Source organism: Gordionus sp. m RMFG-2023, chromosome 2, assembly GCF_954871325.1.
Source record: "Gordionus sp. m RMFG-2023 chromosome 2, tfGorSpeb1-WG-v2, whole genome shotgun sequence".
NCBI classification, from domain to species: domain Eukaryota; kingdom Metazoa; phylum Nematomorpha; class Gordioida; order Chordodea; family Parachordodidae; genus Gordionus; species Gordionus sp. m RMFG-2023.
The window spans coordinates 39682147-39796974 of record NC_088776.1 but is presented as its reverse complement, the minus strand read 5'-3'; the positions used below and the strand labels follow the sequence as shown (position 1 = coordinate 39796974).

Genomic DNA, 114828 nt, shown 5'->3' with positions numbered 1-114828 from the left:
TAATTAAATTGTTTTTGAAGATTATTTAATAGAAAAAGAAAATTTCAATAAAAAAAATCAAATTTCTTAACAAAAAATTAAATAAACTTTCTTTTACTAAAATATAAATCAAATTTTTCGTTATAATAATATGGCTGACAAAGCGTCTACATGAGCGGGAAGAGTAGGAACAGTTTGCATCTTATTTTTTGAGGGGGTAGGGGATAGGCTGCTTTAATGGGGGTAGGATAAAAAAAAATTTTTTTTGGGGGGGGGGGGGGTTATCTATTAAATTTTGAAATGAAATAGGACAAAATTTATTGCTGTAAAAATTAATACTTTTATTATAGAATTATCAATTCATCGACCAAATCTATATATTGCAAACAATCTTACACATTGTTTTCCAAATAAAACTTTCTGCTATCTAAATGTAATTTAAAAGGTTGATATTTCAGCAAGCTCATAATGCCATAATAATTAATTCATAATGGAGGTTTTAATTGAATTTATTATCTAAAAAATAAATTCTGTATATTCACAAAATATTGATAGTTGGTAGTAGAGATGGATTAATTTAAGTTATCCTAGATAAATTCTCTAAAAAGAGTATCAATAAATTAAAAAGGTGAAAATAATAATAGACAGACACCGCCGCCGAAGGCGGCGAAAATTTTTTAGGGGGTAGGCAAAGGTTTTTGAAGGGGGTTTGCATCCAGTGAAAATCCTGTCATGTAGACGCTGCTGCCAAACGTTTTTTCGAAACTCATTTTTGGATTTTTTACAAAAAAGAATTGTTTAAAATGTAGTGTATACAGAAAAAAATTCTTATTTTTCAAGAAGCTAATAATAATTCAGCAAAATTATAAAATTTGGCGGCCCCTAAAATTGTCTAATTTTGGGAGCCCAAGGGGACTGCCCTGCTCGCCCCCCCCCCCTTTCAGTTTTCACAGCCCTAATTGCGAATGCATATATTTAAAGAAAAACAACATATTCAATGTAGATTTATCATCAAAAGTTCCTTAATAATAATCCCCTGTCCCCTTCCATGCTAAGATATCTATAATATATATAAAAGCCTTGTCACAAAAATAGCGTTACGCTCTCATGTCGTACTTTTCATGTCACACTTTATAATATATATTCAAAAAATCGTTAATTTTGAAAAGTGCCTGTGGCCCAATCGGGCAAGAACTTCGCTTACAAATCTAGATGGATTATTGGACTTGGGTTTGAATCCCGACAAATGTTTTTTTTTCTTAATCTGGTAAAATATTTTTTTTTCTTAATCTGACAAAATTAATCAAAGAGAACTATTCAAAGTGTATCTACTTGAAAATTCAAACTATTAAATAGGTATTCTGATATTTTTAAATTTTTTACATTCTTTTTAAAAATCACCGCATAATCATATTAAACATTTATTCATTAACCAAACCAAACTGAACTGAAAAATAATAAATATTCATACACAATTATACATAACTAGCTGATTTATAATTTTTATATATATTATATAGTTTTTAACCGCTCCTTTAATTTTTTAGAAAGTACACGAAACAAAATTTTCATTTTTTTATAAGGTACACGAAAAGGTTATAGGCTATGGTAAATTTTTGGATTTAATTACTATTTCATTATATTTTTAGATTCCTGCACAAGATACCTTTCAACAAAAAGATGCTGAAAATCAACAATCAAATTGTAATATTGAAAATCAAGAGCAATGTATTATTGTTTCATTATTACAGTAAATTTTTACATATTACAGTTCCTTAGATTTTTCATGAAGGCTAAAATAATATACAAAAATAAGTGATTAAATAGTTTGAATATTAACTTATAAACACTGAAAAGTTATCTATAACTTATTGTATGTTATAATAATGATTGTCTAAATTTATTTTAAAAATCTAGATATTGTAAAGAAGGCAATAAAACAGACCTTCATGGCAGCTAAAATTAAAAAATAATACCTATTTTGAATTTTAAATTATAAACACTAAAAGCTATGCATAACTTTTGTAAATTATCATTTTTAGCACTCATAGAAGAAAATTCCAAGGAGCTATTGTATGTTATAATAATGATTGTCTAAATTTATTTTAAAAATCTAGATATTGTAAAGAAGGCGATATAACAGACCTTCATGGCAGCTAAAATTCAAAAATAATACGCTAAAATTAAAAAATAATACCTATTTTGAATTTTAAATTATAAACACTAAAAGCTATGCATAACTTTTGTAAATTATCATTTTTAGTCCCTATAGAAGAAAAATCCAAGGAAATGTTGTAAGTTATAATAATGATTCTCTAAATTTGAAAAATCTTTTAAAAAATCTAGATATTAAAAATATATACCTATTAAATAGTTTGAATTTTAACTTATATACACCAAAAAGTTTTGCATAATTTAATTTTGTAAATTATCATTATTAGCCCCCATAGAAGAAAACCCCATGAAACTGTTGTATGTTATAATAATGATTGTCTAAAAATAATAAGTAATGCATAAATTTTTAGTGTATATAAGTTAAAATTCAAACTATTATAGGTATTCTTATATTTTTAAATTTTAACCATGAAGGTCCTGTTTTATTGCATACTTTACAATATTTAGATTTTTAAAAGATTTACTTTCATATTTAGACATTTTTATTATAACATACAACAGTTCCTTGGATTTTTCTTCTATGGGGGCTAAAAATGATAATTTACAAAAATAAGTTATGCATAACTTTTAAGTGTATATAAGTTAAAATTAAATTTTAGCTGCTAGGAAGGTACAGTAAATTTTTGTCTCAAATTTGGACATAACTGATCATTTTTATAACACATACAACTCCTTGGATTTTCTTCTATAGGGGCTAAAAATGATATAACATTTTAGTGTATATATGTTAAAATTCAAACTATTTAATAGGTATATATTTTAAATTTTAATAACATATCAGCATAAGAAAAAAGCCAGACGAGGAACTTTGTCGAAGCAAGAAAAGACAAGTGCAAAGTCTTATTGCATCAATATCAAAGTATAATAGTACTGAAAATCAAGATCAATGTAATATTGCTTCAACATCCTTAACAGTAAATTTTATTATATCTTTATTTTTTATTATTTAAACTGGTTACAAGTCTGTCCTGATAAAAAAACCAAGACCTAAATAAATTTCTTATTTTCTGTTCTATTGTCTTCTCTTTATTTCAGGTTATTTACAGCAAACTACGAGCAAGGAAATCACATCATCATCAAAATACCACATCGGGAAAAACCATCAAAGACACGATACCATCATCAGTAAATTCTATTTTATACTTTCAATTTACACGCTTTATTCCAGGTTATTTACTGCAAAATACGAGCAAGGAAATTACATCATCATCAAAATACCACATCGAGAAAAACCATCAAAGACACGACCATCATCATCAGTAAATTCTATCTTGTACTTTCAATTTACACGCTTTATTTCAGGTTATTTATGGCAAACTAAGAGTAAGGAAATCACATCATCAAATACCACATCGAGCAAAACCATCAAAGACACGACCATCATCATCAGTAAATTCTATTTTGTACTTTCAATTTACACGCTTTATTTTAGGTTATTTACGGCAAACTACGAGCAAGGAAATCACATCATCATCAAAATACCACATCGAGAAAAACCATCAAAGACACGACCATCATCATCAGTAAATTCTATTTTATACTTTCAATTTACACTCTTTATTTCAGGTTATTTAAGGCAAACTACGAGCAAGGAAATCACCTCATCAAAATACCACATTGAGAAAAACCATCAAAGACAGGACCATCATCATCACTAAATTCAATCATGTACTTTCAATTTACACGCTTTATTTCATGTTATTTACGGCAAACTACGAGCAAGGAAATCACATCATCAAATACCACATCGAGCAAAACCATCAAAGACACGACCATCATCATCAGTAAATTCTATTTTGTACTTTCAATTTACACGCTTTATTTTAGGTTATTTACGGCAAACTACGAGCAAGGAAATCACATCATCATTAAAATACCACATCGAGCAAAACCATCAAAGACATGACAACAACATTTTCAAATAAAAGGCAACATACGGTGATATACCCGAGGCTAATTCTTAAAAATATAAGATTCCTCTCAATTTTTAAAATATCTTATATCTCCTTTTTTAGTAAAATTTTTGTTAAGAAACATTTTTTCCACGTAAAAACTTAATTATTGATTAATCATAAAATATAAAAATTTCTGATTCGTCCATCAATAAAGGTAAAATTTGTTATTCATTCATTATTGAAAAGTAGAAATTTCTGATTCCCCGTCATTCTTGACTGGTTATCAGCTAGGTTTTATAAAAGCTTAAAAATTTGACATTTCTTATGATTTGTAGTAATAGAGATGATAAACAAAACAGTCGTAAGATATTTTTATTTGAGATTCATGTCGAGCGAGATATATGTTATAATTTTTATCCTCCTGCCCCCCCCCCTTCCCCGATCCCCAGATATACCCTAAAAATATAGATGAGTAACAATGTAAACATATCCTTTTACTAGCTTTAATTTGATACCCATATGGAAATATATTTTATAAATATTTTACCCCCTCCTCTAACCAGGCTCAGACTTAAAAAAAAGTATTATAAATTAAATTTTTTTTTAAAATTCGCTTTCATTTAATACTCTTAATGGAGATTTATTTAAAAGTAGGATTTTACCCCCCCCCCCCCTCATATCAATTAGATAGATCAAAGATTCTAAAGGGATAATAGCATTTAAAAAATATTTATATTCTCTTTCATTTGATGTCCTTGCCAGATATTCTTGTAAAAAATTTAATCTCTTCAAACCTTGATGCGAGAGCTTAATGGGCAATTTTTAGTATTCAAAATCATTTTAGTTGCTTCCATTTGATACCTTTATCTCAGTGGCGTAGCCAGAATTTTCTCATGGGGGGAGGGGAACCTTTAATTTTTTATGAATACTTAATTGCTTATATCTTAGATGTTAAAATTATTTTAAATATTTGCGTATAACAAAATTTTAGAGAGTATTTCATTATAGATTTTATTTATTATATAAAAATATTTTACCATAAATAACATTCCTTTATTTAATCATGTATTTATATTTATTATTTAAAATAAATTTCAAAATGTACATATACAGATTATAATATTAAAAATTTTATTGTATAAAAATTATATTTAAGCAAATAATGGTATTTAAAAAAATATGGCGATATTATCAAAATATAAATAATACACAACTTTGATTAAAAATAGTATTAATTGCATAAATATTAAGAGTTAATACAAAAATTATATAAATGTTATAACTAAGAATTCATTTTACGAAAAAACATGATTATAAATATTATATATTGAAACTAATATAATCATATTTCGATTTTTTGATTTGAATTTACAAAGAGAGATCTACCTTGAGATTTTGCTAATTATCTAGAATGTTATCTAGAATAATCTTCTTATAAATATTTAATACAGCTAATTCATAAATGTTTTTCACCGGTGGTATTTCTTATTTTAGCCTTTTTAAAGTTGAAAAAAGAACTTTTATTAGTACAGACACTAAATGATAAGTTAGCTAAAATAAATAATAATGTTTTAATATTAGGCAGGGAATCTTAAGTGCAATTACACATGGAAGAGGCTTGCAGAACATTTTTTGGTCTCAAAGAATACTCTATTCTGTCAAGATTTTTATACCAAATTCCGACATCACAATTAATTTATCATATGAGCCTACTAAATCATCAGCTTAAAATTCTGAGATTTTCTTCTCGTGTTTCAAGTTTAATCAACAGTTTAGACTCAACCGGCAGAAGAAAAGCTTTTAAAAATAAAATTATGACTAATAAATCTTTCCTTTAATTGAAATAAAAATGTAGGGGAATAAAAAGTTTATTTTATAAAAATGCTCAATCGTAGATGCAGGTAGTAATTTATTAATATAAATATAAATTGTATTTTATTGATTTGGTTTTAAGCTTCTATTTATTGTAATAGATTAAATAGATAAACGATTTTGTAAAAGTATATATGGATATATATTTTCTTTTAAAATTATACTATGCCTAACGAAGACTCAAAGAAGATATTTCTGAAGAAAAACGAAGAAACATCAACTTCTACTCAATTCCATATTCCAGAAGTCGTCAAAGAAAAAATGAATCCGGAAAAAAAAACCCCGGAAAAAAAAACCCCGGAAAAAACCCCCAGGAAAAAACACCCCTAAATTTTTTTTCGAATTTACTTAAGATCTAATAATATCGGTATATTTTTATTTGGATTTAATAAGGTATAGACAAATTAGTATTTTAGAAAAAAATATTATAAAAATATAATAAATTATATACATAATAATGATTTATAAATAAAAAATAAAATAATCAGATCTTATTGCAAATTTTGTCAAATTTAGTCTACTTAATATAGTAATTAAGGATGGATATTGTATTTATTACTATAGCAAAAAATTTTACGAAAATAAGTAATACATGGGTTATTTTACTGGGATATTTTTTTTCCCAATACCAATTTGAACATCAGCATTATTTCTTGTTTAAGCACTGCGATTGATTTTGTTTTCGGTGTCCAACTACCTACACGCCATCGCAAGTTTGGTTTCATTGGCATATTTTATTTTTTTAATCAATACCCAGATTGATGGGTGTTTATTCCCAACCAGATTAGAAAAACGATTCCAACCTTCGCATTGATTAAAGTGCGTTCTTCGTCGGATAGAGTGCTCTCATTCACGTTCCAAGTTTCTGGAGGAAATCGAGGCCCAATTCAACATGTCTGGGATTGAGAATTGCTTCTTGTGACCTCCCTTGATACTCCATTGATGTAATTTTTATCGAAATTTTCAAGAATATCCTTACCATTGCTCGAGGGATTGCCATTGCATTGCCCATATCACATAAAGGAACAAATGCTAAGCCGTCTATCCTGCCACAAAAGAAGCTTATGGCTTCATCGGTTCTGTATTGGCTTTCCAGATCTAGCTTTTGAATTTTTCTATGGGCACTTTGACACAAATGGTAAAAGCATCCTCTGATTATGATGTGATCCCCTAATTGAAAAAATAAATATAAATAATAACATATTAATAATCATACCAATGACAGTTTTAACCCCGCTCATAGCAGACTTTTCAAAATCCATGTATAAATGGAGGAAATAAATCTCGTTCTTGACATTTAGACATTCTTCAAATATTTTTTCGTAGTTTTTTTTTGGAGTTTAATAGCTGTTAATGATTGTGGCATTCGCTTATAAAATTATTTATCAATATTAATTATTGCTAGGTTATACTAAAAAAATTAAGTGGAAATTGAGAAGAAAAAAATTGAGAAAAGATCAGAAAAATAAAAATTAACAATGACTTAAAGAAAATATGGGAAGAAAAATATAAATTGAGAAAAAAATTAAGAAAAATTGACAATGAATTTTTTTCCATGGGGTTTTTTTTCCTATTACCAGAAAAAATATTTAGGATTTTTCGAGCATTTTCTTACATCGCAATAATTTTTATACTTTAAAAAGAGGCGGTGAAACTATTATCAATTTTTCAATCAAAATGAAATATATTTGTTCTTTATGTAATTTTAAATCGCCAGTGAGCTGGACAAAGAACTTTGGTAAAAATATACCGAAGGAGTTTAGCGATCGCGCTGTCTTCATTGGAGAAGGAAACCCAGGCAGATGTTAATAAAATAATTAAACATACGCAAGGTTCTAAAAATATTTTAGGATAATAATTATAATAACGTTAATAAATTCAATAATAATAATAATTATAATGCTAACAAATTCAACCATATTAATAATAATTATAAATCAAGTTTTAAACTTAATTTCAACCAAAAAAAGTATGTTTTCGGTGCGGAAAAGCAAACCACATAGCGAAACAGTGTAGCATACAAATGATTCTACCATTTGTCATTTGCCAATAAAGCTACAATCGATGCTAAGTTAAATGGGCTGCAGCATACTATGGAATTTGATTCATGTGCAGCGTGTAGTGTGATAGATGAGGTTACCTTTAATAATATAAATATGAATTTTTCCAATACTATTGTTTCAAAATTTTCGCAAGTTTTTAAAAAATAATTAGGACAAATAAAATTACAAAATGCCGTCATCAAGATATAACAAAACACAGTGCCAATTGTGCTACCATCTAGAAGAATTCCATTTCCGTTGCGTCGAACCGTTGAAGCTGAATGGACAGACTTTTAGACAAAGGCGTTATCGAGAAGGTGGATCCAACAACAACTCCAATCACTTGGGCTACGCCAACGGTTAATATCTTAAAGTAATCCGGTGCCGTGCGAATATGCGGAGATTTTCGTTTAACAATCAACAAATATTTAGCGATAGATAACGATTTACTACCAACTTTCGTCGACCTCATAAATAGGATCGCGGGTGGTAAAATATTTTCAACGCATTTTTACAATTCGATTACCGATAGCAAAGAATCCCTTTTGGGTTGACTAGCGCTCCGATAATATTTCAACCCTTTATGCAAAACCTATTAAATTAGACGACGTAATTTTTGCAGGCGAGAATAATTTTGATCATATAGTTAAGTATTAAGAAGATTTGATAAGGCGGGACTGACAATGACGACAGATAAAATTTTAGGCATCGAGGACACTTTCGGCGGTTGAAAAAAATTACGCCATCATTGATCGGGAGGCTTCGGTGTCTGAAAAAATACGCCACCATTGATCGGGAGGCTTCGGCGCGAGTAGTTTCATTAATATATTTATGGAAAACATTTTATTTTAGTTATAGATCATAAACCTTTAAAATATATCTTAGGTGATAAATGACCTAAATAAAATATCAAATAACCGTTTAATACGGTGGGTGACGAAGCATTTAAATTACCACTATGAGATAATTTATAGGCCGGGTAATCAAAATAGATGCGCAAAATTCATTTTAATTGATAATATTTAGTTCGAAGGTTTATTATTTTATAATAGAATTATTATGATAATCTAAAGAAACTATGTTTTTTGGACAAATCTTATCGTGATGAGTTGCAAAAGTTGTCAGAAAGGAAGACCGAGAGCCAGATAAGTGCCGTTATACAATTGGAACATTCCTACCCGACCTTGGGAAGGTATAAACATTGATTTAACAGGCCTCATATCTGTAAAGTATTGGTTAATTTGCGTAGCTTTCACCAAATGGGTTGAAGTTGCAATTTTAACACATATTAATTCAGCGTAAATAATCTGCACCAAATGGGTTGAAGTTGCAATTTTAACACATATTAATTCAACGAGTGTAATAAATAATCTGATTAATTATTTCGCTAGATTTGGGTACCTCGTGTCTCAGATAACGGTGATCAGTTTACTGGATCTGAATTCAAAACGTTTCTTTTTAAAAACAGTGGAACTCCGGACCAATTAAATTTAGCGAAAGTTTTAATTACTCATCGAAACACTCCAAATGCGACTATCGGCAAATTCCCTGCCGAAACGATGTTTGGAAGGCCGCTCAGGACGACGTTAGATAAATAGAAATTATCTACAAAACGCATTATGGAAACAAAAATATTATAAAGACAGGAATGTTGAGCCCCATGAATTTGAAGAGAAGCAAAAGGTTTGGGTAGAAAACAAAAGGACTGCGGGATGGCATGAAGGGACAGTGATATAACGGAAAAATGTGATATTGTATGATGCTGAGTTGGAGGGTATTGTAATGAACAAGCAAGCCGACCAACTGAATGGAAATACAACTCTTAAAAAAGGAGTTTCGAAATCCCCATTACGTTATCATGATGAATTCAATTTGTGGTGATAGATAAACGATCTTAGTGATGCAACAAGGCCGAAATCATACCTAGCTCGTAGAGTACTTTTTCCATTGCGAAAACCAATCGAAATACAGTCATTAATGTTTTGATTCGAAACTAAGTATCTAAATTTACTGATCTTTATTAAAATTTAAAAAATCAAAGATATAATTTTATCGTACACATCATCTGTTAAATAATTAATAATTAAGTTAACTTTAGCGGAGTTAGATGATGTGCTGTTGGCAAATTAATTAAGTACTCTGTCAATATATATTATTAACGTCCCCATTTAGTTTGGGAAATTTATATGGAAGATCTATAACAGCTTTTAATTTATCATCCATGACTCGATTAATTTACGACAAATAATTTTGTAAAACGTTTATTTAATTGATTTTCATGATAAATATTTCAGTGTTTTAAAATGAATGCATTACAATTTTATATTTTAACAAATTTACACTAAATTTAATTCGTACCACCTTAACATGTGTTTTAAACTTTGGAATTGAAAAAATACATCACTAGATTTTATTACACGAAAATATTCCACATCAAGGGTACCCGTTGGCTCGAAAAATCACAAATGTATATGGTAGTGGGTATGTTCAAAATTTTAAAAATATACATCTAAACAAGCAATATGTAAAAAAATTATTTTTTTTACCTTTATACGGAATTTTCTATATTATGTAAAAAAAAATTTGTGAGACCTATGAGTATTTTTTTTCGGTTCCTCACTCGGGACAGCACGCTATATTAAACTAGTTTCAAATATCAAAAAATTTTATTTAAGTTATATCTAAAATTATCTCTCTTTTCTTGTAAAGTATTTACACTATATATATATATACAGTTTACTAAATAAAATTTGAATACAAAACATTATATTATAAAAAATATAAAGTTAGTTTTACCAAAATAAAATAGGAGCAAATCTGAATATAAAATAAGTATTTTTTTTACAATGATAAAATTAAGAATAATCTTCGTGATGTAATAAAATGAAATAAGACGAGGTCAAATCATTATTCAACAAATATAATCTAAGGGAAGTAGGAATCACTGACTCCCTTCCAAAAATTTTATACATGCAGACTTTAGTAAAAAACGAATTCAAAAATTTTTTTGCCCAAAATTTTGAGCAGATATGAATTAAAAAAAATTTTTTTTTTTGATTTTATCATGAAAGATTTATGCATAAAAGTGAATTACAGATAAATAATTTTCTACAAAAAATAAACTTCAAAAATATTTCCACGTAAATATCATAAATAAATTGTTTAATTCTTTGGTGAATTTAATAATAGATTTAGTCAAAGTAGCCGACGGTCAATTGATCGGTCAAATTCAATCAATTAAACGGCCAATTGACAAAAAAATTCTAAAAAAAATCTGAAGAAAAAACAATATAAATATATATGATCACTGCTTTTTTAGGGGAGTATCTAACCAGTAGCGAATTTAATACAATATATTATACAAGGTGGTGATGATCAAAATATTTCAAGTGATATTATAAATTTCAGAAAGCGGCATGTCTATTAGAAAATTATGTGGAAAGAGTAACTTCCATAAGAAACAATTAGATTCTGGTCTCAAGTTAGTGGACTTTGCTTACCATGTTCATTAAAAGAAGAGACATTTTATTAACCATTCTTACTTCTTCTTCAGAAAGAAATTGGTTGATTTGGGTTAATATTCTTACTTGAATCGATTAAAGATCTCGTCTCGACAACAAGAAAATTGATTTTAAATATTAAAGAAAATGATAATATTGAATATGAATCAGAACAAGATTCTGCAACGGAGATCTAAACACTAGTTATTGAATGACAATTAATTTAAAAAATATTATAAAATTAATATTATGGATTTATTTTACTAATATATACAATATACAAATAGTATTATAAAAATATTAGCTAAAAATTGAAAAATTTATATTAAAATTTAAATACCTTGGCTGGCCAGTTGAAATTTTACGAAAAATCAGAGATTTGATAGGTCCTGTCTCATATTTTCTGTATGAATTTTCTGTATGAATTTTCTGGTATGATACAGAAATAATTTATGATCAAATTGTACTGGTCTTACTCTTTAACCGGTCTATTTTAATATTTTTAAATTTTCAAGTTCGGCCGGTGAACAGATTTTTTTTATTTGGAGTTGATAGCATCGCGCTATCTACACAAGTCAAATTATGCTTTATTAAAAATATCGCGAATTCCAAATCTGTTTAAAATACGATAAACGCATTCAAAGTTATTAAATAAAATATGATACTAATATTGAATAAATAATATACTTGATGATTAATCTGATATATTTAAATACGATTTGAGATGAGGGGAGGGGGGGGGGGTATTATTACAAGAATATGGCAAAAAAAAATTTAATTTTTCTTCTATTTATAAAAGTGGTGGGTAGCCATTTTTTCTGATTATAAATGCATTCCCGATTTTGTGAGTGTTGTTCCGCCATATGTTAACCTCCACTTTTAAACCGATTTATTTGGTTGGAATATGTTTTTTATATTTTAATATAATTTAAATTTTTATTTGTAGTTAGTTAAATGCATTTTTGAAATGACTATTAATGATTACTAATAATTGTTATATTATCATACATAGCTTTAGGCTTAGGTCATTCTAGAATTATTTTTTTCCTCCATAATTAAATTTCTTCATTGCATGGGTTATATATACTTATGTTATCATATTTTTGCTATTATTATAATATTGTTCTACAGCATATAAATGTGCTTCATGGGCTTTAATTGTTATGATTAGACACCATATATATTATAAATAAAAAAAATCTTCGCATGTGGTTAACTTGGAGTCAATCTTCTAGCATTGTCAGATCCATTATGAAAAAGTCCAAGTAATTTTTATTCTTATGTCAACATATTTTAGGATTTTAGCTTGTAGTCATCTTTTTTTCTTCTTGGGGGTTGGCCTGTGGTTTTCGAAAGCAACAGTAGCCTTCACTGTCCACGAGTTAAGCTAAGTGCCCATATGTAGAATTAAGGTTTGTATTTAATTTAAGTTTAATTTTTATATTTAAATTTATAATTATCATTGATATATTAATCAGAAGATCCCATTATTTATTTTCCCGCTCCCACCATGATGGAAACACAAGGGTACAAGCTAGAATTAAACAAATGATTTTATTATCTGAAAATATTTACATTGTAATACTACTATATAAAAAGTGTAGGTATTTATACAGGGCCGTAGCCAGGAATTTTCAGTTAGGGGGGGCCAGATGCTTACTTGGGGGGGGGCACTATTTTTTTAAAATAAAACAAATAATTAAGCATTCATAGAAATTTTTTGCTATTTTTATTAAAAAATTATTAATGTTATATGAATACAAAAAAATACTATAATATAATACGACGATATTTTTAAATTTTAACATAAATGAATTAAAGGATAAATTTTGTGTTAACTTTTTTTCATAAGCCATCAATACTAAATTTTGCATACTTTGATCTTTCATCGACCCTCTAGTGCTCGATAGAACTCTCTTTATTATAGAGAAAGAAGCCACACAAGAAGCCGTTGGTAGCCCAATGATGATGGCTGCTGAGTAGTATTTATACAATTCTATAAATGCATGATGATATTTTTTTATACATAATATTTAGGATATTTTCAAAATTATGTGTTTCTTTAACTTCTGCAGCTAATAATCCTTTAGCTATTTTCATTTCATGATGTAAAGTTTCCATATTTAAGTTTAATATTATTCTAATCGGGCTATTTTGTCCGATATAAAATAATCACTATCAAAGGGGGACAATGCATTAAAACTTGATAGAAGATTATAATCATCTTGTGTAAATCTATCTAAAAAATTATCAACAAAGTAATCAATAATTTCATAATAATTCCATTTTAAAGAACTCTAATTGGAATCTTTTTCGCAATCAAATTGTAATTTGGTTTCGACTAAAAATAAATTTATAGGCGTTTTACGTATTCTTGATGATTTGTGGGGAGTGAGATTAAATTTTGCTAAAAGTTTTTCAGCCTTTATTCTAATCAAATCAATAGAATTATTGCTTCTTATAATTTTTAAATATATTGATCGTGGAATCAATACAATTTTTAGCATCCACTTGATAAGTATCTATTGATTGTTGATACTTATATAGGGGATCTATTGTTATTAATATCTCATAAATTATAATGGCTAATATAACGTAATTTATATTAACGTATTGAGATAAAAGACCAGAGGCTTCGACAGTGGAAACCTCTGAATTAAGAGTTCCATAAGAAAAGTAAACTAATACTTCTCCAAAGCCTCAAAATTAACATAAATGATGCGAGATGTATCTAAATGACCAGTCCACCTCTGGTCTAAAAGTCTCTTAAGAGTATGGCCTGCATATTTATAGAATACATTAAACCGCCTAAAAAATTATGCAATGCATTGAATAAATATAAAAAATTAGAAATGATAACAATATTATAATACCAATTTTGAGCCACAAGATGCAAAATGTGGTTGTAGCAATGTATAAAAGGAACCTTTGTTATTATTATTTTTTTAAATAGGGTGCACTCCTCCATTTCGGCCTGACATAACGTTTGCACCATCATATGCCTGGTTTATCATATTCATTGAATCATAAGCGTAGCCAGGATTTTCCTAAGGGAGGGGGTGGGAAGGGGAATCAAAAAATTATTGGGAGCTTCGCCTCCAGATCCCATTTTAGGCGTGCCTTAGTCTATATATAGTCATAAAATATTTTTACAAGATAGGAGGTTAATTTTAATAAAAAAAATAAGACTGGAACAAATATGAAATAAATTTTTATTAGTTTATATAAAATATAATAAATTACTTGTATATACATTAATTAAAAGCATGGTAATAATTTATTCCAAACAAGTATAAGAAATTTATTTATAAAAAGTATGTAGACATATAGTTGATCCTCTATTATATAGAATTAGTTACAAAATACCAGGTAAAATTCCACTTTTACAAACATATTTGACAGTTAGAAAATATATTACAGTTAATATTTTAACAAATTTTACTAATCAATGCTCTTTATAATAAATATAGCAACAATTTGCATTCAATTATTTAACGCCATCTATTTATTTTAAATATAAATAATATTAAAAATTAATCTTTACATTATTCATCTCACAATGTCTTTAAAAATATTTTCTGATGTCTTTATCATATTTTATAGTTTTCTGTAAAATATATAATTCGCTATATTGGTAAAAATTACTTGATTGTCATATGATAATTGATAAAATTAGATATACTGTAAATCTAAGACATATAATATTCCACTGTTTGTATTATCATTGATTGTGCTTTAATTTTTTTATTTAATTTATGATTTAATTTTAATAATTTTATAATTATATTTTACTTTTATTAAGATAAATAAATTAAATTACCACTTTATAAAAAATTATATTTGATAAATTATATTATTTAGTAATTTTATGGATCTATTATTAATAATTACTAGTAGAAAGCCCGTCAAAAATGACGGGGTGAGATTTTTATTCATTTTTTTACGATAGATGCCATGCCAGATCCCTCACAATATTAGGAAGCATATAATTATAAAAGTTTATCCAGCCCAGCTCAACCCTTAATAATTTGTTAAAGATATTCCCATGTCAGGTGCAAGCTAATATAAATTTTGAGGTTCCAAGCCCAGTCGTATCCAATATAATTATGAAAATTTTTTCCCACCTAGGAGATATTAAATTTTTAATTGATTTATCATCACATGAAAGGGAATTATATGATTTACCAATAAGTTTAAGATGTAAAAAAAACATTTGAATTCCGTATTAAGGGAAACTGGGAAGGCCTGGGCAAACCACTTATTAGAAAATCATGACAAATAAAATAAAAATAACCGACTCTTATATTTTTTGGTAATATGATCAATTATATTATATATATAATATAAATTTTTGTTTATTATATAGGGTTATTGTAGCTTTTCGGATAAATTTAATGTATGTCTTGCATTTCCCAAATTATTTATCTATATTTTATTTTAAATATAAAAAAAATGCTATCTATTTAAATAAAAGTGCCATTAAACACTAATGAAACTTATATGCAAATTATATATATATAAGATATAAGATAAAAAAAATAAATAAACCTCCAGAGGAGTTGATTTCAAGCGTAGTTTTTTATTATTTTGGCTACCAGTAACTCTAGAACTAGCAAGGCATTTGTTTATTCGTCATTATTTTCTTAGCTTATCTTTAATAGATTCATCAAGTTTTGTAGCAATGTGAGGGATAAAGGTTGGGTTAGCCTAGACAAATAAAGAAATCAGTCAAAAATATAAAAAACATTATTATTGAAATAAAACGAAGATTTTTTGGAATAGATATAAAATCATATATAAAATTATTTATAATAAAATAATGTACTATGTATATTTTTTGTGCGTTATACAAAATAATCAGCAGGGATAATAGAGCAATGGTGGATCCGACAAAATGGTAAGCTTTTAAAAAAGAAAGATCCTTAAAAATTGTTATATTAATTTAGTTAAATTTTAAAAATGTACTTTGTATAATTTTCATTTAGACAAAATATTCATCAGAGATAAAAGGGCATATTGTGCGGCCCGACAAAAGGATGCTTAAATAATATAAAATTGTTTAAATTATAAAAGAATATCATACAAAGTAATGTTCATTCTTATTCGTATAAACCGGGATTAATCGGATATAACATCATGATATAACCACATTGGTTGTAGTTCTTGTTTTATCATTAATTATAATCTTTAATTTACGAGAACAAACTCAAGACATAGCCACATATAGCTGTCCATGTGAAAAAACAGGGTTCAGCAGGGATAATAGAGCAATGGTGGATCAGACAAAATGGTATACTTTTAAAAATTGTTATATTAATTTAGTTAAACATTTAAAATGAACTTTGTATAATTTTTGTTAGTTAGAGAAAATATTCATCGGATAAAAGGGCATATTGTGCGGCCCGACAAAAGGATGCTTAAATAATATAAAATTGTTTAAATTATAAAATAATATCATACTAAGTAATGTTCATTCTTATTCGTATAAACCGGGATTAATCGGATATAACCTCATGATATACCACATTGGTTGCAGTTCTTGTTTTATCATTGGTTATAATCTTTAATTTATGAGGAGAACAAACTTGAGACATAGCCACATATAGCTGTCCATGTGAAAAAACAGGATGAGGTAAATAGATGCCAACTTTGTTCAACGTTTATCCCTGCTTTATTAATTGTCATGACAAAAGCAGGTCTCACGGGAAATTGGCGGCGTATAAAGGAAAATGGCAAGCCAGAATCGGCTGTAGGAATAAAACTTATTCTAGGAATGAGAACTTTAGTACTGAGAAAACTACCAGAAACAAATTCCGTCACATTTATATTTGGTAGCAAAGAAGTTATAATCAATTTAGTCTCATTATTCAAACCAGAACAGAATCTAAGTTACGCATTAATATTATAGGTACCCCGACTTTGAGTAAAAGATTTGTGAGGTTGTAATCCTGATATACTTAAAGAGTTTAAAAATTCAGTGGGATAAAACGTCGCTTCATCCTCGGTTATCGTTTCATCAGCACTTATGTATGTAATTAAATCCCCCGGAATTTTGTTAATCTATTTAATATTTATAGAATCGACATTTACGTTTTTAGGGGTCAGGATTGCATTTTGAGCAAATGATGTTCGGTTAAAAGACATATTGTATTTGTCTATATCGTAAACAAAAGCAATAAGATCCTCGATATCATTAGAAGCTATACAACAATCTTCAGGAATTTTTATTTTATCCCTAGAGGGGGGGGTACTAAGGGGAATATTTTTTATTAGCTTAAAATGATATTCACAAAAAGTGATAAATTTCTGAAGGGGGGAGATTTTCCTTTGCCCCCCCCCCCGGCTACTCCTATGCGTTGAATTATTATTTAACTTATTATGTTGCTTTAAAATGCAATTAGTAATACTTTCAGCAGAAATACACTATAAATTAATAATCCCTAATAAATTTTCTTGGACTTCAGAAAAAATATAAATAATTATGCACAGATTTTACAACCTGATGCATCTTTTGTCACATCAGCCTTAAGACAAAGGCATCACAAGGCATCTCACTTTTGTTATATTTATCTGAAATATAATAAACCACCATATCTATCATAATAGATATTACTCCGTTTTGAATCTGGGTGATGTAAATCGCATATAAATTTCGTAATTTTATTTAATTCAGGATCTTTTTGGATGGTGTGTGAAAACATTACTCTATATTGTCCAGAAAGAATAAATTATGTTTTCTACATTTGCAGCATCCGTAATTTTTGTTGAACCAGTCCCATGGAAAGGTAACTCCTGTGTGTTAAGAAATAGAAATCTTGATTTAAGATCGTAAAGATAACGGTTAATTTGTTGGCTTACCAAAATTGTTGTTATCTCATTATTTTCGTTATAATGCTAAAATATTCACCGCTGTTTTAAATAAGTGGTTATATCTTGCTTAGATAATATTATTTTGCCTAAGATCTTAATCAAACAATTTTTAAAAATCGGCCCAAATCGAGCTGTTTAGCAACACTGCTCAATAATTACCAAATTTTATAAAAATTTAATAAAAAACTTTTTTTATTTTAATAAATATTTACGAATCGGTATCAATCTGTTTCCTTAGATTATATATATATAATATATCAAGCCTTGTGTAATCACTTGATTAGCTTCCGAAAATCCAGTTTTTTTTATGATTTGCACCCAGATCTATATCAGAGATCTTCAATAGATAATAATATTGTGATTGAACCATAAAAAATAAAATAATTATCATTGAAATAAGTACAATTTAAACATTTTAACTAAGAGCCTATATAATGTTATACACAAACACACATGAAAATGATAAAATATGAATGAATGATGATTTATTATTGGATAAAAATAAAAATAGGAAGAAATTTACAAACAAGACATGTTCTTTGAATAAATATTTAAAATTTATTTTAAAAATATAAAAATAATCAATTACAAAATATTTTTTTCAATTTGGGGAGCCGGAAAAATTCATCGGGGTCATTTTTGGGGGCCATAAATTTTTTCTGGGGGCCATGTTTGGGGACGAAAATTCCCGTGGCTACGACTCTGTATTTATATAAGGAATATAATTAGTTAAATTTGAAGTTATTATTCCATAAAATATAATGAAATAAGTAAAAGTAGAAATATAGATCACGAAAGGTCATTCAATGTTATAAATAATATGAATAATTTAGTAAAACTAATAATTAAATATATATAAATACCGCAACATATCGCCACCATATAAGGCATACCACAGTTTAAGGATAAAATATCCGCACAAATTTATAATTTTACCATCATTACCAATAGAAGACTATAGAAAACTATAATAGCATAACATATAAATTAATATGAACATTATAATATTATATAAATTCTGAGTGTATTCAAAGCCAATAATATAATAATTTTAGAATATCATAATTAATATTATCAATTTTTAATATTCTTTTTTAAAAATAAATAATATAGTATAAATACAATTATTATATGATATGATTTAATAAATTTAATTATTCCTTTTTATTATGAGCATTTATAAACTTAAAATTTATTTTATGACCTTAATTCGTTTATCTCGAATTTATTTTTAATTATTGATTACCATAAACATTAAGCAACCTAGTTCCTATACAAGTAATATTATTAACATATTATTTAAAAATACCCATCTTTTATCTATTGATATATAAAATAAATCTGAAAGTATTTTATATTTATAAATTTAAATTGTAGATTTAAAAGTATCCAAATATTATTTACATTAAACGTATAATTTGTAATGTTATCATATGGATTTTAAAGTTTTTGTAAAAGTGTAAATACGTTTTTAGTCAATCGTTAATCAACATTATATTTTATTTTTGGGTTTACAATCAAAATGTTTTGCATTTTAAATATAAATTTCAACATTATTACAAATTATCTTAAACCACATATCAAGATTATAGAGGTATTTTGACATTAATTATGATTGGGTTCAAGAAAGTAAAAAGAAGGTTTTCTTTGGCTTTCAATAAAAAGCTTAATAATAATACATCACCAAATTATTTAAAAAGCTTGAGCGAAGAAGATCCTATATCAATTATGACATTTTCTAAAAATTCTTTAAATAATGATATTAATAATAATAAAATGACAAATGGGGCAGATGAATCCAAACTTAAAATAAATGGATATTTTAAAAAGCGCCCATTATCAATGGTAAAACTGTCTAATAATTATGTAGCTGATGATGGGGTCAAAATGGATATTGCCTATAATGGAACCCTTTCTGATTCCTTTCAAAGTGCATTAGAATTAAATGGTAATTCTGAAATTATGAATTGTGATCAGATATGTGATAAAATATGTTATGTCTCATCTTCAAATTCTTCAATTCCTCCTTGCTCCAATGATTCAAATATTAATAGCACCTATGAAACACACACTGAATTAAAAAATAACATTCCTAATGTTAAATCCGTGATTAAAAACAAAGGTTTATATTGCAATATATTTTTAATTTTCACATAATATTTTCTTATTATATTTTTCACATTTGATGATGGACATAATATTGACATCATCATTTTATACCTTCTAAACTTTAGATATAAATTAAACTATTTTAACAATATAATAGAAGATAAAATTATATGATTTGTATTTTATTAAAATATATATTTAATTTAGGGTTATGTTGATCCACAAATTATTATTAAATTATTCACCAATCACATATTTTCAGATACTCATCTAACCTGATCTGATAATTGGTAGTGATCTGCATCGGGCCAAATTTTTCAAGCCTGGCCTGACCTGAAATTTTTTTAAAAAAAGTTTTGCCGGCCCAGCCCAAACCCGAAATTTAAAAAAAAATTTACCGGCTTGGCCCGAATTTATTTTAATATAGAAATTAATTTTTATAATTACTCAAAATAAAAGACATATGTTATATGTCGTTTAGTTTCAATAAATAAAATCAAATATTTTTATTTTACATAAAAAATTCAATATAAAATTGAAAAATTTAGATATATTTAAAAAAAATTCTAAGGTCCGCCTGACCTGGCCTGAATTTTTTTAAAAAATATTAGGCCCCTGAACCCGATTATTTTAAATAGAATTAGGCCCGAAACCTGTTTGGGCCAGGCCGGACTCGGGCCGGGCCTAACTTTGCAGATCTCTAATAATTGGTATTGTTTTTTAAAATATTTTGACTAAATAATATGTCAGGTAGATTGGTTCACCTCTAATTTAATTAATTTTCATGTAATAATAGAAATGGGTATTTTTTTAACTCAAACATAAGCATATCTAGGATTTTTAATGGAAAAAATTTAAAGGCATCCTTTTCTATAGGCTGGGTTATATGATGTAATTTTTTTTTACTCTTTCTTTCCCTTTTTTTAAAAAATTTCAATTATACTCATCAGAGTTGTTAAATGATACTTTTCAAATATATCCAGAGTAGAGGTCTGCAAAACATGTCCCAGCCTGTTTTATTCCATTAAGAATTTTTGCTCAAGCTATCTAGACTATTAAATTTTTTGCCTATCCTAGTTTATAAAAATTATACAAAAAGTCAGACCATGCCTGTTAAAATTTAATGAAAACCATTAAAATTTTTGGCTGTCACATTTATATATCTATATCTAATTTTTTCTTCCCAGTATCACTGACGCTTATACCTCTCTAGACTAACTATTTCTACATATAACCAATTGTGTTTGATATCTGTATTGCGCTTTATAAATGGATCATATTATGAATAAAATGTTTAATTTTTTGTTAATTTTCATATTATTTATAGATTTAGTATTTTAGTTAGATAGCTCTTAAAATATAAAGAAATACACATATTGTAGTTTGTTTTTAAATAATATGAATCAAAATGTTAATGGCTGGGGTAAAATTTTATAAAATTAAATAATATCCAGCCAGGCCCAAATATTTTATATGTGCAATGTAAATTTCCAGGGAAACTATAATTGAGAGAAATTTGGAATAAATAGGGAAACAATGGGAAATTTCCTTTAGAAAAAGACTTACTGGTCAATATGGATTTTTTTTTGATGTTTTATTAAAAATTATATACTATTAATACATTATAGTATGATATAAATTTAATCATTTAATTTGTTATCTTCGTTTGAAACGATTCCAGTTCTCTAAAATCGAGCAATTTGTCATTTGGCTTGCAACATCTAAATCTAGGCATCCAGAAAATCGGTTTATAATAGGGCTGTGCCGATCCACATATTTTTCACCGATCCGATCCGATACCAATACCGATCCGAAATTTTAACTGATTTTTAATCACCCCCGTTTGAACCAAATGTAATTAAGAAATCAATATTTTTTTATGCAAAAAATCGAATTATGAATTTAATTTAATTTTTTTATTTCTATAATTAAGACTTTAATAAAAAAATATATATTTAATAATATATCCATTTTATGTTGGAATTATAAAATTGTATATATAAAATTATAATATATTAGATTTTTTTAATAAATATGAGAGCCTCTAGATTTTCTGGGAATAAGCTTCTACGATTTGGACTATCTATATCTCCTGCCATGCTGAAGGCAAACTCAGATGATTCTGCAAATAACGCATTTTGCAAAATTATCTTTGTCTTTTGTAAAATATTTCCATAATTCAGATACCATATTTTAAAAAAATCTTTTATTTTAAAGTATAAATAAAAAAATTGGCGTAATTTAAAAAGATTTAAAATAAATAAAACTTTGGGTGTTCCTTTCTATTTTTATAAAAATTTTTTTTAAAATACTATAAATCTATTTTAAAAAAGAAATAAAATTTAAAAAAATTATTTAGAAATTATTATAATAATGGATCAGTTTTTATAAGTATCGGTCCGATCCGATATTTTCGGAAGACGCTAAATATCGGTACCGAATCCGATATTTAATATCGTCACAGCCCTAGTTTATAACATCTAATTTTGTCAAATTCATTATCTTTAAAATTAAAACCGGGTAAAATATATGAGTAGGGTGATATATATCTTGGCCACAAAAAAACCGGTTTTTTATAAATGATTTGATCTCTATAAATTTGTTTCATAAGACAGCTAGTTAAAATACTTTTAAAATTAACGCGCTATCGCTACCGCTAACTTTATCAACAAAGTAGCGTGCTATCGCTACCGTTTACAAAAAAAGTAGAGCGCTATTCTTTTTACTTTCGAATTTTTTTAAAAATATTTTATACGTATCTTTATTTCCACAAATAAAAAATATGACTAAAATTTCAAATATATATATAATTTATTTATTTTTTATTGCATCCAATAATAACATTTCCATACTCTCCAAGTCTAGAGCGACGATCAGAAAGTATAAGCCATGCCTAAATAATCGTTCAAGCACTAATGCAGTATTAAATTTAATATGCATATTTTATATATATAAGAAAGAATAATTATCAAAAATATTCATTTGGTACTTTTAGATTTAAAAAAAAATGCGTCTAAAGGATTTTCAATAGTATTATTATTTATTTTTGTTATAATCATGATTATATCAGAGAGAGATATGGTGATTGATGTTAGAGACTGTTATTTATTTGGTAAATTAATAACGTTTTTTGTTTATTATTGTTTCAAGAGAGAATATGTAAAAAGGAAAATAAGGCGAAAGTATAATTATTATTATTTTTATACGAAAGTTTTTGATATAATTTTAAATTAAATTAAATAATCTTTTGTTTTTAAAGAATTATCATATTGGAATTCTGCCCGTGGAACTATATATTCCACGTTTTATTCTAAGAAATTACTATAATTTAAAAAAATAATTCATAGTAAGTGGCGTTTTTTATTTGACGTCAGTTTAAAATTAATAGTAATAGTTAGAATAAAAATTATCTAGGGAATAAGTTAATGGCTATGTTTGCCAACTAGCCAGGCCACCACCTTTTTATTTATCTTTTTCAAAATTGGTTAAAATGTGAAAGGATTTTTTAGAGGTTTTGTTAAAATCTGTAATATATAGAGTGATTGATTTTAAGCATCTTTAACATTCAGATAATAATTTATAAAACATTATCATTAAAAGACGATTGTAATTTTTAATTTATAATATAATTTTTGATTAATATCTTATGGCCAGTTGAAACATACCTTTGGACTGTGGCAGACAACTTTCACAAAAACTCATCTAGCTCAAAATATTATATATTTTAAAGATTAGGGATTGGGCTACTCGTTGATATTAAATTTGCTTGATATATTACTTTTAAATGTTTCCTTGTGTTTTAATTTTTTAAATTTTTCATCGGTCGCTGGCCTAGTTTTGCATATCTTTAAGGCATATCGTTTAAAAATATATCTAGATATATATATATAGTTGTCTGAAAATATATCTACAAAGATATAATTTTAACCAAGATAACATTACTTCAAAAAAGAAATGCGTTACTCGTTACATCAAAAAAAGAAACGCATTACTGTTACTCGTTACTTTCTGAAGAACGCGTTACTCGTGAAATTAAATATTATATACAAAAAATTCCTCTATATAATATACAAAATTAATATGATGAGATTTTTTTATAACAATTTTTTTTCTTAGATATAATTTTTTATTTATTTTTAACAATTGATTTTCAAAATTTTTAAACAAGAGAGTGCTCAACACATCTTTTGCCTTACTAAACATATGTTCAACTGGCGCAGGGGATGGGAGGGTTGTATTATATTTAGGGAGAATTTATTTAAAATCAAAGAATAATCTTCATTTTGAAAAAGGCTTAATAGATCATCTTCAAAAGAATCTTCATTCAGAACCTCATCAAAATTTTTTTTATATTTATCAGAAAATAATCTGGTATGTGGATTGTTATTTAAAAGCAAAGTCTTCTTTTTCTTTGTCAAAATATTTTCTCAAACTGGAAATAAGTGAAGCTTTATACCTTCCTTAACCTATCATTTTATCCAGTGCCAATCTAATTTAAATGGCAGGTGAATTATTGCTCATTGTATATATTCTTCTTTTATAGATGTGTTCGAATCTATTAAAAATTATATAAATTGTAAATATTTCAACTGTATACCTTTTATCTGTGTCATGCAGGATTGCAGTAATAAGTGGTTTAAACTTGATATTATTAGCAATTTTTTTAAGTTTTAGTAGAATAATAGTAATCTTGCGAGTGATATCTCAAATGTTTAAACATATAAAGAGCGGTAGCAACAGGTTCCATAACATATAAAACATTTTTTAATTAACACTAACCATACAATATATTTATGAACATGTCATTAACTGAAAATCTCTGTAATTGGAACTTATCAAAATTCGTCAAATTGGCCATCCTCCTTAATAAGTCTATTAATTTCACGGAGTTAGAAAAAGAGTTGCATCTTGTTATAACAGGTTTAATCAGATATCTTTCCATTTTTTTTAAATAAAATGGCTTCACAATTTCGAGACTGCCCAGTTTATTCCACAATTGAGAAAATATTTGAATTATAATGCAATTTTGCAAAGTGTTGACTATGTACCCTTTATTTTTTTATTGGTTTAAAAAATGTTTCATATTGGGGCCAGAGCAGTTAAAATCTTCTTCAACTGAATATGCACAATTGACATAATATACTTTATAAAATAATTATAATATTAGATTAGATTAACTAATCATGATTGATTAAATATTAATTATTAACAATCTTGACTGAAAATTTAAAATAAAAATGAAGAAATTTGGTGGTTGATCTGACTTTAATCTCGGCTTAAATTATTTGTAAAATTTAAAAAATAAATAAAAATTATATATTTTTTAAGGAAAAATTTTAAGTAACGATTAACGTTTTGCTTTACCGTTACTCAAAAAAGGAAACGCGTTACTCGTTATCTCTAGAAGTAGGTGAATGGCGTTTCTTTTCTTCAATTGACGTTACTTTTTTGACGTACTTTACAGTAGTAATCTGCATCGGGCCTAATTTTTCAAGCCTGGTCCGGCCCGAAATTTTTTTAAAAGGTTTTGCCCGCCCCGATCCTTACCCGAAATTTCTTTTAAAAAGTTTAGCCGGCCCGAATTTATTTAAATATAATTAATTTTTAAATTACTCAAAATAAACAATATATGTTATATGGCGTCTAGTTTCTATAAATAAAATCAAATATTTTTATTTTACATAAAAATTTCAACATAAAATTTATTAATTTAGATATATTTTGAAAAATTTCTAAGGCCCGACCCGACCTGGCCCGAATTTTCTTAAAAAATATTAGACCCGACACAGCCAGAATTTTCATAGAAAATATTAGGCCCGACCCATCCCCAACCCGATTGTTTTTTTTAAAAATTGGCCCTTCTTTTGGCATTTTATTTTGTACTCAGAATTATGTGGGAGTTTATATCTGAAATCATTTTACTTAGCCATTTTTATAGCTTTATTATGAATTTGAGTTATACAAGATACAGAAGATTTGGTATCTTCAATCATTTTCCAGGTTGATAATTTTGATTTTTTGAAAATATTGAAGCCCCATTCCATTAATTAAAAAAATTGAGTATGTTTAGCTTTTTAAATTTGCACATATATCCAATCAATTGATATTATATTATTAAAAGATCCATACCAAGATGATAAAATTAATAAGTTTAAATAATTATACATAGGGTTATATTAAATTCCAATGAGTAACAAGTTTAAAATAACAAAATTTGAACACTATTTCTATAATGATTTATAAAATAATATGCTAAAATTTAAATTAACAAAAATTTAACTTTCATTCAAATGGAAATGGATTATTTTTGAAAAAAACATATAATATAGTTAAATGATCATCTTCGAGAAATTTATTGATATATATATCAATAAATTAAATATTGAAATCTAAATGCTTAAAGAAGAATATAGTCTTCTAGAAGCCATATAGAAATGTTTTTGTGGCCTCTTGAGCAAAATGCCCATTTGGTCAGTGCTCTAATGCATTTTATTTCTTAAACTATTTTGTATGAATAAAACTTACTATCCCATAACCTATACCGAGAGAACTAAACAAATTGTTTGGTTTTATATTCTGTTTCTTCTGTTTAATTAAAGATATAATATATAATACATAAAATTAGTATGTTAATACAAAAAAGGGAAGGGGGAACAGGAACACTATCTATATTTTTACATCATCAAATTTAATTACGTTTTATTATATTTATTTCCTATAGTAAGATATATAAAAAAAATAGTACCACAATAAATAAATGATTAAATTATAACCTGCACGAAATCATCCAAATCTTCTGGTTTTTTTTTGTGGATACCAAAATTGTAATTTGGGTTCAATTATTTTACAGCAGGTTTTTTAATTAAAATTGTTTACATTCGCTATTTGTATTTTTTCATATATCCGTTTTAATTTTTTCTTAAATGAGAATGCTTATCAATTTTACTCACTATTTTTTTTGTATAAAAACAGTAGATATGGGAAAGTCAAAATAATTATGTCTTGAAAGGTTTAGAAAAGAAGATACAGTAAATAAAAAAAACCCTTTACGCTTATAAAAAATATTTATATTTGGTTTTAATTGAAAGATTTCTCATTTAAAATCAACGCCTGATGTGATCCAGTGGGTATAATATCAGATATGAGCTAAAGTCATATGCTGTATAGGGTTTTGCAATGATTTTTAACTCGTAGGAAAAAATTCTTCATATCTCATCTGCTTGATTTCATCGAAAACATAAGGTAATTAATTTTGTATGAGTGGGTTGCACCTATCCACAATTTTTTCACCAATCCCATATTTATTTCAAACGACACCGATCCGCTATCGATATTTACATTAATTTTTTTTGTCAATATTCTATATAATATAATATAAAATAATGTAATAATAAAAATAGATATAATTTTTTTAAGGCGTTTTAATCAGAATATTTACTTTCCCTGCTCTTAAAAATCAAAAGAGTCTCAAATCTTTAAAATTCTAAAAACATGTGCTACCTTTAAATTTTTAGAAAGGTTTGTATTTATGAGATATATAATAAATAATACCTCATATACATATGAGAATTTTATCCTTAATTTGATGATGGATGTTACTTTTTATTTGATACCCATATCCAATTTTTATTTTTTACCCTCCCTCCTTCCTCCAGACCCAAGTCCAACCCATTAAGACCAAGAGCGAATACTATTATTTGAATCAAAATATTTTTAATTAACTTTTATTTGATACCTATATTTATATTTTGTGCTCATAAAAATATTCCTGCCCCTCCCCATCCCCTCAAGACCTCAACCAGTCATAATTTCTATCACAATCTAAAGATATTTAACCTTTTATTTGATACCCATATGAATATTTTGTGTTGATAAAAATATTCCTGAGCCCCCAAGACCTCAACTCACTCACCCCTTAAAAAATGGATGAATAACAATAAAATCTGAAAACCTGTGAAGGCATGACGAGCTACTGGAGTTATCATATAGCGCTAAGCGACAAATATTTAGATATCGACTTTAGTCGTGAGATCGATTCTAAATCTTGCTTTTTCACAAAAATGTGGCAAAATTTTATTAGCAAAATGTAAAAAATAAGACAAGTTTTTTATTATATAAAAGATATTTTTTAAAGATCAAAATTTTCACTTATCTATTTTAGCATAGTACTAAATTTATATGTAGCAATAGATGAATATTATTTAAATAAAAAGTAAAAACAAATTAAATATCGATTAATGAAATAATTAAATTTGGAGATGAAATATTGATATCTTTGTTAATGATTCACATAATTTTTATTTACTATAAGATAATTCTTAATAAGAACCAGAGACCTGCAGAGGTACCATTAATATACGGCCCAGCCTGGCTATTTTATTTAAAAAAATTTAGGCCCGACCCGTGTATATTTTAAAAAAATTAAAATATGGTCCGGCTCGTGTACCCGTGCCAAAACAACGAAATTATCAATAAACAAATAAAAATACAGAAAAAATTTTGGGTAATTTTTTTTATATTAGCTTATTTTATTAACATACTTTATTTCCTTCTATTGTTAAAAAAAAGGTAAAAAAAATTAACGTTTTTATTTATGGGAGGGAGTTATGAAGATTTATACGAGAAAGGGAAATAAAAAAAAATAAAAATATGTATAGAATAGATATCGGTTAAATTTTTGAACAATAACGGCTATGATCCGATACCGTTAAATTCCTAGTAGCTATATTACCTAAAATGACTATTTTTAACTTGCGCTATTTAAACACAATATCGTAAATGGTAAGATTTACAACCACATATTTATTATTCCTTGCATTTATATATATGAATCCCGAGCAAATATTTTCCGGAAATGATTTCCACGTATTACATAAAAACACACACCATAATCATAATATAAAAAGTTAAAACTTTAAAAATTATTATCAGTCAGATACTGCTGAGTAAGTCTAAAACGGATTATTCGATTCGATTTGATTCGTATTTTACGAATACGAGCACAACTATGAATCGAATATGAAAAATGAGAAAAAATATTCGTCGAAGAGTTTTTATTATTCGATTAGAATTATTCGTATTCGTACTTGTTAAAAGCGTCGGACTAAAGACTAAGATAATTTTTTATTCAACAATTGTTTATAATCGTTATATATATATATAGTATATATGTTTAAAAAAATATCTATATTAATACTAACTCGTTTAGGCTTATAAAAATAAGATCAATTTAATAATTTAATTTTTAAACTTGTATTAATAATAACCAATGAGATAAATACTAATATTATCCATCAGGCTCACTAAGTATTTAATAATTACGGCGAAATAAATAACAATATTGGCTTACGGTTTATCAACACCTTAACATATTCCCCCTTGAGAAGCAGCTAACAGAGTTAAACCCTTCTCGTTAGGAAGAATTACTACCTTGCATTATCTCGAATTCTTTGTGTCTCCTTGCTCTCTATTTTACTATTTCCCTGAGCGTCTTGACATCGTTCTCTTTAATTTAATTCCTCCGTTTTTGTGTTCCACTGCTTATATTGACGACCGGCTTGCTTGGTATTATTTGGTTCCAACGTTCCCCATCTTTCTCGTGTTATCCATCAACACCCCAAACTTCTTCTGTCTTTGCCTCATTGGCTTGTTCTTCCTTCTTGGTTGCTCAATCATATTCTCCTTTATCTTCTTTTTGTCCTAGAGGATCAAATATCTTTTAGCCAGTTTTAGTTTTGTCTTTTTACTCTCGTTTGGTTCAGTTAAATGTTTGTACTGGTCCGATAGTCGCTATAAGTTGAACGTCCAAACTAGGGGAGAGTTTATGGCGAATATATCTTCATCACCTTGAGAAGAGGGGATTCCTTTTAAGCCTTGCGAAATGGGTACTGTATGAAGTGGCTTGATTTTGTCATTTGTTCCAGGCTTTAATTATGTTTTATAGTAGTCAGACTTTATTTCGTTTTCTATATCATTCATCCTATAATTCATGTCATCGATGTGGAGTGAATACTGCCACCGTTGTCGCGATTCTTTCGTCGACGAATTGTTCCCACATAACCTCCTTCATTATTTCCTTCTCTCCAGCTAGCATTGTGAGACTTAGAGTGTTCGCTTTATCATACTTGTTACCCTTCGTGGGGAGTGCACTTGGATCGTCCACCTTGCTTTGCCCACGGTTGACATCAATTTTGTCGTGTAGATCATCGATTACCTTGTTCGCGTAAGCCGTGACCTCTTTCACTGGCATGTTGGCATTCAATACAGCCGTAGAATCTATATCAATGTTTTATAATGAAATGAGTTGAATTCTTTCTGTTTAGTCCTATAAAAATACTATCAATTTATACAATTTGATCATTAAACATATATTAATAAAAATCAATGAAATAAATAATACTAATATTATTCACCAGACTAAGTATTTAAGATAATTACGGGGAAATAAATAATTGGCTTACTAAGTACTTGCGATGATTAACATGTTGGGTTATCAACGCCTCAACAGTACTATTCGAAATTATTTGTAAAATTCGTTTATATTCATAATTTTTATGAAATACTTTATTTTTTCGTTAGTATTCATATGTAAATAAAAATATAAAGTCCATATTAAATTTTCATGGATTTATTTTATTTTTATTTCATCTTTTTTTTATCCATAAGAAGTAAAACATTTAATAGTTGTATGTATGTATGATAATTTAATAAAATTTTTTAAATATTAATATTATTATATATTTGTTTTAAGAATAGGAATAATGAATGATTCAATTAGTTTTTTGTAGGCCTATTGCTACCGGCCCGATATTATTTTAGAAATTTTTATTTTGGATAATTTTAAGGGGCCCTATAATTTTGTTATTTTTTAAAATAATTTTGGCTTTATTTTATAAATTGATTCAAGGGGAAATTAAAAATATGAGCAGTAAATGAATATTAAAAGTTTAATGATATATTATTTCATAAACGGATTAATTGATATAATTTTAAATTTATAATATCTAATCGGGTCGGTCCAGATTTTGTATAAAAACAATATTTCTAGGCGGCCTGGGTTTTTGGTCCTGGACTGCAGGTCTCTGATTTTAAATACATAATTTTTTCCACGTGTAATTATTTCTATAGATTCGAGTCTTACAAGTGGGCTTGTTTTCATTTTCTAACCTCAAGCTTGGCTCTGGCTTAGATTAAAATAAATTGGGTTGGCTTATAAAATTGTAAAATAATTAAAATACTAGACAAAAACTAGGACAAAACAATTAGTTTTGGTGATCAATTTTTGATCTTAATAATTTCTTTATTAATATAGTTATTAAAGAAATTTTACTGCCGAATTATTGCTTAAGCGCCGTTATAAAAAAAATTATTAAATTATTTATAATTAGTAAATCGATATTTTATACTTAGTAAACTAATACAGGGTTTATTAAAAAAATTTTTTTTTTACATTTTGTCTTAATTATCTTTTATTAGTTTATTAAGTAAAACATAAGCCTCAGAACTCAAAATAAATGTAAAAAAGAACAATAATTCAGCATGGTAACTTTCTTTTACCACCACCAATGCCTTCATTTAAAAAATAATAACCAAATCTCTTTTAAAGTTTAACATTTTAGTTTATTGTCTCAGGGTTCAATTTAATTTGACCCCGATTATTTTTTAAATTTTAGACCCAGTTTTTATCATTTTACCGTGGTTTGGGTTTTTAAAATTAGGCTTATCCTTTTAAATGATTTCAGAAAATCTAGAGGCTATTCAATATTTCAGACAGATTAATTTTTAACTGATTAATTCATGTAATTTTTATAAAAATCGACGCGGTCTAAGGTTAATATATTTTTCCGAACCTGCATGTCTGTATTTATTTTTATTCCTAATAGTAGGTAATAGGATTATTTTTGTATTTGCCTCTGTATCCACATATTCATTTTCACCATTTCATCTCCCGACCCTCAACAGTCTACTACTTCCCAACACTAGAGAATTCTTATCAACCGTCCATTCTATTTATATTTTTTAGTTTTAAAAAGTAAATATTATTCGAAAATAAATTAGTTGCATTTTTAGAAGTCCTCATCATTTTATTCCAATTTTATACAGAGAACGAAAAAAATTAAATGAATTTATCCAGGTTTTAAAAAAATGTTTAACTTTTGAGAAAACGCGTAAAGCATAATAAATAATATCTGGCAGGTCCCTCTCGATAGACAACATGACGCCGAAACTCTCCCCTCTCACCAGGTTACTAAAATATAAAATGATTTGATCATAAAATGGATACTGACTGAGAGGGTACTCTCTACATTTCAATGACATATTTTCATCTTACTCCCTCCCCTCCCCATTAGAAGACTTTTGTATCTGAAACAATTTTTTTGCTTATCTTAAAATAATTTTAACAATGTCTAGATTTTTACTCCCTTTTAAAAATAATTAAGGAAGGAAACAAAAATTTTTAAACATTTTTTTTATATAGCTTAAATTTAAAAAATCGTAAAGTATTTTGGAGGTCTGTAAAATACGGGGCAAGCCCATTTGAATTGATCTATCAAGGCACTCTTCTTTATTTTCAACTTTACTCAGTCACATAAATAATATTATTAATATAGTATTAAAACAAGTTTATATATAAATACTATATTGTTATTATATTTCGAATGCAAACAAAATATTTAGGTAAATAAATATAAAATTTTTAGCTAAATAATAATTTTCGATAATAAACGATTTTATTAAGATTGATAGGACATGCTCCAAATTGTTAGTGTTGATCAAATTTTTACCTATGGTGGAATGCATTCTAGGTATTTTGCAATATACGAGCTTAATAGAACCTTATTTACAATTTAAATCTCCTTTGCTGCATTTCAATCATTACTAATAAGCTTTAGATGCTTAGTTTTAAAAATTGGAGGGGTGTCATGAAATGTGTATTAAAATATTTGGAAATAATTTCAGATTTTGAATTGGATTCAGTTAATTTATTTTAGTTTAAAATTAGAATAAATTACTGTAAAATAAATTATGTTTACCAAATTCTTCTTCCATCTTTTTTCGTCACCTTTAAGCAAGGTTCACTATAATATTGCATTCTGGTGCTCTTTTTATGTCCGTTTTTAATGAGCGTTATTGTTTCATAGTTATAAACAGAGTATTTCATTCCATTGTCCATTAAAATTTATTATGAATGAATGATAGGGAACATAGATCACTTTTTTCTAAGGTTCGGACTCGGGTCTAGTTGTAAGAGGTAGCCTTATCTTATATCTGACCTGAAAAGGAAAATAGTAGATATGAGCCAGTGAATATTGAATGCTCCAGTATATAATTTTTCAACTGACACGCTGAATTTATAGTAAGCGCGATTCGTTCAAGCGATGCGAAATTTTTCTCCCAAAATTCACATAATCAAGCCAATAATAGGTATAATTTATAAATACTGAGCGCAAATGAAATCCCATGAAAAACATGTTGGTACGATGACAGACGAATCAGCTATCATTCCGCTAGCGGTTAATTTCGCATCGCTTGAGCGAATTGTGCTTACTATAAATACAGCTTATGATTAATTTATTTAGGCCCGTTCTTGATCGGGTTTTCAGGTCTGATTTTTTTAATGTTGATGTTTAAAATAAGTTATGTTCTTTATTAACAATTAACTAGCGTCTAATAGATCCCTGGTCATCATGTTTTTTTAATAAATATTATACATTAGAGGTCTGCAAAATGATTTTTTCACAGCCCGAGCACCCATTTTTTAATACAGACCGAGCCTGAATAAAATACAATTTGAGTTTGGACATTATAATATCCAAAAAAATTTATGTGTATTTATTCATCACCACCTTATAGAAAAGTTTATTTGACAGCGATAATTTAATCAAAATAGGGGAGACTGGGGTTAGGTAAACCTCGGGACTTGGCAAACCACTTAATCTCATTTTTAAATTAAATACACCAGAAGATTAAAATTTTATCCTAATATATTTTTTATTAGTTTACATTTATCGACAAAAAATCTTTTGAAATAATTAATTATTAGAAAAATAAAATTTTGATGAAATTTTAGAAAGATTTTTACATGACAGAATTTTAATTTTTATTAAAATATATAATCATTTATATGTAAATTAAATTTTATAGCAAAGTTTAAACACTCTTCTATAATGGGAAAGTTTTATGAGTATTTATTATATCTAGATATTATTTCAATCATGATTTATCAATTTAGAGCTAGCGTGGCATGCTAAACCAGACGAGTCAATTATGGCAGTTAAATAATAAAATTTCACTTGAAAAGGCAATTTCATGGCTGTTTATGATTAGTATTTAGGATTTATGCTAAGAAATCATAATCTCTCCTTATATAACCCTTATTTTTTTATGTCCAAAATGTTTATTAAATTAACCAAAATTAAGCTTCAATCTTTATACATAATTAGTTTCAATTTATAAGTGTTATGATATTTTGAACAATAAAATTATTCTATTCGTATCAAGAGTTGGGCACTACCGCGAATACTTGTATCTAAGATACAAGATCCTTTTGTATCTTGTACTTAGTATCTTATTGACATTTTTAATAAGATATTAGTATCTGTATCTAAGATCCTTTATTTTGAAAAGAATCTTGTATCTTTTTCATTTTCTTTAAAAAGATTTATTTTCTTTATTTTTTCCCGCTATATTTTAAATATATTGATAACCAAAATTAGTTGGAAATTTGACAGGTCTCAAAGATAGATAGATTAAAAATAACAACACCAAAACTAAATAAGAGAAGGATATATTTTATATGCAATATTTTTTAATTTGTAAAATGTTTAACAATCATAGTAGTGAAGATGAAATTATGGAGATAGGTTCTCCTGAATCAAATCCGAATCTTAAAATTCTAGATGGAAAATTTTATAAAGTAATTCATGTGAAAAAGAACAAGGTACAAGCTGAATGTCAAAATTTCACAAGTAAAAAGTTTATTAATATTCAACAAACTCCTTTACAAACTTTGTTAAACATATTAAAGTATATTATACATTTTTATTTTATAATTGTCAACATAATAATACCTATACTTAAGTCCCTCTTAGATAATTGTTATTAAAAATTTTTATAGAAGATGGTCGATTATCAAATTAAAATCATTTTGGATCTATATTTTTTAGGGGTGTATCGATACAACTTTTTAGACGCCGATCCCATATTCCCGATATTAAATTGATATCGGCCGATTACCGATCCGATATCATATCTAATTTTGTATTCTGTAAAGATACCAATGGTTTTAATTTTTAACATACTTTTTATTAGTATAACATCTATAATTTAACTATACCATAACTTATGTCTTTTAAATATATTATAATGATCAGTTATAGTTTATATTCAATTGCAATTCTAAAAGTATATATAAAATATTTTTGTTATTAAATCACTTTTATATAATAAATAATAACATTAATCTATACATAATAAGTAATAATCAATTATATTATGAAATTTAAAATAAATATTTAAAATAATATTTAACATTAATATATCGAAGATTTCTTTTTAGAAATACCAATATTTCCAATTTATCAGAGGTCAGCTTGCAGCGATAATAACTGTCAATATCACCAGCTTCACTAAAAACAGATTCTGAAGAGAATCTCGCACACTTTTATAAACAGAATGCGCAAAAAAAAAAAATTTGGCAGAATGTTTATTAATTAATTAAACATAATAATTTTCTTTAATGCATTCATTTTAAATTGATTAAATTTTGTAAATAAATACTGTAATGTAATTTTACTTATATCATAAATAAATAAAAGTAACTAATAAAGTTAAATTCTACCTTTTTTTAATTATTTTATTAAGAGCCTTTTAAAATTGTTTAATATTTTTATATATCAATTGTAGCTTAAATATTTCCTCTAATAAGAACTTGCTGAATAATTATATATAAAATATATTAGGGATGTGCCAATATTTTTTATCCGATCGGATCGGGTCGATTTCACCCATTTTAAAATATCGGTTATCCGCTAATATTATAAAATTTGATCCGATATAAAATGGCTTCTTTAACAAAAATAAAATGTTATAAAATTTAAAAAAAAATTAGAAAAGAGATTTAAATGATATTTATATATATGATATTACAAACGCAAGAATTAATAAGTCATATTAGAAAATAAACTAATTTAAAAAATACATAAAAATCACAAACAAGTAATGATAAATAATTATTAAAGATAATAATAAAATAAAACTAGTATATTTGTTTTAAAGATGCCATTTAGCCATATACTCCCAATATAATAGCTATAATTAAAACAACACAGAAAATAACCTGCAAATTATAATAAATCATTTGATTTAATTTTTTTTTCAAATTTTCAACTCCCATTAAATATACTACTCTCCCTTCCCTGTTTAAGCTATTTGGGCAAAAACTAATATTAAAATCCCTGGTTATTATAATTAATTTATTAATAAATATTTTATTAATTATTGCAAATATTCATTCTTATATGTGTATGCTATGTTCTTCACAAATAAATAATAAAAACTATATTTTATAAACTATTCTAATTTAATTGGTAATGATAATTTAAAAGTATCTTGTATTTAAGATAATCTAATTTAGTAAAAGATACAAGTATCTTTTTCTGTATTTAAGGTTCATTTTTTTATAAAGAATCTGTATCTGTATCTAGATTCTTTTTCTGGAGGACCTGTCCAACTCTGATCATTATTAAAAAATAAAAATGCATTTCAATTTATTATGGCCTAAGTAAATTTTCCAGCTAATTTTGATTGTCATTATATTTAAAATATGGTGGAAAAATAAGGAAATTAATACAAGATTCTCGAAGAAAATAAGATATATACTGTGTTATGTAAAATTTTAAACATGAATATTAAAAAGAATCTGTATCTGATTCTTTTCAGAATAAAGGATCTTAGATAGAGATACTAGTGTCTTATTAAAAATGTCAAAAAGATACTGAGTACAAGATACAAAAGGATCTTGTATCTTAGATAAAAGTATTTGCGGTACTGTCCAGCTCTGTGGGAACATACCTCAAAAGCCGCGTTGAAAAAGGGTTATTTCTAGAAATGGCTATTATTTCTGATATTTGTCTCTTTCATCCTTCCCTATATTTTTCAAACTACAGATTTCAATGCCAAAAAAATGATTTCTAAATAAAAGAAGTTACTCTAAGAAACATAGAAATGGAGGTGAGTTAGTAATTTCAAAATTATATCATACCGCTTCCACTTAGTTCTATAAATAATTTGTTATTAATTTTTATATTTAAATCTATTAATCATTATTTATTACCCTTTTTTTAGATTTTATATTAATTTTAAACACCCCCGTGCACGTCGCTATATAGGGCAAAAAGCGTGCTTTACGTACCTTTTCAAAGCTTTTTTGAGCTCGTTATTTTATCGGAAGGAAGGGGATTACTTATTTTTTTATCTAATCTGGACTAGAATATCTTTGTAATTTATTAAAAAATTGAATGGAACGTCGAGGCGGATGCTATTTAATCAAAATATTTTGCTTTTAACATTAATATTGATGCCTTAAAACTATTTATTTTTGTAAGAATTATAAAAAAATAGATAAATTTTGCTCACCTTTATTATTCTTTTGTCATGCGAATGTTATTAATATTATTTTTTAAATCATATTATTATCCCCCTTTTCAGTAGAACACATAATATGTATATCTGCATACGTATTTTTGAAGTCTATAATAATCAATTTATAACATGGCATTTAACCTTTTGTCACATATTTTTATAATATACATCATATATATATTTATTTTCATTGGTAAACCTTTAATTTTGCCAAAACATTATTGATTTTAACAGAATTATAATATATTAATAAAACATTTTTCCCTATATAAAAGTTCTCTGTTTTAACGTTAATTATATTCAAGCTCCATCAGCTTAAGGTCTGGAATGGTTTTTATGAACTTGTTATTGATAATGTATAACGTGAAAAGATTTTGATAAGATTAAAAATATGTTTATGGCTAAATTAGGAGGGAGGCCTAAGTGATATGAACTTTGATAATTTTTTTATTCAGAGCTAAAATGAAATTAAATAAATATTTTCGGTATAAATAAAATATCAAGAATTGGTTCACTCCACAATTTAAAAAAGTAAGTTTTAACAAATTCAATTTTTTACATTATTATGGACAACTTACTTGATTTTCTATAAAAAATGTTGTATTGATAATGTACTCCAAAATTAAAAAATATAAGTTTTAACAAATTAGAACAATTTTTACATTATTATGGACAACTTACCTGATTTTTTATAAAAAAATGGATTTATAATGTATATTAAGCAAATTATACAATTATGAGAGTCTATCGGTATCAAGATGCCATTTTAAGTCATATACCAGTATTGGATACATTTGAAAAGTATATTTTAACAACTCCGTAAACGGGCATTTGATTATAAGTAGATGAAATAGGGTATACTAAAATTCAGAATTATATTGGAATCATAAAATCTGAATATAACGTATACATTTTTTAATTCTTAAAGACTTGATTTTGTAGGAATTAAGTTACAGCATTTGTATCAGACCTGGAGAGATAACATTTTAGGTCAGACACGGATTTGATTTTTTGGCACGACCTGGATTTTCTTGATCATATTTTTAAAATTTCGTTATATTTAATAATTATATTTTTAAAGAAAGTTGAAAATGAGCTAAATGAATAGTGATCAGGGATGTGAACCCAAACCTTAACTCTCATGTTTTTGCTGAACCAGAACCCAAACCCCAACCCTTTTTAAAAGTAGAGAAGGTATTAAAAAAAATTCATAAAATAATAAATAATATAAAAAAAAATTTCGTAGAATCATTTTACATTTTCTTCGCATTTTTCAAAATTTTTACCTAGATATTCAATTTTTAAGTTTAATTTAATAGCAATTATGTAAATATAATATATGTTAGCGTCAATGTGTTTTTTCTAGCAATGTGATTTTTTCAACTTTAAATAATTTTTTGAGCGCGTTTTATTAAATTTAAAACTTTGATTTTATTCGGAAATATATTCTATCCAGTTTGGAATACCTCTAAAAATTTTAGACTTCGCCATGAACTTTTGAACTTAATATAATTTATATTAGTTTTCCCATAGATTTTTTATATAAATTACAAATGACTCAAAGGTTAACGGCAAAATTGTCTACAATTTATAAGATAGGCATTCTAAACATGCTAGAATATATTTCCAGTAAAATGAGATCTTTGAATTTAAAAAAAAATTATTTAAAGTTGAATAATGCAGCGAAAAACACATTGCCGCTAACATGTATAAGGTGATAATAGTTTTGGCTTGTTTAATTTTGTTTGATGAGTCCTTTTCGGGTTAAATTCAGAGTTATTAAATGATACCTTTAAAGTTATCTATATACAGATACATTGTCTAAAGAGTTATCTTGATATAGATACAATTATTAAAATGTATCTAGATACAGATACAATTTTTTTGTACTCTTATATAAGCTTTGCATAAACCTAAATTAGGATTCTAGTGAAAATATATGAAATGAGTTAAAAACTTTATTGATTAGATATCACAATCATCAAAATATAACTAAAATAATGAAATTTATATTTTAATATAATATATGATTAAATAATTATTAGATTTCAATGTTGCAAATTAAGGTAATGCTAACTAAAATTTTCGTATTTTTTTGTAGATATGGCAAACATTTTACTATCAGAGATCTGTTTTCTTTATTTTGAGAGATTATTTTAAAATATGCTCTATAAATTGGCCATGAAAAAAACAATGTCTGGACTTGTTGATTCTTCATTATTATTACTTCTTCCTCTTCAATACTATTAATATTAATCTAAAATGAATTTTTTAAATTAGTAAAATAAAATAAAATTAGCCAATTCCATTGAAAATAAAAATGGCAGATTCCTTGAGTTGCATTATGATATCTTTGTCTGGTTTATTGATAAACTCGCACATAATATTTAATGAATATTTATATATAATTTTATTATTTTTTATATATATAATTTTTTATTAAAGTAGTCTTAATATTTTTTAATTTATTAAAGTAGTCTTAATATTTTTTAATAAATAAATTTTGCATTCAAGTATTTTTATTTATAATATAAAAAAGCGTTAAATAAAAGTATATCATATCTTAAAAAGTATCTAAAAACAGATACAGATACTTTAATCAAAAATCTATCTAGATACAGATACCGCATTTTTATATCTAGTTACAAAACTTTAACAACTCTGTTAAATATAAAATAATAAAAATGATTGTAAGATAAATTATTTTTAAATTTTTTGTTAGTAAATTATCTTTATATGGAGTAGAATAAAAAAAAAATTAAAAATAATGTTATTTTATTAATAAATATTTCTTTATGCTATCCAAACCCCGAACCCTATTTTTACTCTGAACCGGGACCTGGTCTTGTCGAAGGGTTCACATCCCTGTATTAAACGTACTGTTATATGATCTTCCAACTGATTTTTTGTAAATATATTTTATTCTTTAAAAATTGGCTCGGTTTTTTATTTTTTCTAAAAGAACCCCACCTAGATTTTAAATTTTTAGGCTCGATCTGGATTTTTAAAATCATACCATTTTGGAACCGTTCTGGGCCAAGCCTGCAGGTCTCCGAGAGTGTTGTATCCACCTCTAAATTTCAGATAATTTTATGAAATTTTTCGTTAACTTTAATATATTATATAAATCGGAAAATCGATTTAAATTATAATGGATTTTAAATTTTGGGTTAACTTGAATATATTTCAATCTATGGAAAATCGATTAAAATAAAAGAAATAGATAGCCATAGAGGAGAGATATAAGTGCCTTAATTGACATTTGGAAAGAATTAGATGTAGATTAAAAATGTGGTTGCCGGAAAATTAAAAAATTTGGGGATGGGCGGACTTTTAGTAAAATATTAATGGGCCGGGTTACTTATGCACAAATTCTTAACGGGCCGGCTTTGCAGATCTTTAATACCAATATATCCGATGACTTATAATACTACCACTTACGTAACTACTTTTCTCGGAACCGTGCCGCAAAAATTTTCTTTATGACTTTTATCCTAATTGTTTTCACATAATATAGTTGATTATTTAATCAAATTAGACTCAATTTATATAGAAATATAACTTTATTTCAGAGATGTGAACCCGGACCCTGAACCCTCATACTTTGGCTGAACCCGAACCCGGACCTTTTTTAAAAGTGGAGGGTTCGAGGTGTCATAAATATTTTTTTAAATTTTATTAACTTTTTTTGTGTAATCATTTATTTTATTTTCGCGTTTTCTTCCAATTTTCTTCCTGGACTTCCATTTTATTTAGAGATTGATATAATAAATTATTTTCCAGTGTAATAATATTTTATTATGTAAATTTATTAATATGCTATGTTATAGAAATACGTTGATTATTTTGAAAGTGAATTATTTTGTAGTACAAGTAATAATATTTTAATTTAAATGATAATGCACAACACGTTGGTCCTCAATTTGTATGATGCGAGAACGATTATTAAGTTTGAAAGATTGCTATAATGATTTTATTATAGGAGCATGTGAAGTCATTTTGTCGGAAGATGATTGGTGCCAAATAAAGGACCTTACTAGTGCATTAGTTCCTTTAAAAATAACCATATTAAGATTACAATCAGAACAATTATGTTTATTTGATTTTAAGGCATATCGATTAGATGCCGATTAGATTTAGAAAAATTTACTTTTTTTACGGAATATTAGAAAACATGAAAATTCGAGAGCAACAATATTTGCAAAATAGTGTTGTATACCCTTCTATATATTTAGACCCTCGATATCAAGTTTTATTGAGTATTGAGCAAAAACAAATGGCTAAAGACAATTTTAAGGATTTATGGCATAAGCAAAACTCCATTATTTACTACCTATTGGTTGTAGTGATAATAATAATGATAGCAACATTGATGATCTTGAAATTTACTTTTAGATAGATAAAAAAAATCAAATTATCATCAGATAGAAAGGAGGATCAAAAAATGCCTATTGCATTTTTAATATAAGTTCACAGAAGTTAAGAGAATAAATGAGAATATAAATATTTTGAAATTCTGGGAAGAAAATTCTTCAATATATTCAGAATTATATATCTTATCTAGAATCTTCATGGCTGTACCGGCGACACACGCATAAATTATTTTATTTTAAATTTTTCATTTGTAAATTATGAATATGTATATTAAAGTATAATAAATGAATTTAAAAAAAATCTTATTTTGAGTCGCTATTTTTATGTTCCCTGAACCCGAACCCCTGGACCCGGTTTCTTTCAAATTTTATTCTTGAACCCGGACCTGGACCCTTTTTTTTGTCGAAGGGTTCACATCCCTGCTTTATTTAAATGTATTTTTAAAATGATATTTTTATATAAAATTTAAAATATTTTTTTTCAATGTTTATGGTAAATTATTGAATATATCTAAATTGAAAGCTTGCGTCAATGTGCGTTTAATGCTTATAGCCAAATTATTCAATCTCAATTGTAGATTGAGTTTCGAATTTTTAATTATCTACTATTGCGATCATCATTTGTATTGTAAGAGATAGAAAAAAGGTTGTTGCATGCAACATCATAAAATTCCAATCAATATAAACCTTTCTTTAAGAGGAAAGAAAAAAGTTATAAATAATAAGAACCTTGCTAGTTCGATTTTTTAAAATTTCTTTATAAAATATGAACCGAGTTTAATATGTTCATTCGGGAATCAAATGTTTCAATTTTTTTATATTTATTTATTCACAAGATTTTTCACTTTCTATACAGTATTTCGATCAGAAACTTGCTGGCCCGGCCCTAAGTCCGGCCCATGTACACCGGCCGGGCCGTATTTAAATTTTTAAAATATACTAGGGCCAGGCCATATTTTAATTTTTAAAATATACTAGGGCCGGGTCATAAATTTTTTTTTAAAAAAAATATCCGGACCTTGCCGTATATTTTGAAATCAACATTATTAGCTACAAAAATCAAAAATAAATATAATATAAATCCAGGCCTGGCCTGAAAATATAAAACTCGGGTCGGGCCGAAAAAAAATCCGGGCTGTGCAGTTTCTTTTTTGAAACACATCTACTCCCCATTCTTTGACCAAGATTAAGCTCAATTTTAAATTTTAAAAAATTATTAATTATATTAATTTAATCTAACATACATGTTCACATATTGCCTTCAAAATATGAGCATATATATAGTATATCAATAAAAAAACGGAGAAAATCGTTCTCTCTTTAAATTAAACTTGAATAGATTCTGAAAATTCTTGATAAATTTATATTTATTTGATAATTATAAAAAAAATATATCCATCGGTTCCAAACTGAATACATAACCATAATCACTGCGGGACCGATTTTAAAAGCGAATCAATAAAACGAGGACACTCACTATCTTTTGATATCTTTAATAAGTTGTCCTAAGGCAAATGATTTTTTTTCGAAAGAATTCCATATTTGTCTAATAGAATTGAATTTTAAACATTCGTTTTAAAATAAATTGAATTGGACTCATATCCCATTTGATCTGCTATTATCGTCTTCCCTACTTCTTTATTAATTTTATTTCAAAAGAAATATTAATAAATCTTCCTTTTTTGTAAATAAGGTTAATATATTAAAAAGGAGAACCTGCAAAAAATCATCTATTTTAATAAAAATAAAATCTGCTGGATATAAATATGGAAGATTCATTACCTAATCCTATATCCGGTACATCTCTAGTATTTTTGAATTGAAAAAATAATTTAATATTTAGATTTGATCTTTATACTTTTTATTTATATATTTATTGCATCATTTTAAAATTTAATTTACATAGTATATTATTAAAGATATTTTAAAAAAATAATGTAAACTCTTGATTGTTATAATAATTATAAATTTTTAAAAACACGTGGAAAAATTACACAACTAATTATTGCAAATTTATTTGAATATTATGGCTGATGAGCAATCCATTATCTGTATCGGATACATTAACAGTAGTACATACAATATTTGTGAATCGTTTATTTCTGAAAAATTGGATGGCCTAGATGCTTCCTCTATAGATGTGACACTCTATATTTACTAAAAAAACAAATATTTGAGCTACAGTGATGCAAGGGCATCTCAACGGTGTTAAAATGTTACAAAGCTCATATATATTTATTGCTCATAAACTAAATTTTATACTGATATTATGTTTATAATGCATTAGTTCAACAGTTTTTTGGAAATATTTATTTAACAGTTATATCTATTTTTCTTTACATCAATTTTTTTTATAAATCTGAATCTCAAAAATGATTTAAATAACAAATTTAAGATCATGAGTTCTACAGATTGTAGCTGCCAGATCAATTCCATGTTGGCGAAAAAACATTTATAGCAATCTAATCATATATGGGAAATAATTTCTATAGTATTGCAAAGATGAATGACGCTATGTGCTATTCTATATCTCTGAAAGAATTAATATGAATTTGTCAAGTTAAGTGCTTTCTCTTTCAAAAACCTTCCATTGACTTAGCAATGACTGCAAATTCGATTGAATACCTCATTTAACAATTAAATTTAGAATTATAAAAAACATTTAATAAAGTATCATAATGAGATAAAATCCCTTTACAATTATTATGATATGAAGAAAGAACTAAAGGTAAAACATTCAATAAGATATTTTTTAAAGAACATTATGGATATGATTGAGTTCTTTAATTCAGGAAATATTGCCAGAGCTATAATTACTATGTCACCTTTACATAGTTAAAACACAGATATTCTGTTAAGAATATTTAAATATCATAAATACCATGGCCGCATTATGCCCCCGATCCCCATTCTTTTTAAGATAAATCTCTTTAAATCATTATCAATAAAGGATAAATTTTACCTAAAAAACTATATAGCCTATATTAAATACTTTTAAAAAAATTGGAAGAAAGCAAACATAAATAATACCTTATCACAAGAATCCGAACTTTAACGAATATCGGTTAGGGGTGATCCTTTAACCCTTTCATGCACAGAAATTTATAAACAAAAGGTCCGATTTTGCACAAATAAAATTTTTTATTAAAAATAATGAAAATATATAGCAAAAATCTCATATTATTTTATTTTTAAAAATAAACAAATATTTGATAAGATATTACAAAAATTAAAATGGAACATCTGCTTTCCCACTGTGCAATAAACATATTATTATACAGGTTATAACAATTTCAACTTTAAGAGAGACAAACGCCACATCACAAGTATTTAATCTAAACGATGTTCATCTATAACTGTTGAACAATGGCAATTTCTTTGCTCTGATTTTATAGGTAAATGTGAGACGGCACATCTCTTTAATCTCCAGAGGCACTTTCTTTATACCAACCCTTCTAACTTTTTTCAAGTCATACAAGGTCGGACTTTGTGAAGTTTATAGAAATCAAGATTCAATTTGAGGAGCCTATGTGTTATTATCGTTTATATGGATATGAATAAGCAACCATTCAAAATTTATTAGGCATTAGTTTGGCTATTGATCATAGAAGTAGGGAATTAGGCTCCAATATTTCATCCCCATTAGCATGTTTATTGCTAAAAAATTATTCCAATTTTAAATATTGGCAGATTTAAATCTTAAAATAATAATAATTAAAAGTACTAATGAAAAAATATATTTATTTTACCGTTTCATACTATTGTTTGCAGGTAAATTAGTTTAAAATGTCAAAAATTTCTGAAGAAAATTAGATACAAATAGTTGAATTATTTTTTTATGGAGTTTCAGAATTTCCGATATTTATCTGCCCATAAGTTTATTAATGTCAATAGGTGGTATAGGAATTAATCAAGGTTCGGTTTTCCAATATGTGGGAGAATATAATAAATCAGCTTTCATTAGTTGACGGCAATTCTGTATAATGGGATTCATTGAACATTATAAATATAATATTATAAATAGGATACGTTATATATAAAAATAATGATATATATATAAATCAATGTTGAAGTAATATATATATATCAGAGACCTGCAGAGGTACCATTTTCATGGCCCGGCCCGGATTTTTTTAAAAAAATTTTGGCCCGGGTTTTATATTTTTAGGTTTGGACCGGTTTTTTAAAAAAATAAATTATATTTATTTTTGATTAAAAAAAATGATTTTAAATTTTGTCTTACGAAAGAAAGAAATGTTTGATTAAAAAAATAAATTATATTCATTTTTGGTTATAAATACATTTCAAATGTAGGTTGAATTTTGTACTATTATGCAAAAATTTGAAAAAAGTGGTAGGTTATATTTTGGGCTATCGTAAATGAACGGGCTAAAAACTGGGCTGAACCTTTTCACATATAAACTTATTAGAATTATTTTGTAAATAAAATCATATTTTTACAATTTTATCACTATTTCCTAAATAATGAGCCATACAATTATAGTATTTTCTAAATTTCTTCTATCAAAATATATCTCTAAAGAGAAAAAATAGATTCTATGGTTGTGAACCGTCAAATAGCAATATAAATATCTAAAAATAATTTTGAATACTTATCAATAATTGTTAATATCCTTAAAAGAGCTTAGGATATCAAAAGTTTCACACGTATTTTTAAGCGCGGTGACAAAATTTTTAGCGGTTTAAATTCGGACGTTTATTACATCGAAGTGATATTAAATATGTTTTATTATTACCTCAATATTAGTTGTATTTATTATTATTATATGTATTGATCAGTAGATAAATGAATGTTCTTTATTTAGCCCCTTCGGCTAAACTTAGTTTTTAGCAGGCTCAACTATGCTTACTTTTTAGCCTCTTCGGCTAATCTTAGTTTTTAGCAGGCTCAACTATGCTTAGTTTTTAGCCTAACAGGATTGGCTTTTTGGAAAATATAGCTCAACTATAGAGAAAAGCATAACATGCCTGCTTAGCTGATTTTCTTAGACACGCATACGTAGATTAAGCCAATTTTTAGCCAATGCCCAATAATGATCTTCCTTAAAATAAAATAAGTCGGGGAAATTATATAGTATACAGACTATAATATCTTTCTCAAAAAATATGTTATATAAATTTCATTAAATTTAAGACGGAGCATATAGTCAAATAAGATTTTTTTTAAAAAAATTAGTCCTTTAATTTCATTTTATGAGCAACCTTAAATTAAACCAAGTGAGCTCTTACGCAATTTTATGTGAATAGCCACTGATTTGAACAATTTGTTTCAAATTATTTATCAATTAAATTTTTAACTGCCATAAATTTATAATGTTTTTCTTATTTTAATAATCATTGGCTAATAAATTTGTTTTCAATTAATTGCTTTTAATACTTATTCTCATGATATAAAAGCTTTATAAAATTAAAGTTAATAAAAAAATTAACACCATCTCAACTAATTTTTCATAGATTTTTTTCCACTTCTACTACTAATAGTTATTTGTTTTCCTCTTCAACACGAACATCTACATCATTATTTTTTAAAATACACAATATATAATCAGTTTAAAAAATTAGCTTTTTATTTTAATATATACAGTGTTGTAAGGATTTAATGAAACATATTGACGATTAAATTAAAACTCATCCATATAAAATTATTTTCTATGCAAAAATAATTAAAATATAGACAAAGCATTATTGGAAATTTTTTTATTACTCCTTTTGTTATTTTAATTATTTTTGCAAAGAAAATAATTTTATATGGATGAGTTTTAATTTAATCTTCAATATGTTTCATTAAATCATCACAACACTGTAAACAACTCCAACTTTATATTCAATTATTCGATTCTAATAAGACGTCAATTTCTACTATAACAAATCCAATTTTTTATAATAACATTACTGGGAGGAGGAGAATGTTAAATAGCAATAGAATAAACCTAAACATTAGTAAAATATTATTATTATATTATATATTTTTTATAAAATTTATATGATCTATTTATTAATAATTGTGTCATGCATGCACATAATATCGGATTGATCAATTTAAAAATATCCGATATATTAATTTATTCAAATCGGGCGGCTATTAAAAAATCCCGACTTAATTCTAATATAATAAAGATAATCAATAAATAATCAATTTTAAATTATAGCTTTATCCCCGACTAGCGGCTTGCGGAAATCTTTATGGTTAATATCGATTAAAACATTTCCCGCTTTAACACCATAAATTTCTTGCTTGTAGCAATAAGCGGTTTATTATTATGCTCTATAAATTATGATATCAACTATTAATTGCGACATGCGATGATTAATTAATCCTGTATCTATTATAATAATCCTCAAAAAATATTAATCAAATTTAGCCAATAGTGTTCTTTTAAAAAATATTTGTCCAATAAAAATGATTATAACGTACTTGGTCCAAATGTAATCATTATACCAAACTCAAACATTCATCCACTTATTTCTGACACATTTTTCCATCTTCATAAGATTAAATTTTTATACTTATTAGTCATATTATTTTTCTAAAATAATCAATTCAGAAAAAATCAACTTGTATATACTCAACCCATAGAAGGCGTTAAGATATTCATAACTATAAAATCTAACAAATTTTATTTAGATAAATTATTAATAAAAGAAATGTACTCAACCCACAGAAGGCGTTATGATATTGAGCTGCAGGCTAAATATTCATTTTTCATAACTATAAAATCTAACAAATTTTATTTAGACAAATTATTAAAAAAAAGAAATTTATCAAATCAGAAAATTTAGCTTAACCACTTGCATTTTGTTTGATTATATATTTTAAAAAGGTCATATAAGTAAATATTTGCATTTATATCATTCTCAGTTTAGTTACACCCTTAGAGTTGTAAGATTGAAAACATCATAATTTATGAGTTATCACTTCTATGAAATATAATAGGTCTGTTATTTATTATCATTGTAAGCAGTTTAAATTTTTTAAAATTGGCTTCAAGGAAATTTAAACTTCAATTATTTTATTTTGATGAGATCACGAATATTAAGGTAAAATAAGAGAGGACATGTGCCTCCCTGCTGGATCCTTTCATCAGAGTCTATGAAATGTGGGCTGAATAAAGAAAAGTTTTAATGTCACAGTATGTCTCTAGGAATTAGGAGTAAAACAATTAATGTTCACGAATGTTATTAAAAGCATTTTTAAAGTATACTTTGATAATATCCATGTAGGAAGAAGATTCTGAATATAATATGAATGGCACTATTTTGACTTCTCCCTTAACACTGAATCCTAATTACTATGTATACCTAATAAGTTTAGACCATGGATTTTCTTCTAAATAGCTAATTGCAATGGAACGAATTATATTCTTCTCATTTGGCTATTTATTAAAGGAAAGATTCTTTCAACATTAGCATTATGAGCTGATATAGAAAAAAATAAAGCTTGCTATAATAGCAGTTAATTACATTTTAAGGATTAGAATATAAGAGAAATCAGACCCATTTTTATGAAGAGCAGATTTTACATATTCAACTATCTGATTTTATTTTTGACTATTTGGGAACATTTTTAATTTCTATCCAATGGAAACATTCAATTTTTTTAGGGTTCTGACTAAGAGCAAAATATAATATGCTATGTCTACATTTAATAAATTTTTTTCATTGCATCTATTTATATTTTTTGTCCATTTTTAACATTTGTTTCAAATATTACTTCTACCTTTGATAGATTTTATTTTTTTCTTTCTTTTAACAAATCATCGCCTGAGATTTATATTATTCTATCTCCACTTTTTTCTGTATTCTTAATATTAGAAATACTTTCTAATTTTTTTTTTAAATGTGTATATTTTATAGCTCCTCATCACTTAATTATATAAAATACCATGATTTCTTAAAAAATCATTTTTATTATTATTCTAAAACTGGAGATATTATAAATATCAAATTTTATTTTTATTATTTTAAAAAATATTATTCTATTCTCCAAACAAATTCTCTTTAAATCTAAAAGTTTTATTGAATTATAATTACTATTGTAAACACCAACAGACTAAAATTTTATTTTAAAAATTTAAATATAATATTTATATTGGAATGAATAAAAATTATGGTAATATTATTTTTCTTAAAATAATAATAAAAAATTATCTTTTTAATTTTTTGTTTTTTGAACCAGTAATATCAAGATCTTTATATAAAACCATACAATCAGTTAAGAAATAGGGAGATGGAATAATCTAATATTAGCTTAATTTATTTTATAAGTTAAAATTATAATATTTTTTTATGTAAATAGATTAATATATTCTTAAATAATCAATCTTATCAAAAAAAATTATTTTTGACAAAAATTAGAATAACCTCTAACTCAGGTGACAAAATACTTATAATGATTTAAAATGGTTTAACCTTTCAATCAGAGATCTTATGGGAAGGCTTGCTGCCCATGGGGTGCCAGGTATTATTTACAACGTGCTTGGGTCAGGACTGGGTTTTTGATAAAAACCCTAAAAATATTTCATTTAAATTTAGTCTATTAAACTATGGCTAACTTCAAAATATATTGCATTTTTTTTCTTTAATAATAATAAATTTCAGTATTGCAAACAAAGTGATTGCCTAAATACACTTAAATATTGTTTATTTTCATTTAAAACAATTAATTAAATTTTGAAAATGGGCTTGGGCAAAATTTTTGAAACTTATGATGGGCTTAGGTTTGAATTTTTTATTAAATATGGACTGGGCCTATAAATTACCTTTACTGTTGACCTGGGCTGGAGGCTGATGAATAAATCAAGGTCTCTAATTTCAATAACTGAATTATTTCATTTCTCATCTCACTTTATTTGAACTTAAAGGAATGGGCAAACCACAGATATGCGTTATTTAAATCATTTGCTAAAAAATTTCTGATAATTGCTGGATTTAAGAAATTGTTGGACACAATGAAATAATGAAAGCCTTGTGAAGTATATATATGAAAATATTTATCCATTTTTATTTTAGCATTAATAACAAAAAAAAATAATGCCTATTGTGACCTTGTCTTAAATTTATATATATTTTAGGGATTTTTTAAGAACCCGTTATCAAAAATAAAAGTTTCTAGCTGATTGTTCGTCAAGAATGAAGGGGAATCATAATTTTCTCTTTTATTCAATGATAGATGACTAATGAATATCGCCTTTATTTGATGATATATGAATCAGAAATTTCCCTATATTATGAGGTGTTATTCAGAAATTTATATTTATTTAGATAAGGGGTTATTCTAAAATTTTCCATTATTTTTATAAAATATGTTAATGAAGTATATATTTATTAATTTTAATTTATGTTGCACTATCAAAAATCTTTTAAACTAAATTTTTATTCATTTGTATTTGTAATTTATAATCTAAAATATTTATTTTTGCTAGACATTAACATATTTTATAAAAAGTATGGAAATATTAAAATAACCCCTTATCTAAATAAATATAAATTTCTGAATAACATCTCATAAGATAGGAAAATTTCTAATTCATCCATCATCAAATAAAGGAGAAAATTCCGATTCCCCATCATTCTTGACGGGCAATCTGCTAGTTTTATAATAATTTATAATACTATTGCAATTATATTTTCTAAAGTACAAACTATTTTCCATATAACCATTATCACAACAGAATATGAATATTTTTTGTAATTCCTTTTGCATCCCATCCCATTTTCTATAATAATCTATAATACTATCGCAATTATATTTTCTACAGTACAAACTATTTTCCATTTAACCATTAATCACAACAGAATATGAATATTTTTTATTATTGCTTTTGCTGTAGTATAATGTCAATTTATATTCTATTAATTCTTTATTTACTAAAATCTCTATAATATGATCACTCAGAAGCGGACTGCATTATGGTTAACATTGATAATATAAGTTTTTCTATATTTTGGCAGGGAGAATCGAGCTACATGGGTTAAGATAAGAAGCTAGTCACCTTTTGTTGTATAATAAATGTTGGATAACTATTTTTTATTCTATTTTTTAAAATTTAAACATTAATTCATCGGTCTAAACTATAATTAATCTTAAAACATATAGACTATAATTACCAATGGTTATTATTTATGCATATAATATAAGCTCAATTTCAGTCAAGAATAAAACAGCCCAAAATTGTATATTTTATTATACGATTCATGGATAATTGAGTTAGTTCTTTATTACTAAATTTTATTAAGGTTTTAATTCTTGAATTTTAAGATACGGTACTCACATAAGTCATAAACACTTGTGTTTATTTGATTTTTTTTATTATGTAGTTATTACTATTTAAACCATTGGTATTACCACTAGCTCTTATAATTTAAACAAAAAAGTCCATTATCTTGATACTAATTGCTCGAATCTAAACTCTTTCCTCAAATAAAAAAAATATTACGCTCGCTCATAATGAAATTAAAAGTAAAAAGTTAAACTAATCGATCACTTGACTCATTTATTTTATAATTAGAAGAACAGAATTGAGGGTTTATGATGTGTGTTAGGGTTAGTATATAAATATGAGACGAGAATGATGAGTGATTAGCTAAATAATACATAAGTATTTAATGATAAAAATTAACAAAATGAAAGTCATCATTTACTATTGGATTTACTATCTTATGAGTAATAAAATAATAATCATTTCATAATTACAAAAATTTTATTACGGCTTTTAGAATCTTCATCGAATTCAACGCCCAACTATGTTTATAACGTTAAAAATATCGACACACTAACGCTAAACGGCGTCAAACGCTGCTCTGATAAAATGATTAAAAAATTGACTTCTCAAGGCAGATTTCGCAAAAATAATAACAATAATAATATAAATAATGCCCACTGCGCTTTACCTCCCACTAATTCCACCTTTTGTGGCGAATCCAATTTTAACCACATTAAATCGTCCCATTTTACCCTTATCAATATTGAGGAAAATCACAAACCGAGTTTAAACAATGTTTATTACGTCAATGGAATTAACGGGAACGTTAATTATAAAAGGAAAGAATCCAACCGGAAAAAATACAGCAAACAGTCGCAGACGGGCGGCATGTATAATGGACAAAATATGGTTATCAATGGAGAAAATTGCAAACTGACTGTTAATGGTACAGAGGCCAAAGCTCTCTCACAAGTAATCCTTTATATAAATTTAATAAAACTAAAAATCGCTAAATTAAATTTAAGTAATGAAAAAGCATTATATTATAAATGTAATTGTAATAATATACAAAATAAAAAGGTGTGAGAGAAGGGGATATGATGAATAATATAAGCAAATAAATATAAAAAATGGTATAGTAATAAAAACTGGGAGAATGATTAAGCTGAAATAAGTTTTTGCACTCCTAATTAGCAATTAGCAAGCATTTCCTCCCAAAAAAGAAGAATTACATTATAATCGGTCTTTATTACCCATTCATTTGTTTACCTAACTTCTTGAAAAATATCGGAGACTTATAGGCCCGACCAAAAAAAATCCGAGCCTTGCAGTGCAAATGGTGCCTCTGCAGGTCTCTGAAAAATATTTTAGTTATTTTGGCTAGCCAAGAATAAAGCTATATAGATATAACTGAGTATGTATAGGCTAAGATTGAAGAATATTTTTAAACATCGTTGAAATATACTATACTACATAATCCCTATTTTTTAATTTGAACTAATCCCATTTTTGCTGAACCCGTCTTGTTTAAATGTCTCTTCCTTCTTTAAGTCTTTATTCTCAAGTTTATGATTATCATTATAATGGTTCCTATCCTTTTGTATCTATCTATTCCATTATCGTATATCATTATATTAAAATTTTATATTATTGAATTAAAGCTATGTTTTATAATACAAAATGTGCTTAATAATATTTTTCTTTACCACACTTTTTTTTATACAAAAACGTAATAAAAAATTTCTCAACAATTTCGTTATCTTCTTCTCTAATTGCTCAATTCCAAAATATATTATTTCCCCGCCGTAATAGTTATATTAATTTTTTTAGTTTATTTCTTTATTTTATTAGCTTTGTTTAAAAAATTTAAACATCGAATTGATTTAATTTTATTTATTTTATGCCAAATTTTCCCTAAGGCGTTAAAATTTTTTATTAATAGATTGAGCGATTCTTATTTTTTTTTATAGATTCATGTTATAATTTTATTGAGTGGATATAAATAATTCTGAAATTTAAAGGAATATATTTTTCAGAGACCTACAGAGGTACCATTTGCACCGCCCTGCCCTCATTTTTTTTCAAAAATTTTTTACGGCCCGGCCCGGGTTTAAAAATCAACGATTTTGTGAAATTTCTTGCTTCTGAGAAAAACATATTTTATCTTTTTTTATTCTAAACAGATATTTAGTATATTATAATTTAATACTAAAAAAAATTTGTGTAAATAATATTTTGAATTATTTTTTATATAAAGTAATCCTTTTATTTGTATATTTATGGGTAAATAGTATTTTTAAAATATTACAAAATGTAAATTGTATATAATTAGTATAATAAATTATATGTTGGGAGCAGGGTTGCCAGGTCAAAATTTTTAAATAGCGGGGAAAATATGAAAATTGTGGTAGAAATGTAAAAATTGCTAAATAAAATTTTTCGGCCGAGATTTTGAATTAACTTAGTTATCCGCCTATTTTTTATAATAATTTGTTTATAATACAAAGTCAATAACTATTTTTCAAAATAAAATAGTTAATTATAGTACGAGACAAAATTTTTTAAATACTATTTATTATTGTAATATTTATCGGAGTGTGGCTAGATTTCCTCCAGAGGTTAGAGTTAGAGATGACTGGGATAAAAAATACCATTTATCGTTCTTAGACAATTATTTATAAAGGATTGAATGCGTCTTAAGTCAGTCTTGTTAGCTTCCCATATGTCACTTCCGTATAATAATAGTAGAGTTGAATAGCCTCAACCTCGTGAAAACCGATATTTCCTTAGATTTCCAGATTTTCGTGTACATATAGAACGCTCTTTTGGCTTTTTGCGTTCTAATCTTCATTTCCTCCTTGCATTCCCCTTTGTTATTGAGCATCACACCCAGGTATTTGATATCTACTTTTTTGATAACGTTTCCGCCTGCCAAAAAATTTTGGATAAAAAAGGGAGTAAAACAAGGTTGCACTTTATCACCGCTGCTTTTTAACATCATAATAAATAAAGTCATAAAGGAGGTAAATGCTGCTGCCGACTTGGCAGACTTTGGGTCTAATGAAAATTTTCACTTTGTTAATAAGATCGTAAAGAGCGTTTTATATGTACACGAAAATCTGGAAATCTAAGGAAATATTGGTTTTCACAAGGTTGAGGCTATTCAACTCTACTATTATCCCCATTTTATTATACGGAAGTGACATATGGGAAGCTAACAAGACTGACTTAAGACGCATTCAATCCTTTATAAATAATTGTCTGAGAACTATAAATGGTATTATATACACATAAAGGGAAACAGTATACTAAATACAAATCGTTATGGTATTACAAAGCTATAAAAGACGTGATGGAGCTGAATGTAAACATGAAACAATTTATAAAGCTTAATAATTGCAAAAGGTCTATCAGAAAACTCTTTCGCATCAAAGATAGATATTTCAGATGAAAATTGTTCCTAGGGATCTCTCGTTCACATACCTTTTTCTTACTTTTCTTCTTCGATTTCTTATGTGGATTTATTCCTCTCGAAAGTATTTTTCTTTAATTCACCTCAAAAATAAATAAACTTGCTTTAATACAGTAAAAAATTTTTAAATTAAGTTATCCACCTCCCACCTTTAAAGTAATTAATTTCAAAAGCAGTTCTTGGGTATAGGCTATTTTTTTGGTCCCGCTCTTTTCCTCTAAGCCTATAGACGTTTTAATAACATTTCTTAGAAATGTTGTGCGTACAAGTACGTGCGGCTTGCCCACAAACGTGTGGAGGGCTCCTCATATTTTTTTTCTCCCCCAAATTAATAAATTCCAATTAGATGGAAATGAGGAAAACCTACCGTTGCTCTGTTGTGTATTCAACGTTAGAGGGCGAATGCCCTATATATCACGTATCACGTAAAAATAACATCTTGATTTATTAAAATATATTAATTTTATAAAAAAAAACGATTTTAATTTTACAATGTAAAAAATATATTTTATGCGAAAGTCCCGCAAAACTACCGCAATTGAAAATCTACCGTATGTTTGTGAATAACATTATAGGGATCGGCGCGTACGCAGAGGGAAGCAAGGGGACAACCCCCCCCCCCCCCCCCCCCCCCAAAGCCAAAAAATGCATAGGCCGGATTATATTTTTCAAAAATATTATTTTTTATATTTGTTAATATTTATTCCTATCTCATATGTAAATTTAATTACATTTATTTATTACATTAATCTACTAAGTTATTTTTTCAATTAATTTCGATTTCAAGTTTTCCTTGGCTTAATATTTACCTATTATATTTCAATATTAGTGGCTTAATATTTATCTAAATTTCTAGTCAAATAATAATTATCTCTGAAATTCCTTGTCTAACAGGGAGAAAGAAATTGCTAGCTTGTCCAACGAGATCGAATCTCCGCCATCAAGCAGTAACAGCTTTTATGGAGTTAGAAGAGCCGATTATTAATGCTATTACTGAAATATCATAATGGTTTGAAAGAAATAATTCCTCAGTAGCAAGAAAATTATTGGATTCAGTACTTATTCCAAATTTTTTTTTCTCAATGTATTATTTAACTATACAACTATTTTATGTAATACTTTTCAAAAACATGACATTGACTTGTTTAAGAGGATGAGAATAGCGGAGAGCATTATATTAGAACTCAAGGAAATTAGAGCTAATATTAATGAAGAATTTCATATTTTATATATTATTGTTGAGTCAAAGGCAGAGCTATACGTGTTTAATATTTGTTTCCCTTGACTTGCAGCAAGCAAGCTCATCGTCAAAACATTAATATAGGATCAGTAGAAGAGTATTATAACCCAAATAAATGAATGGGTTTTCATTCATCATGCAGCACTTACCAATCTGCAGAACTTCCACAAAAGCCTTCAACCTTTTTCAGATGGTGATAGAAAAAACCAAATATTTATTAAATTTTTATCATGAAGATGTTAATGTATCTTATGATGCCTTATTAGCTGAATAACTATGATTAAAAGATTAACTATGGTTGATATAGTCCCAAAAAATGCTATGGATGCTTTGCATTATTTCAAACACATTTTAGATTATATTCCCAATATATTAAAATGGTTATATATATTAGCAACTCTTCCCATTAGTAAACTAATGAGAGAACATTCTCTTTTTAAGAAGAATAACAGCCCTGCAGAGGTACCATTTGCAGAGCACGGCCCGGATTTTTTATTTCTAAATTTTTTTTGGCCCTTCCCGGGTATTTTAAAAAAAAATTTCAGGCCCGGCCCGGGTATGTTTTAAAATACGGGCCGGGCTACAGGTCTCTGATATTTTTTAATAATGTTTAATGTTTTTTTTTAAACTTTAACTAATGGCAATGAATCAACTAGCACCCGATTAGATTTAAGAACAGATTTGTTTCTAGTAATCCTGGTACAAGAAACAAATCAAGGAACCAGAAAATCTAATCATTCTTTTAAAATTTATTGGAACCAGAATTAGGATTGCCAAAAATTATGTTTTTTTAAATTAAAGTTAAAAAAATACCTTTTTATTTTAAATAAAAATTTTTCTATATTTATATTAAGTTTTTTAATAAAAAAATATATTATATATGTGTTCCGAAGAAAATAATGTAATATGTATTAATTGAATACACATTTACATTAGACTAGTGAAGCACATATATATCCAGAAATATATTACGCAAGCCTTTAAGATTTTGCTTATATATGGCATAGAGATTTGGATATCTATTAGAAAAATCTCGAGGCATAGGAAATATTTTTCTGTATAAAATATTGAGTTAGTTTTTTTTAATAATCAGCTCAAATGGTGCGATTTTGCATCACTACATTAGACATCTCTCTGTGGAATTTATGAATAAACTATTGTTAAATACATTGTATTGACTAAAAAAATTTTATGATTAATTAATATTTATATTATAATTTTATTATAAGGGTACTGAAATAATTATATGGATTCTTACTTAAATTTAAACCATAATGTTAAAAATTAAAATAAATTTTTTATGGTAGTTTATTATAAAAATAAATCAGGATTAACTCAAATAAAATTTAGTGTATTACAACTTATTGTTCCAATTATTTGCTCATATTAAAGGTGAAGGTACTAAATATATATACTTACTTCATCAACTTATTTTATAAAAATAATGAAAAATTTCGGGATTAACTCTAATCAAAATAAAGGGAAATTTATGATTCACACCTCATAAGATAGGCTAATTTTTGATTCACCCATTATCAAATAAATGGTGAATTATGATTAACCCATCAGCAAATAAAAGAGAAATGTATGATTCTCCGTTATTTTTGACTTGTTATCAGCCTGTATTTTCATATGTAGTATTAAAATAAAGATCTTGTATATATTTCTTCTCCATACTTTATAAATTTTTTAAATATCCTTAATAAAAATATTATTTAGACATTATAAAACTCTAATTATACTTGTAGCAATACAATCATAATTAAAAAAATATTAGAAATATTAGGTGCAGATTCATAAATATTTTTTCCTAATATACATAATGTGACCCTATAAAGGTAAAAGAATTAAAATAAAAATAAAAAAACATGTAAATTAATTTTCACACTAACACCTGATAACTTTATGATGGTAAATCAGAAATGACGGGGAATCATGGATAATGGTGAATCACATACCACAAGGTAGGAAGGGATATTTGTTTGGACTAATATTTCTAAATTTTTTCAATCAATGAATTTGATATTTCAATTATAGAAGATTATATGTGAATGTTTTATCTTTTTAAATATTTTCCTATCTCTGATGACAAAATAATTATTTTATAATATTTTGATATTTACATCTTGTAAGGGCCACAATTGCCCATGGGTAACGACAGGCTCAAGCAGGAAAACCTACATCTCTAAAGCTTTGTCTTTTCATTTTTTGTAATCACAAAAAACGGGAATAGTAAACTAACCTCCTCTTAAAGTATGGCAACTGAGAGTTACTGAGCTAGATCTATCTTAGAGAGAGAAAAACTAGAAACCCCTTTTAGTGCCTGTCAATATCTCATCATCGATAAAATTATAATTTAAATGTATGATTACGTCCTTTGGGCTGTTGCATAGGCGGAAATATGATTTTATTATGTGGTGATTTTAGACAGACGTGACTAAAGGCTTCAAATTCGAGATTATAGTCGTGTATTATAAGTTGAGATTTATGGAGTTATTTTAAAACAGTACATTTGATTGATAATATGCATACTTTATTAGTGCAAGGTAATTACAACGCTTGACTATGCTGATCTTTTCCTAAATAGTGTTAAAATTCCACATTATTAGCCTGAAAATTATTCGAGAATAAAATGTTTTTATGATAATTTTATCGAAATTGCTGATATAAATAGCCTCTCTACCAAAATAATATTAACCATCAAACTAAATCGCATTTACGCCTAACAACGACATCATTAATATTATTTCAGGCGCTTTCAAGCATTAATATAATGCTGATTCCATTGAAAGCTATAATCAGATATAATGAATTTTCTCAGGTCGTTACAATTGTTATTCTTTTACGCAAGAGCCCAAACAAATGACTTTATAATGGTTACCCGCTTAATCATATGACATTTACATGATAATTTTATTGTTGAGGTGTTGACAAGCACTAATAAGTGATTTCAAGTTTTTCTCCTTAAAATAGATCTTGCACTAAGTGACTCTTAGTTGTTTATTTTAAAAAGACATTAGTTTCTTATAAATCCCCTTTTTGAGATTACAAAAAATAAAAGTCAAAGACCTTTGATGGGTACTCCTACTTGAACCCGTCTTTGCCCATAGACAACTATATGTGGCTCTTACAAGATTAACAAATAATATGAAAATAATGATTTTATCAGAGGTACAAAGGAAAATTTTAAAAAATGACACACGATATATAATCTATAATTAAATCTTAAATTCATAGATTGAAAAAATTTAGAAATGTTTATCCAAACAAATATTCCTTCTTACATTGTGGTTTGTTATTTACCATCTTTTATTAGTGCTGTAAACATTTTTAAAAAAATCGAACGCGTTCGCGTTCAACGTTCATTGACAAAAATCGAACACGTTCACGTTCAAATTCAAAAAAAGGAACGCGTTCAAGTTCATGAACGCGTTCATACGTTCAAAATTTTATGATAAATTTTTTTTAAAATTTAATTTGATATAAATAAATGCCTTATATTTTTCAACACAATATATTAGCCATGATAAAAAATTATAGTTTTATTTTGATAATATAATTATAAATACAATATAATAGAGCGATAAAAAAATAAATTTATAAAAAAATTTTCTTATTAATTTTTAATAATAATTGCTTTTCAAAATTTTCATCTGATAGGCATGAACGCTTGTCAGTTAATACAGCGTTAGCTATACTAAAAACTCGCTCAACAGGGGCAGATGAAGGGATTGCGGTGTTATACTTGATAAATAATTCTTTTAAAAGGGGGAATTTATTAAAAACATTTAATGTTTTATCCATTGTTTCAAAAAATTGAGCTATGTTATCATCCTCTGCCCTCTTCTTCCTCGTCAAAAAAAAAGGATATCTCGGAATTGATTTTAAAAGAGTGAAATATTTTTGATATTTGGGCCATGGTAATTCTAATTCATCTAATATTGAATTTTGCTTTTCAGAATCTGATGATGAAATATTTATATCCATGCAAATGTTAATCTATTAAATTAAAATATAAAATATTCAAATTAATAAACTTTAATCTTATCTTCTCTAGCAGTAGCACGTTATGGTACGTTAATTGCAATATGAAAGAGGAAAAAGTAAAAACATCTGATTAAAAAATATAAGACTTTTTTGTTAAAAAATTGGATTAAATATTAATTTTTCAAATAAATAAAAATCTAAGACTTTTTTGTTAAAAAATGCGGATTAATATTAATTTTTCAAATAAATAAAAATAAAAAGTGTTTTTAAAATTGAACGAACGTAAAATTGAACGTGTTCATCAAAGAAAAGGAACGCGTTCACGTTCAAAGTTCGTCAAAAAAAAGGAACGCCGTTCATCACCTTTTTTCAAAAAAAACGAACTTCGTTTTACAACACTACTATTTACAATCTAAGACAATTTTTATTTAATATTTCTTTTAAATAATATCTTGTGAATTATTTTTTTTACAACTGTAAAATTTCTTATATATTAATTAATTAATATAAATTAATGCTTTAACTTCATTTATAAAATATATTTTCATATTATGAAAGTTTTGCTCAACAAATCTAACTTTTTATAATCAATTAGTAAAAAAAATAATTTGGAAAGGAATCCATATTTTAAAATGTATCTTTTTGATTTGTAATTTATTTGGCAGGCAATTTTTAAGATTAATTTAGTTTGATTTTTAAGGGATCACTTATTTATTTTAATAGCAAAATTAAATAATTGGCACGTGGTTGCAATCATTGAATTTCAATTATTTAAAATAACGAGATCTATGTTTTTGGTTGAAATGTCTGATACGTTAATAAGGACCTATCCGAAAAAGTTAAACGATCTATTTATTCACATAGAAAAGCGGGAAAATTATGAGTGCTCAAAAAATTGGTAATTTAAATTTTTACCCATGTGCGGGCCTAACCGAATTCAAAAAAGAATGTCTACCCGAGTCCGATCGAGACAGGTATATACACGACCTTCATTTTAATAGTGTAAATATGATGGTCACATGACAATGCGCATATATTTTGCCCATTTATTTACTTTTATTTCAAATATTTTAATAACAAATATGTAAAAAAAAAATCTTGTCATTAGGAGGAGATAAGCAAAAGACTTTCGCTACCTATTGATATACACATACCAGAAAGTTTTTTAACTAGAAATTTTTCGCAACCGCTCCTAAACGGACCATTAAGTCGAAAGGACAGGAGGGATTCTCTTTACGAAATTGGGTTCGGTCGTAGTGATACTTACACCAAATTGGACAAAGTCGGAGAGGTTTAAATTCAAAAATATTTTAATTTATTTCAAGTATGATTTAGAATTATAAGAAAGAAAGTACTAAGAACTTTTTCTTTGGTCGTGAATTGTAAGTTCTATAAGTTGAACGCTGGCATTTATATATAATCAAGCTAAATTTTGCTTACTTCGCTCTACTATTCCATTACCTTTGGTGGTATAACATAGGTATTTGTTTTATATCTTTCACACTTTCTACATTTTTGAGGTCAACATTTATTTTAATTATCTGACCTTCAATAATTTGGTTAATTTCTATATAGACTTGCAATATCAATGTCCATGGTTTTTTGTAAGATTATAGGGATTGTCATAAAATCAATAGGAAGTCCGTTTAACTTGAAGTACCCTAAATATGTACTAATTGTCACGATCACTCTGAATTACGATTTTTTAGTCATAGGATCTAACGAAGGAGAACATTAAACAAATGTTCACAAACAGCCTATATTAGCGTCTACCTGAATCAGGACTAGCAATATATCTAAAAAATGCACATTTTTTTAGGCTGTCATAGAATAGGGCCTAGAATCAACGCAAACTGATTGTACTAAAAATACGGAATCTATAATAACTATCCAGAACCTATATATTTAACCGAGATCCGATTATCATTGGCCTAGTTACTTGTTATTCAAAATTCATCTATTCTATCCATTGTATCAAACCGAATTCGATTTAGTCAGGAGACCTTTTCAACACTTTGATTACTGAATTAAAAGCAATAAATAAAAAAATTTTAAACTATAGTTATTAGTTTATTATATTATACCCATTTTAATGGGATCTAAAATGTTGAAACCGAAAAAAATAGTAGAAGTATGATTAGAATTCTGGGGCCATAAACCATACAAATGGTAACGGGGGCTGGAAAATGAATGTAAACGGGAACTCTATAGTGTCTTTAAACAATTTTTACCTCGTCGCTTGTTATAATTTCATTTCGAATAATTTTACAATTAAGGGATAAGATGTATACCCTCCTCGACTCAAACAAGAATCGAGTTGGCTTAATTGTAATAAGCAATTGATAAACTGTAGAATGTTATTAAATTAACTAATCTAAAATTGGCAAACAAGTTTTTAAAAAATAGTAACAATGATTAACCGATTTATTTATTTTTTATAAAAAAAAAAGTATATAGAAAGTTATATCTGACTCACCAAATTTTGATTAAAATTCACATTATGAAAAGATAAGACAAAATGAATTAACGAAGTAATGTTAATTCCTTTATTTATTTCATTTATGAATTACTAGCTGATAACCCGTCAGGAATGACGGGTAATCAGAATTTTCTCCGTATGGATAATAATAAATTTTACCTTCATTTGATTATGGATGAATCAGAATAATAGTCAAATGAGAGGAATAGATTATCCGTATTTATCCTTCTAAGATTTCTATAAATTTTTAAAGAAAATACCAAATATATTATGAAAAATATGGAATAGAAATAATATGATTTTTAAGTTTTGATATTTATTAATTCTTTTAAGAAATTTTCCACATCCAGACGCAATGGTTTTTGCTCTCTCACTTCTTATAAAATCTACATTCTTCTCAAAGAATCATTTAAATGTTTTTTAAACCTTCCTAAATTCATCTTTAAAAAAGGACCTGCCATAATAGATTCGAATCAATCATGGGGGCAAACCTGATTATCTCACAAAACTGTGGTGGTATCCACCCCATTGCAATGGGCTATTTAGAAGATTATTAGCAAAAATAATTGCCATGGGTCAAAACCCAGGGTCTTAACTTATTAAGTATATTTATCATTTAGTATTTGGTGTTAAGGGAGAAGGCATAACTTCACATGCCATTTGTATTCCAAATTCCTCCTCCTAGGCTATTATCAAAGTAGAATTTAAAAATGCTTTCAATAGCAAATTTTGTGAACATTTCATAAATTGTTTTTATCCCAAATTTCCTGTTTATTCAAAATTCCTAGAGACATACTGTAACATTAAAACTCCTTTATTCAGCCCACATGTCATAGATTCTGACGAAAGGATTCAGCAGGGAGCACACGTCCGCGTTTATTTTACCTTGGTATTCATTATCACATCCAATATCTTAAATCTAAATTTGATTTGGATATAATTATTTGGCATCTTGATGATGGAACAATCTGTGATGCTCTTCCTAAAATAATTGGTTTTCAATTTCTTGAAGCCAATTTTAAAAGACTCATTCTTAAGTCCAAATCCAAAATCTGTTTCCATGATAACAATATACAAAACCCTCATCTGGCAAATAAATTTTTTTAGTGAGTACATAAATAATAAAAATTAAAAAAAATAAGGAAATTAATATAATTTAAAAGTATACAAAGTTAGATTAACAAAAAAAATGCATTGCTGGGATTCGAACCCAAAGCCACCAGATTCGTAAGCGACGCTCTAGCCGAATAGGCCACAGACGCTTTTCAAAGTTGACGATTTTTTAAATATACATTATAAATTGTGACACTGTGACTATGACGCGGCTTTTATATTTATTATAGATAGATATATGTTTATGATGTATAAGATGGTAATGTTAGATATTATTTTAATGGATGCTTTGATGAATGAGTGTTTGATATGGTATCATGCTATAAGAATACTATTGGCTATTACGTTGTGAAAAATTTAAAAATATAAGAATACCTATTTAATAGTTTGAATTTTAAAATAACAACAAACTTTGAATCGTATGTGAATGTGTCATACTTAATTATTTTATCTTCTATTTTATTAATTTTGCCAGATTAAGTAAAAAAAAAATCTTTACTGGGATTCGAACCCCATGATCTTCACATTTATGAGCGACGCTCTTGCCAATTAGGCCACCAACGCTTTTAAAAAATCGTGAATTTTTAAAATATATTTTAAATTGTGACACAGTGATATTGTGACTGTGACACGGCTTTTATATATATTATTATTATAGATTATAGATAGATATTATTAGATGTTATTTTTTTTATTACATAATTTATAAGTTTAAGTAAAAAACATTAAAATAATACATAAAGAGCCAAATCAACCAATATAATAATTTTTATACATTGGACAGGCAAGTTAAACAAAATTTTTAAATAAATGAGCAGGCAAGTTAAACAAAATTTTTAAATAAATGAGCAGGCAGGTGCACCAAAACTTGCCCATTGCAGACCTCTAATCAGGATGACATCGGAAACAGCAGATCATAATGGATTTTACCTTTGCCAAAGAATCCATTTATAAATGATATGCATCTGCCACTATTTTCCCATGCATTTACCACCAGAGGTCTGCAAATGACAACATTTTTTGGTCCAATGGGAATTTAGTTAACATCTTGTAGGATTGAACTACCAAGTTGGATTAAGGAAAAAAAATCATTGGCGAGATTTGAACCTAAGTCCATCAGATTTGTAATGGACGCTCTTACCGATTAGGCCATACACTTTCAAAATTCACGACCATGAAATGGTTTTTCAGAAAAAAATCATAGCATTAAAAAATATTAGTGTCACAATTTATAATATATATCATAGATATTTCAGTTAGTTCTAGTATATATATGATGTTGTATAAGATGGTAATAGTTTTATGGTAATGGAAGATGAATGAATGTTTGATAAGATATGATTCTATGGTGATTTTTATTGGATGAATATTTTTTAAAAGAATATTAAAAGTATAAGAATACCTATTTAATAGTTTGATTTTTAAAGTAGCTACAAACTTTGAATCATATCTTTTTGATTAATTTTGCCAGATTAAGAAAGAAAAAAATATTTTGCCAGATTGAGAAAAAAAAATCTTTGCTGGGATTCGAATTGAAGTCCATTAGATTTGTAAGCAACGCTCTTGCCGATTGGCAAGTCACTTATCAAAATTAACGATTTTTTAAATATATATATTATAAATAATTGTCACAGTGTGACAAGGCTTTTATATATATTATAGATATATAGTTTTTTGATGAGGGATTTCGCTTTATTCGTTAGTATCATAGATTAGAGCCCAGCAGTATAACTAATTTTTTAAGTCCGGCGTCCCCTCCGATGAATTTTTTTTGTCTAGTCTGTTCTTATCCAAAAACATGTTAGAGTGGGGAATAGAATAAATATGAATTTTATAAGGATAGCAAAATTATAAGAGTTTGGAGATAAGATAGATAAGGGTGGATCACAAAATCTATTTTAAGAGGATTTATTTAATAACAGAACATTAACACTTTTTATTATCTATAATTATACAAATAAAATAATTTACCTTACATTATATAAAGTTTTTTATAATTCGAGATTATTAGAGCTAAGTGTTTTTTTCCCGCTCATATCCATTTGGGATCAAAGCGAAGAAATTGTTTAGAAATATTGAGTAGGGGAGACCAGGGCTAGTCGGCGCAATTTTTGTCAAAATCATCATAGCTCCGAAAATAATGACCACATAAGAACTTACAAAATACAAATAGATACCTTAAACATCTACCTCTAAATATATACTGTTATATTTTTTAAATATTTAATAATTATTTTTCTAGAAAGGTTTAGTAAAAGTCATTTTTTGAACCTAGTAGCCTCGAACCCATGGTTAGTCGGATCATCGATGGGGCTAGTCGAATCAAGTGGTTTATTAGGCTTCATATGGGACAAAAAAAAATTTTCCCAGATTTTAATATATAACTATGATACTTTATTTATATAATATTCTATTTACAATTATAACAAATAAAATAACAATTTTTTTTGACAGAGAACCACTCTACATTGAAACCAATCTTCAAAATTATGAAAACTTTTATAATCCTATACACACATCTTTTATTAATGTTTATATTTATTACTAATAAATTTACTCAAAATTTATCTAATTCTATATTTAAATATATAACATAATTTGATTTTATTATCAGGCTAAATATAATCTGATAACTAAAATGTTCATGTCCAATAAAATGAATTAATTTGAATCATATTATATTGTCAATTAAAATAGATATATATATAAATATTTATTTGTTAGATATAATATAATTCATTTTAAATAGATATTATTATCAGGCTAAAATGTTTATATCTAATTAATTTGAATCATATTATATTGTCAATTAAAGTATATATTATATTTATTTGCTAGATATTAATTTAAATAATTTACCTTATTATTAGGCTAAAATTTATATATGCAATATATATAATATCTGTGACAATATATTATACATTATCACAATATGTATATGAAGATTTTAGTTTGCAAGATATTTATTTAGGTCTGATATTATATTAAAATTGAAATGTATTATGAAAAGTCAATCACATTAATAAATTTATATAATAATTATTATTTAATATATTACATTTATAAAATATTATATTTTAACCTGTAATAAATGGTATTTTTCTTAATGAGATATCATTTTCATACAGTTTTTTAGTATCTTCATAATCTTTTTTTAGTAAAAATTTTACTATTTTGAATTTTGCACATATATATTTGGGTACCATAATAATATAATAAAAATTGACTGATTGCTCCGACTAGCCACGATTCTACTAACCTCAATGGTGGTAATATTACTAATTTGATCTTAACATATATTTAAACATTATATATCAATCTGAAACTTTCCCGAATATTAAAATAGATATTTAACTTTCATATAATGTTCATTTTGTCATGTTTAAACTTTTAATTTTTTAATACAACCTAATAATATTAAGTGAAAATATTGTAATTTTTACATCAAAAACATGTCATAACGGATAAAAATTTAAATAGCCAAATATTATAAATTATTTTCATCCCCAATTATGAATATTATTGAATTCTATTTTAGAACTAAATTTCAAATTTTAATCTTTACTAGTTATAAAATAAAATCCTTTGAACCGACAAGCCCCTTGCCCCGACTAGCCCTGGACTCCCCTAGTTCCTATTTATTAAAGAGTTCAAGCTAAATATTCATATTTTTTTATATTGATTAGGGTACTTATGCCACAGTTTATAGGGGTCGATCCAGGCTAACTGATAGCTTCGTGGCCCTCAAGGAAATAAGACTGGAGTACGAGGAAGGTGCTCCTTGTACAGCCATAAGAGAAGGTTATTTAATTTCTTTATGTAAATTTAAATAATTTTCTTATATAACATTTTTTGGTGTTAAAGGAGGGGATTAAAGATCTTATAATATTTTTTGCTTCCTATAATACATTTAATAATATATGTTTTTCCTAGAACGCAAATTCCATTTCAATTAATCTGTTGGCATTTTTTTCAACCAAAATACTTTTTTTTTGTCGAAATAAAATTGGACAAGCTTTAAAATTAAGTAGAAAATTTTTCCCCGGGGGTTTTTATTTCCATTTCTTATTAAATGACAGTATATTATTTAAAAAATTGCATAGCACTTTTTAATTTATTTATTTATCTTGATAAGTTTCCCTGCTAAAAAATCTTAAGCACGCGAATATAGTGACTCTACACGATATAGTCCACACCAAGACATCACTCACCTTAGTCTTCGAATATTTGGTAATCAATATTATTTTTAATAAGATATGCAAGTATGCACTATTTTGACCCGCTTTTCTTGCGGGATCCGAAATTTGAAGACGGTCGATGACCGAGAACCACTAATATTATGATATTTATGGGCCTCGGAATTAAAGCTAAACTAAGGAATTTATATATGTACAAATATATATGTTAATTTTCTATATCTAAAATATTATTAATATAAAAATAATAAGGAACGCGATTTGAAACAATACATGGAAGATTGTGATAACATACTACATTTCCATAACGTCAAAGTATGGCATCGCATATATATATATATATAATAAAAATTATAATTAGAAAATCGTGGTAAGGGACAGGAATTTAGAACAAGGGCATTATAGCTCTTATAATTTAGGTCAGCTATTACCCCTTAAAAAACACTTAGCAAGTAGCGAGTATTTTAGATGTGCTTAGGCATGCTTTTCCCTCTCCATGGTGACATTACTGATCTAAAATATATTTAACCGTTCGTTTGAATATTATTAGATTGGAATATTATCATATGTCTTAATTGTGCTTAATTTATTTTTTTATTATAATAAATAATTATAGAACCATAAACATTAAAGCTTATAATATTTGGTATAACGATTAACTTTTTTATAATATATTTTTTTTAATTAACATTTATTTATCAAAGTTATTTTTGTTCCAATTATTCCGTGGTCTGGAATTTTGTCACAGGAAACAAATATTGCATAGAGATCTCAAACCACAAAATTTGCTCATCAACAAAGTCGGTGAATTAAAATTGGCTGATTTTGGTAATAAAAAAAAAAATTTTTGAAAAATCAATGTCACTTTTATTAACCTTAGCTCAGTCTAATAATTTGTATCCATTTTTCTCTTTTCCTCATGTTATAAATGTCTATCTATCTTATTGGTAAAAAGAGAATTTAGAGTGGTCAAAGATTATAGGAGAATGGGGATTGGGGATAGAGTATAAAATAAGATTTAATATTGCTAAGCAGATAAAGAGCAAAGTTAGAGTTAAAATGAGCCAGAATTCGGATATAGATCTAAGTAGGCCTGTTTTAAAAACCAATCAATTAGTAATGAATACGAATGAATAATTATTCAATAGTTAGTTTTTATATTAATTTGAATAAATTAACTTATATATTAATTTTATAAAATCATAGAGTACATGTTTTTATAGTTTTCTTACACTATATTGATAAGTTTTCATTACATTAAAGTCCTTTTTAGAATAATATAACAAATTAATCTAAAATTCAGCATTTTGAACTAGAGATCCACAAGGCCTGGCCCACTCTATCACAATTTCGACAGAAAGTTGATATAGAACCCTATAAAAATCGAGTAGTCGTTTAAATAAATCTTTTCCCATTTTATTATAACAGGTTTAGCTCGAGCAAAATCAGTTCCCACGAAAACCTTTTCCAATGAAGTTGTAACTTTATGGTATAGGCCCCCTGAAGTCTTATTAGGCTCGACTGAATATTCGACACCCATCGATATGTGGTATAAATTGCATTTTATTTGATAAATTTATTTTTAATTATCTTCTCCTTAGTAGTAATGTTTTTTAAAAACCTTGATTTAGTTTATTATTTAATAACCGCTAAACCACAATTTTAGCCAAATAATATTGAGAATAATCAAGCAGGATTTTGATTAAATTTTACCTAAAATTCTAAATGTTTTTTGTAAAAAATTCTTTTATAAGTAAATCCTTTGTGATTTTTGTGCATAAAGAATCTTTAATTTTGTGATCTTCAAAGATTTTTTGTTCAAAAGTTTATAGCCACGTTTATGAGTTTATCTCTATTTGACTGAATTTTTTAAATTACTTTGACACTAATCGTCTATTTTAAGATACCCTAAATTTTACGATACTAAATCTTTTAAAATAATATACAATAGGGGAGTTGGTTGTATATTCTATGAAATGGCATGCGGTAAACCTCTCTTCCCCGGTTCCACTGTCGAAGACCAACTCAAAGTCATATGGCAAACACTGGGTCCTCCCGCTAACAATACTTATGACAAAAATAATATTTTATGTCATAAAACCAATCAAAATCATCACATCTACAATAAAAATATAGGCGAGAACCTATACTTTGATAATCTTAGATTGTTGGCTCCCCGGCTAGACAAATCGGGTATAGACCTGCTCTCTCGTTTACTAGAATATGACCCAAAGCTGAGGATATCAGCTAAGATAGCTCTTAGGCACGAGTTCTTTAAATCCTTACCAGAAAGGGTTCATCACTTACCCGATAGTGAGAGAAATATTTTTATAAAATCATATTAAGAACATTTTATTCTTAATTAAAATATGACATGATTCAATTTTTATTAAATAAAAAACCATATATTTAGGATTTTTGTAAATATGATTTTTTAATATATAGATTAATATAATATTAATTAGGGATGACCATATTTTTTATCTGATCGGACCGATTTTTTGTGGGTCTAGGCACGTTTTAGGCATTTTTATTGAAGAAACTGCGGCTCAAATAATAAAAAAAATCTGAAAACAAAATACTAAGTAATTATTACAAACTATAAATAAATATTGTGCGTAAAAAAACGCTAACTACAACATCTCCACATCGATTCCCAAGCTGCTCAATGGGAAGGGGACCACTGCTCACTAATGCTGAAACAGGTTATCCAGCTCTTGGGAATTCAGGTCAGCCGGAGCCTCAACCCCTTGTGCGGAGGAGCTTCCAACGGCCATCCATTTCTCTCAAATGCCCTTCTTCACAGCGAAAACGCACCACCCCGTTCCCGCACCAGTCCTATAATCTTTTTTCTGCTCATGTCTACCATCTCCACATTCCTAGCTCGAGGCGGGCGCGTATCCATACCCTGTGCGAGCAACCTAAACTCACTAGCAAGGGGCTTCATATCACTGCTGATGATATCGTGGTCCTCACCCAATGCGTACCTAAGTCTACATATCTTTAAACCATAACCCGTGCATTCCCTGATTTACTCTACAGACAAGCCATCTGTTTCTTTCCTTCTCACTAACAGCAATTTTTCTTTATTTCCCTAAACTACCTTACAAATTTTTCAAAATTATTTTTCTCTGTGCTTTCTGTGAAGGAGAAAGGCATTTCAAAAGGGATTGTTTGCAGGTGTGGCAGCCTAGAAGACGGTTAGCGGTGGGGGGAATGGATAGCTGGATTGGGCCGCAAATGTCGGGGTATCATTGGGAGCACAGCCGCATTGACTACAAGAGACCAAGGCTCAGGCTCGTCAGGTCTTCAGACAAGGAGTGTAGGGTGGATGCCTGCAAGCTGGATGAGCTGTATCAGCATAGTGCCCCTCTCCATCGAGCCGCCTAGGATTCGGAAGGGTGGAGTTGCTATAGTCAGCTTTTTTTGGTACAATTGCGTAGTTATTTTGTTTTCAGATTTTAAATTGGCTTAATTTTGAGACTCATTGTGATTCACGCTTTCTTCGATGTGAAGATTATTTTGTTATTTTTATTTATATTACAGGATTTCGATTATTTATGATAATTGTATTGACTTTGTCATGTATAAAAGGTCAAGAAATTTAGCTTTAAAAATTATTATAATTTATTTTTGCCTAAACAAAAAAAACCTCAAAAGTGTTTTTGACCTCTTAAGAAAAAGAAGTAAATAAGGGAGAAGAAAATAATTTGAAATTTCTTTAAAAAGGATCAAAGATTAAATTAACTTTACTTAACAATTTCTTCCAGATACACAGTTAGCAATAGTTTAGACGTTATTGAAAACCAGATTTACCATGATTATTTATAAATAGTGCTTAGATTCTTTTCCATCAATCAATACACATAATAAAGTATATATATTTGTTTTAAGCCACGTCCATATTTACGGTTCCCAACATTAAGCTTATGAAGGATCCTGGATTTAGGCCAATCAACGGTATATTGAATTGAATTTATTATTTTATAGGTATATAAGTCCTATAAGGACCTCTTTTCTTTGACCAGTATAGATTAAATCTATGCGCCTAAGTCAATCGATGGCGACGTTCATCGGCGCGTCTTATTAGCCGCCGCCTAATGAATTGGCGACAGTGTTTTAAAAAATAAATTATATTTATTATTCATTGTATTACATTTTTTATAATTTATTTGCTCACTCTTAGTTCCAAGATTGTTAATATAGTTTAGTTTTCAACTCATTTTCTGTCCCACTCTTAAATAAATTTAAGTACTTCTCATTTTTCAAAATAGACTAAGGAATTGACTTTTTACTTAGGGTCGCGCATAAATTCTTTAATATTCTATCGATTTTTATATAAACAAATTTATATATAAATTGGAATGCAAACAAACATAAAGTAAGATATATACGTAAATTAGAAATCAAATTTAGTTATAATTGCCGTGGTGATTGGTGGGGCATAAGTTCTTTTAGCTTTGAGTATTAATCCAGCGATGGAAAAATTATTTTGGTGTACTGGTTACAGATATACAAAGTATTTTCTTAGCCTAATTAGATATTCTAGAAATTTCCAGAAAATTAATGCATCCTGTTATGGTATAATATGTTGGCCGAGGAAAATATGAAATTCTTGCTCTAGATTTTTATATTCTATCGATTTTATATAAACAAATTTATATATAAATTGGATTGCAAATAAAAATAAAGTAAGATAATTACGTAAATTAGAAATCAAATTTAGTTAAATTATAATTGTCGTGGTGATTGGTGGGGCATAAAGAAGTTCTTTTAGCATTGAGTATTAATTTAGCGATAGAAAAATCATTTCGCTAGGTGTACTGGTTGCAGGTATACAAAGTATTTTCTTAGCTAAATTAGATAGTCTATGAATTTCCATAATGTTAATGCATCCTGTTGTGGTATAATATGTTGGTCGAGGAAAATATGAAATTCTTGTTCTAGATTGTTAGTGGTATTATAATCGTTGCTTGGATTTGTTTGCTATTTTAGCTATACATCCCTGGGTATTGATACAAACTTCGAAAGATTAAAAAATCTATGATTAGAATAGTGTAATAAATGATGCCTCGGGTAACCATGTAAACTATTTCCACAAACCTCTAAAAAAATTTCTTATTTAACCCGGGCTTTATTCCAGCGCTACCTCTGATATCCTAGTTATTACCTGCCGATACATCGTACAAACCTCTTATGTATAATATAATTTATATACTTTTGATTAAATTTATTTTATAGCTAAACAAAGACGCCAAAGTTTGTTATGAATTTCAGGTTGATTATAAAGTCAAGTTCGGGCCTTAATGAACGTGGAAAAAATATATTCTAAATATGCATTTAAACACAAAATAGTTCATTACAAATAATATGTATTATCACGCAATCTTTATTAATAGAAAATTTTACATTTTTTACCAATCAATTATAATATAATTATTAGGGTTATTTTTTTTTACGAATTATCACCTAGACCCTCCGCAATTAGTCTCCCCCTAAACCTTAATACTACATCTATTAGTAATGTTTTCCCGTTATTATTTAATATAAAAATATACATAATTATTAGACAATTTTTTTAAAATTATTTCATATAATTACATACAATAATAATAGTTATTATATTTTTTATTTATTTAATCATTAATTTTAAAGATTTCATTACACGATCTTTACACAATTATTTATTTGGTGAGCAACTATAATACGCGATGGTAAGCTTGTTTTATGTGATTTATTTATTAATATTAAATAGAATTTCGCCAATTTATTATAACTGAATTTTGAATACCCGAGGAATCCCCCTTGATTTTATACAAATGAATCTCAATGTAATCGATTTTTTAATGGTTAAATTTTAAAATATAATTATTTATTTTATTTTTATCATAACCAAAAATAAAACAATTTTGTCACAAGCAGTATGCGATATTATAAATAAAAATATATTATTCTATATTTTTTTAGTCGAATTATATTGTAAATATATAATTTTTTACTACTGTTATTAAGGTTAGTAAATAATAGTAACTATCGAGTAAAGTTTATTTTTTATTAAAAATTATGTTATTCTGTATCCTAACTGGGACGATTAAGCATATAGGTTTCATATTAAATTTCAAATCACTAGTTTGAATAAACTTTGCAAATCTCAATACGCTCTCATATGGTTATACCTTTTATGTTTATGATTATAAATAATCTATCTACATCTATCAGCAAAAATGCTAGATTTGTGTTTTATAAAAATGTTTTAAACTTATTTGGTTAAAATTGTAAACGAATAAAGATAAATGATTACCGATTTGAAAGACCTGCTTTGTTGTAAGCATAAAGAATGTGCTGAGACCTTGACACTTATCCTAAGAAATGATAAATTAAAATGAAAAACAATTAAACTAAAGTAATAATATAGAATAATACATTAATCCGAATGTATTTTATTCAATATTTATATAAAAATAAACATTTCATAATCTTTTATAAAAGCCATACATAATATAAACCTATTCCTTATATTCCTTTTTTTAATATAATTTAAATTACATTTTTTTATAATAAGGCTTGTAGTTCTGATGGGTTAGCATCTTGTTTGCTGTCCTAAAGTTCTTGGTTCAAATCTCAATGTGTCTTCTAACATCTTTTACCATTTAAGAGTGTATGTAACTAGCAGTGATCTGCATCGGGTCTAATTTTTCCAGGTACGAGAACCCTCATTCTAAAAAAATGAGTTTAGGTTTGGGTTCAGTGAAAAATCAGGGTTCGGAGACCAGAAAAATAATGACTTATTAAAATCGTTAAAATAACAGAAACATCATTTTTTTTAAATTTATTATAATTAGTATCGCCATAAAAATAATTTATCATAATTATAATATATTATCTAATATGATCGCCTTAATCAAGAAATGAACGTTTTCTTATAACCTTAATGTTAATTTTTATTTTTGGTATCAACTTTCTTATCATCTTAATATTAAATAACGGAAGGAGACCATATACCTCTAATGTGAAATTTTTTTTTAAAATAAAGAAAACTTTATTTAAAATTTTTTCATGCATCAACGAGATTCGAACCACTTACTTAACGTTCGATCAACAAACGTTCTTTCCAGTCACCCCCCTTCTATATTAAATTTTGTAATACAATTCTTATATATAAAACTATTATGATAAAGTAATTTAATTATAACAATATTTATTTTTTTTATTGGAAGCTCCAGGCTTGGGAAAACAATTTCAAAATTATTATCGATTGGCCAGGTTTGATAAAAAAAATTTTAAATTATAATGGGTAGGGCTGGGCTTGGAAAATATTTTTTTATTGGAAACTGAAAAAAAATTCAAAATTATTATCGGTTGGCCAGGTTTGAAAAATATTTTTTCAAATTATTGGGTCCGGCTGGGCTTGAGAAATATTTTTATAAATTATATTGGGCTACGCTTGGGGAAAATTTTTCAAATTATTATCAGCTTGGACACTTGGGAATTTTTTTATTATTAACTATGAATCAGACATTGACGTAAAATAAATAAACTAAGGCCCATAAAATCTGATTTTGATTGTATTTTTAAATTCATTATGATTTTTTAAAATATTTTACTCCAGTTCTCAACTACCAAATATATTAAATAATAGGCATAGGTGATCAGTTATATTTTAACAAATAATATTGATATGGGTATCAAGTAAAAGCTTTAAATATATTTTGACTCAAAACATAGCATTTAAACTCAGTTTTAATAGATTGGACCTGACCTGAAGGTGGGAAGGGGTTATAAAGAATAAAAATTGGATATTATTTCCAAATAACAGGTAAAAACTATCATAAGAGTAAGGAGAAAATTCTCATTCCCCGTCATTTTTGACTGACTCAGCAATGCTGACTAACGGGAGCTCTGGTACTCTTAGTTATGTATTTTTTATTTTGCCCTTCAAGAAAGACGGGTCATCATACTTTTCTTTCTTATTCGATGGAGTTATTAATCTAGAGATTACAAAAAATACAGTGATATTGCTAGCTGTTTCAACTTAACGAGTGTTAACTTTTTAAAATTCTCCACATTTAGGAAAAAAGGTAATCTTATCCAAAATGAGAAGAAAAAAAAGTTAATTATACAATTAATTTGTTTAAAATATATAAATCCATATCCAAATGGCACTTAAGTCTTTTTGTGACCCCTGTTAAAGACTGATTTAAACAATCCATCAAATGCATTAAAATTTCCTCCAAAATTTTTACCCTAGATGAAAGAAATTTATGTCCTCCATAATAAGTTTATTATTAGAGGTCCCACAATAAAAGAACCAACGAAAATTAATTTTTAATTTACTCATTAAATATTTTTAATTTTATTTTTTTATATTTCATCTTTATTATAATTTACAAGGATACCATTTGCCCATCCTGGATTTCTTTTAAAATAATTTTCCACCCGTGTTTTATATTTTCAGGACAGGCCCGGTCCGGATTTTTTAAATATATTACATTTATTCTTGATTTTTATAGCTAATAATGGCGATTTAAAAAAAAACATACGGTGGCCCGGCCAGGGTATTTTTTTTAATTTTAGGCCCTGCCTGTGTATTATAAAAAAAAATTTAGGCTCCTCCCGGCCCGTGTATAACTAAAAAATTAAAATACAGCCCGGTCCATGTACTCGGGCCGGGCCTACAGGTCTCTGATAATTTACAATGTTTCATTATTGTAGGGTCACATTTTAATGTTCTATATCCACTTTTTGGCAAAGTGAATTTTTTTATTCAATAAATCTATTCTTTAATGTTATATTGATCTATATCTACAATAAAATATATGACGTTGTATTTACATGCAGCTCTGAAATTTTATATACCAAGCAAGGAAAAAGATTCAATAGATGCTGAGAATCATTTGCAGACTATTATTAAGCCACAATTTTTAATATATATTCAATGTGTTTATTTTTTATTTAATTATACATATGATTTTAGCAAAATGCTACTAAAAATTGATTTGGATTTAAGGGAGGTTATAAATAGAGCAAAGGATAATTTGAAATATTAATAAATACCAGAGAATGCGGATGAAAAATTTCATAAAATATATGAGAAAGTAAAGGAGATTGCTAATATGTTTGGGATTGAAATTTTTAAACCTAGAGTAGTTTCTAGACAATCCAATCTCTCAAATATTAATGCTTCTACGATTGGGGATTTTTATAAAATAAACATTTTTATTCCTCCTATTGATACATTTTTATTTCAATTAAAGGAAAGATTTATTAGTCAATCTTAAAAAGATTTTATTTTCCTTTGCCGGTTGAGTCTAAACTGTCGATTATACTTGAAACGAGAGAATATTAAGAAAATCTCAGCTTTTTAAGCTGATGATTCAGTAGGCTCATATGATAAATTAATTTGTGATGTCGGAATTTGGTATAAAAATCTTGACAGAATAGAGTATTCTTTGAGACCAAAAAATGCTCTGCAGGCCCCTTCCATGTGTAATTGCACTTTAGATTCCTTGCCTAATATTTAAATATTAATTATTTTAGCTAACTTATCAATTAGTTCTTGTACTATTAAAAGGTCTTTTTTCAACTTTAAAAAGGTTAAAATAAGAAATATCACCGGTGAAAAACATTTATGAATTAGCTGTATTAAATATTTATAAGAAGATTATTCTAGATAAAATTCTAGATGAATTAGCGAAATCTCAGAGAAAAGTAGACCTCTCTTTGTAAATTCAAATCAAAAAATTGAAATATGATTATATTAGTTTCAGTATATAATATTTATAATCATGTATTAACTAATAAAATTTATGTAATTAATACTATTTTTAATCAAAGTTGTGTATTATTTATATTTTGATAATATCGTCATATTTTTTTAAATATTATTATTTGCATGAATTACTTATATTTTATATAATTGTTAAATTTTTTTTTAAATATAATTTTTATACAATAAAATTTTTACTATTATAATCTGTATAAAATATGTACATTTTGAAATTTATTTTAAATAATAAAAATAAATACATGATTAAATAAAGGAATGTTATTTATGTTAAAATATTTTTAAATAATAAATGAAATCTATAAAGAAAACTCTAAAATTTTGTTATATGCAAATATTTATAATAATTTTAACATAGCCTAGATATAAGCAATAGAGTGTTCATAAAAATGAGAGGTTTGGGGGAGCGAAGCCCTCCAAAAATTTTTTTAATCCCCCAACCCCCCACCCCTTCCATGAGAAAATCCTGGCACGCCACTGATTAACAATATTATATTACAGATTCTGTTATCCCGCAAAAAAATTGCTTTATTTATTATAATTTTCCATATCTAACAAAACCTCTCGAATTATATAAATATAGTAATGTGATTTCTAAACTGTAGCTATTTAAAAAAAGTCTTTATATTTTTTAAATTAATTTTTGGTGTTTAAAAAATAAATTTATACGTCTTTATTTGTTGAAAAAATAGACCTTATATTTTTTAAAATGGTCTTATGAACAATTGAATAAAATGGCTAAGAAACATTAAAATATTACTGATGATATGCAAAAAATAAAAATATTCTTAATTTGATTATTTTTCTAACTTCCTTATGTGCATTATATTATTTTAATATTCTAAGATGCGTATCCAGCAGTTGCTAGTTTGATATTGTTATACTCTATCCAGAATACTCAAAAATAAATGGTTTAAAAGTATTGGAGAAATGGGTATAATTTTTTCCTAATAAAAAATAAATTCCCACGCTTGGAAAAAATATACCAGCATGTATTCTTTATTATCTATGAAACATCATAATACAAAACCTTACCTACTTTGCCCCCCCCCCCTTAATAAATTTTTTTTAATTTTTTTAAAAATAGGGAGGCGCAAATTATTTATAAAATATTTTTAAAGAATTATGTAAGATTTCCATGAATCGTAAAGTACCTATATTCAAATAAGTTATATTCTAATTTAATTTAAATAGCCTACTTTGAGTATCCTTAAAGAAATATCTGAATGTCCTGAATCAGATTAATTATCTGAAACACTTTTTTTGTGTATTAACATATAAATATAAATAATTAGGTTACACAACTATCTTATAAAATATTTTTCAAGTAAATGATATTGATTTGTAGAAATCATAAGAACCGCGGATATTATTATGGCAACATAGAAAAGTAAGAAATAATATTGATGAAATATTTCATGATATATATATGCGATTGTTGAAGCGAAACCAAAATTATGTGGCTATTAGATTTCGCAAACCTCTATTAGCATCATGGTATAAACTGGGAACCAGCTTATACATTACAGAAAATAGTCTCCTACCCTCGTAAAAAAAAATTCGTGCCATTCTCCCGCGATATTTCTCTACCCATTTACTATAAGAACCTCATAATATCAATTTTAATAAATCTTATAATGAACAACGATATAACCACCCAAGAAAATTCTAATTAAAACTCTTCTTATGATTTAGACAAGGAAAAACAAATAAATATGTTTATTATGATCCTCTAATTGCTACTAACATATTTTAAAAGTTAGCCACGAGGGTTTATAAATTTAAACTACGAAAATATTATCTGAGAGTGAATGATTACACTAAATCAAAAAAATTTTATTAATAAATTAGTATTTTTTTTTATTATATATTTTTTTAATTTGTAAATAGTTGCCCCATCAGATGCCTACCCCCTATTCCCCTTAAAAAACGGAGGCATATGGCTTTTATCCCTCTATCTCATATAGATACTGCGCGGAGCACAAACTACAAGCAAAATTCCCTATCACTAACTGAAAAAATCACGAATATGAACCCAAGCAGCGTCTACATGAGCGGGAGGGGTAGGAAAAGTTTGCATCCTATTTTTTGAGAGGGGGGTAGAGGTAGGCGGCTTTAATGGGGGTAGGATAAATTTCTTGGGGCATTATCTATTGAATTTTGAGATGAAATAGTACAAAATTTATTGCTGTAAAAATTAATACTTTTATTATAGAACTATTATAATACAATTCATATATTAAATCTATATATTGCAAACAATTATACATATTGTTTTCCAAATAAAACTTTCTGCTATCCTTTTAAATTACATTTAAAAGGTTTAGATATTTCAGCAAGCTCATAAAATTATAATAATAAATTCATTGTAAATAATGGAGGATTTAATTGAAATCATTATCTAAAAAATAAATCCTTTAGATAATTTTTTAGGGGGGTAGGCAAAGGTTTTTGAAGGGTGTTTGCATCCAGTGAAAATCCTGTCATGTAGACGCTGAACCCAAGCATGGAACCCTGAAGTTAAGAATAATTTTTATCCTTCCATTTTTACAAATAAATGGTATTAAAAATCTATAAAAACTTACCCAATTTTTAAAAACCAATTTAAAATAATATTTTTCCCAAAGTTTTCTAAAATCCAGCAAATTATGTAATTGCATAATTGTACCATTTTTAGACGTTTTAACTGTACATATTAATAAAATTAATTTATTCCTTATTTTATCTCCAAAAATCTAAAATTTATTTGCTTACACTTTTTATACCTTAAGTACTAGTGGATATTATAAAATTTTATTTTTTATCTCTACTAATAATAATTATTATAAAATCTTTAGAGTGTATAAAATGTTCAGGTATCCAAATAAACAGAATTTGCTACATACAATTATTTCTGAGATTTGTGCTATAAGCGACAAGATGGAACCCTGCCATAAAGCTGTTACAGGATATTTTGAATCTCGAGGTGCTTATTTATATGCCCTTGGAGAGATATTAGAATCACCTGAAACAGATATTTCATCTGAAACTGATACTTTATTATTATTATGTCTGCCGATTTTTTTTCATTGGAATGTATTAATAAATTATTTATTACACAACAATTAATGTAATATTTTTCCGTAAAATGGATTTGGATGAAGAAATGAGAATATTATTATTATATTACAACTTAGAAAACCAAGAGATAATATCGACCATAAATTTCTCGAGATTTATGTGATTATTGAGGTGAAGGCGAAATTATAAGTTTTTGAGATTACACTCGACATAACAAATTATTGTTTGTATTAATATGGATGCAATTAAGGATTTTCACTTTTGGATTTAATTTTGACTCAAATCAATGAACGATTTGTGATTTATCTTTACCTCTATCTTTTACTTCCTCTGATCTGAGAATATATCAAATCTTGATACTGAAAAATTAAATATCTAGCTAAATTTTATTCATAGGATATATATGTATCTGAATGCCAATTATATCCAGAATTTAAATGGAAAGAAAGATTAATTTTAGTATATAATCCTCCAAGATACACGAAGCATTACATACTTTAAAATATTTTTTATGAGTTTTTGCAAATGTATTTGAATTTCTGTATATTTTGGATAATGATACCAATTATTACAAGCACAAATAAGAGGGTCTTTTCTTCATTATAAACGTATCTCAAAGATATGATATCTTAAAATCCGATTAAATAGACTAAACACAGAACATATTATTAAAAAATTGGCGCAATTGCAAAGAAGATTAAATTTTCATTTGTAAACGATATTTTGATTAACTTTTTAAATCATTGTAAAATGTTTAATTTATATTTTATTATGTTTTACATACTGGTTTATATAGCGATTATATTTTTTAACTTGTTATATTCTCTCAATATTTTATTTTTCTGAAATAATATTTGTGTTCGAAATAACCATATTTCCAAATATGATTGATTCTAATAAATTTTATTTGATGATTAGTTCTTATAAATTTATACAATGAATAGTTCTAATAAATTTGTGATGCCTCAGAAAAATTACCCCCCCCCCCCTCATAGAAAATTTCTGACTATGCGCCTGATCGCCTTATCTGATTTGATATTTTTAAAATATAATTCAATATAACCTAATTCGCATGATGGGTGGATTAATTATAAATGATATCTTTTCAATAAAATAAATACTTTACTTATTTATTTATAAAATTTATTTATAATTGTCGATAATATTTATTAGTTTTTTAAAATTGTCATTTTGCTTAAGATTTTGTTTAATTTTAATTTTAGTTACCTTTTTTTATTCACTTCTTTAGAAATTTATTTTCTGTCAATCATTTTAGAAATTTCCTAAACAATATATAATGTTTTTGTCATATTTCTACCCGACATGTAATATGTAAATATTTTAAAAAGAGGAAATTTATTTGTTTTAATATTAAATATAATATTTGAGAAAAAAATATTTTATAATATATATAAATCAAGTTTTAAAAACTTCCATTGCAATTGGTTAAAAACTAAATCTACCATCTGCCTTAATTTTAATAAAAGAATTTAAAATATATGAGAAAAGGGCAATATATAAAATTTAGTGAAAAGAATAAGGATTCAAACGATATGGCGCGAGATGCGAGTCAGTAAAAATATTATTTTATTAACTAACTTCATTCTCTTTTCTTAAGGTATATATATATTTTCTATAAATATAAATTAGAATATATATAAAAACAAAAAGTAAGGTTACGAAAAATAATAAGTAATATAAGTTGAATTACAAAAATAAAAAGTTGAATTGAAAAGATAAATTTGAATTCATAAAAAGTAATACAAGTTGAATTTGAATTCCTAACCAAATAAATATATAATGAATGTATGCAATATAATTTAAAATATATTACTATTCAATAACAAATATTTTAATTTATTAATTCCTATAATAAACATTTAGAAAAAAATCGGATATTTAAAATGATATTCTGTTATCCTTCATATTATTGTGAAGCACTAATAAATTTCATTAAGCGATTTAATCTATATCAAAGATCTGCAGAGGTTAAAATACCTGCTTTTATATCCCAGAAGAAAAAAAAATACAAATTAAGAGTTTTAAGGCAATTATTAAATATTTAATAAAAGCCAAGGATTGCTACTAAACAAAATTGAAATTCTTAAATATGATTGTGGTATCACTTTGGGGAAATAACAGTCTGACTAATTTTTTGCTTAGGTCTTTAAAATTTTAAATCAAGATCACATGATATTTTCCCATTTTGTTTCGGCTTTTGATAAATTTTATTTTTAAACGTAGCAATGAAATATAAAACAAAACAATGTAGTTAGAGCTAGCTTTATGTATAGAAATATGATATATATAAATGGGATTCCTCTCTCATTAAATAAAACTATCAGACCAAAAAAATTTTTAATATATTTTATATTACTTTTTTTATTTATATGTCTATTAACATTTTTTTCTTTACCTGAATTAACAACTAAAAAAAGTCCAATATTGTTTATTTCAAATAATTATTCTATACCCGAAGATATTTATGATAACCCAAAGTTCGTACCACCTTTTAAAATTCCAGGAAACATGCCAAAATTTACAAATTCAAATTTATATATTGAATCCTTAGATCTTAAAAAAGGTATACCTATTTATACAATTGCAAAAAAGGAATCCATGCCACAAATTTATATCCGTAATAAATATATATCCGAACAAGATTCCGATTCATCCAGTTCTGACATTATTCACAAAAGGAATAAAGTGAAACAAGTAAAATTTGTGACAATGTTTTTATTATTTTTAAATATATTTATATTCATAGCTTTATACTTTTATATTAGATGATGAAATTTGCATGGGATGGTTATGTTAAATATGCTTTTGGTTATAATGAGCTGAAACCAATATCAAAACAACCACATTTTGGCAGCATTTTTGGAAAGGATAAACTTGGTAAAATAATTAGTATAAAAATTATCTATATTTTTTAATTATATATTAGCATTGTTTTTATCATAATTTTTTAACCCTATATTATAGTTTTTATTGTAGGTTATTTGTTTGTATAGGAGAGTTTAACTTAGAACAGGGTAAATTCATATAAAAAAACAAGATTTTTGCATGACCCTTTTTAGAATGAATAAAATTTCCCATGATTGCTATATAAATTTAAATTTTATTAAAACTGAATCTTTAAAGACTCAGCTAAACCAGATCTAATAATATATTCCAATAAAGATGATCACATTCATTAAATCAAATTTTTTTAAATTAATATTTATGCTAGTCACAAATATCATTATGTAGCTCTTAAAATTCTACTTAAGATATTTTTGAAAAATGATAATTTCTGTTTTTACAGAAATCCCCCAGATTTTTTGTTGAACTTTAAATTTTATTTTATTTTCCACCCCTATTTAATATTATTAAAATACCCTTTATATTTAGGTCTAACTATTATTGACAGTTTAGACACTCTACTCATCATGAATCTTACCAACGAATATAAAACTGGGTATGATTGGGTAATCAATAATCTGTCTTTCAATAAAGTAGTAAGTTTTAATAAATTTTGTAAAAATTAGAGATTTGAATAGGGAGGGGAAAATAAAAGGGAAATTGGCAAATACATCTTAAATAAAACTCCTATATTAAATTTATATATATTCATTAAAATATCCCTGAATACAATCAGAGTTGCATTTCATTGTTCATCTTATCCTATCACAAATTTTATGAATTCTAGAATTATTATATTTATGCCATAATATATATTACCATGTCTTTTTAAACAAATTTTTGCAAAGAAAAGCTCCATATCAATATTCGAGACCAACATTCGATATATAGGGGGTTTATTGACCATTTATTTATTGACCTTTGATAAAGTAAATTCTTTTTATAATTTTTCTTTATACTATTATAAAAATTTAAAAACAACAAAAAGTTAAATTTTAATTTTTTTGCTAAATAAATTTCTTATTATTTTTTAAAAACTGCATTTTTGTTATTTCATGGCACCCCCCCCCCCTCCCCACTTTATAGAAGCTCTTAGATAAGGCTATGGAAATTGCTGATTTGTTGATGCCTGCATTTGAGACTCCTATGGGTCTACCATATTCAACATTAGATATTAATAGGTATATTATTCTCATTCTCACTAGAAAATTTCAAGAATAGACAAGTAAAACATTTACTAGGATTAATTAGATTTTTTTCTTTAAATTAATTAAATTTATCTTAATATTAGCAGACCTAGAATATATTTATGTTATAACCAGGGGTGTCAACCTTGAAATTTTTTGTAAAGTATATTTAAAAAAATTTACTTCAAATATTTTTTTAACAAATGTATATATTTATTTAATACATATTTTGATGCATGATAGTGAAAGATTATTTAGTCGTTCTTCCACAACTGTTGAACAAACCTGAGTTTTGAAATGTCACTTTACTATACACATTCATGGATCTGGATTAGGCGTTTAACCTGGTGCTGTAAGAGATCACAAAGTAAGTCTTGAGAAAGTCAGAGGTAGATGAATGGCTAATACAGTGTTATGATTTAATGAAACATATTAACGATTAATTTAAAACTCATCCATATAAAATTATTTTGTTTGCAAAGATAATTAAAATAACAAAAGGCATAATAAAAGAATTTTCAATAATGCTTTGTCTATATTTTAATTATTTTTGCAAAGAAAATAATTTTATATGGATGGGTTTTAATTTTCGTCAATATGTTTCATTAAATCATCACAACCCTGTATATACCGTGATATTGTTATGTCAAAAGTCGAAAATGGGGATCATTAGGGTTTTGAGATACATCAGGGATACATTATGTAATTTGACAAAATCTTTTAATGATTTTGATATGGCTATCATAGTTTTGCAGTGAATAATATATATTTTTAAGTATATAGACTTCCATAGGGCCATTGAAAATATTATGTATTATATTCTTTTGGTGGCCCTTTTCCATAATTCCAGTAATCCATTTTGCTTGCTAATCTCTTTTCTCCATTTTTCACGTTCATGACATCCTCGCTGATAAAACCTAGATTTTTATTATAATCTACCACCTTTATCCAGCTTCAGAGACCTGCAGAGGTACCATTTGTATGGCCTGGCCCAGATTAAAAAGTTTTCGGCCCGGCCCAGGTTTAAAAATTTTAGGCCCAGCCCGAATATTTAAAAAAAAAATTTTAGGCCCGGCTCGGAATTTTTAAAAATTATATTCGACCTGGTATATTCCAAAAATTTATTATTTCGTATTTTATCATATTTTTCGGTGAGTATTATTATTTAATAAGCAAGTATATTAGCTAATATTGTTAAACGGCTCGTTTTGAGCCAATTTTTAAAACGGCTAACTCAATATTTTCGCCAGAAAAATATTGACTAAGCCTCGAAATTTCGATACTATATGTCTAGACCTTTGCTCCTTCTATGAGCAAAATTTTCAGGCTGGCATAATATTTTTCTGGATAAAACACTGAGTTAGCCGTTTTTAAAAATCGGCTCAAAACAAGCCGTTTAACAACACTAAATATTTTATTTTTTTTATTCTAAACAGATATTTAGTATATTACAAATTGATACTATAAAAAATTTGTGTAAATAAAATTTTGAGAATATACTATGTATTTATAAAAAAAAAAAAAATATAACATATTTATATATTATATAATAATTTATTTAATCCTTTGCGTATTTATTCCATGGCAGGAAAACTATAATTATATTATGTAATAGATACTATGAGTGTTAGCTAGTGTTAACTTTCACCAAACATTATATTAATCATAACTATATATAATCATTATAACCATATCTAATTGACGAATATAATAATTCATGTTGTATAAATTTTTTTTTTAAAATACGGCCCGGCCGGGGTTTTTTTAAAAAAAAATTTTTCAGACCTGGCCTGTGTATATTTTAAAAATTTTAAATACGGCCCGGGCCGGGCTTGCAGGTCTCTGTCCAGCTTCTCTTTGGTCTTTCTTTATCATTTGTTCCCTCCACTTCCAACCAACTTCTATTTATCCAATGGGCCTTTCTCCTCTTTTAAACATATCCAAACCATCTTAGTCTACTTCTTTTCATCTATCGTTTCTACCCCAATCCTTTATCCTTGTCATTACCGTTGAGTCAACGCCTTCATCTGCACTAAGTGTATCTCCTAAATAGCAAAGCTTTATCACTTTTTCCAATGATGTTTCATTTCCGATTTAAACCAATTTTATTAATATCGTTTTGCACCCGTTTCACTTTCACATATTTCCTACAAATAAATGTCGCTCTTGCCATCTTTAGACTTCCCTTCACAACTACACCTATTATGAACTCATTTGACAGCAAGTACAATTGTTGACAACACCTCTCAATACACCATTCCTAATTAATTGTTTTAGCTCTTATAATTTGAATTATATCTAATAATATATATGCTTACGTTTATTATCCTTGTATATGACTGATTCGCTAACAAATCAACGCATTTTATCAATCATGGCCGCCGAAACTTTAATCACCTTTTCCCATTTACACTCTAGATAACTAGCAGTGAAACATCACTTTTCCGAAAAACTTTAGGGAAAGATTCATTTGCATATCTATTCACGGATTTATGGCTCTATATAATTTTTAGTTTCTTATATTGACATTTAATAGATTTCTAATTTACCTGGCTCAGTTCCTTATCTTTAAAGTATTACATTTAAGGTCTTCCCAGTTGGTAGGACCCCCTCGGAGCATATGGGAAAGCGAACAAACCAAGGCTTTCTCATTGTCTCGAACCTTATTTTGATTCCCTTCACCATTTCCTTCATCTGACCCTAATCGGGACAAAATATCAGGCAAACAATTCTCTTTACCCCGACGATATCGGATCTCCACATTAATGCTGCTTACCAACAACAACCATCGTTGTAACCTGGGAGACATGATCAACTCCCTGTTATCCTTCTTAAACAAGTGAATCAAGGGCTTATGAACGGTAAAAATCACAAATTTTTCCCCAATCAAATACTCCCTGCACTTGGTTAAGCCAAAAATAACCGCCAAGGCCTCCTGCTCAATCACAGAATACCTGGTCTCAACCTCACGAAAAACTCGCAAGAATAACAAAACGGGTTTCTCTAAGCCCTCTATTACATGTAATAACGCCCCACCAACCCCTTTATTCGAGGCACCCACCGCCATAACGATTTCCAATTCATTATCAAAACACACCAAAACCGGCTCCTTTCCAATTTTTTCCTTTAAAATTTCAAAAGCAATTTGCTGTACATCCCTCCACTCAAAAAGAATTCCTTTTTTTTTAATAAATCATATAACGGCGCAGTGACCTTCACAAAATTCTCCACGAACCGATGATAATAATTGACCATACCCAAAAAGGACTGCAACTCAGCCTTATTGTTGGGCCGTTTCATGTTCGATATATTTTTCAAATTTTTATCCAATGGTTTCACCTCAATCCCATTAATTCGATCACCCAAATATTCGACCTCTGTTACCCCTAGAACGCTTTTCTCCTTACTGGCTCTCAAGCCCTTGTCCCGAATTCTCCTGAAAACCTCCTCCAAACGTCGATTATGCTGCTCCGGCGTTACCCCGGTAATTAACAATTATCCATCTAATAAAATACCTCTTCCAATTCTTGGAAAACTGACGCCATGGTACGTTGAAAAATAGGAGCAGATACACTCAAGAATCTACAATATGCAAATAACCCCTTCGGTGTCGTTATCGTCAATAATTTACGAATTTTCTCCCTCAACGGTGTAAATACGCTGAAGAAAAATCAACCTTTGAAAAATATTTTGCCCCCTTTAACTGAGCCAAAATCTCTTCAATCCGAGGCAACGGATATTTAACCTCCACTACCCATCTATTTACAGTTACCCTGAAATCAGCATAGCCTCAATTTACCATTTGATTTTTTAACCGAAACCAACGGAGTGGCCCAATCGCTATATTACACCGGAATGATGACACGATCTTCTACCCATCTCTCCAATTCTTCATCAATCTCCTTCCTCCATTCAAAAGGAACCCTCCGACAAGCCAAAAAATTCGGCGAAAAACTTTCTCTAAGTAGAATATCCACCTGATAATCATTTAAACATCCCAATTTTTATTCGAAAATTATACCATATTGTCCTGGGGATAGCATGGTTCACTTTATCCCATTAATTTATTCCCCCGGCCATAATTTGATCCTCATTGCTCTCAACATTAATCCTCGATTTGCCTGATCTACCCCTTACTTCTTCCATTCCGCCAATTTTTTTATCGAGGTTTTCCGAAATTTCCTCCCGTTCAACATCAACTATTACATTACTATTTATAGTGAAAATATTTCAATAATTATTAAGAGGACCCAGCTGCTTAATCCAATCCCAACACATAATGGGTTTCCACATTTTCCTTCACAACCCATAAATCCAGGAAAAATATTACATCATTCAGATTAACCCCCAGTTTGGCTTTGCCTACAACGGCAACTTCTGACCCATCAAATTGCCTGACGCACATAGATTCTTTTTCCAGTTTACCCCTAGGCCAATACTTATAAAAATTCTCCTGGAACATTAAAGAAAAACTAGCCCCGGTGTCAAACAACATCTCTATATTCCTATGGTCAATTTCCAAATTAACCCTCGGACACATACAGGATCCATTTACTCTCTCCGTCATTAAAATATCATGTGTTTTAATCGGAGAGTCAGTGTTTATTCTATCGGAAATAACAATTTCATTAGAATTCACATCATCCCCCAAATTTAACTCGGAATTTAAAGACTTACTACTGACAATCACATTTCTTTTAACAAGATTTGTGGGACATTTTTCCCAACTAAAATTCCTGACATCCCTTCTAAGGGCATAACGGACAATATTCCTCGGATACTGCTCCCACTTGAACCGATTAACTTCCCTCCCATGGAAATAAGGAGGATAACTACTTAGATTAACCATATCAAATGTTTTGTTTTAAAAAATTTTCTGATCTCTCGGAGCCCCGACTCCTATATGATTCACTTTGCAATCATATAGTCAACACAAATTTTGATATATTTCCATGCAGTCCACGGCCACATGTACCGGCCTTTTACACCTAAAACATAACCTAGCCCCGTTCATACTGACCATCTTTACATTGGCATTTCCTACTTCAGATTTCTTTAACGGAAATCCCTCTTTAAACCTTTGCTCTGGGACCACGCAAGTATCCCTTATGTGTCCCCTCCACCCACAACGATTACAAATGATAATCTCTTCAAATCTTTTGTTTACTGACACTCCATTATTATGGCACTTCACGGGATTTTTGCTCAACCTCATCATTGCATTGATGACTTCCTTCATCTCCTTTACTTCTTGGAGGATCTTCCCGGACCTCTCCAAACCAATCCCAACCTTGATTTCAACTAAAACATCTTTTAGACTACTTTCCAAGTCTGCTACTTTTTTAACATAAACAGCCAACACCGGAGTGTCCTTTTTAAAATTGCCATACATTTCTGCCAGTACCGCAGTGCAGTACCCCTTTTCATCAAAAATTTCAATATAATTATCAATAAATACACAATTACCAATATCCCAATAGTAATCAACTGCTTACCTAAATCCAATTCATTAAAGTTCTTATACAAAATTTTATAACTCAAATCCTTATAAAAGAGAACCATATCACCAAAACTATGCTCCCCACCATGCCTTAAAAAATAAACCATTTGCTTATAAACTTTTAATTAAGATCACCGCCCAATTAATTCAAACTAAATAAAAATGCTTATATAAAAATAATAATATACGGTATTATTACCAAAAGAAAAAAATTCACAATTAAATACGTATTTAGCGTTAGTACTACTGCGTTGTCAAAAATTTATCAGATAAAATATATATCAACAAAAATTTTGTTTTACCTTTAAAACCGAATCACTCCAAATCTTCCGATCCGCGTCACGAGCACCACTGAAAGGATATTCACTTTGTTCCGATCTTACTGACAACAATTATTTTCTTATCTTGCTCTGAATAAGACACACTAATGATCTTTTTTACAAATTTCACAAATCTAGAGGCAATAATATTTTATTCACTACAAAATTTATGGAAGTAATTTTATTGTATATTTATATTCAGAAAAATTCATAATTTTATTTAATTTTAAATTCATCAAGAAAAATATCGTAATCTTTTTTTAAAAAAAACTCCTACAAAAAAAATAAATAAAATAATATGATGCCTATTTTATATTACATAACTTCTTATCGGAGAAACTAAAACAATCACGTGTGTTATAATATAATTTTAATCCATTCAACCTTGTTAAATTCGGTTGATTGGCATTACATAATAATTATATATTGATTAAAGTAATATCAAAATACGACATGCCACCCCTTTATGGGCCAATGGCATGCCTATAAAAAATATATCACACTAATCATATATTTTTTCATTTTTATCATATAGTTTTTTATATATTGCTATATTTTAAGTAATTATATTTCTTATATATTTTTTTTAATTTAAAAAAATATTTTTGAAAAAATATATAAGTTAATAAAATTGCGTGATAAAGTGTGATTAAGTGTCGCTATCCTCTAATTTAATATTTTACATAGAAGTTTTTCTCACGTCTCTACGCACTAGTATAGTAAAAAGTACAAATTCTAGACGGATCAAAACCTTATAATATCTATCATTTATTCGACTCTTTATACATCAATATCATGGTAAATATTAGCCATTATGGTAGGCCTGACTTTCTCATGACCCACTTGTTATCTCACGGTATTTAAATGCCTTCTCCTGATCGATGAATGTAGACCTACAAAAATACAACGAATAATAAAATGATTATTCGATTAGATTCGTCAGCATATTAAATATATTTTGTAAAATTTAACTATGGATAAAAGACAAACAAATTTTATTAGTAAGATAATATAGATACACAGGGATCCAAACCGAAACGAATATCGGTTCGGGTTCAGGTTCGGATAAAAATAACGGTTTAAGGTTCAGGTAACCGGTTTGAACACTTTTGTATTCAAACCTACATTCGAATTATGTATAGGGAAAATATTTTTTTATTTTATCATTAATTTAAAAAAATACATGTATAAAACCTACCTTTTATTTTAATTGCACACTATAAAATAAAATTTAATTTATAAATATAAAAATAAATATCAATGATTAATTTTAATATGAACAATATTTTACTTTTTTTACTTAAATTTTTTTTATTAAGCCACACAATTAATATATTTTCAAAATTCGTCCCACTCAAATTACATCTATAAGGAGATAACTTATAAATTTAATTGTTGAAAAACATCTTTCCATAGTCCACACTAACTCTGGTAGCATGCACTGCCAATATGATATCAGATTTGATATGTGATTTATAATAATATTTTGGATTTAATTTTTCTCTAAGCCTTATAATTTATAAGCTTAGAGGAAAATGTTGTTAAATGACAATTTACTAAAGTTTACAAAAATTATTACCGACACTTATCAATCAAACGTGATTCATGATAATCTTTAAAATAATTAGAATATAATTGAAATTTTTTCATTTATACTAATAATAACTTACATATTATTTTATAAGCATAAAATCATGAGTCTCGAACCGGTTCAGAGGCATTTTATCGGTTCTAGTTCAGGTTCGGTTAGAATTTTTTTAGCGGTCTAGGTTCGGTTCAGGTTCGATAAAAAATACCGGGTTTTAGCGGTTTAACGGTTCGGTTCAGGTTCGGTTTGGATCCCTGTAGATACATATATAGTATATTTATATATAATGTAGAAAAATCAATATAATATTCGTATCATGTAGTAGACAAATATACCAACAACAAATTTTTTAAACACAAAGTTTTTGCAAAAATCAAATTTATGATTTCTCCATCATCATCAAACAAAGGAGAAATATCTGGTTCGCCCGTCATTCTTGACGGGGATAGCTACTAGTTATTTATAATTGTATATTTGTTATAAATTACATATAAATAAATACTTTCCGTCCATCATAAAACAATTTTCGGAAGTTATTTTGTATTATGAATTATTCGAATAAAAACAGCCGTTAACAACATTTAGAAATATAAAATGTTTCTTCATTATTCCACTAGAAAATTTTATTAAATAGGAAGAATTGCAAATAATTCCTACTAATAATATATGATTATTTTTCGATATTTATTAATATAAATTATTTTAATCGAATAATCTCGAATAATTTGATCGAATAATAGATAAAAAATTATTCGACGAATAATATATTTTTTTAATTCGAATTCGATTCGAATAATTGTGTTATTCGTATTCGTAAAATACGAATCGAATATCGAATAACAAATAATTCGTTTTAGGTATAGATGAATGCATAGTAAAATTACTTTCCCTTCTGTTAAATCTTTTCTCCATTTGCCTTACTTTAATAACGTTCTAAAATAAGGATCGGATATAAAAAATTAAATTTTTTCTGATGGGGGTGGTGGCGTTTCTAAAAATATTAAAGGTCGCTCATTTATTCTCAATAATTTTTCTGACTCGAACCCCCATTGCTTCATTAGTGTGACACGCTACTGGTTATAACCAAACTTTACTTTAAAAACTAATTTTTATAATTTAAAAAGTAAAAGGGGTAAAAACTACTTCTGGGCCCAGGGTGACTCCTTCATTTTATCGGAAATAGGAACATTGCAATTGGAATACGAATTATTATCAAAATTATCCGGCCTCGATATTTATGCTCAAAAAGTTATTAAATTATATATATATGTGTATTACTTTTGGAGATAACTATCATTTTTTTCTTATTATTTTTAAGGAGTGATTTATAAATTAATAATATATTGACGCTTTTTATGTCATATTTACTTTCGCTCTATATTAAAATTCGTTTTAATTTTAACGATAAAATTAAAATCAGGTTATACGCTCCTTATTAAATTCTTAGAAACACTTCTAAAACTAACGTTATAAGTCATGAGATTTATTTGGGAAGAATAATCATTATAGTTTCGTAGTTATAGTTACTATATTTCTAGCCGTTTAAGACACTTTTTAGCCGATCTTTTAAACTATTGGCTTCGGAGTTTTTTTAAAAATACAATAGATTTTTTTCCCGGCAAGCGCCTGTAGATTGGGCCTAATTAGCCGACATTTAACTATTACTCGGCTATAATAATCAAAACATGAAAAGCGGAAAAGCCATATTAACGGATTATTTATACTTGAATTTCCATATTAAAGGGTTATTTATATTTAGACCTGTGCCCGTAAATTATCGGCAGCGGCTGCTTATTTTTCATTGGCGATTATTGGCACGCCAAATACGCCCCCGCCGAATAAATTGGTGGCACGGCAGTGCATTTGGAAATTTTATTAAATAAAATTAATTTATAATTGAATATATTTTATATGATTTATTTGAGCATTGTTTCATAATTGTTATTAGAGTTCGACATCTTTTCTTTGTCCAACCCTATAAATAAATTGATTTTTTATATTTTCATAAAAAAATAAGATACAATATTTAAAAATTTTTTTTTACTCTATGAAGGGATTTAGAGGTCGAGTTAAACAAGGCCTTTATTATATTTATCCAATGAATTACAAATAACTAACTTTTATAATCAAAATATATCTTTATATAAGATATAAATTAGTCATGTATATAGTATGTTCAATTATTTAACAAGACTAAAATTAATATGTCAATTACCATAACAAGAAAATATATTTTTAAATATTTGAGTTACTGTTTTCCGACAATATACAAGCATACATTACATATAATATAATTTTATTTAAAAAAAGACCATTAGAATAAAATAAAAAATATTACTAGATATATCGAATTTTTTTTAAAAATGTATGTTAGATGGGGAAAATTGAAGATATGCTGATTTATACTTGTGGTAAGTTAATTCTTCCTTATATAGAATACAATAAAACCTTACGTTGCATTACATGGGGAAAGGGAACAATAATTAATATACTAACAATTCATAAATATGGGGAGGTTAATATAGCTCTCCAATATAGCCTTTCGTAATTTTAATTTTAAAAAACTCTAAATGGGGCTTAATTGATAAGGAATGAGAAGGGAGGGTTCTAAATAACTCTCCATCATAGTCTTTCGTATTTATAATTTAAAAAACTATAAATTAGACTATTACTGGATATTTACTTAAATCTAGTATTTGTTTAACTCGATTCTTAAATCCCTTCACTCAGTTACATTATGTTATTTTACAAATTTATTAGCATAATATTAAAACAAATTTATATATAGACAATATAATATTATGATAGAAATTTCGGATACAAACAAAATATTAAGGCAAAAAATCTAAATTAAAAATCGCTAGGAATTAGATGTTTCTTTGGCGATAACAATTAAAACAGCGATAGAAAAGATTCATTTTCTAGTATGTACTTGTTGCAAGTATATAAAGAACTTTCTAGCTCGCTAGTTCCAGGCTTTTTTTACCAAAAAATAGACAATCCATCTTGATATAACATATACATAACCTAGTGAACATATCAAAATTCATATTTAATTTTAATGTTATAATGAGTATTGCAGTTAACTATTTAAAATATAAAAATTAAATAGCATTTTAAATATTTTTCATGCCTCCGCCATATTACAAATCGATGGCCAGCCTTTCGGGGCTACTTAACTCAGCTGGTGATCGTGGTCTTTTTGTTGTTACGAAAATTGCCCACTGCCCACAAATCTGCATATATATACTTTTTTTAAAAAATCTTATTTCATAATTTATTTGTTTTTTTATCTTTTAGGTTATGAAAATTCGAGAGTATTTGAGCAGTATTCCAAAGAGAGATGGGCTAGTTAATAACTATATTGACCCTAACGTTGACGCCCACAGAACATCAATAAGTAACTTGAGAATATTTTTATTTTGATATCTAAAAAAAATTACAATAATTAAATTTATATCCGAAATCTTCCCGTCCTGAGTGGGCCTTAACACGATATGTTTATTAAAAATCCGAACTAGGTCAAAAATTAATTACAATTGTTTTTGAAACCGAAACGGAGTCGAATTTTTTAAATTTATCAATTAATTAGTTGGAAAATGATATAATGGATCCGTTTATTATTGATTTTATTGCTCATTAGTATCAATTTCCTTTTGAAATATATGTAATGTGGCTAAAAAAATAACAAAATTTTAAAAATTTCGGGCTAGGCCAATAAAATGAACAAAATTTTTATAAAATTAAACCTAGTATCATGGCAAGGCCAACATTTTAATTTTTATTTTGCTAAATATGTTTACATTTCATTAAAAGTTAAGTAACTATTTTATTGTTCTTTTATAAGTATTTTTTTTAGTATAATTTAACCCCGTTTTTCCTTATGTTCATTTAAATTAATCTACAAATTTTATAATATTAATTTATAAAAAAACAATTTGATCATGCATCCTGTTATATAAATATGTAATAACGATTTTCCTTTATAAAACATTTTTTCCTTTTAATATTGCAGTATAAATCTGTTATAACATTTCTCAAGGGATTAGAAATTCATAAGTATAAAAACCGAAAAGCATGGTAAATTATAAGATTTTTGGGACCAAATTAATGATATGAAATTATATAAATAAACTGCACTAAAAAAGGGATTAAATTGAAGTGAACTGTTAGCCATTTCTTTTATGTTTGGTAATATGAAGTAAGTATAGAATTTCACAATTATATATATTTTTGCTTGAAATATATTTAGTCCCGTTATATATTATCATTAATTATGATTATCCTAGTGTTATATAATCTTGTCATTGAACCAATTATCAAAATATTGAATTTGGTAAATCGTTATAAGCAAATTATATTTATATCAGAGCCCTGCCCATACAAACTTTCTTTGCTTCAGACTTAATCTTCGGATGCTTTTATGTATCATTTGCTTAAATCGAAAAATAAATAAATCAAAAAACTTTTCAATAACTTAAATTTTTCTAATTGGAACTATTTCTAATAACCGTTTGAGCGATGGACTCGGGACCCTCTAAAAAAAGAAAAATATATTGGGTTGTACAAAAAAAATTCATGGTAGATCAGGGGGAAAAGATCCGATACAGAGCTCTGTTTAATACATATTTTCTTCATCGCAATAAATATAAAGTTTGCTTATTTTTATATTATTTAATATTTTATTATATTATATTGCAATAGATTACATATCGTTGGGAGGCCTGGGGGATAGTTTTTACGAATATTTGATAAAATCGTACATTATCACCGACCGTAAGGATCTTCAGGGAAAATTTATGTTTGATCAAGCTATGAAAGTTTATTTGTATTATTTTTTTAATGCCGTACCTTTTTTAAAAACAATTTTTCCTTTGTGGTGTCTAATGACATATATATTACTTATCTAGCCTGACGATTTATTCATAAAAATGCACCTTTGAAACGTCGTTGAATAGAAATCAGCTGGTGTCAAATAATGAATTACCAGTCTTATGTAATATTATATGTCATTGGGTGCCCCTTAGACTTAATTACCTATTATATCATCTTGAAATCGATAGAATTTGTGGTTTTATATAAACTTAAACTGGAAATAAGACTTCTCCAATTTCTAGGCTGGCCCAGGTTAGCCAGTTTTCTCTCTGATTTTTCTTTTCACATTTTAACGTTTTGTTTCATCAATATTTGTGAGATTTCTTTTTCTCATATTCGCCGCTATCACATTTATCAACGTCATCTTGGGCCTTCCTCTAGGTCTTGATCCTCCTACTTTAATGCATCTCTTTACCCAGTCATCTTTTGTCTTACGTTCCACATAACCAAACCATCTTAGTTTATTTCTTCTCATTACCACTTCAATCATTTCTATGCCCAATCTTGCTCGCATTTCTTTACTAGTTTTTCTCTCTCTCAGAGATACCTCATACATCCATCTATACTCATCTCTATTCTTTCTAATTTAGCTTTGTGCATCGCTTTCATTGCCCATGTTTAGCCACCATAAACTAAACAACTCCTCACACAGCTTACATAAACTTTTCCCTTTAACTTCAGAGAGACGTTTTTATTTGTTAGATTAGACGACATCTTTCTAAACTTCTTCCATGCGTGTCTGACCCTTGCAACAATCGCTGAATCTACACCACCATCTGCATTTAGCATATCACTCAAATAACAATCCGCTTTCCTAGAACCCATTGCCAATATCCAGAATGCCATTTACTACGTTATCATTATTATTATGTACCCCTTTAATGCACGTTCTACAAATAAAGGTCATTCTTGCTAACATCATACTTCCCTTTTCCCGCTACATATATTATGCACCCATTTCTGGCATCTGGTGTATTGGATTGAATTTCTAGCAATTCCTTTCCCATATACACCACAAGGCCAGTTGCGGGATTCCTCCATCTTCAGGTTACCACCAATCACCACCTTTGTCTTTGCTGCATTCATTTTCAAACCCTTTGCTTCCATAGCCATCTTCCATCTACTTATTTTATCCCTCAATTCTTCCTCACTGCTTGCCATTAATACTAGGTCATTTGCATATAATAACTCCCAAAGAAGTCCTTCACACATTTCTCTAGCTACCACATCCATTACTAAGATAAATAATAATGGACTCAGCATGGATTCTTAATGAAGTCCTATTTTCACTTCAAAGCTTTCACTATCTCCATCATCCATCCGTACCGCAGTTTGTGCTCGCACATACATTTCTATCACTTCTATAATCAACCATTCTTCCACCTGAATTTCTCAAGGCCCATCTAGTAACCTCACGCGGCACCCTGTCATAAGCTTTTTCCAAATCAACAAATGCATAATACAGTTTATTTTCCTTCACAAGATACTTCTCCTGTATTTGTCTCACCACAAAAATTGCATTTGTCGTGTCTTTCTCCGATGCAAAACCAAACTTCATTTCATCAATTTTAATTTTTTCCCTTATCCGCTTCTCTAACACCATCTCAAATACTTTCATTACATGTTCCAAGAGTTTAATAGCTCTGTAAGACCCGCAACTAAAGGATCACCTTTACCCTTGTATACTGGGATATTATACTTCTTCGCCAGTTGTCGGGAATAGTTCCTTCTGTGAAAATTTGATTGGCTAAATTCATTAACCATTCAATCCCTTCATCAGAACCTTTAAACATCTCTGATACCACCCTCGTTAAACCCACTGTCTTCCTTTTTTAAATCTTTTTCACTGCTCTCTTTATTTCGTCCTTGCCAAATTTACACCCTTGACCTTCTACCTTTTGCACAACTAACATCATTATCTCATTCATTTTCTTCGTTCCAAAGTCCTTCCATATAGACCTTCCAGGTGTTCTTAATACCAATCACCATTTTTCCTTCCATATTTTTCAAACATTTAACACCTACCACTCCTGCCTCTTTTTTGCCATCTGCTTTGCCATTCGGACCACATTTTTCATTCCTTACGCGCATTCCATTTCTTTAGCAATTTCCTGCCTTTTCTTCTTCCGCTTTCGCTATTACTTTTTTAGCATTTCATTGTAAATATCGTTTTCACTATTTTCTTTACTATTATACCATACTTTGAAGCATCTCCGTTTCTCGTCCACAGCTTTCGCTATCCCCGGATTCCACCACCATGTCTCTTTATGTCTAGGTGACACTTTTGTCCATCCACATACCTCCTCAGTTGTCCTCACCCTGGCTTTCTTCAAGGCCTCCCACTTGTCATTTACCCTGATGCTTGTGCCACTTCCGCCTCTCATCACCGATGTCGTATTGAATTGACGTCTAGTACTCCTTAGTGATACTGGCACCTTTAAAAGTGAGATCTCCTGTAACTAGTTGGTGCTGTTTATAACATTCTTCTCCCGGTATCACTTTCACATTTTTTAATATGCTCCTATCACATCTCCTTACTAACAAATAATCCACTGCACTTTTAGCACTATCCAACTGACTCCTTCCACACCAGCATGCAATAAACTGGCGCCCCTATCCCCCACTATGTAGGGATTTTTAGATAGTAGTAGACAAGAATTAAATATATTTATTTAAGTATTAATAAAAAATTGATTATCATAATTTATCAGTATATATATTCTGGTAAAAGTTAATTGTATATAAAAAACATTTGAATTTTATTTGAATAAAATAAATTATACTAAACCAATTTAATAGATATTATTATTTAACAAAAAGAAAGTTAATATATAAATTTTCCAATATGCTTAACTTATAGGGGCAAAACAATATTAAACAGATAATATATAACAATATATAAATTAGTTGTACTTTGTTAACATTTTAAAATGGGTTTCGGTTTTTATAAATTTTAAGAAATGGCTTCAAGTTTTTAGATTTTTCCGGGTTTTAGTTTCAAACATTGTTCAATATTCAGTCTACTTAAGAATATATATGTACAGTTGTTAACATATTGAAATGGCCTTCTAATATTTACATGAAAATAGTAGATTTCAATTATTATACTTAAATTCAATTTTGCTTCATTGTTTATTGGATTCATCATGAATGATTATAAAATTATGTATTAATTACTCATATGAAAAGCCCTGAAAATACTTAATTGTTTGGAGAAAAAAATCTTTAAATGCTCAGATAAATTCTTAACCCGAAAAAATACTAATTAGTAAGGTATAAAACTGAAACGCTCATATTAAAAATGAATCGCTCAAAAAATTGTCTTAGATTTTAAAAAAATATATCTGAAATTCAAAAAATTTTGAGCTTTAAGATCTAGTTCGACCTAATTTTTACACTTAATTGCTGTTTAGCCTAAGCTAGATAGCTTTTGAACTAGGACGCCCATTTTTGGTTTGTTTTAAGTATTTGGTTTGTTATTAGTTTTTTTATTTATTTTCTCGTTTTTTCTAAATTTTTGCTTTTAAGGCTGCTTAATAATAAGTTATTTTAATTTTGAGCAATTTTAAAGGGAAAAAAACCTGAGCAAAATAATATATATCAATAAAAAATAGCAATAAAGTATCTCCTAACTTTACCTCTCCAATACAGCACATTAACTCATTTACTTTTGGTGTATTATAGAATATAGATTATTTAATTTGATTTTTAAAGGGCGTACAAAAACTTTTAGTACAAAAATCGGTCTCCAATTTAACTTACCTAGCTCAAATCAGAGATGGTAAAATTGAACACAAAATGGATCACTTGGCTTGTTTCTTCGGTTGAATATAATGATTTTTTAAAATATAAGTATATATATATATATCGAGCCTACTTTGTAACCTTCAAGGGTTATTATCTCTTTTATCTTACCACTTATGACTAAGGTGTCCTCTTCGAAAGATCAAAATATTAGGCGAAAATAAAAGTCAATAGCTTATAGTTTAAATAAACATATTTAAAATAAAGCACTATTAATGGTCGTGGACAGGGTTGCCAGATGTCACGATTTAGCCATGATTCGCATAATTTCATACCTAATTTTTTACTTACCCACGTTTTCTCACACTTCACGATTTTCTCACGTTTTTTTGAGTAAATTAAAATAATCACACTTAGTCTAACACTTTTTCTCACGTTTTTAAATTTTTTCAAAATATTTTTATATTTTTTTAAAATATTTTTAAAAACAAATATAAAATTTTAAAATATTTAAAAAAATTGTAGTATTTGTTAATAGTCCAACTAACCAATCCTATTCATTGATCAATTACCCACAACAGAAATTCAATTTTAAAAAGTTTATCAAGTATAATTATAATATGAATTAAATTACTATACATTTCTTTTATGGATTTTATAAATCTTATATTAAAACTCATAAAATTTTAAATGAAATAAATTAAGGGCAAATATTATAAAAGATCTAAAAAACAATCATCCGTTTTCAATACTAACGGATGCATAGAATAAAGGTAATATAAAAACATTTCCCTTATTACTTAGATACTTCAACAAAAAGAATGGAATAAATATTTAATTACTTAAAATTTTTTCGTCTGACAGTGAAACCCCTAAAGACATATCTAGATGCTTGCTACAAAATTTAAAATTCGCTGAACTTGATATTGCTAATGTAACGGCCTATTGTGCAGATAACGCATCTGTAAACCTTGGAAAAATTAAAGTATTTGGACAGAATTGAAAAGCCATAGTAATAATGTTATACCAATGGGTTGTATATGCCACATTCTTCACAATTTGTTTAAAAAGGCCATAATTTTTCTTAAATATGATATTGAGAATATAGTAATTAAATGCTATAATGAATTTCGCAACTCGACAAAAAGAGTTACAATTTTAAAAGAATTGGTAGAATAGTGCAATTTAGATTGGTCATAATCACTTCGCCATGTTCCAACACGCTGGCTTACATTAATCCCAGCGATTAAGCAGATGCTTAAGTATTTTCAACCCCTTAAAGAATATTTTTTATCATTATCAGCAACCCCACCAATTTTGAAAATAATTTTTGGAGATGATTTTGCAGAGGCATATTTAGGTGTTGTCCTTAACGTTGGCACTTTAGTCAATTATATAAATTTACAATTGCAATCTGAAGATGTATTAGCAATATATATACATGATCTTATCCTAAAACTAAAGAATTGATTAAATTTAAAAATTCAACAAAATTTTTATGGGAGCATTTCTAAAAATATTTTACAACATAATAATGATGTAGAAAAGGTAATAAATTTCAAAAATGAATCAAAGATATTTATAAAAAATATTATAGAATATGTAGAAAAACGTTATGACATTATAGATAATATATGGAAATATTAGCCCTATGACATTAAAATAATGTCCAGAATTTGAACAATTACAAAAAATTATTAGTAATTATAAAATACCAAACATAGATACAGAAATTCTCTTTGAGGAATATTCACAATTTTATTCCTATTATGAAGAAAAATTATCAAAAAACAATCAGATGAATACCCAAGAAAAATAGATGGATTTTCTTTCTAATAAAAACTCACCATTGATAGAAAAAATATGCAATTTTATATTTTCTATTCCGAGAATATTCAGTCTAATGACTACTGCTTGGCGAAAAGAACGTCATCATTGGAAGCTGAACTTATGGTTAAACAAAATATAACTATTTATGCAAATAGTTTTCAGCCTATCTCCACAGTGCCGATGGGATATCTTTATTGCCTCTTTTAAAATCATCCATAAAATATAATAATTAATATTATGCTATATTTTTAAACATGAGAAAATTTTATATCATAATTCTTATTACAATAAAGAATTTTTATTGTCTTTAAAATCTTGTTATATTAAATATAACATATTAACAGATGAGTATGCTACATCAATTACCCCGGCCGAAGGCCGGACAAAAGCGGGCCGAAGGCCCGCAAATTGGTGGGGTATGGGTGGCGAAGTTCCTCATTAATTATTATAAAAGAAAAACTCACGTTTTCAAGTGAAGAATATCTGGCAACCCTTGTCGTGGATAGAATATAATCTACAATGATCAGTTATTAAACACACGCATAATCATCGTCTGTTTTTTTTAAAATTATATAAATTAATACATCTTGTCATTATGGGAATAGTTGTTAATTAGGCTAATTTTTTTAAAAATGCTTGCGTTATAATTTAGTACTTGGAAGACTAGGTCTCTTTTGGCTTATTTGTTTCTTCTTTTTTTGAACAAAAAATCTTGTTACGAAATCGCCGATTTTGTTTATAAAAAATTTAAATATAAGACCGCATTTATAGTAAACGCATTAACTTCAAAAGTTGCGTTATTACAGCTGACTAAGTTTTAAAAACTAATTTAAGATAAAACTAAAATAGAGATAATTATTTTATATGATATTTAAGAAAATCGAATTCACTATTATTTTTATAATCGTATCGCATATTTTTTTATCAACTCATTGCAGCATATGTTTTTCAAATTTTATTATAGCTTTATCGTCATAATCATAGTGCTCCATATTTATAAATTTATACCTATTTATGGGCTTTATTTTGTAAAACACTTTCGTTAAATAATTATTTTGAAATTTACCACATTTAAGGCGGTCTCTTAGCTTTAACTAGTCAATACGAACACAACCAAACAACCAGTGACGCATATTTAACCTTGGCGCGCGAAATCACTGAAACTTGTCATCAAGCCTACCTAAATAGTCGTAAGTCTAAACCTTTATAACTATCGTCTTATTGATTTTTTTCATTTTTCTCACATTACAAAAAATTTAGCCTTGCATTTATGCCCCGAAGTATTTCTTTTCGATCCTGATCGCCAATTAGAAGCTCGGACAGATAATTCCAAAGAAGTGCATTATATACTTAGGCCTGAAACATTCGAATCATATTTTTACCTCTACAGAATTACGGGTGATGAAATTTATAGAGACTATGCTTGGCAAGCTGTTTTGGTGAGGATAATTTTTTTTTATGGTATCCTAATTATTTTGTAAGAAAAAATTTTTTAGTTTAATTATTTTGGCGAGTAATGAAATTCTTTTCTTATTTCACTCATTTACATTTTTATATCTAGAATAGTTCGTCAAAACAATACTTAATTTATTTGTAATTCTTTCGTTATATATATATATATACACTATTTTATAATGATTATATTTAACTTCTATAAGTATTCAATTAGATTGACCTTAATAATATAATACGCTATAATATTGTATGACAATTCAAATAATGTTGAATAACCTTTTAAAATATAGCATATCTCATTTCTCATAAAGTTCAAGTTCGTCTATTAATCTTTTTGTTTGTTTTCGTACCCTCGTTGGATATCGGTTTTGAATTCCTTCTTGGCTATTCAATTTTTTCTACTGTTTTATCTTCTCCTAACTTTATATTGTCATCTATTATTATTGGTTCGAGTTCAACTAGTTCCTCCCTTGTTCGTAGTAGGTAGGCGTGTTTTCGTATGATTTTTTTTTTATTCTACTTTATAAGACAATTTAGCTTGTTGATTTTTTATCTTTCCTTCCCTTTTCCAGGGTTGCGATGGTGGATTCCACGGGTATACTGCAACACCTGGTATATCTCTGTTGTTTTTGACATCCTATACAACTGTTAACTAGTTTTTCAACATTTTTATCTAATTGTTCCCACTATATATAGTGATGGATTTCATTGATGTAATACCCGGATGTCCCGTTGAAGTGAGTACGTAATGATTAATATGCCATTCCAAAAAAAAAATACCGTTATCATTTTCTATTTCATCTATTTTTGTTCTATAAAATTGTAATTCTGCTGCTTGATTTTGTATATTTCTACTCTTCTTAAGATTGGATCTTTTGCGGTTTATTCTCTAAGTTTTTTTCTAGATAGAGTTAATGTGTCATGAGTAAGATTTCTTATATACATCACTGTTTTATTTTCACCTCTTATTCTGTCATTATTTTTCTCTATTGGATTTCGCGATGAGCATCTTCAATTATATTATTAGCGCCTAATTTATGGGCCCAACATAATAATCTTGATTTATTAATAAGCTTAAATCTCTGTTATTGCATTATATCTTTATTAGAGGTTTGTGGTCCGTTCGTATTATGAATTTGCGTCCATACAAATAGTTATGAAATTTTTCTACGCCTTTTATTATTGCTTTAGCTTGTCTCTTGTAGAATAATTCTTTTCATCTTCTTGTAAGGTTCTTGAGGTGTACGCTATTGGAAATTCGTTTCCGTTATTATATTTTTGTAGGAGTAAAGCTCCAAATCCTTGGTTGCATCTGTTTCTAATATTAACTCGAGGTACGGTTTATAAAACTGTATAGTATTTTGTTCTGTTACTATTCCTTTTGCTCTTTCAAATAATGTATCATCTTTTTTAGTCCAATTCCATTTAACATTTTTACTACTTTTATTATGTAATTCGACGATAATTTCATGTAAGTTAGTCATGAACCGTGTATGATAGTTTAATATACCTAAAAATGATTTTATGTCATGTCTATCTTTTGGAGTTGGATATTTTTGTATTGCTATTAATTTCTTTATCTGGGTGTATTCCATTTTATCTATTATGTATCCTATACGATACTTTTTCTTTCATAAAATTTATTTTTCTTGTTTTGACTTTTAATCCTTTTGTAATTTTTTGAGGACTTGTTTTATATTCTCTATATGTTCTGTATCATTCATCATTTAAATAAACTGCTGTATCTTTACAGTCAGCCAGTAAATCGTCCATATATCGTTGAAATATTATTGGTGCTGTAGCTATACCAAAAGGTAATCGTAGATAGCGGTAGTATCTATTTGGTGATGCCATTCGATTCTTCTTCAATACTCATTTGTAGATATGCGTCTTTGAAATCTAGTGTTGTATACTTATTTCCAAGCGATCTTTGCTATTAATTCTTCAAACGTTTTTAGTAAAAATTTATTCAATGTTACTTTGAAATCACCACATAATCGTAGTTCACCTGATGTGTTACGTACCACTACCATTGGAGTACTCCAGGTTACTCTTGTTGATGGATCTATTTTCAAACGTTTCAGTTCATTTTAAATTTATACTTTTAAATATAACGATACTCTTTGCTGGTAGTGCAATTGGTTTTGTATTTTCTTCCAATTGTAGTTTTACTAGTTCGACATTTTCTATTATTTCTAATTTATTATCAAACACAGCAAATTCTTTATATAAGTTTTCAATATTCATGTTACCATTATTGACTTTTACCTTAACGATAGATCAACTTCTATAGTCCATGGAAATCCAAATAGCGCTGCATCATTTGTTTTTGTAACTAATAAAGGAAGCCATTTTTTATCATCTAATTAAACTTTTACATAAGCTTCTCCCGTAATTTTTATTGTATTGTTTCCATATGTAGTTAGAGCTTTAGCCATTCTAAGTTTTGGCCTCCCAATTTTATTCCATATTGTTGCATTAATGATGGTTACTGCTGATCCTGTATCATATTAATTTCGTGGTTGAATACCGTAATTTTTGGGCGCTGTCCATAATTTTTAGACTTTTCTTATTGAGAAATCTGAATATTCGTCGTTACTATTGTAATTTCTACAGTAAACTTTTCCTCCCATTTTACAACACACTGCAAAGTGGTTTAAATTCTTACATTTGCTGCACGTTTTTTCGTATGCTGGACAATTCCGAATAACATGAAAACGATTACATAAATAGCACGGTTTTCTTGTATTATTATTTAGCCTTGAACTGGTTCTCTTTTTACGTATGTTTTATTATCATTTTGATAGTACCCATTATCACTATAGTGTCGACTATTATTATCATTTTGATTTGATCGTTTATTATTATCATTATGCGTCTCTTTAATTTTTTAAACCATTTTAGTAGTATTATTTATTTCTAAGTCGGCCCTTTCCATTGCTAAAGCCATTTCTATAACTTTGTTTAAGCTTAATGGTTGGTCTTCGTTTCTAGTATCTGGGTATCTTAAACGTGGTTCTTTATCTAGTTGTGACATCTTTAGTCCAGGCATTACGAATTTTAGTTCTATATTATCTTCAAATTCGCATCTTTGGGCAAGTTCCTTTATATTTTTTAAATAACTCAATACGAATTCTGTTGGTCCGCGACTTAATCTAATGAAATCAATTCTTGATGCCATAACAGTTCTTTCGTCTTTAAAATGTTGTTTTGCAATTTTATATATATCTGCCCATACCACATCATCAATTTTTCTTGGAAATTTTTTATATCAATTATTATATTTATTCCTCCATATGCTATGTATAATTTTATCAAAGTTGCGTCAGTTTGAGGAATATTCTTTACATTAGAAATATATTTAATAAAATCTACATAATCGTCAAAGAACATTCTTCTTTTTGGAATTGATTTAATGTAATTTTTGAAATATCACCCATAATTTTTTAAAAAATATTTAATTTATTTTAAACAAAAAAAATATACAATTCTATTTAACATTTAATTTGACCGAAGACCGCATTTTTTATTTTATCGTCAATTTTATTTCTAGAATAGTTTTCAAAATAATACTTATTTTTATTTGTAATTCTTTCGTATATATATATTATTTTATAATGATTATATTTAACTTCTATAAGTATTCAATTAGATTGACCTTAATAATATACGTTATAATATTGTACATAGGCGTAGCCAGGGGGGGGGGCAAGGGGAAATCCCCACCCCCTTCAGAAATTTATCACTTTTTGTGAATATCATTTCAGCTAATAAAAAATATCTCCCTTAGTTCTCCCCCCACTCCCTGACCCTCAAAAATGTATGCATATATCTTAAACAATAATTTGAAAGAAAGAATATAAAAGTTGATATTTTTTTATAAAACTATTCATCATAATTTATACATTTTTAGAAAAAAACATTTATATATATAAAAAGTGAACCAAGAATGTTTTTTAAGAAATGGAATATAAGTCAAAGATAAGTCTTAAGACAAAAGTGAAATGTATTATAATTATTAATAAAAGATCCATAAAATTACTAAATAATATAATATATCAAATATTTTTTATAAAGTGAGTAATTTTAATATATTTATCTTAATAAAAGTAAATTATAATTATAAAACTATTTATAAAATTAAATCATAAATTAAATAAAAAAATTAAAGCACAATACAAACAGTGGAATATTATATGTCTTAGATTTACAGTATATCTAATTTTATCAATTATCATGACAATGAAGTAATTTTTACCAATATAGCGAATTATATATTTTACAGAAAACTATAAAATATTGATAAGGACATCAGAAAATATCTTTTAAAGACATTGTGGAATGAATAATATAAAGATTAATTTTTTATTTAAAATAAATAGATGGCGTTAAATATTGAATGCAAATTGTTGCTATATTTATTATCAAGAGTTTGATTAGTAAAATTTGTTAAAATATTAACTGTAAAATATGCCTGTAAAAGTGGAATTTTGCCTAGTATTTTGTAACTAATTCTATATAATAGAGGAATATCAACTATATGTCTACATACTTTTTATAAATAAACTTCTTATACTTGTTTGGAATAAATTATTACCATGCTTTTATATTAATGTATATACAAGTAATTTATTATATTTTATATAAACTAATAAAAATATTTTTCATATTTGTTCCAGGCTTATTTTTTTTATTAAAATTAATCTCCTATCTTGTAGAAATATTTTATGACTATATATAGACTAAGGTAAGCCGGCCGAAGCTCGGGAAAAAGCGGGTCGAAAATAATTTTTGAATTCCCCCCCCCCTTAGGAAAATCCTGGCTACGCCTATGATATTGTAGACATATATGTTATTCAAATAATGTTAAATAAATTTATAAAATATAACATACATAAGTGTCGTTTCTATTAATCGATTCTATCCATTTTGTTTTTTATTTATACTTCATTCCTTTTATTTATTTTTATTTTTCCCATAATATTTATTAACTCGCATAAATAAAGGCTTTGGAAGAACACACTAAAATTGGGGTCGGTTATTCAGGAGTGCGTAACGTATACTCTACTCGTTCCGACCACGATGACGTTCAGCAATCTTATTTTATGGCGGAGGCCTTGAAATATCTCTACCTTATATTTTGTCCCGACACCTATTTACCCTTAGACAAATGGGTTTTTAACACCGAAGGCCATCCACTGTTAAAGCACTATCTTTTACCAGGCTTGGATGATGATCAAAATCATAATGAGGAAAGGGGGGAAGATATAAACGACGATGGGGCTGCTTTGGATCTCGAGAGGCAGGAAAGCGAGAAAGTTCAAGAACTGCAAGATATTGAGGAGAATGGAGATAATGCAAGGAGAATGGACCCCGTGGAATCAAATAATCAAGTGTGAAATGAAAATTTTTCGCCTGTTGAACTTTGTTTTCTCAGATATAGATTATTTGAGGATTTATGAAATGGGGATCTGAATCGTTTTTAAAATTGTTTTTTTCGATTCTCTGGGGAAGTTTATTTATGAACAAAATAAAGTGCTAATAATTACAATTTTTTTTAAAAATAATCTTTTTTGGTTGGGGTTTAGACGTGGATGCAAATTTAAAATGTTATTTTTTTTATACAAAAATTTAGGTTTCATTAAACATAAGACTAAACTATTTGTTTATCTAATCATTTTACATGCGCAAAAATATTGTAAATAAAATATATCTTCACCTTATTAAATAAAATGATAAAGGATTACATTATGTTTATGATTGCAAATAAAGTATTCCTTCTTCTGTTTATTATGTTGTAATGATTATTTTTTATAATGATGTAATAGGCAATATTCATAAATTTGACTAGTAATTTTATTACCTATAAATCAGACTTAAATTGGAGTTTATATTTGTTACTTTTTTATTAGGTGATATAATACAAATTTTAGATTATTTGAGGAGTCCGATTTGAAGTGGAATTGATCCGTCCGATCATTGAGTTCTATTTTTCTCATTAGTTTCCCCTTAAAGTTGAATTTTCTGACAACAATAAATTCCAAATAGCGAGAACTTAAGTGTCATATATATAATAATTTATTATTTAATATACAAAACCATTGATTTAAACCAAATCTGAATTGTTAAAACGGTATTAACCGTTTTTATTTACCGAATCTGAACTTTTAATAGTTTGTCACATGAACCGAACCTCCAAAAATGTATTCAACCGGGTTCTTTTTCTTTTAAAGATAATCAATTTTGAATTTCAACAATTATTTTTAAATATTTTTGTATATTGCTATTTTACGGTGTCTTGTCAGCTACCCAATTTAGCATATAGAAGTGTTCAATATTATTTTTTTAGAGAATAGTGATTGAATTTTTAAAAAATATTCATTTCTTTACACTTACTCTTGTATTCGAAAAGTTTGAACCGATTTTTAAAGGTTCAACCCGAACCTATATTATTATTTTACGAACCGTTATTTTTATATGAACCTAAATCTGAACAGATATTCGTTATGGTTTATATCCCTAGGTAAAACAAGATATTTTTCCAAGTAGCTTCTTTTTTAACAATAATATTACCCCATTTGAAAATCTGAAAAATCTCAGCAAATTTTTTTTTCTTCTTTTGGACAAATGTTTAACCTACCCTTTTTAATGTCCTTTTATCCTATGTTTTGAGTTTTTAAAATATTTTGTAAATTTATTTTTCAATAATTATAAAATTATAGATAAAAATTTATCTTATTTTTACAAGTATTTTTGAAAAAAAAATTTCAAAACAAATATTGAAACCGATTGTTAAAATAGAGATATTTACCTGAATAATATATTTGGCAAAATTTCAAACTCCTTCCAAAAATTTGATTACGATTCGATCGCATATTTAAGTTATCTTTTATTATATTTATATTATATCATTTATAACAACTATATCTAAATATTCAAATCATATACTTTTCAAATTGATATAGGTTATGAAGCATTAAATTTTCCCCAAAAATATTAGTTTTTCCCATGTGCGCACATAAATTTAAAAAAAAACTATTGAAAAGAAATTAAGCATTGCAAATAAATTGGAAAGCCACTGAGAGTGCGCATAAAAACATAATGAACAACGGTACAAAATCATACAATTGACCATGTGTATTCCAGTAGTTATAACCTTGTATATTGATAAAATTTATAATAAAAATATTAAAGCAATGTAAAAAATGAATTAGTTTTGATATTTTGCCAAATCGCGTTAAAATTCTTACTTATTAATTTTCTTCAGTTGAGATAATTAATCATTTCACTTGTTATTGATTGCTGTATCAAATTAGATATCAGCAAAATTGATTTTTTTTTTCGTCCCAAGGCCGGCCATCCAAGCGCGAATTCGCTGCGAATTTGTATTTTGGCCGCGAATTCGCGCTGAGTAATTCTAGGTTAGCCTTTTGCCAACAAATAATTTTTAGATGCCTGCTTCGCGGTTCTGACATTATAAATGGAATTTGAATATATATAATGATTATTTTAATATTATGCAGTAAATTTAAATATTCAATTCAGCATCCTAATTTCATTAATTTTTTCTATCTTATTCTATTACAAAAAATAAAATATTTCTCACTTTATTTTTTTTAAACTCTCCATTTTTTCCTTCTGAAATCAGTCAAAATAGGAAGATTAGTAAGAAATATATAGAATTAATATTTTTTGGACCATGGGTCAGGCTTATATTTTATTGATGTTAGCCAAGTGACCCGATATATTATGTGGCAAAATATAATTGATAAAATTAACAATAATATGGCACTGGCATCTTTCCCTCAACTTTATCAGCGGCTCCTACCACGGCAGGGGTAGAACCTATGAAGTAAAATTCTTAGGGATAAGTCGCAGGATGTATGCCATTTAAATTCTTAGAGGGGTAAAAAATTAAGATTATTGGATTCCCTTCTCCTTATTAGGGTAATTTTGATATTTATAATATTAATTTACTACATTTGAATCTACAATAATTCTATTAATGATGTATGCAATATATTTACCATTTTTGTAATAAATTATTTAATTGTCTTATTTTTATGATGCAATTATCATTATATTTCTTTTTTTTGTAATCAATAAAATGGATATTACGCTGACTATATTATATTGTTTAAATATATTTGAGATTAAAAATATGGGGAGGGGGTTAAAAAAATTCAAGGGTAGTGGAAGTAATTGGCCTAGGAAGCCAGGGAAGGGTCTAGAAGCCGCTGAATTTTTTTTATTATAATTTAAGCTTATATTAAATAAAATGTTAATTTTACTTCTGGCAGCATATTTCCAAAATAGTATTGATCGGTGTATTATCCACCCTGAAGCACAGATGGAGCATATTAACTTTCCAAATATTTGGTTTAAAAATATTGTATAATTTTAGTTTTTTAAATATTTGTCTATAGGCCTCAAAATTTTCCTGGGGGGGAAGGCACTATTAGTCTAGATTTTCCCCATAAATTTTATAGGGGATATTAAAGCTTACATATTACAAGCCTTTTTTTTAAAGATAATTTTGGTTTCCAATTTTTTTAATATAAAAATGTGATATTTAAAAGAACAGACAAATTTCTGAAGAAGGTGAAAATTTCCCTTTGCCTCACCCCCTGGATAAGCCTATGTATTGACATTTATAAAAAAAAAGGAATGGTGCCTTAAATATTTTCAACTTTGAGGAGGGCACTTTAATCTTTAAAATAGGCATGAAAAGGCAATAATTAGCAAAAAAGAAATTCTCTAAAATTAGCGAAAATGGAATTTCATATTTTAAAAAAATACATATAATAACTATACTAATTTGACTAAACATTATATCATGTTCGAAACATCCGATTTATACTTATACTTAAAAATACAATACCTTCGCCTTTGATTTATTTTAAAAATGAAAAATCGATTTATTAAAAATGTTAAGAAAATATGGAAATTAGATCAAAAGTGACATAATTAAGGAGACAAAAAGTTAGAAAAAATTGTAAGAATTTTTATAACAAAAATTTTTTAAATAAAATAACATTTGAGGATTATTAATTTAAAAAAAATACATATATAATAAATAATTTTCCTTTTTTATTGAACCTTTCCTCACGGAGCTTCCTTTATTGATCGGATCCTTTCCTTTTTCGATTAACCCCTCTTTTTCTTTTTTAATTGGACCTTTTCTTAAGTATTTGGTACTTTTCCTTTTTTTTTATCTGACCTTACTTCAGGACTTTTTTTATTCCCTTTTTGAATAGAAAACCCTGTACTAAATTTTAAAATATTAAATCGATAGATTTTTTAAAAAAATATCAAACGAATTTCCCAACCTAGTTTTTTCCCTTAATTGTAAAAGTCCAAAATCTAAAAAACTTATCAAGTACCGGATCCGATCTTGTAATCAGACCCCGGTT

At 27.1% G+C, this 114828-nt stretch overlaps 2 protein-coding genes across 4 annotated transcripts; both read left to right on the top strand.

Annotated features, from left to right (window-relative positions):
• The first annotated feature begins 19814 nt into the window (after positions 1 to 19814).
• On the top strand, positions 19815 to 75103 carry LOC135925099 (cyclin-dependent kinase 18-like). Of its 2 annotated transcripts, XM_065460275.1 has the most exons (12): positions 20345 to 20455; positions 51341 to 51451; positions 53196 to 53653; positions 62489 to 62671; positions 68659 to 68773; positions 69108 to 69202; positions 69421 to 69483; positions 69873 to 69996; positions 70597 to 70717; positions 71120 to 71481; positions 73063 to 73128; positions 74410 to 75092. In XM_065460275.1, the coding sequence occupies exons 3-12, from the start codon at positions 53288 to 53290 to the stop codon at positions 74436 to 74438; spliced, it is 1524 nt and encodes a 507-aa protein (XP_065316347.1). In that variant the 5' UTR covers positions 20345 to 20455; positions 51341 to 51451; positions 53196 to 53287; the 3' UTR covers positions 74439 to 75092. The 2 variants fall into 2 exon arrangements, with proteins under 2 accessions (XP_065316346.1, XP_065316347.1); XM_065460274.1 differs by lacking the exon at positions 51341 to 51451 and having other exon boundaries at positions 19815 to 20455; positions 74410 to 75103.
• Positions 75104 to 84272: 9169 nt separating this feature from the next.
• On the top strand, positions 84273 to 111109 carry LOC135925209 (mannosyl-oligosaccharide 1,2-alpha-mannosidase IA-like). Of its 2 annotated transcripts, none has more exons than XM_065460423.1 (12): positions 84273 to 84727; positions 84799 to 84910; positions 85406 to 85509; positions 85765 to 85845; positions 86003 to 86097; positions 94636 to 94759; positions 96812 to 96911; positions 98216 to 98331; positions 102101 to 102209; positions 105037 to 105150; positions 105221 to 105399; positions 110422 to 111109. In XM_065460423.1, the coding sequence occupies exons 1-12, from the start codon at positions 84299 to 84301 to the stop codon at positions 110812 to 110814; spliced, it is 1956 nt and encodes a 651-aa protein (XP_065316495.1). In that variant the 5' UTR covers positions 84273 to 84298; the 3' UTR covers positions 110815 to 111109. The 2 variants fall into 2 exon arrangements, with proteins under 2 accessions (XP_065316495.1, XP_065316496.1); XM_065460424.1 differs by having other exon boundaries at positions 85406 to 85512.
• Positions 111110 to 114828: the final 3719 nt, after the last annotated feature.

What these genes read in the sequence shown, in the direction of transcription:
- LOC135925099 (XM_065460274.1), top strand. Translation starts at nt 19,945, where the DNA reads ATGATTGGGTTCAAGAAAGTAAAAAGAAGGTTTTCTTTGGCTTTCAAT. An exon ending in TTGTACAGCCATAAGAGAAG is followed by an intron (nt 68,774 to 69,107) that starts GTTATTTAATTT and finishes TATCTTGATAAG; the next exon opens with TTTCCCTGCTAAAAAATCTT. An exon ending in TCGACACCCATCGATATGTG is followed by an intron (nt 70,718 to 71,119) that starts GTATAAATTGCA and finishes AATATACAATAG; the next exon opens with GGGAGTTGGTTGTATATTCT.
- LOC135925209 (XM_065460424.1), top strand. Translation starts at nt 84,299, where the DNA reads ATGTATAGAAATATGATATATATAAATGGGATTCCTCTCTCATTAAAT. An exon ending in ATCTGTCTTTCAATAAAGTA is followed by an intron (nt 85,513 to 85,764) that starts GTAAGTTTTAAT and finishes ATTTTTGCAAAG; the next exon opens with AAAAGCTCCATATCAATATT. An exon ending in TCAAGCCTACCTAAATAGTC is followed by an intron (nt 105,151 to 105,220) that starts GTAAGTCTAAAC and finishes CAAAAAATTTAG; the next exon opens with CCTTGCATTTATGCCCCGAA.